Source organism: Hemiscyllium ocellatum, chromosome 23 (assembly GCF_020745735.1).
Source record: "Hemiscyllium ocellatum isolate sHemOce1 chromosome 23, sHemOce1.pat.X.cur, whole genome shotgun sequence".
NCBI classification, from domain to species: Eukaryota; Metazoa; Chordata; class Chondrichthyes; order Orectolobiformes; family Hemiscylliidae; genus Hemiscyllium; species Hemiscyllium ocellatum.
In genome coordinates, this window is record NC_083423.1 from 23,861,308 (window position 1) to 24,005,486 (window position 144,179).

General features: G+C 42.3%; 4 protein-coding genes across 5 annotated transcripts; 2 read left to right on the forward strand and 2 right to left on the reverse strand.

Moving 5' to 3' along the window:
- Positions 1 to 26,134: 26,134 nt before the first annotated feature.
- On the forward strand, positions 26,135 to 28,587 carry LOC132826877 (protein SCO2 homolog, mitochondrial-like). Its single transcript, XM_060843143.1, has 2 exons — positions 26,135 to 26,377; positions 26,469 to 28,587. The coding sequence occupies exons 1-2, from the start codon at positions 26,235 to 26,237 to the stop codon at positions 27,676 to 27,678; spliced, it is 1,353 nt and encodes a 450-aa protein (XP_060699126.1). The 5' UTR covers positions 26,135 to 26,234; the 3' UTR covers positions 27,679 to 28,587.
- Positions 28,588 to 37,841: 9,254 nt separating this feature from the next.
- ncaph2 (non-SMC condensin II complex, subunit H2) lies at positions 37,842 to 73,663 on the reverse strand. The gene is made up of 21 exons (XM_060842776.1): positions 73,509 to 73,663; positions 68,588 to 68,764; positions 66,956 to 67,057; positions 66,200 to 66,255; positions 64,634 to 64,712; positions 64,075 to 64,146; positions 62,962 to 63,041; positions 61,745 to 61,899; positions 57,743 to 57,829; positions 55,736 to 55,836; positions 55,560 to 55,631; positions 53,400 to 53,466; positions 52,186 to 52,290; positions 51,906 to 51,959; positions 50,699 to 50,769; positions 49,645 to 49,762; positions 46,008 to 46,076; positions 45,793 to 45,848; positions 44,579 to 44,680; positions 41,381 to 41,530; positions 37,842 to 40,391 (listed from the first exon to the last, which is right to left on the reverse strand). The coding sequence occupies exons 2-21, from the start codon at positions 68,693 to 68,695 to the stop codon at positions 40,251 to 40,253; spliced, it is 1,845 nt and encodes a 614-aa protein (XP_060698759.1). The 5' UTR covers positions 68,696 to 68,764; positions 73,509 to 73,663; the 3' UTR covers positions 37,842 to 40,250.
- Positions 73,664 to 74,125: 462 nt separating this feature from the next.
- lmf2a (lipase maturation factor 2a) lies at positions 74,126 to 103,122 on the forward strand. Of its 2 annotated transcripts, none has more exons than XM_060842777.1 (14): positions 74,126 to 74,228; positions 80,627 to 80,880; positions 84,912 to 84,940; positions 85,121 to 85,317; positions 86,274 to 86,452; positions 87,221 to 87,359; positions 87,563 to 87,703; positions 89,819 to 89,924; positions 90,666 to 90,762; positions 93,092 to 93,274; positions 93,650 to 93,818; positions 94,084 to 94,195; positions 95,203 to 95,308; positions 101,581 to 103,122. In XM_060842777.1, exons 1-14 carry the CDS (start codon positions 74,135 to 74,137, stop codon positions 101,908 to 101,910), a joined length of 2,136 nt encoding a protein of 711 aa, XP_060698760.1. In that variant the 5' UTR covers positions 74,126 to 74,134; the 3' UTR covers positions 101,911 to 103,122. The 2 variants fall into 2 exon arrangements, with proteins under 2 accessions (XP_060698760.1, XP_060698762.1); XM_060842779.1 differs by having other exon boundaries at positions 74,207 to 74,266.
- A 1,233-nt stretch (positions 103,123 to 104,355) lies between these two features.
- On the reverse strand, positions 104,356 to 118,337 carry miox (myo-inositol oxygenase). Its single transcript, XM_060842548.1, has 10 exons — positions 118,314 to 118,337; positions 117,488 to 117,580; positions 116,105 to 116,185; positions 113,210 to 113,372; positions 112,468 to 112,535; positions 111,586 to 111,695; positions 108,104 to 108,171; positions 105,505 to 105,554; positions 104,977 to 105,089; positions 104,356 to 104,464 (listed from the first exon to the last, which is right to left on the reverse strand). The coding sequence occupies exons 1-10, from the start codon at positions 118,335 to 118,337 to the stop codon at positions 104,356 to 104,358; spliced, it is 879 nt and encodes a 292-aa protein (XP_060698531.1).
- Between the last annotated feature and the right edge of the window lie 25,842 nt (positions 118,338 to 144,179).

The following is a 144,179-nucleotide window of genomic DNA, read 5'->3' on the forward strand; positions in this document are numbered from 1 at the left end:
ACTGGTGCAGTAATCACGCCCCAGGAAAATGTTCGCAGTTTGAAACCATCATGGTGTAATCTGGATTCAATAGAAATCTGGAACTTAAACAAATTAATATCATGGTGACCATGTAACCATTACTGATTGTTGTAAAAACGAGTTCACTAATATCCTTTCAAGAAGAATATCTGCCATCCTCACCTGGTCTGGCCGACATGAGATTCTAGATCCCCATGCAATTCTAGAACCTAATTACTCTAGATCAAGTTGGCATAAGGAGGGAGGAAGTGTTGGGTATTCTAAAAGGCATTAAGGTTGACAAGTTCCCAGGTCCAGATGGGCTCTATCCCAGCTTACTGAGAGAAGTGAGAGGAAATAGCTGGGGCTTTAACAAATATCTTTGCAGCATCCTTGAACATGGGTGATGTCCCGGAGGACTGGAGAATTGCTCATGTTGTCCCCTTGTTTAAGAAGGGTAGCAGGAATAATCCAGGTAATTATAGACCAGTAAGCCTGACATGAGTAGTATGGAAGCTGCTGGAGAAGGTACTGAGGGATAGGATCTACTTACATTTGGAGAAAAATGGGCTTATCAGTGATAGGCAAGATGGTTTTGTGCAGGGGATATCATGTCTTGCCAACTTAATAGCATTCTTTGAGGATGTGACAAAGTTAATTAATGAGGGAAAGGCTGTACATGGACTTCAGTCAGACATTCAATAAGGTTCCCCATGGTAGACTGATGGAGAAATGAAGTCACATGAGGTCCAGGGCGTACTAACTAGATGGATAGAGAACTGGCTGGGCAGCAGGAGACAGACAATAGTAATGGTAGGGAGTTTCTCAAGATGGAGAACTGTGACCAGTAGTATTCCAGAGGAATCTGTGTTAGGGCCACCGTTGTTTGTGGTATATATAAATGATCTGGAGGAAGGTGTACATTAGCAAGTTTGCAGATGTCACTAAGATTGGTAGAGTAGCAGACAGTGGAGGGGACTGAGAAAGAATGCTGCACAATATAGATAGATTGGAGAGTTGGGCAGAGAAATGGCAGATAGAGTTCAATTCGGGCAAATGCGAGGTGATGTTTTTTGGAAGATTCAATTCAAGAGCGAACTATACAGTAAATAGAAAAGCCCTGGGGAAAATTGATGCACAGAGAGATCTGGGTGTTCAGGTCCATTGTACCCTGAAGGTGGCAACGCAGGTTGATAGAGTGGTCAAGAAGGCAAATAGCATGCTTTCCTTCATTGGACGAGGTATTGAGTACAAGAGTTGGAAGGTCATGTTACAGTTGTATAGGACTTCGGTTCAGCTACATTTGGAATATGGTGTACAGTTCTGGTCGTCACATTACCGAAAGGATGTGGATGCTTTGGAGAGAGTGCAGAGGAGGTTCACCAGGATGTTGCCTGGTATGGAGGGCACTAGCTATGAAGAGAGCCTGAATGGATTAGGATTATTTTCATTAGAAAGATGGAGGTTGACAGGGCACCTGATTGAGGTCTACAAAATCATGAGAGGTATAGACAGGGTCGATAGCAAGAAGCTTTTTCCCAGAGTGGGGGACTCAATTTCTAGGGGTCACGAGTTCATGGTGACAGAGGAAAAGTTTAAAGGAGATATGCATAAAAAATACTTTATGTAGAGGGTGGTGGGTGCCTGGAACACATTGCCATGAAAGGTAATAGAAATGGGCACAATACCGTCATTTAAGATGTATCTAGACAGATACATGAATGGGCAGGGAGCAGAGGGATATAAAACCTTAGAAAATAGGCAACAGGTTTAGATAGAGGATCTGGATTGGCGCAGGCTTGGAGGACGGAAGGAACTGTTCCTGTGCTGTAATTTTCTTTGTTCTTTGTTAAATGCAGTTTACTCTTAACCACCCTTTTTAAGTGGCCAAGTAAGCCACTAAGTTCGAAGGCAACTAGGGATGGGCAGTAAATGCTGTCTCAGACAGCAACTCCCCATTCCATGAGCAAATAAAAAAGGTGTATCAGCACCCCTCTTTTAACCCCCACAGATCATATATACAAAAATGCTATATGTGTATATATTAAATCTGTTGATAAATATACTAGATATTCAATGTATATGAAACATTCAATGTATTCAATTATATACATGATAATAGAGACACACACTCTCTCTCATGTGCTGCAGGGATGACGGACACGTTGTAAAACTCAAACCCATTGCTGAGCATGGTGATAAATGTTGTGCTTACATTCTTTTCATAGCTCCAGATTCCAAATTCCAATTGAGCATTGCGTTGATACCACTGAACATATTGTTTCCATGGTTACTGAGAATTGAAACTTATAAATACTGACGCAATAACAGTTTAAAAAAGAATTCTCAAACACATCTTAACTCTTTGAGGACAATACAATACCAGGCTTATATAAATGAAACAAATAGTTTAATTTATCTCCAGCACTGAATGCCAATAAACCAAAAGAAAATACTGACCACAGGGAATGGCCTGTGATCATTGATTGAGGAACTGAAGTAGAACTTGGAGTCTATTCCACCATTTAGTTAGATTATAGTCAATATGAACTTTAACTTCATCCAGTCATCCTTAATAACCTAGTCTAACAAATTATCAATTGGCTTCCAGCATCTGCAGCATTTTCACAATAAGTTTCAGATCTTCACCTGCTTTGTGTGAAGAAATTCTTTTACTTTAACATGAATCAGAACCAACACAAATTAAACATAAATTGGTGGATTAATGTTATTTCAAATATAAAGGTACATGTCATTCTAAATAAGGAATATACCACAAAAACCCTCATCATTTCCCACAGATATGTGGTATCACACATAGTTCTCTAACTCAGCCTCACATGCGTAGCATTTCTAACTCAATTGATGTGGCTGTTGAGTTGATTCACCAGCAGTTATATTCTATCCTGAAAATGGTGAACCTCCTCAGCTCAGCTCATGACAATCTCGATGGCACTGATTGCACAGCAACCCCTTTAATTGATTACATTAATATACTCCAGACTGTCAGCTCTGGAAAGACTGAAGCAGCAACAAAATTGTTCAATTCACAATCATTAATTGAATCATGTCTTCAGCTTTCTGTCCTATTAAACTATGTTACAAATATACAACCATTTACAAATGAGCTCTTTCTCCTCTCCTCTGCTGCAGCTTTTCTTCTGGCCATGGTGTCAGGACCCCAACTTCCTTCTTGCTGATACTGCTTCCAGGTTATGAGGTGCCAAGTCATATGGATACATCATTCAAGGAAATTACAATTGATAAAAATTCTTAAAACTCCTTCACAAATATTAAAACCAACTGGATTCCACAGACACTGTAAAGGAATTATAAACTTTCCTTACAGTATTGCTTCCAGGTCAAAGATTGTCAATGTCCCTTTCTATGTTCCTGCAAGAATCTGCATTATTGATGATCCTTCATGAACATGATGAAAAGCTGTGATCCCGATATTGGACCCTAAATCACACATCACATTCTACCAATTGGTTCGTTGTCACCACTCTGTCTCCTAACTCGAAGCTACTTTCTAAACTGTTTAGATGACCCTGTAATTCCGCGCACTTTCATTTTTGTCAATGATTTTGTGAGAAACCTTCTCAAATGTCCTCTGAAAGTACATGTGGACAAAACTAAATAAATTCCCTCCTCTAGAATATTAGCACTATTAAAAAATGCAACCAAGTTCGAAAGGACATGACCTACCATTCACAAATCTAAGTAGGCCTTCTGATCAGCTCTTTTTTGTTCAAATGCTTAATCACTCTGTCCTTGACTGCAGATCCTAAAAGATATTAAAGGAACTGGTTTTAATACTGATCATCTTATAGTTTTCTTGTTTCTCTCCCCCACCCTTTCTAAACAATAAAATGGCAATTTGAAACATTATGAAGAATCTAACTGCAATTTGCTGCAGTTGACTTCACCTGACGAAGGAGCATGAATGCTTCGAACGCTGGTGATTTATAGAACATAGAGCATAGAACAGTACTGAGGACTATAACCTGGTGTTGTGTGACTTCAGACTTAACCCATTGCTTGCTTGTTGTTATCAGTTCAGCCATTTTAAAGAGTCAGGCAACATGCCCTCTACTTCTTTCTTTGAAGTGAACGGATGATCTAATTAAGAACATGGCCACGTGTACAGTAACTTTAAGGGCTCACTTGTACGGGGACTATGCAGGAACTTTCAGTTTGCTAAGCAGCCACGTGGTTTACAAGATTCATTGATCTCAAGCCAACGAACAAATTATTTCCTTCTCCATCACCCAGTCGCTATGTAGCACCATGCACCAAACTATCAACTTGGTTACTGTTTCTGCACAGCTAACAGAGATGTACATGTCGGTGAAGTTAGTGACACAGATACTTTTTCTGTACTTTATCTCTCAGCATAGAGTCATAGAATCAGAGAGATGTACAGCTTGGAAACAGACCCTTCGGTCCAACTCGTCCATGCTGACCAAATATCCCCCAACCTAATCTAATCCCTCCTGTCAGCACCTGGCTCATATCCATCCAAACCCTTCCTATACATGTATTCATCCTGATGCCTCTTAAATGTTGCAATTGTATTAGCCTCCACTACTTCCTCTGGCAGCCCATTCCACACATGCACCACCCTCTGAGTGAAAAATTGCCTCTTAGGTCTCTTTTGTATCTTTCCCCTCTCACCCTAAACCTGTGCCCTCTAGTTCTGGACTCCCCCACCTCAGGGAAAAGACCTTGTCTATTTATCCTATCCATGCCCCTCTTGATTTTATAAACCTCTATAAGGTCACACCTTAACCTCCAATGCTCCAGGGAAAACAACCCCAGCTTATTCAACCTCTCCCTATAGCTCAAATCCTTCAACCTTGGCAACATCCTTGCAAATCTAGTCTGAATCTTTTCAAGTTTCACAACATCCTTCTGATAGGAAGAAGAACAGAATTGCATATAATATTCCAAAAGTGGCCTCACCAAAGTCCTGTACAGCTGCAACATGACCTCCCAACTCCTGTACTCAATACTCTTACCAATAAAGGAAAGCATACCAAACGCCTTCTTCACTATCCTATTTACCTGCGACTCTACTTTCATGGAGCTATGAACCTGCACTCCAAGGTCTCTTTGTTCAGCAACACCCCCTAGGACCTTACCATTAAGTGTATAAGTCCTGCTAAGATTTGCTTTCCCAAAATGCAATACCTCACCTTTATCTACATTAAAATCCATCTGCCACTCCTCCACTGGCCCATCTGATTAAGATCCCATTGTAATCTGAGGTAACCCACTTCGCTGTCCACGACACCTCCAATTTTGGTGTCATCTGCAAACTTTTTAACTATACAACTTAAGTTCACATCCAAATCATTTACATAAACGATGAATATCAGTGGACCTAGCATCAATCTTTGTGGCACTCCACTGGTCACAGGCCTCCAGTCTTAAAAACAACCCTCCACCACCACCACTGTCTTCTACCTTTGAGCCAGTTCTGTATCCAAATGGCTAGTTCTCCTTGTCTTCCATGAGATCGAACCTTGCTAACCAGTCTCCCATGGGGAAGCTCGTCGCATGCCTTACTGGAGTCAATATAGATCATGTCTACCACTCTGCCCTCATCAATCCTCTTTGTTACTTCTTCAAAAAACTCAATCAAGTTTGTGAGACATGATTTCTCACAAAGCCATGTTGACTATCCTCAATCAGTCCTTGCCTTTTCAAATACATCCTGTCCCTCAGGATTCCCTTCAGCAACTTACCTACCACCGATGTCAGGCTCATTTGTCTGGCTTCCCTGGCTTACCCAGATGCATTCTGGGTAATCCAAGATGGAGGACAGGAAAAATTTATGGCTGTAACTGGCTGCTCTTTTTTGAGGTATTTCAGGTGTTGGAGATGATTTCCTCGAAATCCAGGACTAGCAATTACTGTTTTATATGCTGTTTTTGAACATCATATTGATTAATCTGATGCAATCCTCATGACCCAATGTTTGGGACACTGATATAACGTCTCAATTGTCACTAGGTTATTCTTCAATGCTAGTAACGTAGGAGATCTATGAGTGTGTCCTGCTCCAGCTGTCAAGACTTCAATATCATGGCTAGTGCAATTCACCAGCTGTTCCATTAACCCCTGCCAGAGCAGACCGAGGGGATGTGTTGGGTCTAAATGACTGCAGAGGTCCTTCAAGGTCCTGTGCAGTAACTATTGCACACTGGCCTTCCACTGCAGAACCTTGGGAAGCATTGTATCATAACCCTACCATTACTTCATCGTGAAGGTTCTCCTTAATGGCCAACAGTTTGGAGCAAAGTGCAAGCCTACTCTGTTCTCCTTGCAAAATCTGACCGCGTGTATAGACTATCAGGCCAGAACTGAACTGTTCATTTTGCTACATAAATGCCAAAAGGGGACTAGAATCAACCCCATTCGCTGTCAGCATTGACTTTCTGAAGCAGCTTCTTCTAGTTCGAGATTCCTTTGAGCAGCTCAAAACATGCTGAGAGTCCGAAGCTGATTTGTTCAGGTTTGGAGGTTCTACCCTTGAACAGTGACAGAAAGAAATCTTGAACATTTGCACTCAGGCCAATGGTCTGTGAGTGCATTTAATCCCACCTTTCCAAATGCTGTCAGTTGCCCCAATATCACACGGTCCAGGTCTCATTTAGAAAATGCCTCATTAAGTGGATTTGAAGTCTAAAGAAGAAAGCCTGAGAAAAAAAGCCAAGCTGACTCTGCCACCTACATACCATTCCTTGGTACAAGTTAAAGTTGTCGTTCCTCCCCATTGCATCACTGGGCTTCTGTTGTCTAAGCTAGGCTGGAACAATGAACTGATCTGAGTCAGTGTTAAAAATCAATTGCAGCTTCACAAGGAGATCCACAATCAGCTACAAACATTTGTCCAGCTTCAGTTGCAGCTCAGCCTGCAGTTATTCCCTGCTTCATTTGTCCTTTAGTGATGGACATGGATGAGAAAATGTAACTGTCAATTTTCCCAAAGATGTTCTGACAGTCCAGAACAACCAGCCCTTTATTCCACAAGGAGGATCTGAGCCCAATTTATAGGATATTCAACAATGTGAGTAGAGGATAGAAATTAAGTTGCACTTTAACCAGTTGTAGCAGCCCTTCATGCACTCTCCTCTAACCCTAAACCACTTGCAATATCCTGACCAGTTCCTCCAGCCCATTACACTGACCAGTCCCATACCCCAGACACCTACTCATCCTACCATTATAATACCTTACCCCATTAAATTGATACCCTCCATGTTACATTGGTCCTACATGACCATTCCTGTTATTACTGTGCACCTCCCTCGACATGTCAACCCAGGTACCCTGCCCCATCCTCCATTAACTGACCCAATCCCAGAATCTACTGATAGACTGTCCTGATCCTAGATTGCTTTTGCTAGTCAACACTGATCGCAGACCCTGCCTGAAGTCTGACCATAAACCTGACCTAGTTGATAGGCTGACCTTGTCCAGATCCCTTCTGGTAGACTGACCTGACCCTAGACCCTCCCGTCTAGACTGACCTTATGCAATGGGTCTGGCGTTATATGTTGGCCAGACTAGGTGAGGATGGCAGTTTCTTTGCCTAAGGACGTTACTGAACCAGATGGGTTTTACCAACAATCAATAGTGGATCCATAGTCATCTTTAGATTCTTAATTCAAGACTTTTCCTGAATTCAAATTCCATCATTTACTATGGTGAGACTGAAACCAAGGTCCCCAGAACATTCTTTGGGTCTCTGGGTTAACAGTCCAGTGATAACACTACTAGGCCATCACTTCCTGTGCCTAAAGCCACAGGAGGTAGATTGGGAACATATTACATCAATTAACTCTGCCCCAAACAGACTTCAATTACCACCCAGTATACCCCCTAATGTCCTAAGGTTTGTGTTATTTTTGTACGGATTTAAATGTTCTAATTATATACTGGCGCTCAGATCTGCAATCTCCTTCTTCCAGCTCAGCTAAATCTTTTTTTTAATAGTTTAAAAAAGAAGAAAAAATGTTTTTTAAAATATAACAACAAATACAAAAACAAACAATTCAAACCAATATTAAAAAACAATACCACTAATTACAAAAATAAATGCTAACTAATAGCTAAAAAAGGAAAATCTTAACAATAACAATAATGATAACAACCATTACACAGCTCAGCAAAACAGAGCACTAGCCTTTGATCAGCGTGTGCATACATTTATACATATTCATATGTTCGTAGTTCCTCTCCTCTGGATACCAAACTCATTGCTTAGAATTGCCATGGCTATATAAAAGCTCTTATTAGTATGACAGACAAATCTGTACCCAGATAGTCCAAAAAGGCTACCATGTCTGATAGAAATTCTCAGCTTTATGATGCACCATACTCGTCAGAAAGTCCGAGGGGTTGTGCTCCATGACTAGCTTATGCCAGCCCACCAGCCCTCAGGGATTGCACGGCACCACCCTAATAAAATGTTCTTTCTGGCACAAAAAGTGAGGATACAGAAAAGCCTCCTTTTGTGTGCATCTAATGAAAGTGAATGAACAAAGCCAAGAAGAAGAGATATTGGGGTCCATCTCCACCTCCATCCCCAAGGCCTTTTCCTCCTACCACAACGCTCCAGTATGCCCACAGTCTGTGGCAGGACCAAAGACAATGAGTAAGCGTGCCCGTGCTCACTTTACATTTCGGACACATTGGAGATGCTCTTACTTTAAATTTAGTGAGGCAGTCTGGGGCCAGGTGGACCCGGTGGAGAATCTTCAATTACAAGGCATGGGTCCTGTTGCAAATCGAGACCCTTCTTGCATTTTCCCAGATATCCTCCCATATTTCATAAGGGATCTCAACATCCATCTCCCTCTCCTATATCCTACAAAACCATTTGGTCTCGGCCGAGGGGCCCTCTCCCAGTAGATGATAAGTGTTGCTGACAGATAATGTATCATCAGCACTTAGCACCCTCTTCTCCATATCAGACCTATAAGGATCAGTTAGAAGTGTGGTCTCTTTTTGTAAGAGGTCCCTACTGGGCAATTCATATTTCCGAGCCAACTGCTCAAAGGACATCAATATAGAGTCATAGAGATATACAGCATGGAAACAGATCCTTTGGTCCAACCCGTCCATGGCGACCAGATATCCCAACCCAATCTACTCCCACCTGCCAGCACCGAGCCCATATCCTCCAAACCCTTCCTATTCATATACCCATCCAAATGCCTCTTAAATGTTGTTGCAATTGTACCAGCCTCCACAACATCCTCTGGCAGCTCATTCCATACATGTACCACTGTCTGCGTGAAAAAGTTGCCCCTTAGGTCTCTTTTATATCTTTCCCCTCTCACCCTGAACCTATGCCCTCTAGTTCTGGACTCCCCACCCCAGGGAAAAGACTTTGTCTATTTATCCTATCCATGCCCCTCATAATTTTGTAAACCTCTATAAGGTCACCCCTCAGCCTCCAATGCTCCAGGGAAAACAACCCCAGCTTATTCAACCTCTCCCTATAGCTCAAATCCTCCAACTTTGGCAACATCCTTGTAAATCTTTTCTAAACCCTTTCAAGTTTCACAACATCTTTCCGATAGGAAGGAGACCAGAATTGCACGCAATATTCCAACAGTGGCCTAACCAATGTCCTGTACAGCCGCAACATGACCTCCCAACTCCTCTACTCAATACTCTGACCAATAACGTAAAGCATACCAAATGCCTTCTTCACTATCCTATCTACTTGCGACTCAACTTTCAAGGAGCTATGAACCTGCACTCCAAGGTCTCTTTGTTCAGTAACACTCCCTAGGACCTTACCATTAAGTGTATAAGTCCTGCTAAGATTTGCTTTCCCAAAATGCAGCACCTCGCATTTATCTGAATGTAACTCCATCTGCCACTTCTCAGCCCATTGGCCCATCTAGTCAAGATCCTGTTGTAATCTGAGGTAAACCTCTTTGCTGTCCACTACACCTCTAATTTTGGTGACATCTGCAAACTTACTAACTTCGCCTCTTATGCTCGCATCCAAATCATTTATGTAAATGACAAAAAGTAGAGGGCCCAGCACTGATCCTTGTGGCACTCCACTGGTCACAGGCCTCCAGTCTGAAAAACAACCCTCCACCACCACCCTCTGTCTTCTAGCTTTGAGCCAGTTCTGTATCCTAATGGTTAGTTCTCCCTGTATTCCATGAGATCTAACCTTGCTAATCAGTCTCCCATGGAGAACCTTGTCGAACGCCTTATTGAAGTCCATATAGATCACATCTACTGCTCTGCCCTCGTCAATCCTCTTTGTTACTTCATCAAAAAACTCAATCAAGTTTGTGATACATGATTTCTCATGCACAAAGCCATGTTGTCTATCCAAAATCAGTCCTTGTCTTTCCAAATACATGTTCATCCTGTCCCTCAGGATTCCCTCCAACAACTTGCCCACCACTGAGATCAGGCTCACTGGTCTATAGTTCCCTGGCTTGTCTTTACTTCCCTTCTTAAACAGTGGCACCACATTTGCCAACCTCCAATCTTCCGGCAACTCACCTGTGACTATCGATGTTACAAATATCTCAGCAAGAGGCCCAGCAACCACTTCTCTAGCTTCCCACAGAGTTCTCGGGTACACCTGATCAGGTCCTGGGGATTTATCCACCTTTAACCGTTTCAAGACATCCAGCACTTCCTCCTCTGTAATCTGGACATTTTGCAAGATGTCACCATCTATTTCCCTACAGTCTATATCTTCCATCTCCTTTTCCACAGTAAATACTGATGCAAAATATTCATTTAGTATCTCCCCCATTTTCTGTGGCTCCACACAAAGACCACCTTGCTGATCTTTGAGGGGCCCTATTCTCTCCCTAGTTACCCTTTTGTCCTTAATATATTTGTAAAAACCCTTTGGATTCTCCTTAATCCTATTTGCCAAAGCTATCGCATGTCCCCGTTTTGCCCCTCCTGATTTCCCTCTTAAGTATACTCCTACTTTCTTTATATTCTTCTAAATATGTCCTTTTTGAATAAATCACCCAAACAAGACATGCTCCTAGCTGCCCATAGTTTAAACCCAGAGCCCATCATCCCCGAATGTAAACCTGGAATACCAACTATGGGCTGGTCATGATGTTTTGGCAATATTGCTCTCACTCTGCGCATTGCCCTCATGCCTTTACAATATTGATGACTATTGGGCTATGGCAATATTCCTTAACTGCTCTCATTCTTTTCAAAGAACAGCAGGCTAATGAGGGGCCATCTTGCCTGAGATGCTTCGATGTCCAACCACAGTGAGTAAGGGACCCCCCCCCCTCCCCACGCCCCCCCCCCCCCCCAGGCCCAATCATTCACGGAAGATAGCAATGAGCTTAACTGATAGTTTTTGATATCTAAGAGGCCCACTCCTCCCAGTCTGTGGGGTAACTGCAGTTTAGTCAATTTAATTAGGGGCCGCTTGCGATACCAGATAAAAGAACTAAACCTGCCGCTCAGTCTTCAAAATATTTGCTTAGTAAAAAGCGAAGGGAGTATTCACATTCACATAGGATACAACAGGTGGGCAGAATGTTAATTTTAATGAGGGCTATCTGACCTAAACAAGACATCGGAAGCACCTCCTATCTACGAAGGTCCTACTTGATTCTGTTGAATAAATGGGCAAAATTGGCTTTAAATAGCTGATCAAAAATGGAAATAATAAATATGCCTAAGTAGAGAAAGCCCTCCTGCGACCATCTAAAGGGGAACTGAAATCCACCCTCAGGATCAGGCATGCTCGGGATACCACCCATGGGCACAGCCTCTGACTTTGCAAAATTGATCTTATACCCGAGAAGCCACCAAATAAGTTGATGTATTGGATCAGGTGTGGCACTGAGACTGTGGGTTTGATAAGAAGACAAGGACGTCATCCGCATAACAGTGCGATTTTATGTGAGTTTGTCCCACTTCTAAAATGGTTATATTGGGATCCCTGCGTATTGCCTCCGCCAGCTGTTTGATCACCAATGTGAAAAGCAATGGTGACAAGGGACAGCCCTGTCAACTGCCCCTACAAATATTAGGATTGCTTGACCGTACACCATTGGTGAGGATCGCGGCAAGACGATACTATACAAAACCTCCACCACCTGATGAAGGTCTTTCCCAGGCTAAACTGCTTCTAAGTATGAAAAAGATATGGCTGCTTGACCCTGTCAAATGCCTTTTCCGCATCTAAGGAGATTACCAATCCCTGTACCGATTGCTGTTGATATACTTGGATCATGTTAAAAAATCTCCTGACATTATCCGTCAATCTGCGACCTTTTAGGAACCCGTCTGGTCCCCCTTAATGATGGAAGACAGTATAGTTTCTAGCCTTAATGCCAGAGCTTTGGATAGAATTTTGAAGTCAACATTCAAATGGGCCTATAGGAAGTACAATCCTCCAAGGCATTCCCTTTTATAAGAATGAGAGAGATGTTCGCCTCTCTTAGAGATGGTGTGAAGAGGCCACAACTATATAAGACATTAAATATACAAGGCATTGGCCCTGATAATATACTTATAAATTCTTTATAAAACTCACTGGGGAGTCCATCAGGACCTGGTGCCTTTCCATTCTGGAGCTGCCTCACAGCCTCCTGCACCTCTTGCTCTGACTATGGGGCATTGAGGAGAGACTCTTGTTCAGGCGTTACTTCCAGAAGGTCCAAATTCTTAAACGATGGACTCCATCCAAACCCACCTACTCTCACAGCTTTCAGAATGGTATAATTCAGAGTAAAATTTCCAAAATGCTGCAATAATCCTTTTAGAATTGTAGGTCAAATTTCCAGTGTCCTCTTTGATCGAGGTAATGGCCTGGGGAGGCACTCTTTTCCCTAGCAAGGTACGCTAGGTACTTGCCCGGGTTATCCCCTTCCTCAAACAGCCTTTGAATTGCAATGTAAGCTCCCTCTTGATTGTCCATGAGAGCATAGAGTTCAACGTAAACTGGACCTCAGTGATTCTCAATATTTTAACCGGCGAGGGTCTGTCAAAGTACCCTTTTTCAGCTACTTTCAGACACATATCAAGCAAGCATTGCTACTCACCCATCTGTCGCTTCTTATTGGCTGAATAAGCGATTATCAACCCCCTAGCATAGGCTTTAACTGTTTCCCAAAGAATGGGTGGGCTACTGGCCAAGCCTGAATTAATATCTAAGAAAGCCCTGAACTCAGTAGAAACGGATTCAATAAACCTGCTATCCTTAAGGATGAAGGGGTCAAGTTATCAGTGCCTCGAGCCTACCACCATATCCTTACTGTTGACCATTAAATACACTGGAGCGTGATTGGAAATAGTGATATTACCAATTGTACATGATGCCACCGAGCTCGGATATGCTGCAGGGGTCAGAAAAAGATCAATCCTAGTATGGCATTTATATGGATTTGAGAAGAACATGACATCCCTACCAGTAGGGTGAGGTTGCCTCCAAACATCCACCAATCTCAATTCAGCACACAAATCCCTTAATTATTTAGATCGCAAGGAAGATATCGGCGGGTGTTTGGGCAATCTGTCTAATGTAGGGTCTATGAGACAATGAAATCCCCTCCTACGATAATGTGTTGAGATGCAATGTTAACCAGTCTAAAAAGTGCATCTGTCAAGAATGTAATGGGGTGGGCCAGGGGACAGTAAACATTTAAGATCCCCATATGGGTATTCTTCCCCATATATCAAAACTTTAAGGACTTCAAATCTCCCATGTATCCTTTAATGCACTCTAATGACTTAAATGGGAGAGTCTTCCTAACTAAAATGGCCACCCCATTGTATTGAAAGATGAGAAATAAACCCAGTCATGCCCATTCTGTTACAACTTCAAATGCTCTCAGTGTGTTTTTTTGTAATAAGGTAACATCCACTCTCTCCTTTTTAAGGCTGGGAAGTACCTTCTTCCTCTTGACAGGTGAATGACTCCCCTTAATATTCCAGGTGCACCACTTAAACGCATCCTTAGCTATAACCTCCCACAGCACCATCTAGACTTGAGCAAGGAGGAACCCAAACCACATATTGCTGAGCTTTACTACAAAAGAATCCACAAAACCCAAAAATTACACAGACTAAAGTAACTACATCCAACAAATCCACAAAATTTATAAAACTATTTACAGCAAAAACATAAAAACAAAAAATCACCAAAGGCACTGATTGGAGGAATTTGCCCCCCCATTCAAAGGGGGTACCTACACATCCTACAACCCTACTAATCATCCCAACCGCCCTCTCAATTCCTACCAGCTCGGGTCGCACCACATACACTGACCACCTAGTAGAGAAAAAAAACACCCAAGAGCAAGGTTAGTACTATAGACAAGTAAAATAAAAATAAATATGTCACGAATCTCTTAACATAACTTAGAAATTAAAAATAAATACTCAATCCACCCCAGACATCATTTCATGCAACCTATTATCAGAAAGGAGACTCCATCAAGTCCTTTTTAAAGAAGAGCAAACTTGAACAGCTCTGTCCTCTACACCTATTCAGATGTTTGACTTAAGTCAACGTGTCTACAAAATTCTTCACTTTCTCTGATGAGTCAAATGAATGTACGGATCCATTATGATTAATCCAAAGCACCGCAGGATATCTTAAAGAATACTGGATCCCATGCTCTCTCAATGTCCTCTTGACACCATCGTAGGACTTCCTTTTCTGGACCACTGCCAACGTGAAAAATACCATGACCCTGGAGCCACCACATACCAATGCCATCGGGTCTCTCCCCGGGTTCTAGAGGCTTCCATGACCCTCTGCTTGTCTTTATAAGGATGGAACCTCACCTGGACAAGGCATGGACACTTACCTGCAACTGGCTTTCGGGCCACAATCCAGTGGGCTCTTTCAATTGTTATCCTTCTCTTCTCAGTGTCCAAATCAAGGAACTCCGGAAACCTCTTCTCGAAGAATTCCATCAGCCACTCACCTTCCATCTCCTCTGGTATGCCAACAACACACAGGTTCTTTCTTCTGCCCGGTTTTTGCGGTAGTCTACCAGATCCAACAGACCCTCGTTTCCAGGATTTCAATCCAGCTCTTAGAGGAGTCATTCTCTGCCTCTATTCCTGCAGCCTGGTGCTTGAGTTCATTGGTCCTTTCTTCAAGGTCTTGCAGCATAGCAGATACAGGAGGCAACTTCTCCTTAAGTGTTTCCTGGATCTACCTCCCCAGGACTTCGCAAGATTTGGCCAGCTCCTCAACCAGGGTGTGGGGAGTAAGCAAGCCCACTACTTCAGCAGGTTGGGCTATGGTCCTGGCCCGTGGCAAGCTTCCTCCTTTCTTCGGCATTCTCCAGCTGTAAAGACAAAGGTAAATAAGATTTTTCAGGTTTCCAGCTCTTTAACTTTTTTTTTACATGCAGTAAAGTGTTTTGGATGGGTTCTGGCTCTGTCGGGCTGGTGTTGCAGCGCAGACCCCAGCAAATGCAATCCTACGAGGAAGCCGCCATCTTGAATCCTCCCAGCTTCTTCTTTTTAAGGAAATACAGTAAATATTTGATGGGAAATGTTTCGCTGGAGTTCACTTACTAGTGGTGTACCGCAAGGATCTGTTTTGGGGACACTTCTGTTTGTCATTTTTATAAATTACTTTGAATGAGGGTGTAGTAGAATGGATTAGGAAATTTGTGGATGAAACTAAGGTCGGTGGAGTTTGTGGACAGTGCCGAAGGATGTTGCAGGTTACAGAGAGACATAGATAAGCTGCAGAGCTGGGCAGAGAGGTGGCAAGTGGAATTTAATGCGGAAAAATGTGAGGGTATTCACTTTAGAAGAAGCAATAGGAATCAAGAGTACTGGGCTCATGGTAAGATTTTTGGTAGTGTAGATGAGCAGAGAAATCTCAGTGTCCATATACATAGATCCCTGAAAATTGCCACCCAAGTTGATAGGGTTGCTAAGAAGGCATATAATGTGTTAGCTTTTATTGGTAGAGGGATTGAGTTTCGGAACCACGAGGTCATGCTGCAGCTGTACAAAGCTCTAGTGTGGATGGAAGGTCTTATGAGGAAAGGCTGAGAGACTTGAGGCTGTTTTCATTAGACAGAAGAAGATTGAGAGCTGACTTAATTGAGACACATAAGATAATCAGAGAATTAGATAGGGTGAACATTGAGAGCATTTTTCCTCGGATGGTGATGGATAGCACGAGGGGACATAGCTTTAAATTGAGGGGTGATAGATATAGGACAGATGTCAGAGGTAGTAGTAGGAGTGTGGAAAGCACTGCCTGCAACAGTAGTAGATTTGCCAACTTTAAGGGCATTTAAATGGTCATTGGATAAACATATGGATGGTAATGGAATATGATAGGATAGATAGGCTTCAGAGTGGTTCCACAGGATGGCGCAACTTTGAGGGCTGAAGGGCCTGTACTTCACTGTAATGTTCTATGATCTAACTGAGATAACCAAATTAAAAAGGATAAAGAAAATACAAAGATATTTTTGGATTGTACTAAAGTGTGTAAACATTTTACCAACATGTATAAACAAGTGTTTGTTCTGCCTGAAGCACCAGCTTTGAATTACATTGCTAAATATCCTGGTTTAGGTACAAAGAGTGAGAAATTTTGCACCTACAATTAAGTCTTCTGTTTCAAACTTACCTTCCTTTACAGTATGGTATATCATAGAAGATCACCATAGATCATAGAATCCCTACAGTGTGGAAACAGGCCCTTCAGCCCAACAAGTCCACACCGACTCAGCAAAGAGTATCCCACCCAAACTCATTTCCCATTTCTCTACATTTACCCCTGACTAATGCGCCTAACCTACACGTCCCTGGACACTATGGGCAATTTGGCATGGCCAATTCACCTAACCTGCACATCTCTGGATTGTAAGATGAAACCAGAGCACCCGGAGGAAAACCGTACAGTCACAGGGAGAATGTGCAAGCTCCACACAATCACCTGAGGCTGGAATTGAACCTGAGCCCCTGCCATTGTGAGGCAGCAGTGCTAACCACTGAGCCACCATGCTGCCCTATCAATTAAGATTGGATCATAGAAAATTAATTAGACTGGAAGGATGGTCTTCAATGGCAGAGTTAGGGTATAAAGTGATGGGCTTATATTAGAGAATTAAAGAACAAATGGATGGGCTTAGACAGAAGAGACAGAGGACTGGAGAGATGGGCTTTGATGCAAGTTTGGGGTTCATGGCATCAGCTTCAATGGGACAGTTAGGGGTTGCAGTGAAATTTGGACCAGTTGAGTGAGTGAGCAAATGCATGAGAAATGAAGTATTATGTGGATAAACGTGAGGCATTTTGATCGCAAAGACAAGAGAGCCAATTATAGTGCACAAGGACATCCTGATCTCATTATACCTCCCACATTATTGGAATTGTGGGAGGTATAATGAGATCAGGATGTCCTTGTGCACTAACTACTGAAAGTAATCATGTGGGTGCAGGAGATGGTGAAGAAGGCAAATAGTACATTGGACTTCATAGCAAGATTCGAGTAGAGGAGCAGGGATGTCTTGCTGCAATTGTACAGACCATATCTGGAATATTATGTTCAGTTTTAGTCTGCTTATCTGAGGATGGATGATCTGAATATGGAGGGAGTGCAATAAAGGTTTACCAGACTGATTCATGGGATAACGTTAGAAGAAAGACTATATTGATTAGGTCTATATTCACAAGAGTTTAGAACAATAAAGGGTGTGGGGGGGCATCTCATAGAAACCTATAAAATTCTAACAAAACTAGATAGAGTAAACACAGGAAAAATGTTCCCAATGACCAGCCAGTCCAGAACCAGGGTTCACAGTCAAAGGATACAGGGTAAGCCATTTAGATCTGAGTTAAGGAGAAATGTCTTCACCCACAGAGTGGTGAGTCTTTGGAATTCTCTGCCACAGAAAGCTGTTGAGGCCAAAACACTGAATACTTAAAGAAGGAGTTAGAAATAGTTCAGATTTCTGAAGAGATCAAAATGATATGTGGAAAAAAGCAGGAACAAGGTACTGAGTCGGATGAAGAACCATGATGATGTTGAATGGCAGAAGGGCCAAATGGCCTATTCCAGTTCCTAGTTTCTATGCTTCTAAGTAGAGAGAAATCAGGAACAGTCCCACTGTGGTTTTTTAAAAAAGTGTTCTAAACTATTCATAAGATGAAAGAAAATATTCTTTCCTCTGTCTGGGGAATCAAGTGATGAGAGATCATCAAAATATTCACTAAAGCATGAAGAGAGAGCTTTGCTAATATTTGGTCCGCATATACTGTGGTTCAACTAAAGACCATCTTCCTTGGGAAAAATTTTGTTCAATCTTCAAAAGGAAAGATACAGGGTTAGGAAAATCATGGGGTAATGAGATTAATGCAGGAATTGATGTGGAGAGGTGATTGGGATTCATTTTTGAGTTATTCTAGCAAAATAACCAGCACAAATACAAAGGATTGGAAGGCTGGTACATTAGTTTCTTAAAAAAAGGGCTTTGGCAGCTATGAAATTCTAAAACAGATGAAGTACTCTCCAAAGCCAGGCAGCTGCTGTACTCCACACTTGTCCAAAGGTCTGAGACTAGCTGTTCTCCTGATCAATGCCAATCTGTTCTGGGCTGAATACAATGCAGTAAATAGCATTCAGATGAACTGCAGGCAGAAAAAATGAATGAGTGAAATGATATTTCATTTGGCCAGCGAAATTCCAGATCAGCAACTTCCTGTCTGAAAACAGAAGTAATCCTAAATCAGCACCTTCCCACCTGGAAATAGGAGTAATCTCAGACCAGTACCTTCCCACCTGAGGTACCAAATTACCTCCCTCCCATGGAACAGGGACAATCCAAATCACCATCCTAGACCAGGACCTTTCACTAGTCTGACCAGTGTACATATCCTACTGGAAGTTCAGCTCATCATGTCTCTACCTTACTGTACAAGATTTCTTTCAAAAGTATGATGTGGGCACCTGTCTTAGTCACCTCGTCAGGCACCAAGTTCCAGACTCTCGCCACTCATCGGATGAAAGAACGTATCCTGAATTCCCCATTATAATTCTACTTGTGATTCATGCCGCCTACTCAGTAACCTCTCTACCAAAAGAAATGGATACTTTATGTCCACCGAACCTTGATTCTCTAAATTTTATAGATGTTACCCAAATCTCTCCTCAGCCTCACTTGTTTCAAAGAAAAAAATTCAGCCTGCCTAATCTGTCCTTTAAAAATTGTCAATTCCTGGCAATGTCTTTATAAATTTCCTCTGTGTCCTCTCTGTTATGATCACAACTTTGCAATGATTGGAACTGGAAGCAGTAACTCTGGTCTTAGTGTTTTATACAGTTCTGTTGCAATCACCCTACTTATATTCTATCTCATAGCTAATGAAGGAAAGTATTTGTACACCTTCTTAAACACTTACTCACTCATCCAATTACCTTCAGGGACCTGTGGACATGCACTCAAAGGCCACTGTTTCTTTATGTGCTCATTTTTCTGGTATTCACTATGTATTGTCTGCTTTACTCGCACTTTATAAATACCTCACCAGATTACAGCCCATTTGCCTGATTACAATCTTTCCAAATATAAAACAGAATATCTATCAGAAACTGTAATTATTTTAGATTTGTCAGCAAATGAAGAGTTTATGACATTTTATAAGAAGTGGGGAGGGGCAGCAGGAGTGAAGCTGGTGGTGATGGGAAGACCAGAAATATGGGCCACAAATACAAGATACTCATTAATAAGGAATTAGGAAATTTAGGATTAATTTCTTTACATAGATGATGGCTAGAATGTTGAATTCACTACCACAAGGAGTGACTGAGACAAATAGCACAGGTGTATTTAAAGGGAAGCTAGATAAGCACATAAGAAAGAAAAGAATAGAAGGATATGAAGCAAGGATTAAATGAGATAGGGATGGGAAGAATTCAGTTTGAAAATAAACACTGATAAGACCACAGTTGGCTGAAATAATCTGTCTCTGTGATGTAGGCTTTATGCCATAAAGATTCTCAGGCAAAGTCCAAGAAACTTGATAGCATCATACTTGCTCAGCACCACTCCAATCCCAAAGGAATTAGTGAGCTAAACCAAAGACTTTTGTCTAACATCAACCCTCTACTGTGTGTGTGTGTTTATTTGTGTATGGGTGAGTGGGGGTTGGGGGTGGGGGTGTGGGGGGTGCTGGGAAAGGAACCCTAACCCTTCTAGGACCATCTTTGAAAAGCTTATATTTTGAAGCCTGACAGATTTGCTAGTATCGGGAGTGGTGAAGTCTGGATTTTTCCAGCAACTTCCAGTGCTAAGGAGCAAATAGTGAGTAGAACCCTATGCATGCATTTTAAAACATACCCTCAGAATACATGGCAACTCTTGGGATCGCACAGCACAAATATATCCACTATTAGATATAAGGCCTGGCTAGCTCAGTCAGTAGAGCATGAAACTCTCAATCTCAGGGTCCTGGGATCAAGCTCCACATTGGTTGACTGGCTCTCTAGGGCAGCATGGTGGCTTAGTGGTTAGCATGCTGACTCACACCTCTAGGGACCTGAGTTTGATTCCAGCCATGGGTAACTGGCTGTGTGGAGTTTGCATGTCCTCCCCGTGTCTGTGTAGGTTCCTGCCGGGTGTTCCAGTTTCCTCCCATAGTCCAAAGATGTAGGGGTTAGGTGGATTAGCCAAAGTAAATGTGGGGCCATGGGGATAGGACTGAGTCTAGATGGGATGCTTCTTCAAGGTTCAATGGGCCAAATGGCCTCTTTCCACAGTGTAGGGACTCTGTGATTCTAGATTCAAACATGCCAGTCTTTGATTTTCTTCTGAATGCATACCCTGCTGCCCCGACACTTTCCCTGGACATAGATCATGCACTATAATGACACACAGTTTGGGATGAGGGAGTTGTTACAACCAGTAGTGTAGCACTTTACCACCCTCACTCCAAATATTAGGATTGAGCTCCCACATTGGCTGCTCATTCTGAAAGTCACTGCACACACAGACCTAAAAGATTCAACACTGGTGAGAGAGCATGCAGCTATGTACACGTATGGTAAATATTACTTTTCTTTGGAGGACAACCAGGGAAAAATAGAAATATGGAAAGACTGCTGTGTTGTAGAAAATGTATTAGGTGTCTTCATTTTCGCAATTCCAAGGTCAAAAATAGGGCTGTGTGGTGTCCCTTTATTAGTTACATAAGATCAGGTAACTTCGGGAGAAGCTGGATTTGATACTTTGATGATACAAGCTGGCACCAGGGAGCCTTTGGGTCTTATCTCAATCTAGTGTTACTGGGCTAGTGTGCTGGAGATCAAGACCACTTACCTATTCCCAGAGGCATCACAACAGTTAAAGATTTTATACAAGTATGAAAAAGTCTTCTCTTTACCTGTCTTTTAAACACAGTTAGACAAATAGCACAGATCAGTTTATGTATTTAACAAGAATTACTATTTTTTGCAAATGAATAGATTCTAGCTATAGATTAACAATTGTGAGACATAAACATAAACACTAGCCCCCTTATAAAACTCCCTCTATGACCACATACAGGTAGTTCTTCTATAGTTGTGTTCTCGTGCAACCCCGTATTATAGAAAAATTGTGCTTTAGAAGCAGCATTTAAAGTGTTGGTGATGTAATCTCATCGTAGCCAACGCATGTTTTAAAAGTGGGCGGCACAGTTGCACAGCAGTTAGCACTGCTGCCTCACAGCACCTGAGACCTGGGTTCAATTCCCGACTCAGGCGACTGACTGTGTGGAGTTTGCACGTTCTCCCCGTCGGGTGCTCTGGCTTCCTCCCACAGTCACAAAGATGTGGGGGTCAGGTGAATTGGCCATGCTAAATTGCCCTTAGTGTTAGGTAAGGGGTAAATGTAGGGGTAAAGGTGGGTTGCGTTCAGCGGGTCGGTGAGGACTTGTTGGGCCGAAGGGCCTGTTTCCACACTGTAAGTAATCTAATCTAATCTAAGTTAAAAATCACACAACACCAGGTTATAGTCAAACAGGTTTATTTGGAAGGACTGGCTTTCGGAGCGCCGCTCCTTCATCAGCTGGTTGCGGATAACCACATGATGAAGGACCAGTGCTCCAAAAGCTAGTGTTTCCTATAACCTGGTGTTGGGTGATTTTTAACTTTGTACATCCCAGTCAAACACCAGCATCTCAAAATCATGTTTTAAAAGTTCGTGGTTTATAAGAAGTGTCCCCAATTAATCGATCACGTTGCAGCGAAATTGCGTTAACTAAATGTGTGTTATCGCAGAACAACCTGTACAGACAGGCACAAAACAAAAATGGGTAGTATGGATGAGGGAAATATTGGGAAAGTAATTCAATTGTTTCCTGTTGTCTGAGAAGATCCTTTTGACTGGTCAGGATACGCTATTCCTCATCTTCCTTCTCCAAGTACTTCCACTTGCTTACTAGCGGAATAGGCTCATACATGTTTTTATTGCAGAAAGAAGCATCCTGAAGTTTCTATCCAAACTTTCACACCGACAACAGAGTCAGGTAACCTGGGAGTCAATCATACAGTTGTTGTCAGGCAGAAGTCCTACATCATTTATAATTGATCACCATTCCCCAGACCAATTAGCTCCTTTGTCCATTTGAATACATCCCTTGGCTCTAGCTAGTCTGCAATTAGATCTTTCTCCATTGCTTGAATAAATAGCAATGTAAACAAGACTTACAATGAGTACCAGGTAAGTTGCTTTCAAAAAGTGCAGAAATTTTAAAATAGCCCCTCCCCATTTCAATCATAAATATAAATACAGAAACATTGTTTAAAATGATCTTCACTAGCAACAGCCTTTTTGGATTATTAAGCTGCAGTTTGTCACAGATCCAAGAAGGCAGTTGCACCCAGCTTGCCAGAAATACTGCGAGTTGGAAAAAACACCATTAAAAGAATTGAATTGAATTTATTGTCACGTGTACCAAGGCACAGTGAAAAGTTTTTTTCTTGTGAGCAATACAGGCAGATCACATAGTTAAATAGCAGAGATAAATACATAATAAGTAAACAGTGTCAAAAACAAAAAAAAAGGTACAGGCGAATGTTAAGAGTTTGTGAGTCCATTCAGTATTCTAACAACAGTAGGGTAGAAACTGTTACGAAGTTGGCTGGTGGATGTGTTCAGGCTTCTGTACCTTCTCCTCAATGGTAGAGGTTGTAAAAAACATTGCCAGGATGGGATGGATCTTTGAGAATGCTGGCGGCATTTCCTTGACAGCGGGCCTGGTAGATGGATTCTGTAGATGGAAGATTGGCCTTTGTGATTGTCCAGGCCGAGTTCACCACTCTCTGTAACCATCTCCAATCTTGAATGATGCAGTTGCCAGAATGCTCTCAATGGCACACCTATAAAAGTTGGCAAGGATATTCGCCATCATGCTAAATTTCCTCAGCTTTCTGAGGAAGAAGAGATGTTGTTGGGCGTTTTTAACCAGTTTGTCCACATGAACAGTCCAAGATAGCTTGTTGTGGATGACCAATCCCAGGAGCTTGACACTCTCCACTTGTTCCACCTTTGTGCTGTTAATGTGTCGGGGGGGGGCCTGAGTAATATCCCACCAAATTTCAATAATGAGTTCCTTGGTTTTGCTAGCGTTGAGAGCTAGGTTGTTCTCAATGCACCATTTTTCCAGGTCTTCCACCTCCTGTCTGTAGTCTGTTTCTTTGCCATTTGAGATTCGACAGACTGTGGTGGTGTCATCAGCGAACTTGTAAATGGCACTCGTCTCGTTTTTGGCAATGCAGTCATGGCTATACAGTGAGTACAGTAGGGGGTTGAGGATGCACCCCTGGGGGATTCTAGTGTTAAGAACTTTAACTTAAGTAAAGACCTAGGTTCAAGTGACTGGCTGCAGAATTAAGGATCTTCTATCAATTTGCAGTCGACAATAATGTAATATCATCTCACTAAGCCAAAGAAAATGTGAGAAAATCACCTCATTCCATTCTTTAGTTTAGACAATTGATCCACAGAATTTGTTTCTTGTTACTCATTGATTTTTCCATCCATGATACTTCTTCAGAATTGTTTATCTTGTCCATCTTGTATGTGATTGAATGTATATGTGTCTGGGTTTAAAGAGGATATTGTTTAAGTATATGTTATAATAGTTAATAATTTGTATTGTCATTCATTACAAGATAAAGTTGCTTATAATACAAAGTTGTTTGCTGATTGGTGAAATCTAGACTTAATTTCCTTTTGTTCTAAATAGCAATCAAAGTCTTAGAGATTCAACATGTCATTTGTACATTCTTAACAGCTTGTGGAATAGTGGAGCCTGATACCAGTGTGCTCCTCCTATGAGGATCGTGAGACTAGGTTCATATGTATTAATTACGGGGCATATATGCATAAGAGCAAGCATGTGGAAAATGAAATGGACACAGGGCCAAATAGAAGTTTTGTTCCCAAGTGACACAGTGTATAGTAAGAATTTTTCCAAGCTAGAGTGACAGAATAGACAAGTCCTCCTCAATTTAATTTGGAATAATAGAGCATTCCAGTTTAGTCAGGAAGACATGTTTGGCATTTTTATCCAACCAGAAGGTTGCCAAGACTTTACAGCTAATTGCCCCTTCTGGGGGAGTTATCACTGATATACCTGTAACAAATGAAATCTTAAGGAGGTCAAGAAAATCGAAGTGATAGCCCCAAGGTGATAATTTCACTCCTCATGGATCTGACTAATTGGAAAAACCCATTGGTGGACACAGTAGGTTTAACTATCCAAGGAAATTGCAGACTGCTCCACCACCCTCTGCCTGAATTGTTAATGGATTCTGGATTAGTGGTGCTGGAAGAGCACAGCAGTTCAGGCAGCATCCGAGGAGCAGTAAAATCGACGTTTCGGGCAAAAGTCCGGAATACATATAAGAATAGTTCCAAGAGGAGGACTTCTGTTCACTGGGTGGCCAAAGCTTAGGAGTGTGGAAGTGAACTGTAGCCACAAATTGAACAGTAGCCCCTTCAAACAATAGAAGGGCTACAAACTCTATATTGCTGTGTAAAGATGAGCCCTAAAGATTTTTACAATCCTGGCGTATAGGATCTTTGGTTCTTTAGATTTTGAGGGCTGAGGCATCAGTGCTTAGGGCTTTAGAGATTAGGTTTTTTGAGGTTTATGCAGTCAAAGAGTTGAAATTTTAAGATTCAGATTCCTGGGGTTTCAAGGTTTTCAGTCTCTTGGGTTTGGGTGTTGGAAAAACTCAAGATGGGCACTGTATTGGAATAGTTAACTATATTTTCCCTCCACAGATAGAGCTGCTGAGTTCCTGCAGTACTTTCTGTGTTTGATTTGGATTTCAGCAGTTTCTCTGTATTTATGTTTTGAATTTCTGTGTTTACTGGAACATTACATTGATGTAACCTCCCCCTCCCCTCTCTCCTCTCTCACTCTGGGGTTTCCTGACCTCACCTCTCCCCTTCATCCGGGCTCTCGCCTCTGGCAGCGCGCATGCGCGGGTTGCAAAGCCCGATGGGATCTGTAGTTCCTTGGAGTCGCGGAAGGTGAGGTACCCGGGAAAATGGCGGCGGGGAGCGGGCGGGGATGAGGGAATATGGAGATAGGGTAATGGGGGGGGCGGGGTGCAGGGATCAGGGGATGTGGTAATGTGGGCTGGGAGAATATGGGGATGGGGTAATAAGGGGTGGGGCGTTACAGGGTAATGGGGATAGAGGGATTTGGAGATGGGGGATGGGGTCATAGGGGGTGGGGGGTATGGAAATGGGGTAATAGGTGGTGGGGATATGGAGATGGGGGTCATTGGGGATGGGGTCATGGGGGGTGGGGGATATGTGGATGGGGTGATATGGGGATGGGGGATATGGAGATGGGTGATCGAGGGTGGGGGATATGGAGATGAGGTGATATGGGGATGGGGTGATATGGGGGGTGGGGGATATGGAGATGAGGTGATATGGGGGTGGGGGAATATGGGGATGGGGTAATAGGGGACAGGGAGATATGGGGGTAGGGGTTATGGAGAGGGGGGTAATGGGAAAGGTGAGGTTGTAGTAAAGGGGGAGGTGGTATATGGAGATGAAGGAAAAGAAGAAGGGGAAGTTGGAGTGAGGGTTAGGGTGGAGGAGGAGACGGGAGGTTGGAAGACGGGAGGAGGAAGTGGATGTTAGAGGAGGAGTAGGTTGCAGAGTGGATAGGGGTGTGAGTGAAGGGTACAGAATAGGGAATGGGGAGAGATGAGATGCGAAGGGATGCAGAAAATGGAGGGGAGTGGGGAATTGAGATGGGAAAGAGTCTCGGTATCATGGAGCCCCTCAATCAGCTACCCGGGCAGGGCAGGGCAGGACAGGGGCTACCAGGAGGTGAACCAGCCTGGAATGTGGGTGTTTTTCTCTCAAAGTGGGATCAGTAGGGGGAAAGGGGGAATGGTGTGTTTTGATTGGTCTCGGAGCTCTTTCCTTTCACTACAGGTTTGCTGCGATGATTGTGAGGGGCCACAATTCATGCTGGCAACGCCTGCGGGTCAGTGTCAGCTTCTTGAGGTCTGGAAGTCCAGATGTGGGCAGAAGTGGTGGATTGGCCCTGAGACATGCTAGGTGCCTGAGTAATGGACATTCAGGGATGAAAACTCTCAGAATCGCAGGAAGAAGGGGATGGCATTTACAGTCTACATCTATAATCACTGATTGCAACCAAAAGATAAACCATAGGGGCTCTAACCAGTTATATTGTTTCTACACCAATGAAATGGGATTGATTATTGAAACATTAGCTATTCCATCATCTCAGATCAGTGGAACTGATCCAAATTATCCATTGGCAAGTTTGCAAGTCAATCCACAATTAACAATTTGTAAAGCATCAAGTCAGCCCATGAGAGAGAAGCCACATTTCCCAACTCAGGGAAGGCTATTGATGGTTCACAATTTGCCTGGCCTTTCCTCTCTCCCACTTGTGCACATTAGCCTTGGCTGCCCGACTTTCCTTCCCCACAGATTGTTTTCACAGTCTGCCTCAGACAGAAGCTCAAGGAGCCCTCAGATCAGTCTGTGGTCCAAGTTCATGGTGACATGCTTCTTTGGGTCTGCACTAATGGGATTGTGGTACTATGTCCACTTGGAAAAGAAGCAGCAGGAAAAGGTGAAACGACAGGAGCAGCTAAAGAAATTAGCACTGGGTCAAGGTGACTTCAATTTGCTGGATCACACTGGAAAATCTAGAACCAAGAAGGACTTCTTTGGCAAGTGGGTTCTCCTTTACTTTGGGTTCACCCACTGCCCTGACATCTGCCCTGATGAGCTGGACAAGATGTCCAGTGTTGTGCAGATTTTAGACAAGGACAGAGCACTAACTCCAGTCCAACCCATCTTTATCACAGTGGATCCAGAGAGAGACGGAGTGAAGGAAATGGCAAAGTATATCAAGGATTTCCATTCTCGCATGATCGGGTTGACTGGGACCCCAGAGCAGATCAAGGATTTGGGAAAGGCATTCCGAGTATACTACAGTGCTGGCCCCAAGGATGAAGACAATGACTACATTGTCGATCATACCATCATAATTTACCTTCTAAATCCAGATGGGCTTTTAACAGATTACTACAATCGGAGCAAAAATGACCAGGAAATTGCTGAGAGTATCCGCAGCCACATGAAAAGCTATGTTGATCTCTTCAGTTGATGAATGGAGATTCTTAGAGAAAGTTTGTGTTGGCATCAGTTGCAGGCGTGGAATTTGTTAAAGTATGTTCACCAGTCTCACCGTGACAGACATATATTTAGCTCTTTGATGCTATCCATACTCACAACTGTTCAAATCATGCTCACAAATCAATAGAATGAGACAGTTAGCAGCAACCTTTAGTTTAAGTTTAATTAGGATGTGGAGGTGCCAGTGTTGGATAAGGTCAGAAATCACACGATACCAGATTATAGTGCAATAGGTTTATTTGAAATCACAGCTTTCAGAGCACTGCTCCTTAGTCAGGTGAAGTAAGGAAAAGCACACAGGCACAGAATTTATAAGCAGAGAACAAATGATGAGCATGGAGTGTTGACAGACTAAATAAGTCTCTACAGCTGATTGAAAGTGTCAGACAGTGTGAGTAAAGTGTCAACAACCGAATAGCAAGTGAAGGGATGACCTATAATCTGATTAATTGAGGCAGAGATAATTACAAAAAATTAAAAATTAGCTGGTACTGGAGACAAACCAAACGACTGGAATACCATAATAGGTATAAGTTGCATGCCAGAGATCTAACCAAAGTAACAAATATTCCAAAACTGTTCAGTCTGTCAACTTGTGATTTCAAATACACTGGTGGACTATAACCTGATGTCATGTGACTTCTAAAGTTTAATTAGCTGGTGGGATTGTAAATCTTGTGTATGATGATGAATTATCCTTTATTTAATGCTTGTTGAAAATCTGGATATCCACTTACAATTCAGTGCAGGATCCATTCAGTAATCAGAGATGTGAATTGCTGTTGTACACTTGCATAAGTGAGTGTTTGTATATGTATGTCCGGGGATGGTGATTGTGATTGTATACCCCTTTAATAAATTCCACTGTAACTGTTTGGAATGGCGCTGTGCTGAATCCTAATTTTAATATAGCAACATATTCATTAACTTCCAAAACAATTCAAGAAGAAAAATATTCATTTACATTGTACCTTTGATTGCTTCGGGTCATCCCGAAGCAAGGGTACATTTAAATGTTCCACGTCGAAAAGGCAGCAGCCAATTTATTTATATTAAGCTCCTACAAACAGAGATTTGATTATGTCCAGATAATGCTTTTTAATAATATTGATTGAGTGTTGCATATTGATCAGGGAGAGATTGCTTTTCAATAAAATTGTTCACCTGATGAGGTGGCTTCTGCAAAAGATAGCACTTCTAACAGTGCACATTTCCTCAGTACTACATCAATAATAAATGGATCACAGCTCCTCTCATGAATGGACTTTTAAAACAGAGTCTGTATTTTGTCAGTATTTTCAACTGAATCAAACCTTCATTATAGATGCAAACAAATCACAGTTATTGCCTGTGTTGCAGTTATTTACAACAGCATGGACAGCAGCAAGGTGGGAGATCTCAATTAAGTCAGAACAGTCTAAACAACAGTTAAAGCAATTCTTCTGTCATTCTGACAAATTATTTCAATGTAATTCTGAATGTGTTAAATCCACCATTGACAGTGTCGAATTGATCAGCTAGTATATGACGCATTTATGTAATGACTGTTTTCATCCTTAGAAAATTGAGAACAGATATGAAGTAAAATGATGAATTACGTAGAAGTTCGAAGAGTAAGGCAAAATATGGCATTAGCAGTGCCAAACTGCAGCAGAGATTTATCCTCACCAAGAAGGTAAAGAACAAGGGACAAGGCGTAATCGAAAGGTGCTATGATCTAAAGTATTCCAATATATTCCTGTAATTTTACTCAAATATAGGGCACCTTTCCATAGCTGAAAATTCTAAATGAAAATAAGTTATCAAAATAAATTTCATTAAATTGGAAGTGAGAGGAGGACACCATCCAGTGTGTGTGAAATACAATCTGGCTTCTCTGTCTATTCCTTCTAAAATTTTCAAATAGTTGTTTGATTGAAGTATTATATTTAATTCTAGGCAGTCCATTTTAGATTTTTTTTAGATTTTAAAGGCAAGGGGAATGGGGAGAAAATGGCACTATGGCATTGAGATAGAGGATGAGTTGTAATCATTTTGAGAGTGGAACAGGCTCAAAAAACTGAATGGATTAGTGGTGCTGGAAGAGCACAGCAATTCAGGCAGTATCTAAAGTGCAGCGAAATCGATGTTTCAGGCAAAAGCCCTTCATCAGGAATAAAGGCAGAGAGCCTGAAGTGTGGCGAGATAAGCTAGAGGAGGGTGGGGGTGGGGAGAAAGTAGCATAGAGTACAATGGGTGAGTGGGGGAGGGGATGAAGGTGATAGGTCAGGGAGGAGAGGGTAGAGTGGATAGGTGGAAAAGAAGATAGGCAGGTCGGACAAGGCATGGGGACAGTCCTGAGCTGGAAGTTTGGAACTAGGGTGAGGTGGGGGAAGGGGAAATGTGGAAACTGTTGAAGTCCACATTGATGCCCTGGGGTTGAAGTGTTCCGAGGCGGAAGATGAGGTGTTCTTGTTCCAGGCGTCTGGTGGTGAGGGAGCGGCGGCGAAGGAGGCCCAGGACCTCCATGTCCTTGGCAGAGTGGGAGGGGGAGTTGAAATGTTGGGCTACGGGGCAGTGTGGTTGATTGGTGCGGGTGTCCCGGAGATGTTCCCTAAAGCGCTCTGCTAGGAGGAGCCCAGTCTCCCCAATGTAGAGGAGATCACATCGGGAGCAACGGATACAATAAATGATATGAGTGGATGTGCAGGAAAAACTTTGATGGATGTGGAAGGCTCTTTTAGGGCTTTGGATAGAGGTGAGGGAGGAGGTGTGGGTGCGGGTTTTACAGTTCCTATGGTGGCAGGGGAAGGTGCCAGGATGGGAGGGTGGGTTGTAGGTGGGCGTGGACCTGACCAGGTAGTCACGGAGGGAACGGTCTTTGCGGAAGGCGGAAAGAGGTGGGGAGGGAAATATCTCCCTGGTAGTGGGGTCTTTTTGGAGGTGGCGGAAATGTCGGCAGATGATTTGGTTTATGCGAAGGTTTGGAGGGTGGAAGGTGAGTACCAGGGGCATTCTGTCCTTGTTACAGTTGGAGGGGTGAGGTCTGAGGGCGGAGGTGCGGGATGTGGACGAGATGTGTTGGAGGGCATCTTTAACCATGTCGGAAGGGAAATTGCGGTCTCTAAAGAAGGAGGCCATCTGGTGTGTTCTGTGGTGGAACTGGTCCTCCTGGGAGCAGATACGGCGGAGGCGGAGGAATTGGGAATACGGGATGGCATTTTTGCAAGAGGTAGGGTGGGAAGAGGTGTAATCCAGGTAGCTGTGGGAGCCGGTGGGTTTGTACAAAATGTCAGTGTCAAGTCGGTCATCATTAATGGAGAAGGAGAGGTCCAGAAAGGGGTGGGAGGTGTCAGAGATGGTCCAGGTAAATTTAAGGTCAGGGTGGAATGTGTCGGTGAAGTTGATGAATTGCTCAACCTCCTCGCGGCAGTACAAGGTGGCGCCAATGCAGTCATCAATGTAGCGGAGGAAGAGGTGGGGAGTGGTGCTGGTGTAATTACAGAAGATCAACTGTTCTACGTAACCAACAAAGAGACAGGGATTGCTGGGGCCCATACATGTGCCGATGGCTACCCCTTTGGTCTGGAGGAAGTGGGAGGATTCAAAGGAGAAATTGTTAAGGGTGAGAACCAGTTCGGCCAAACAAATGAGAGTGTCGGTGGAACGGGACTGTTGGGGATGTCTGGAGAGGAAAACACGGAGGGCTTGGAGGCCCTGGTCATGGCTGATGGAGGTGTAGAGGGATTGGATATTCATGATGAAGATGAGGCGTCGGGGGCCGGGGAAACGGAAGTCTTGGAGGAGGTGGAGGGCGTGGGTGGTGTCTCGAACGTATGTGGGGAGTTCCTGAACTAGGGGGGATAGGACAGTGTCGATGTAGGTAGAGATGAGTTCAGTGGGGCAGGAGCATGCTGAGACAATGGGTCGTCCAGGGTGGTCAGGCTTGTGGATCTTGAGAAGGAGGAAGAACTGGGCAGTGCGGGGTTCCGGACTATGAGGTTGGAAGCTGTGGGTGGGAGATCTCCTGAGGTGATGAGGTTCTGTATGGTCTGGGAGATCGTTTGGTGATGGGGGGTGGGGTCATGGTCAAGGGGGCAATAGGAAGAGGTGTCGTTGAGTTGGCGTTTGGCTTCAGCGGTGTAGAGGTCAGTGTGCCAGACTACCACTGCGCCCCCTTTATCCGCTGGCTTGATTGTGAGGTTGGGATTGGAGCAGAGGGATTGGAGGGCTGCGCGTTGTGAGGGTGAGGAGTTGGGGAGGGGGTAGACAGGTTGAGGCGGTTAATGTCCCGGCGGCAGTTGGAAATGAAGAGGTCGAGGGCAGGTAATAGGCCAGCACGGGGTGTCCAGGTGGATGCAGGTGGGCGGGAATCCTGATTGTGAAAGTAAGCTCGGAGGCGAAGGCGACAGAAGAATTGTTCGACGTCATGGCGTGTATTAAATTCATTGATGCGTGGACGGAGGGGGATGAAGGTGAGTGCTGAGCAATATCATTTATTGTATCCGTTGCTCCCGATGCGGTCTCCTCTACACTGGGGAGACTGGGCGCCTCCTAGCAAAGCGCTTTAGGGAACATCTCCAGGACACCCGCACCAATCAACCACACCACCCCGTGGCCCAACATTTCAACTCCTCCTTCCACTCTGCCGAGGACATGGAGGTCCTGGGTCTCCCTCACCGCCGCTCCCTCAGCACCAGACGCCTGGAGCAAGAACACCTCATCTTCCACCTCGGAACACTTCAACCCCAGGGCATCAATGTGGACTTCAACAGTTTCCACATTTCCCCTTCCCCCCCACCTCACCCTAGTTCCAAACTTCCAACTCAGCACTGTCCCCATGACTTGTCCAGATTTGACCTACCTGCCTATCTTCTTTTCCACCTATCCACTCCACCCTCTCCTCCCTGACCTATCACCTTCATCCCCTCCCCCACTCACCCATGGTACTCTATGCTACTTTCTCCCCACCCCCACCCTCCTCTAGCTTATCTCTCCACGCTTCTGGCTCACTGCCTTTATTCCTGATGAAGGGCTTTTGCCCGAAACGTCGATTTTGCTGCACTTTGGATGCTGCCTGAACTGCTGTGCTCTTCCAGCACCACTAATTCAGAATCTGGTTTCCAGCATCTGCAGTCATTGTTTTTACCTCAAAAGACTGAATGACCTACTGCTCCTAGTTTCTATGTTTAGGAAAGATCTGAAGACCTTTGAGAGGGTTTGAAATATTTTACGAGAGTTGTACATAAGGAGGAGCTAGAGAAAATGGAATTGTTCTTGTTAGTGTGGAGACAGTTAACACTAAGGAACCAAGAGAAAATAAAAAGTACAGAGGAGTTCTTTAAAGTAATTCAGGCTGGAGGAATGAGAAGATTAACAAGTAATAAAAATTGGGAACACTAAGTGTATGAATAGTAGTCAAAGGAAGGGCAAGCAGTTCAGCCTCAAAAAAGATGATCTGTGAAGGCAAAGGCTGCTGCTGAGATATATTTTAATAGGCAGAATGACAAGTAGCAATATGACCAAAATGGGGGTTATAGAACAGAGACCTTGAGGGTGTATGCAACACAAATGTTTGAAGGCAGCAAGACAATTTGAGAGCATATGGAATTCTTAGCTTTATGTTTAGGACTGGAGTACAATGGCATGGAAGATATGATATATCCTCTTTGAAACATCAGTTAGTCCTCAGCTGGAGCTTGTGGTTAATGCAATTTGTAAAGGATATTTAAGGCTTTGAAGAAGGTTCAAGAAGAATAGTATGAAGATGAAGAATCTCGGTTGTACGTTGGAAGAGCAGACAGGCTAGCTTAAAAGAGATTTACGAATATTATTCATTGTTGTAAATGGCTTTGATAGTGAATAAAATGAAACCATCTGATAGCAGAACTGTCAATAACTAGAAGCATGGTCTGAAGGTAGTTAACTAAACAATAAGAGGCCATGACTTTATTTTCAGAGATTCAGTTATAATCGGGAAAGCACTGCCTGAAAGAATTACATGAGCAGATTCAAGATTAAATACTGCCTAGATACAAGATCAGTCACTCACTGCGAGAATTCAGTTCTTTTATCCATAGTTGCACCACGGCTATAATGAGATCATCAGCCAAAGAATCCTGGCAGGATCTAAACTGAACAACAAAAAAAAGTAATTGGTGACCTCCAGCAATGTTTTCACTGGGGTAGTAAAAATCAAGTCTTGCTGTTCCTGAAGTCATCTCCAACATTAAAGGTTTTATGTAAGTCTGCACAATTTTCCAATTGTCTTGATTTTCAGACCTAAGTTTCTGTACTTAATTACTATTTATTACGAGTAAATAGACAACTTCCCTCTGAAATGGTCTAGTTCGCCACTCATTAGTATCACACTGAGAATAAATCTCAAAGGATTGAGTCTGGAAAGATCAGCTGGCACCAATCTGCATACTGGAAACAACAGTAACAAACTCAACTCTGTTAAACCTGCGAAGTCCTCCTCCGAGTGCCAAAATTGGGAGAGCTATCTCATAGACCTTTCAAGCAATAGTCTGACACAGATATATACACAATATTGTACCCCTTACGTTTCACACTATGCTACCATCATCTCAGTCCAATTGGCAGGAGAGACCCAGCTGAGATGGCAGCACAGTGATGAGGTTAGGGGAAGAGTTGCCCTGGAAGCTTTCAACATTAACTCTAGACTCCTATGATGTTTCATGGCATCAGGTCAAATATGGAGAAGGAAAATTTCAGCTGATTACCATCTACCATGCACCTTAGCTGATGAATTCATACTTGATATTGAATGCCTCTTGGATACAGCACTCTGGTAATGGGAACTTGAATGTCCATCACCAAGCTTGGAACCAGTAGTGGCACTACTAACCAGTCTGGACTATTCTTAAATGACATAGCTGCTGGAGTGGATATAGAGTAGATGGCAAGGGATCCAACAAGAGGAAAAAACATATGGCATCATCTCATTACCCTGCCCAATGCTGATGCTTCCAGGCATAAGTGTTAACAGGAGCCTCAGTAAAACTGGAGTCAAAGGAATCAGGAGAAAAATTCTGCTGGTGAGTGTGATATTTGGTACAAAGGAAAATAATTGTGGTTGCTCAAGTTCACTCATCTCAGCTGCAGGACATGTCTGCAGGAGTTTTTCAGGCAAGTGTCCCAGGCCCAAACATCTGCAACTGCTTCATCAGTGACCCACCCTTTTTAATTTTTTTTTCCTTTTTTCTTTTTTCTGCGGTAGTGCTTTTTGTTTCCCCAGCACCCATACTGTGTGTGTGTGCAGGTGTGAGACACAGTGACAGACACAAAGTGTACACATCTTTATTCAATATCCACCACCAGGAAAAATAGGAAAACACCTGAGTGGCCAGTGACAAGCAGTGCCCTTCACTTCAAAGAGGGCAATGCTCTGTGATCAAACAGTGAAGGGGAGGGCAGGGACTAAATTAAAATAGCGTTGGAGGGGGAAATGATGCACTCCACTCCCTGCGGCACCCACCTCTCCTTCTCCAAGGACCCACCCTTTTTTATAAAGGTGAGAAGAGAGAGGATGATTGCACAAAGCTGAATTGAATTGAATTTATTGTCACGCATACTGAGGCACAGTGAAAGGCTTTGTCTTGCAAGCAGTACAGGCAGATCACATAGTTAAGCAGCATAGATAGTAAATAACAGGTAAACAGCAGCAAAAATAAAAGGTACAGGCAAATGTTAAGAGTTTGTGAGTCCATTCAGTATTCTAACAACAGTAGGGTAGAAACTGTTGTGAAACCGGCTGGTGGATGTATTCAGGCTTCTGTACCCTCTCCCCATTGGTAGAGGTTGTAAAAATACATTGCCAGGGTGATTTGGATCTTTAAGAATGCTGGTGGCTTTTCCTTGACAGCAGGCCTGGTGGATAGATTCTGTAGATGGAAGGTTGGCTTTTGTGATCGTCTGGGCCAAGTTCACCACTTTCTGTAACCATCTCCGATCTTGAATGATACAGTTGCCATAACAGGTAGAGATACATCCAGACAGAATGCTCTCAATGGCACACCTATAAAAGTTGACAAGAGTATTCACCGTTATGCCAAATTTCCTCAGCTGCCTGAGGAAGAAGAGATGTTATTTGGCTTTTGTAACCAGTGTGTCCACATGACGAGTCCAAGATAGTTGTTGTGGATGACCACTCCCGGGAGCTTGACACTCTCCACTTGTTTCACCTCTGTGCTGTTAATGTGTAGGGGGGTGCATGAGTAACATTCTGCCTAAAGTCAATAATGAGTTCCTTGGTTTTGCTAACATTCAGAGCTAGGTTGTTCTCAGTGCACCATTTTTCCAGGTCTTCCACCTCCCGTCTGTAGTCTGTTTCATTGCCAACTAAGATTCGACTGATTATGGTGGTGTCATCAGCGAACTTGTAAATGGTATTTGGTGACGCAGTCATGGGTATACAATGAGTACAATAGGGGGCTGAGTATGCGTTCCCTGGGAGCTGCAGTGTGGTGTTAGGATGAAATATTGTCCCCAATCTTCACTGATTGTGGCCTGTGGGTCAGGAAACTGATGATCGAATTACAGAGTGGGGCTTAGTTCGAGATCACTAACTTTAGTAATCAGTCTCGAGGGGATAATAGTGTTGAAAGCTGAACTGTAGTCAATGAGTAAGATTCTTATGTAGCTGTTCTTGGTGTCATGATGTTTTCGGGAAGAGTGAAGGGTAAGTGATATTGCATCTGACGTGGATCTGTTGGTCCAATAGGCAAATTGGAGTGGGTCAAGAGTAGTGGGGAGCCTGAAGTTGATTAATGCCATGACCAGCCTTTCAAGCATTTCATGACCACAAAAGGTAGGGCCACTGGGCAGTAGCCGTTGAGACATGCTGCATGAGCCTTCTTTGGCACAGAGATGATGTTGGCCCTCTTGAAAAAGGGAGGGACAGTGGTCTGCTGCAGGGACAGGTTGAAGTTGTCTGAGAAGACCTCTGCCATTTGATCTGTGCATACGCAGTGCCAGTGCACAGCTTGGTACACTGTCTGGTTCCATTGCTTTCCTTGGATTCACATGAAAGAAAACTGATCTGACCTCTGCTACAGTGGCTTTTGGGATAGATTCATAAGGACTTGTCAGAATAGGTGTTACCTCTCTGCCAAATTTCTGCTCAAAGCGAACATAGAGGCATTGAGATGATCTGAGAGGGATGTATCATCATCTGCTATCTTGCATTGTCTCTTTTTAGAACCTGTGATGTCATTCAGTCCTTACCATAGTCACCAGGTGTGTCAGGGTCTTTAGTTTTGGATCAGTATTGGTCCTTAGCTGCCTTAATGTCTCTGCAAAGGTCATAGTTGGATTCCTTACATTTGAGAGGGTCTTCTGATCTGAAGGCCTCACGCTTGGTTTTTAGCAGGTTCTGTATGTCCTAATTCATTCAGGGTTTCCCTGTTGGGGAACACCCGGATTGACTTCCCCAGTATGCAGTTCAGCAGTATTTGTGACTCCACAAACACTGAAACAGTCCATGTCCAAATGCAACCAGACCAAGATAAAATCCATGTTTGAGCTGACAACTGCCAAATTACATTCTTGCCAGACAAGCACCTGGCAATGACCATCTTCACCAGATACTACCAGATCTGCTGCATTTCTTCACCATTTTCTGTTAGCACTTCAAACTTTCAACCTTCTTTTCAAACTACTTCATAGCCCTGCCCATGGAAGTCTTGTAGCTCAGTAAGTAGCATGCCTGCTTCTGAGCCAGAAGCTCCAGAATCAAGTTACACTTCAGAACATGAGAACTGTGGAATGATTGCTTCTGACGCAATCCAACACTTATCCAAGGGGAAAATGTACATGAAGGTACATATCAAACAACCAATAGCATCCCATATCCCTAATCTCCTTCAACCCAATTACTCTCAATCTTTTGCTCTCGCTCTCAGTGAAGATTTCATTAGTAACATTAAGCAGTGAAATTGTATTTCATTTGTGTAGTGCAAGTTAGTGACACAATGTGAAAGGAAAGCATTAATTCAGTTTCCCTGGAAGTAAAGGCAGAGGGCTAAAGGTTCACTTGCACTGCACTGGGTCAGAAGGGAAATTACACGCCTTTGAGATTTTCTGCTGTGTATCCCAATTTATTACATAACATTTCCAGTTTTACCCTCACCGCATTCCAAAAGGCACAAACTTCCAGCTGTTGTATTCTCAATTGCTAGGAATTGCAGGGCTGCCCCCCTCAGAGGCCCAATACAAAACTAACAACTAATAGGATAATATTCTAGCTCCTTTATTTATAAAGGGTGGGAGACAAACAAAACAGGTAACTACATGGCTGTTAGCTCATTGTCTTTTTTTGGGAAAATATTAGAGTATTATAAAAGATGCAGCAGATCATTTAGAAATGTACAATATGGTCAAGCACAGTAAACATGGTTTTGTGAAGGGAAATCATACCTGACAAATTTACTAGAATTCTTAAGGTGGCAACAAGCAAGATAAAAGAAAAGTTGTGATGTAATACATTTGGAATTTTAGGTGTTGAGGTACCACACATTAGTCTACTTAATAAGGTGCTGAAAATAGTATATTAACATGGATAGAGGTTTAGCTAAATAAAAGAAGTGTGTGTTGGGATATGGGTGACATTTTCAGTCTGGCAACATGTAATTAGTGGTGTACCACAGGAATCAGTGATGGGGCCATGATTATTTACAAAATGCATTAATGACTTGGATGAGGAAACTGAATGTGTAATAGCCAAGCTTGCAGATTGACACAAAAGGGGGAAGACAAGTGGTGAGGATGATAGTGTGCAGAAGGATATGAACAGAATAAGTGAATGGGCAAAAGCTTGGCAGATGGAATACAATGTGGAGCTATGTAAGTCTGTGCATCTTGACAGGAAGAATAGGTAAACTGAATTTTATTTAAAGGAAAAAGACTGCAGAAGGCCAAAGAACATAAGAATTTAGGAGTCCTTGACCATGAATCACAAATAGCCAGCATCCATCATCAGCAAGTAATACAAAAGTCAAATAGAATGTTGGCCTTAATTTCAAAGGGAATGGAATATAAAAATAGGGAAGTTTTGCTAAAACTGTACAAAGCAGTACAGTATTCCAGTTATGGAATGATTAAAGTTTTGGGCCCCTTATCTCAGGAAGGATATACTGGCATTGGAGACAGTCCGATGAAGGTTCACTAGGCTGATATCAAGTATGGTGGGATTGTTTTATGAGAAGAGGTTGAGTAGGTTGGGCCTGTGCACACTGGGGTTTAGAAGAATGATAGCCTACCTTATTGATACATACAAGATTCCTGGGGACCTTAACAGGGTAGATGCAAAAAAGGTTATTTCCACTGTGGGACAGTCTAGGACCAGAGAGCATAATTGTAGAATAAGGGGTCATACACTTAAGACAATGATGAGGAGAAATTTCTTCACTCAAAAGGCTCTGATTCTGTGTAAGTCTTTATCACAGAGGTCTGTTTTGAGGCTGAGTCATTAAGAATATTCGAGGCTGAGATAGATTCTTTAGGGAATCAAAGTTATGGGGAAAAGGCAGGAGAATGGAGTTGAAGGTTATCAGATCGGTCATGAAAGAATGACAGAGCAAACTCGAAGGGGCAAAAGGTCCACTTCTATGTTTAATGGTATGCAATATCAAATGGGCAAATCATTCCCATTTTCACAGATCTTCCAATCCCAAATCGATGAAAAAGTTTTAAACCGTGTGACTGAGTTCCAAGTTTACTGCAATACTTCTACAAAATTTAAATTTGTACATTTTTTAAAATTCCACCTTGTACAGATTTGTGATAACCTGCTCCTGATGGCACACACTATTATTCCTCAGAACACAGCATAATTTATTACCATCCAATTGAATTCCAATTCATGCACACTTCTGGATTCTCACTTTCCAGTTCAGGAAGGTGGAGCCAGGGAGGAGGAATCTTTTTAAAAATTGGATTTTTAAAAAAATACAAAATCAAAGTTTTCTTTTTCTTAAAGCATGTGAGCTGGTGTGAGGGAAATATTGCACAAGAACCTCACCCAAACATAAATGGATAAGCCCTAACTTTACAAATGTCACATCTGCCACCAAGTTAGATAGAGCACTTAATTGAAGAGATTTTCTACTTTGCAAATCTGGATAAGCCTTTCAAACAAGCATTGAAAATGATAGCTAGCTCATTGTGAATATATTTCCTTCTATCAGAAAGTCATGAGTTTGTATAAAAATACTGCACAGGATGTAGCCAGTAAATTGCGCCTCATGCTGTGACACAAGGCACATTATATAATCAAAACAGCCTAGGATAGTAGCTGTACAGAACACAGCAAATATAGAAGTATAAATAGAGAATGATTACAATCCAGGAATTGTTTTGGGCAGGGTTTAGGCAAGTGGTGCATTCCACTGAAACATGAAGAACATACATCCTGTTAGTCAGTGTCCCAGATGCTTGCTGTCATACAGCAAGGAATATGGATACAGTTCCTCCAAATGTGCCATAAACAATGGATGTAATGTCAAACTTGCAGCATGAGGACTATACAAGTTGTGAATCTTCTCATTTATTTGAAATGGATGGAGCCATGTATGTCCGGAAACGTTCGTGAGCTCTTATTTTGGTCAAAAGGGTGAGTTCCATCGTGTCGACTGATTCAAACAGCCCTTCTTTCTGCCATATGTCCACTGTGTAGTCATTGGCCTGCAAAGGAGAGGTAACAGATCTCACTATGAGAAGCTGAAGGACAATAAATATTCACAGTACTGGAGCTAAGCTTGGCATTATTCTAACAGGCATTAAGAATCCACACTCAAGTAAATCTGACTCAATGGAAGGACAGTGAAGAAACTGCGCTCAAAACAATAGGACAGAATAGTCCACTCTAGGTACAGTGGCAGAAGTTACCACAGGGGTGGGGTAAGAACTTAACAAGTCAAATTAGAGGAAACAAGTAAATCCAAATGAACTGAAGAAAACAAAATCTCAGCAGAGGCATAATAAGGGGCCTTGTGTATCCATCCCACAGTAATAATGAGATAATCGTCCATTTTCTAAGAGTCAAGTAAAACCTATTTGAGATCTCAAGTTTAAAGTTCTCATCCTCCAACAATACAGTACTTCTTTAGCGGGATTCCTCCATGAGTGCAGCACTCCAGTAATACCCCTCTAATAGTACAGCACCCGTTTGGTGTTGCTTCTCTGACAGCGTAGCACTCCCATAGTACCACCCCTCCAAAAGGTGTTGCAGCCTTTCAGTGTCAACGTAGCTGGTGCTTGACAGCTCTCAACTAGGGGCTTAAACCTTCAGACTTTGAACTCAGAGGCAGGAATGTTATCATTGAGCCAAGCTGGCATTGAAACGAAGCCTTAATGAAATCACCTAAAAAAAAACACAGCTTCTGTGGAGTAACAACATCAGATCATTCATTTGTACTACTCACCTGAAATATCACTCATGGAAAATTCTCCATTTCTAACCATTGTTAAGTTGCCACATATTTCTCAGTCTTTGTTCACCAAATTACCTTCAATCACATCTCTGAATCGTATTTGCCAAGTTTATAGCAAAGTTCTGCCCTCACTTTGCTTGCACTCAGCTTTCTTTCAATCGCTACATGTTGCTTTGCTGGTGGGTGCTTTAAGCTCCTGACTTTTATCTGCTCCCACTACCCAGTGAAGAACACACTCACCAGTTGCAGTGTGGCCAGCATATATCGACACACCTCAAAAGCCTCCTTCCCAGCCACAATGCTTGCAAATGAACGCCTCTGTCTGATATAGTCAAATGCATCCATAATTCTAACTCCATAATCGTGGATGTCAAAAGCAGCTCGCTCATCCTGTAGGAGATAGAAACATTGCAAATAGTCAGAATGTGACAAGGAAGGAGTTACAGAATAGAACCATTTGAACTATCCCGTATGTCCCAATCTTTTGAAAAGATCTATTCAGTTAGACCCATTCCTATGCAAATTATTCAATTTGCTTTTGAAAATTACTATTGAATTTGCTTGCACCACCATTTAGGCTCTGCATGCCTGGTTGCAATAATTTGCTGCATGAAACTGATTTTCCTCACCTCAGACAATTATCTTGTCTGTGTTTTCTACTTACGTAGAATATACAGCACAGAAACAAGGTATTCAAGCTAAAAAGTTTATACTGACATTTATGCTTTTATTGTAAGCCACTCCCATCCTTCCTTACCTGCACATTTTGCACAATCCTCTATTTCCCTCCCTCTCTAACACTTATCTAGCCCCCGATGTGTATCTATACTCTTCACCTTAATTACAACTTGCAGCAGGAAATTCTGTATTTGTTTTAACCACTGTCTGGTGAAAGAGTGGTTTCTGAATTCGCTATTACATTTTTCTCAGTAACTATCTTATAGTGATCTGGTTTTGCTCTTGTGCAAAAGAAAGCATTCTCTGTGTTTATCCGGTAAAACCTGTTACAATTTTAAAGGTTTCACCTAGTTTCAAGAGTAAAGAGACTCCAGTTGTTCAAACCATGGGAATGTTATTGTTGGTGAACCGGCTTTGTTGCAATGGTAACAATGTAGGAAATCCAGCAACAACTAGCATCCCACCAGGGAACTATGGTTGCTCCAAAATGGTGTGAATAGCTAAACTGTGAATGGAGGATTCAATGCGGTATTCCAGCAAAATTGGCCACTCATTATAGAATCACAGAATCCCTACAGTGTGGATGCAGGCCATTCAGCCTGTCAATTCCACACCAACCCCCCGAAAAGCATCCCACACAAACTCATTTGCCCACTAACCTTATTCTTTGCAATCCTGCATTTCCCACTACTAATCCACCGAACCTCCACATTTCTGAACACCATGGCAATTTAGCCTGGCCAGTTCACATCTTTGACTGAGAGGGGAAACCCACGCAGACACTGGGAGAATGTACAAACTCCACACACAGTCGCCCAAGGGTGGAACCAGGGTCGCCCCTGGCACTGAGGTAGCAGTGCTAACCACTGATTCACCATGCCATTACTTTTTAAAAAATTATTTCAAGGAATTTGTGCAACCTCAGCAAATTCACTGTTTGTTGATCAGCTTAAATGCCTTTGTGAAGGTGGTAATAAGCCACATTCTTGAATTGTTGCAGTCTGTGTGTTGCTGGTTCACCTACAGTGCAATTAGGGAGGTATAACTAAAAATGATAAATGCTGACATTTTAATTTACTTTTTTGTTAATAGCCAAACAAAGTCTACATAAATTTGCTTGGGCCTAACAAAGTGGTGATAACACTGCAGGGGTAACAGAATGGGTCAAAACTTTAATCGACAAAGATTTTTGAATGGAAGAGCAAGCTCCAGGCACCAAATGGCCTCTTCTTGCATCTAATTCTATGATCCTGTGATTTTGGAGCGAGCATGCACTTTCCCTAACCTTGGGCTCAGGAAGGTGTCGATGAAATGATGACTACCTGCACACAGAAAAATAATTTTCCTACTCCCAGCTATGGAATATTTTACAGCTCCACCTAGAACACTCCAATGGCTAGGTTAGGAAACTGACTCCGAAGAAATTGTTTTACTGCACATGTGAAGATTGTTGCAACAACTCAGAAGCTACCAGATGAAAGGAATGGAAGTGAACTTGAGGTTTGCAAGTTGAAAAACAAGTTGGAATTAACAGCAATACAGAAATTGAAATTGGAACAATTGAGGGCTAGGGTGGAATATAAAATGCAACAAGAATTAACCACCCTGTGGATATGATAAAAGATGTAACTAAAGAATCTTTTAAATCCATACTGAAAATATGGTACATTGTAGCTTACAGCATAATGGGCAATGACAAAATAAATAGTTATAATTGCTAAATTAAATTTAGACTAGCTATGTCTGTTTTTGTAAATTCTGTATTAATTGGATATAAACTCCAATCAAAAAAAAATTGATTGTGTTGGCTCATGGTAATACCTTTCTCAACTATTATGGTCACTTCTGCTAGATATTCCTGAACCTTTACTTACCTGCTCTGCTTTATACCATTTTAGTAGATGTAGTAGTGAATTCTGCCTTGTTGCCTGCTTGCATACTGGATTAGAAAAGGAGCCTGGAACTCATTGTAGGAACTCCATTCCGCTTTACCCATCTCTTCTTGCCATATCAATTCACGGTAATAGAACTTTTCCAATTTTTAAATTCATTTCCTAAATTTGTTTGCATTCTTCTTCCTTTGGTTTAATTTCACTTTTGGATGGCTTGTAGTTTACTGAAGTGTGTTTGATGTTTTTATGTTTATTTCTGTGAATTCTACTCCTGTCTTACGAATAACTGCATGACCCTTTGTACTGCTGCAGTTATTTCTAACAAAGACAGCTATTCCACTCTCCTTTTCCTCTTTTTTACAAAATGTCACCTCTGCAAGTTTAATTCCCAGTAATTCCCATTAAATCTGGTTCTTCATTGTCTCCAGGTTTTCCCATTTTATTAAGAACACTGTGTATTTTACAGATAGTTAAATTCATTTTTAATAGCAGTTATTTTTCACCTTATATTTTATTTGTTCTATAACTCATTCCCTTGTCAATTATGCCCTTTTGATTCACAGGCCTTATTACCTCCTTTACTGACTCTGTTATCTTAAAGATTGTTTCATTTCCTGGGCGTACATACCCTCCTCTGGTAATGTTAGTTACTGATCATTCAGCAAGCCCTTCAAAGAATAGCTACTATGCAAGACGACCAAGATTTCAACCAAAGAAAATCTAAAATAAAAGCTGTAAATGCTGGAAAGACACATTAGTAGGAGACTGAGGTAGGATCATGATTTGTCAAATGCTAAGTAAGCTGCTGTAATCACCACAGCCCTCAAGATTGCATTGAGCCTAATGTGGCGAGCACAATCACTTTTACCTGTTCTTCCAGTCTTGGGCCAATTTTCTCCTCCCAGTCCCTTACACGAAGAGAGAGAGCTGTTTCCTGGGCATACTTCTGGGAATTAGCGATAAACAGGTCCTAGAACACAGGAATGTGTAAATCTAGAACAGCCCAGTCCAACAATGCACTAGAAATTGCCAAGAATTCAGGATCAGAGATGAATGCAAGTCTCACATACAATTACCTTTCATGTGTAGAGCATGCATTTAAATTGGAACATTAAAAAAATCAGCCTGCACTCCAGATTACATAGTACTCCCCATAGCCAGGGTATAGTATGGAGTATATCACCCCTTGATTTCCAATAACACTGTTCTTTCCTTACACATTAAAAATGAGCAGTATATACTTCAACAACACTATTCCTGTAAGGTTAAATAAGGGGGCTAATACCAATTACTTCACCACTTCGCAGTAAAACTTGTTATATTTAAATGCCAGCCTTGTCACTGATGCTCTCATCCCAAGAATGGATCACGGAAAGTTTGGGTACTGGCTCTATTATGATCCTACTGAATCACAGAATTGGTACGACACTGGAGGCCATTGGGCCCATCATGCCCGCATCTGTTCTATTAAAGAGTGTCTTGCCTTTCCCCATATCCCTGCATACTATTTATGTTGAAATAATCCATGTCTTCTTGAATGCCTCAATTGAACCTGCCTCTACCAAACTTCTAGACTGGTAATTCCATACCCTAACTAATTGCCGAGTTAAAAAAAAATTCTCACATCACTCTTGCTTCATTTACACATCACTTTAAATCCAGGCTCTCATATTCTTATTTTCGTTTATGAGTGGGAACAGCTTCTCCCTATCTCATCTCTCCAGCCAGCTTGATTTTGAAAAGCTCTATCAAGTCTCCTCTCAGCTTTCTTCTCTCAAAGAGCAATAGTCCCAACTCCTTCAATCTATCTTATTTAAAGTTTCTCATTCCTGGAACAGTTTGCTAACCATTGCTTGCTGAAAATTTTAGTACTTTGAGAAAATCAAGTCTCTTCGAAAAACTAATCAAAGCTCCCTAGTTTAGAACTGCTGGTTACATCAATACATAATCAAATAACACTGTTCTCTAAACTGATTTCAACTGCAGCAGAGCTTTTAATTATAGCTGAATATTAAACTTTTTCTGTACAGTGACTGAATAATGAATACTAAAATATATTTAGTTTGCAGAAATTTTACATACCACATTCCTTCTGACAAGCTCCTCATAACTCACAGATCCCGTTTCTCCAATAGGTTCTGCAATTACAGACGGTAACTTTAATTACTGACAGCAAAACAACCAGAAATGATTGCTGTGTCACAGGAGTATTTACCCAGAGTTACAGAGGAGAGCGGAGCGTTAAACCGACGTTACACGGTACAGATTTTATCCATAATGAGAGGAAGGGGTATTACCCAGATTTGGTGGGCTGTAGTTGTCCTGAGCTGCATCAGCTTCTTGATCCAAATTAATGTCATAATCATCTAAGATAAAAGAAACACATATTGAAAGTTGCAGCTTTCCAACTTCTCACAGTAGTTTGCTTAGCAATGCTAAACTAATATGTCAAACAGCAGGCAAACTCAACTTTCATACACAATTGGTTCATGACCCAAGCTGGATCTCACTGAGTCATTGCCGATCCCAGATTATCCTTGAGAAAGATATGGTGAGCTATCTTTTTGAACCACTGCAGTCCATCTGGTGCAGGTACATTCACAATGCTATAAAGGAAGAGTTGTGTGAGAAGGAGAAATGGATCAAATCACTTTTACCTATCCATCATTGCTCCTACATTGCCAGGGCAAATAGTCTGTGACCAGAAACAGATGCATTGTTCTCTTTCTCCACTCTCCTTTGCCTAATCTGCCACATTCCAAATAAGATGATAAGTCATCGTAATCCAGGAAGAATTTCTGGTGTATCAGTATCTGGATATTTCAGTGATAGAAATCACTTCTGAATTATTTAGATCTGGGCACTTCTACGATAGACCAGTGAGAGTAGCTTCGCCACTCCATATCTAAAAGGAATACTGTGAACAGTTTGGTCCCCTTATCAAAGGAAAAGATATACTGATAACAGAGAAATTGAAGGTTCTTTAGATTGTTCCCATGTATGAACAGATTTTATAAGGAGAGGTTAAAGTAGGTTGGGCCTGTACTCAGAGGAGTTTAGATGTACGAGAGCTGATCATTTTGAAAGGCTCAGGATTCTTTGGGAGTTTGACAGGGTAGATGCGTAGAGGTTATCTCCAACATTCCCACTAAGCTGTACTGTTCATGCACACAGCCACTCCAGTGTTCCACACATAGGTGATCAGTATGCCAATGTAGCTTGCAGCACTAGCTTCCGATTCTGGTTGTCTCCCCTTGTGGGAATGTCCAGGACCAGTGGACATGATCTCCGATAAGGGTTACCTATTTAAGACAGAGGTGAAGAGGAATTTCTTCTCTCAAAAGGTAGTTAATTTGTGAAATTCTTTACCACAGAGAGCTCTTAAGGTGAGATCATTAAGTATATTCAAGGCTGAAAGAGAGTTTTACTCAGTAAGGAAATTAAGCATTATAGGGAAAAGTCAGGAAAGCAGAGTTGAGGATTATTAGATCAGCCATGATCTGCCAATGGCAGCGCAGACTCAATGGGCTGAATGGCCTACTTCTGCTCTCGCATTTTATGGTCTTCTAGAAAATGTCTTGTCTGTTTCAAGTCTGGCGTGCTGATCACTTAGTTGTCAGAGATGCTGCAATAGACGTTATGGCCAATTATAGCATTAATTCATTAAAGTTTAACATTTTTCACCTTTTTTGTACCATCCATAATTAAAAAAGAATACCATTAATTCTAAACCAGGGCACTACCTCCCACTAACCAACAGTAACTGGAGAGTGTTTGTGATCTTTACTTTCTTCCCACACTGCAATTAAATTGTATTTGAAATTCTAGAAAGTCACAGATTTCCATCCAACTGCTGGCAGATTTGTTGAAGTTGTGGTTCTGCTGCCTTTTTGAGGCAGATTGTGGGAGGAAATTAATCCCACCTCCTACACAAATAAATTATGCAAATAAGACAAATGGTGAATATCTAAACATGAAACAATTGCTCCAAAACTACATGAGTGGGCTTCGTGTCACTCTGCAGAATATTAAAATGTAATTGTGCAGTCAGAGGATTATCTGCACAGTAATGAGGCTGAATAGGTCCAGCAGATATTGTTCTGGGCACCACCGCACTGATCCCAGTCACACTTTCATTACACACACACACACACACACACACACACACACACACACACACACACACACACACGACTGATTTTGATTTCGTTTTCTCTCTCTCATACACACCCATCACAGCAACATGCAAGTAATAAAGGATCAATGCTGGAGGGCTGGATGGCCAACTGTGGTCCTATTTCTTTTGGACTAAGTACAGAAATCAATTCATTGCTGAAATGTCCTCAGCGACAGCATTCTCTGATTATTTATGTTTGTGGCAGAGTCCTGCTGTAAAGGTAGCAGCTGTAGCACATTCAATATTTCCACATCACACCTAAAACATGCACATAGACAATTGTTTGTATAATCCCTTCAACCACAATATGCACTGAGTGCTGAGTATATTGCCTCTTTATTCCAGATAACAGTCAACTCATGATCTGCAAGGGAGTATATTAATCCTTTTTAGGATGAGTACTTGTGTAAACTAGATTGAGAGGTGACATGTTTGCTGCCAGGATTCTTAAGTATCACTAACTGGTTTGACCACAGTGGTACAGGATCTAGTTTTCAAACTAATCTGTGTAAATAATATTTCAGGAATCAACTTGTTAATACATAGCACAAGCTGTCTTGAAAGATGCTGGGAATCAGGTGATCCTGATCATTCAAATTCAAAATTAGATTTTAGAAATAACATTGCATAGTACAGTATGAATGATTTCAGGTATACATGTGATTGCTCAAACTTGGGAGTAACAGGAGACTTCTGATTCCCATAACTGTTCGGTGCTAGGTTTCTCATTCATGCCTGGGTCTGTCGTGGATGTGTGTTGATTAGTGCAATTAGTCAACAATTACATTATTGTCAAATCTTGCAAATACTAGGTCATTAAACCAACCAGACAAACATTTTCACCTAGAAATTCTGATATTCACATTTACACACTGATCTTGTTATCCTGGAAATAAGGAGGTGACAACGGACACTGGGGAAAGCGATACTGAAATTTGGTCATTTCAGCAAATTGGGCTAATGTTAAAAAAAAACAAATGGCACAGCTAGACTCATGGGCCAGGCAAACAGAGTTTTATAAAATGTCTGAAATGCACCAAAAAAAATGCCTTAAATAATGAGATTTCAAAACTAGTAAAGTTATGGGCCTCAAAAAAGCAAGAAAATACTGTTAAATCTGTACACCTTGGTGAGGGCATAATTCAAATCCTGGCACTTCATTACCAAGAGAATGTAAAAGCAATGAAATTGTGCAAACTAAGTTATTTGCGGAATACAGCGATGAGACCAAGAAAATGACTACCACAGCTCAAAATATTAAAAGTGAAGCTGGGTAAGCACAGGGTAATAGAGGGTATGCTGATGGTGTTAGAAGGAGAAGGATGGGAGGAGGCATATTTAAGTCAAACACCTGTGTTGATATATTGTGCTAAAGTGCACATTTCTATGCTGTACATAATAAGAAAAAGACTCAATGCTACTGAATTGAGAGTCAAGTTAGAGCCCTCCTCACTCGTGTTGAGAAAGTGAACAGAGGTCATTAAGACTGCAATGCAGGCCTGTGGAAGACAATCATGCGAGGGAATAAATGAAAAAGAGTTATAAAACAACAAAATAACACTATAGAACACAAATCCAAGAAAACAGAAATATAAGAAAAAGAATCCAACACCAGAATATACAAATGGTGTAAATAAAGGAAGGGAAGGTTGCCCATCCTACAGCAGTCCCTGCAGTTGTTTCAGTACAGGAATTATTTCTATTTTTGCAACATAATTAAGGTCCCAGAATGGGAGAAATCCCTTCTCTTTCATTACCTTCCACTCCGTCGTTATCCAGATGGTCTTCAGCTTGTTCTTGTAAGTCATTTAATTCTTCTTCCATGTTTCCTGCTTCTACATCTAACTCCTCTATTACCCTCCCACGCAGAGCAATCTGCAGAGGAAAGACTTGATTAGCATAATCATATACACAAACAGTAGGAGTTCTAACACAAACCAGAATACATCAACGAGCACAACACCTGAATCACACTCCATTTTCATCAGCTTCCCGTCAGATCAGTGACTCAAGGGTGAGATTAATCTCTGCCACATATTACAGCATCTTCATACTGTATGCGCACCCTATGACAGTGACATGCACCTTCAACACACACTGCACAACGTACACCAACACATATGCATGCTCACCCACACATCAACAGCCCCAATCAATGCCCGAACACAAGCACACAAAATTGGAACCTGTCACCTCTTCCACAATACGGCAAGAATTAATTATTCTGCATGATCCACTTAAAACAGAATTAAAATATAGCTGCTCCAATTGCAGTTTTCCGCTTTGATCCCAAATCTCTCCCTTCTAATTCCATCCCAATTCCCCAATAAATGGATGTAATTATACATACATATTCTAACATTGTCCTCAAAAGGCCCTTTTGGCAAATCATTCAGCATGACAATCTTCGTGAAAACCTAACTTCCTCCTTCCTTCTCTTTGTAGCATCTTTAACTTGTGCCCCTAGTTACGGATTCACTGATCTGAGGACAATGATCTTTCACAAATGTACAATTACCAGAAGTGTTCATCAGGGATTGATCAGGAACAGGAAACCTTGGTTGATTTTTCACTTTCTCAAAGCAGTGTCAGACGGCAGTGCCCTGACTGCCATACAAGAACAAATAGTTCAGCACAGACCTGGCTGTGTTGCTCACTCCCATACTGATCCAGTCAAAACTCTTGCTGTTAATATTCCTCAACTAGTTCAAATAAATTTTTTGCATAAAATGTACCGAAAGACTTTATGAGAGTTTCCCACCATCTACAGGTATTTCTCTCCCTAATTTATGTTTCTCACCAAACACTTACCATCATTTGCTGATGTTTCCTTTGAGCTTTGAGTCTGTCTTTCATGTTTTGCCAATACAGAACCTCCAAATCTGCAAAGGAAAGAGATCATTTTACAAATTAAAAAAAAAAGCTCAAAGCTCCATCCTCACAAGAAACAGTTTTTACTTGATGAGGTCTCTCCCCACTATCAGCCACACCATTTACAGAGGCTTACTCTGCAGAGAGCCCACTGGTATTGAGCCTATGCACAAGAGGTGTGTATTCTGCCAGTGCCATTCAGCCTCTGACCTCATTAAAGCCTTGGTCCAAAGATGGAAAAGAAAAGCTGAACTGTGGTGAGGTGAGGGTGACTGCCCTTTTCATTGAGGCTGCATCTAACAGCATGTGGCATCATTGAGCCCTAGTAAAACTAGAGTCAATGGGAATCAATGATTAAAAAAAAACACATATACAACTATTCATTCTCTCTACCACCAATAATCAGTAGCAGCAGAGTGTGCTATTTACAAGATGCATTGCAGCAATTCATCAAGGATCCTTAAGCAACACCTTCTAAACATACGATCATCTAGAAGGACAATGGGCAATAAAGGCTGGCCCAGCCAGCGATGCTTACAACCTATGATGAAAAATATATTTCAAAACCGTGCACATGCTTTCTTCCATTCTCAGCTATCCAGTCAAAGGCAAAGAATCACATGCAATGGCTAATCAGCTCACTCTCAGAATTACATTCAAAATCTCCAAGGATCTATATTTGTCTCTCTTGTATTTATTATCTTATCCAATCCCCAGTGACACAATTTAAAAACACATTCTAAGGCTCCTCATAAAGCTGACAATAATCAATTGTACCTCACAACCATCTCTCTCAAACGCTCCACTGTCACTGATTTGGCACGCTGCTCATCTAATACCTAAGTCACAATCAACAGAAATTTTCTCCATTATTATCTCTAGTTCTTCTTTGGTCAGTGTCTGATACATAACCAAATAGTTATCCCATGGAAGTACACATTACTGGTGGTTGCTGAAGGAATGGGTAACTGAAAAGACAATAATTGCCTCAGTGAAAGAGTAGGGCTCCATCAAGATATGGGCGGTAAGCTCCATAAAACCAACTCACTCCAGGTCTTATATTCAGTAAGTTCAGAGGAAACGTTCTAAATTTACCCACTGATGTACGAATCGAAGCTGATCCCAGACGCCCAGCTCTGCCTCTCACCTGCAAACGTTGGGCCTCTTTTCCGATTTTTTGTCTCACTCCATCCACCGTAATCTGGACAGAAGAGAAAAGCAAATGAGAGGTTAAAATAGACAGATGTGTAGAGAAGATTGTAATGTACAATTACAGTAGCAATGTATCTCATAGTATATATCATATCAAGAGTGAACTACACCGTACATTAATTCAACTGTGACTGGTGACAACGTTAGTGTTACCCACAGCACAAAATTCACAGATTTGGCCAACACAGCGAGGAGAAAGGGCAATAGTTACTCACATGTCTCAGAGAACCATTTCCCAAAATCTTTCTGTTTCACAAAGGTTTTCCGTTTTCGCTTGCCTCCAGTGATGTCAACACGCGATGGGATAATAAAATGTATTCCTGAAAAATACAAAGTCACAGCATCAGGTCTAGGATGTGAATAGGTAATAACAGAAACAACACCCAGTACATGTTGCAACCAGACATTCACTTACTCCATGGTTCAACAGCTTGTCAGCTGATCAGTGCGCCATTGTGCTGTGCAGGCAAGGACAGCAGGTCAGAAACTATGAGTCTGGTATGATCATTGGCTTTTACTCAAAATGGGTCAGCAGCAGGGGACAGGTATGAAATTTCAGTTAGGAACCAGAGGACATTCAGCTCTTCAGATTTGCTGCACCATTCAAATTGGACCAATGCTGATCTGCATGCCAAATCCATTTATCTACCTCTGCTCTTGATCCCAGTTTGACTAACATCTGTTAATCAAGGTTAGGAGGAACCAATCAGCTTCCAATACCAACAAAAGTTCCAGATTTCTACTAGTAATTATTTTAAAATCCCAATGTCACTCTTGAAATGTCGAGCTCTAAATTTCAGACTGGGGTCAGCTTCCAATCACTGTCCTGCTGCAAGGTGCCTATGCTATGGCAGACTCAGTTGTACTATCCTTCATGGTTCAATAGAGGTCATCATTCTTAACCCAAGCTCAATGATGAAAACTGGCCAGGTGAGATAGCAGCACATAACAGGGGGATTATGTCTAAATGTTCTTCATTCTCTCCCCCAATCTAATTATGCCCACCTTCCTCAAACTGTTCAACCTCTGGCACCAGCAGCTGCATTTGCACAATAGAGTTATATTTCAAAACTTAATTCCCAAAACGTGCTGCCTTAAGATCATTCTGCTCACGTGAGCAGCAGTTGATGTTTACCACAAAACGTGTTGAGGAGGGCTATCAAACACACTGCTAAAATTGTCATCATCATCACAATCGTTATGTTCCTTAAAGTAGATGTCAGCAGGTGGTGTTTTGGAAACAGTGAAAGGTAGAAAATAAATAATAACACAACTATCATTCAATAATACCATGCCCAACTTGTCCCTTGATAATCCCATTAATATTCCTTGTTGAAGCTAAGAAATGTTGCTGGAGTTTAAATCTCTATGCCAGGTTCATTCCTCTTGACAGTACTCGAGATAGAAGCTGATATATTCACCAGGGTACCTTTCTTGAATGGCTTGTCTTGAGCAGCTTCAAAAGGATCCAGACTCCTCCAAGGGTCGAACACTTCCTGCAGTGCAAACAGCCAACATTCATTAAAAGAATTAATTTGCATTTATATAGTGACTTTCACAACTTAATGTATAGCTCATATGCAGCATTTAGTAGGGTTGGCAGCTATTTGTAGACAGCAAGATCTAGTAATAGCAATGAGATGTGTGACCAGATTAATTGGTTTTGATGTTAGTTGAAGAATATAGACATCATATCTGACAGGACTCTCCTGCTCCTTAGATGCTGCCTGATCTGCTGCGCTTTTCCAGCAACACATTTTCAGATCATATCTGACAGTACAACATACCCTCAGCCAGTGCAGCACTCCATGAGCATTGGCTCTTTATCAATGTAGCAGCCTTTCAGCAATACCCTGGAATGTCAGTCTGAATTATAAGTTAAATTTATGTCCACCAAATTTTCCTTCCTCTATTCTCCGAAAATCCAATACTCAGGCTAACCCCTTCTAAACTGTCTTAATCTGTCAATCTACGAAATCTACCATTAGATTTATCTTCACCATTTGTATCATACTTTCTTCCAGAATGTCTCATCACTCTGAATATAGACAGGGTCAATATGATGGGGCAGCAGCTGCTAGAGAAAGTAGTGGTGAATTCTTAAAACCTTTACACCTTTACTGCAAATAAGCTAATTATGAAATCAAGTTCTGACAGAGAATCTTGTCATTTCAGGACAGGTGAGTAACAAGATACCACTTCCTGCTTCCCCACTATCTCCAAAACAGATACAGGAACATAAAGAGAAATCATGAATAGAGATATTTGGTGAGTTGTGCTCAAACATTTAAAGATAGTAGGACAGATTAACAAAGCACTTATTAAAAGGTAACAGTAAAATTGCCATATTGACAGGACCATAGGGCTATTCTCTCATCACAGAGAGACCACTGGTGGAGGTTTAACATGTGAGTCACTATAAGTCAGGTGAGGGGTGAGGTTAAGGTGGCAAGACTTTCATGGTGACCTCAATCATTGCAGAATTGAGCTTGCACTGTTGGTGTCACTCTGCACCACAAACCAATGGTCCAGCCAACTGAGTTAACACACAGAAGTGAGGGAAGAGCGATCCAGTTTCAAGTCAAGATGGTGTATTACTTAGAGAGGAACATGAAGTTGGCAGTTTTCACATTTTTGCTGCTTTTGTCCTTCTAGGTGGTAAAGGTCACAGATTTTTCAGGTGCTTTAAGTTGGTTTTGGCGAGTTGTTGCAGTACGTCTTTTAGCTGGTGCAAGCAAGGGACTATCTGTTGGCATAGGGATTGAATGTTGAAAGTATTGGATGGGGTGCTAGTCAAGTATCTGCCTTGTCCTGGACGGTGCCAAATTTCTTCTATATTTTTGGACATTGATGTCGCGTCTACACTCTGTGCTATCCTCAGTGCTTCTTGCAAGTGCTATTCAACATGAAGGAGCACTGATTTGCCAATTATGACTCGTAGCGTCATGGATCTTTCTCCCAACCTCGTTCCCAGTCATGGGCAAGCAAAACAAAAATCAAGAATATAGAATAGAATTTCATTATCTGAATGTTGGTAATTCTGCTGAACAGACACAGGTTCTCTTTAGCCATGTTTGACCCAAAGCCATGAGATTCCAAGAAGGTGGAAGTCAATGAGTAGCTTTGAGCCACTCCCTGCCAGTGAGAAAGGTATCTAGGACATGTTGCTTAACTCTCAATTTTGGCAAAAGTTCCCAGCTGTTATTGAGGAGGGTTTTCAGGTTTGACGGGACTGAGCATGGAGTCATGATGTCCTAATCCAACACCCAGGCTGATGTCAGATGATCTGCATGCTTTTATCCTTTCAGTTTTTTTAAGTAGTGGTTTGACACAATGACATGGCTTGCTAGGCCATTCCAGAATACCTAAAGTTTTCGTTTAAACAACAAGATGAAATTAATGGATTTCAAATTCCGTTCTCATCTCTAGATAAGACGTAGCCAGATGATTAGCATATTAATCCAATGATATAGACAGTGTTACTGTACCCAATGAGAAGATATAAATTTTCTGCTGTGATTTCAGACTTTCTGTAATTTTGTTTGAAATGAAACAAAGGAAAACTGATTTTAGGATTTGTTGTCACTACCTTTGTGTGCATTTTGCCAGGCACTGCTGGATCCCTCTTACGCAGCACGTAACCCTGATTTCCAGCCTCAGCCTGCAGGAACATGAAGTGGCCGAATTACATTTACACAAAGAGCTGATATAGTATTACTACACACACTTACCAATGTTCAGATTCCCATTGTAAACAGCACTCACCGTCTGTTTTGTAATGTGCTCCTGAACCAAATCACCCTCTGTGTAAAGTGGAACAAAACTGCCATCAGCATCACCATTGTCAACATCGATTCCTGTGGGACCTAAGATAAGATCACATGTTGAAGGCATTTAGTTCAGATTATTCTCTCCAACCTCTCTGTATGTTAACAACTAAAACATAAAAAGATTGAGGACTGGGGGACAGTCAGGGATTACCAATATATTGCATTCCACTTACTTATTAAAAATAACAGCAGTCTTTCCAAACTTAAGCACAGTCCTACCCACTGCCTCACCCATGTCTTGATACAACCCTTTGCCCCAGACACATCCCAATTGTCTTTACCCAACCACTAAACCTACTCCAATCCTTGGTTCACTTGCCAATAGTTTTCAATGCTGATCAACCTGATAGCTCTGAGCAAATACAGTGAATTCATGGAACAATAAAGATCAGTAATTGGGAGGGTTTTATTTGCAAGTATCCTTGCTGAGGTTCTGCATTATGTGCCTGAGCACTGTTGCAAAATCCCAAATGTGATTCCTGGCCTGGCCAGACTGAGCTGTCTGAGGTCAGGCTGCTACAACCAGTCTTAGTGATCTTAAACTCAATAAGAAGAGCAATGATTGGCAATATGTTCAGCACTGTCTACTTCTGCACTATCTGTGTATCATTACCTGTTGTACACAGTACAAAGTTCAATCCTGATATCAAGGCAAACAGTTTCTGATACTCAGTAAACAATTACTTGAAAATTTTGCCAGCTTTCAAAATCTGAATTAGAGATAGGCGTTCCAAAGGGGAAGGAAGACAATTGGATGTAACGGAAAAAAGCAAGTTATGCTTAGACACCCTAGGGATTTGCGTGAATTCAGATAAGAATGCTTACATTCTGCTTATTTAATCAGCAACTTGGCTAGCAACTTTAAATGTAGCCGCACATTGGGAGAGTTAGTTTGCTTGTTTCTTTATATTAAGAGATAAAATCTATTTCCAGTTGTTGACTACAATGGGAGGCAATGGCTTGGCATTGTTGTAGCATCACTACTAGCAATCCAATGACAGCTGGTGTAATTTGAATTCAATTATATCTGGAATACAAAGTTGGACTCAGCAGCATTGCTATGAAACTACCAACGACTGTCATAAAAATCTATCCAGTTCAGGGATCTTCTAGAAGAAAATCTGCCATCTTTACCTGCGACACAAGTTTCCAGATCCACAGCAACATGATTGACTATTAATTGCCCTCTGTAATAGCCTAGCAATTCACTAGATTCAAAGGCAATTAGAAATGTGCAACAAGTACTGGTCTTTCTAGTGACACACAATGAATAAAACAAAGAGAAAAAAAAATTGGAAGTGGTGCTTTCAAGAACAATGTGCAAGTTGATTGAAGCAAGGAGTGACGGGGGCTTATTAGACTGTCAGCTGGTGAATCATGGTGAGATATCTCATCTACAAGACCCTGTGAGATTGAACGGCCTTCTGCAGCAAGTATTCCATTTTGGGTTAGCTGTGATTAAAAGGGAGTAGTACCGATCTTACTCAAAAGTGTACTGCTGAGAAAACAGGCAATGTGTTACTGTGCCCATTCTGATACTGGAAGAACTTTCAGTATCCCTTAGCTTGGACAGTGTAGAATGATTCAAGTATCCTGCTTTTAATCACTGAGCTCTGGAATGTTAAGCAGGGATAAAACAAATCTCAGCTGTCAGTCTTCCTTCCTCATGCAAGGGACCAGCAGGTGGCTGGCACCTACAGAACAGCAGGAGACACCACTTTTCAGGTCACACAACCGACAATCTGAATTAGTGTGAAAGAAACCACTGAGATTTCTGCAACACATACCTGATGAAATGCACCACTTGTTTATTTTGCACGAAGTAGTGTGAAATACCAGATTGGTCCGTCAATCCCATGTGGCACTAAAATATACCGAGCAATAGAGGCAAAGCAGCAACCCTCAAAAAGGAATGGTTTCCTCTCCAGAGGAGGAGACTTACCCCCTTCATCCAAGAAGTTCAATACTGGAACTGGAGTTTGACTGTCACTGTTATCCATGCCTATGTCCTTTTGAACATTCTGCAAGTCTGTAAATGATGTGACACAGTGTAATATCATATTTCTGCTGTGTAACCTGCCTGTGCCTACATCACATGCTTCACCCTGCCTTCTGTGCACACAGCAAGTAGTAGCAGCAATCTTTGAAGTAAATAATTATAAGGAGGGCAGATTTCTTCGAAAAATAATACAGCACCAGTAACTATTCAGCCTATCATGTCTGTGCTGGCTCTTTGAAAGTTATTTATACTTTAGTCCCACACCACTGTTTTCAACCTTGGCCTTGCAATTGTTTATCCTCTTCAAATTATTAACTCAATCCCCATATGAAAACTATTGAATTTACTTCCATTACACTTGTAGGTGGTGAATTCTCAATCATAACATAATGTAATAAAAATCTTCTGATGTCTTCTTATTTTTAACCAACTTGTGCTCTCTAGTTACTCACTCTGTTGCTAATGAAAACAATTGCTACTGCCACCATCTAAAGCTTTCATAATTTTGAATAACTCCGTTAAATCTCTTAACCTCTCTGCGCTGAGAACAACTAAAGTTGTCCAGTCTCACCACAATGATGCCCCTCAACCCTGGAACCATTCTAACAAATCTCTGCACTGTGTAATCCCACTCAATCCATATTCTGCCAAATAAAACTTCTATTTTTGTAACCCCTTTAAAATGGAAACCATCCATTATATTTCACAAGAAAATTACCAAAATTTGATACAGATTTTTAAGGGGTTAGGACAGATGAACTAAAGCTTGGTCAAGTATGGAGACTTTAGTACAGGAAAGAGAAATAAAGAGGTATAATGAGAAAATTCCAATATTTAGGACCTCAACAGTTAAAAGTACTGCTGCAATGATGAAGTGATTTAAATTTGAGACATGCAAGATACCAGAATTAAAGGTGCTGATATCTTAAGAGTTGGGTTGGAGGGAACTACAGAGATAGAGGGGCAAGATTACATAGGGTCTGAAAGCATGGAGAAGAATGTTAAGATTGAGGCTTTACCAGACAGCAAGCGAGTGTAGGTCAGTGAACGAATGGCTGATCGGTGAAAAGGTCCAAGTCAAGATACAAAAATCAGAGTTGTGGATGACAAGATTAAAAAAAGGTCGAAAATAACAGCTCATCCAGAAGTACACTGGAATACTAAATTTAGAAATAACATAGACCTGATGAGGGTTTCAGCAGTTAAGCCTAGACAGAGCCAGAATTGTGTGATGTAACAAAAGTATGCATACAGTTCATCTGAAACAAAATTATAAGCATATGATCTGGTTCAACATCAGACAGTTGTCCAACAGCAAAATGAAAGTGGTAGTCAAAAAAGAAGAGACAACGACTATTTCCTCCCCCCACCCCCAATATTTCGCTAGAGAAAATATCTGCTCATCATGCAAAAAGGACTGTTTTAAAACAAATGATTTGAGCAAGGAATTGCTGCACTTTCAAAAAGCAAGTTAATGAAAGTTATTGCAGGTCATATTTATATTGCTGTTTTGTTCAAGCAGTGGAAGAGGCTGTGTATGGACAGGATGGTGCCAGGGCTGTGCATAAATTGAGGTTCAGGTGGCAACAGGTTGCTGAGCAGTTTCCAAAGTTCTGGTTGACAAAAGCCACCAGCTTCTCAATAATCATCTGATTTACTCCTGGGCAGCTGAACTGTTTGTGAGTGTGCATGATACTGGCAGAAGCCTTTAGATTGCTCCAAGGGCAGATTGTTGTCTGTCTCTCTAGTAAATTACCTAAAGCCTTTACCTTTCCAGCTGGTGTAAGCTGTGGCCTTTAATAAATAGGCAAGAGTTTTACAGTTAATATAGCCACTGCCAGTGCCTCCTGCAATAAGTGAAAAGCTGGAGAAGAGAAATTGAATAACAGAAAATCAAAGTTAAAATAATGCAACACCAGATCATACTCCAACAGGTTTACTTGGAAGCAACAACTTTTGGAGAACTGTTCCTTCATCAAGTGGTTGTGGGGGTTAAGATCATGCTCAGAGAATTTACAGCCAAAGGAGTCCAGTGTCGTGGAGATGTGATACAGTAAACACTTATAATTAACTCAAAGTAAGCAAAATGATCATCTCAGTGAAGGTATATTGGGGCCATCAAACTGCTTCCCAGCTTTATTCCCCTCCATCCATAGCAACAATGTTATTTTGTCTGTGTGCATGTGTGTACAGGGGATGTTTATAATAGGGTTAGAGTTTTATCTTGTAGTGATGTATGTTGATAGATTCTAACCACAGGTAAACAACTATGGATCTATAATAAATAGTACTTCTTGTTAACAACAGAAAACTGGTACATGTTTTTTTGTTAGCCTGGATTCATGGGACAGGTAAATTGGGGATTTTGCATAATTTGAATTTTTTTTTAATTTTACAATGACTCTGGAAATGACAGCACTTAATTTCCAGTGTGCTACCCAGTGAGGTATGACATGCATGACTGTATGTTGGAGAAGCAATCTGAAAAACAAGGACAGTGGAAGGAAAAGAGGTGATGGCGAGATGGAGCCAAGTATAATTGGCATACACATGAAACTTGACAGTGTGCTTTTGAATGATTTCACTAACAGCAGTTTTTTTTCTCCTACTCTCTTGTGGCAGGTGGACATCGCTGGCTAGCCCACCACTAATTGCCCTTGAGACGTTGGTGATGAGCTGCTGTCTTGTAATAGAATTCCATGATTTTGACCAAGCAACAGTGAAAAGATATGATATATGTCCAAGTTAAGATGCTGTGTCATATGGAGGGGAACTTGCAGGTGGCGATGATCCTATATATGTGCCATCCTCATCCTTCTGGGTTCAAGTGGTCGTGGGTTTGGAGGGTGTTGTCTCGATCTTAGGCTATGGACTAAATAAAGAAAGGGGTCAAATACAGCAGTGAAAAGAAAATGAAGTGTTGTGCCAAATTCTAAGCATATGATCTCCCCCCACCACTCCCAACTTTTTGAAGTTGATCCCATGCTTGATTATACCATCACTCTCTTACAGAGGAAGAAAGTCAGAAGAGTTGTATTAATGCTAGTCAAGCTCCATCTTAAATGGTGTTTGACTGAGGGTACCAACACACAGGTTGGATCTTCAGAGGGTTAGAATAGTCAAATGGTGATCACAGGTCTCCAGAATTTTAAGTTTAAGAAAATCAAGGTGGATTTAGTTACAACAGTGGTGCTATTAAACGATCTAGTTCAAGTTTTGTTTTATTATCACAGAAGCATTAATACTTACCAGGACAGAAGGCCAAATGGCTCATTTTGCTTGTTGTGGATCTCTACCAGATAAACTTTGAGCTAATGGCAGGGTCCTATTCACTTCCTGAAGAAGGGCTCATGCCCGAAACATCGATTCTCCTGCTGCCTGACCTGCTGCGCTTTTCCAGCAACACATTTTCAGCTCCTATTCACTTCCCCAAAGCCCTCGTTGCCTCTTAATATAATACTAATGCTGCTACTTGCAGTCACTCCATAATTCTGTATTAGCCCTTAAATAGATCTACAGCCTCACTCTTTCCTTGTGTTAATCCCAAACCAATCCCATTGCTCCACTCTTTCCAGAGCTGTGAAATTTCCTGTTTTAAGTATTATTCCACTTTTTTGAAAAGACAAAATTGTTTCCATTAAACAAATACTTATGGCAAATCTTTTTGTGCTCCAGTGTTCAGCATGGTGCATAGTTCAAATTACAGGTGCCATGGTATATAATGGAGAGAATCATTGGGTCTAAGGACAATACATAACATTTAACATGTGAGTCAGCAACAAGCCTGACATAAAAGGAACTTAGATCAGAGTGGCGCCATAAAAGGAACAACAGCTATTCAATCAGACAATCAAGCTGCAAGGTATAGAACACATTCAAACTCATTCTCAGCAAGAGTTGCAATGAAATAACATGCAAACTATTCATTAGCACACACTTAATTACCATTCCTATTGTATTTCGTGTTGCCTTGCTGTTGCCTGTGCAGATAGCTCATCGGTGACACACTGGCCAACTCTAACATGAATGCACCTGTGACATGAGGGGTACAAGTATTCATTCGGAAATCCTTGCGGCTGCCAAGGATCTCTCCTCTCCGGCTACAGTAAAATGAAAAATCAAATTAGGTTAGTAACTGAGGACAGAACACTTGCATTTTCTTCAAATCTTCTAACTGGTGTCTCCTCCCTTGCCCAAGCCCCTGCCATGATCCAGTTTGCATGAAATAGAAGAAATGGACCATTCATCCTCTCGAACCTACTCTGCCATTCAAAAAGATAATGGTTGATCTGTGTGCGTATTTTGAAATCCATATTCACATCCACCGCCAATGTCTCTCTACTTCTGGAATGGAGAGAAAGGCAAGACAATATCAACACCAAAACCAAATGTAGAGTGAAGATACCTAATCCAAAACCTCATCCTAGTCCAAACATCACCCAACATCATTTGTATTTGTACAGTTCACCAGGTCAATTTATTATGCTCACTGCTTTTCATGAACTTGAATAGACAACAAAGTTTATCATTGTAGGTAACCTGCAATCGTCCACATTACTCAGTGTTGCACTAGTTAACTTATAGCTAGTTAACACCTGCCTCCAAATTCTGGGATATAGTGTCAGATCTCCTTGATAATTATAGCTCACCTGGCTATGAAACATTCAACATGAACACATCCCAAATCTTGGAAAGCTGCTGTTCTCAAAGAAGTGAAACATTTCAGTGTTGGAAAATGAAGCAAGATTCAAGCTGGGACTCAAGGTCAGGATCAAATATTCCCATGAGATAGAATACAAAGAAAATCTCTCTATGCAATCCTGCCAAACATTTCCTGGGCAGTTTTAGCATGTGTCAGATATAAAACAAGCCTCAAGTAACTAACTCCAGACTCAGAAGCATATCTGTACTTTGAACTATGACACCTCCATTTCTCCCGCCAAGTTAGTATTGAGTGACAGAGCATTACTCAATTTGAGTCCTTCACAGCAACTTGAATAAATTTGACTGAAGTTTTCAAAACCCATGTGGCTGGCAGCTAACAGCCTTTCAAATTAGTTTGTTCGTGCACACTGACTGGGTCTTCTACTCTCTGTATTGGATCCACTGATGAGGTGCCTGCCTTTCTTTTCTGTGTGAGTGTGATACAGCAAATTCCATACCTCAAGAGAGGGTTGTTCTTTTTCTCAATTTCTTCTAGCGGTACCAGTGCCATCGGTGTTAATGGGATGATGTTCACAACCTGTAGCATCAAGGTAAATCCGCATGGACAATCAGTCAGATTAGTTATAGAGTCATAGTTAGCTCCTAAAACTCATTCTTCCAATTTAGCTTCCTGCCACTTCAGTCCAATGCGACTTCAAATGTACTCCCCCACTTTCAATACAGCTTCACCCCTCTGAAATACCCAAATACCATCTCTGCCATTACCACCTCCCAGCCTCCATTACTCATTGCAGCTCTTCACTTGATCACTTTTTTAAGACTCTCTGCTGCACTTTGCCGATTCCTAGCTGTCCCATATTGCCTTGGCCTGGCCTCAAGTCTTTGGCCTATTGTCATCACCACTTTCTATCTCATGCAAATTATCCAGCAATCTATGGATCCAGATATCAACTTCCTTTTGATTTTTATTTCCAAATCTCTTTGGTCCAAACACAACACTTTCAAAATCTTTCATTTCTGTGATGATGCCTGATGTTGAATTCCAGCCTTTACCCAGTGTTAAGATTGCAGTGAGCAGCACTGTGAATAGAATGATAACCGATTATGTTAACCAGAGTACCACATTGCATTGTTGAAAATCTGAGGAATCACAAATAAAGACACAAATATGAAACATGAGCAGAAGTAGACCATTCTGCCATTGAGCCTGCTCCACCATTCAATAAGATCATGAATTATCTATAGGTATTTTCAATTCCACATGCCTATCAATCCTCTTCCTCACAAGAATTTATCCAATTTGATGTTAAAAATATTCAATGACCCCATTTTCTGAGGTGGGGCGGAGGGGTTGCTTCATCTGTAAGAACACTTCTTTTAAAACAGTGTCATCCAGCTCACAAGATAAAAGCATTCTTTCCACATCCAACTTGTCAAGTCCAATCAGAATCTTATACACTTCAATCAGTTACCCTAGTGGAACCACACCCAGCCTGTCCAATCTATTCTCATAAAACAACATATCAATCTCGTAAACTTCCTCTAAATTGTCTCCAATATATTTACATCCTTCCTCAAATAAGGAGATCAGAACTGCACACAATACATACACTTGAACTGTGATCCTCCTGCAAATCAATGTTGGTTTTTGATGGACACTCAATATCATCAAGAGACAAAAACTGAAAAGCAAGAATTACAGCAGTTAGTGATATCTAACATGGAAATTAAGAAAATTCAAACATTGTTTATACAGCAAATAATATACACCAGAGAAATGACTGTTATCATGTTGGAATGGGAAAGTACATCAGGCATGAACATATATGTCACAGAGATATATGATCCCTGAAGCAGAGCTCAACATAACTCCCAGGGATATGTATATAGTATCGGACTTAAACAACTTCAGGAATTTACTATTTGCTTATTTTGACCATACAAAGTAATTAATTCCTTTCAGTTTCAGGTTCAATTTAACATCAATTTATTTATCCCTGGTCCCCCTCCATCAATCTTATGGAACAGCTTGCCAACATCAGTCACAGTATATGGTTCTACTCAACAGTTGACAATATGCAAATACAAAACTTATTATTTTGTTCAATCATTCATATCTATGTAATTTCAGTGTTAATGAATAATAGGTCCTGAGTCAATGTTCCTTACTTCCCAATCCTTGTCATTGGCCAAAGACACATCATTATCTGTACCATCCGCAGCAATGGATGTAGCTTTTTGATTCCGTCTATAACAAACATAAAAAGGACTTTTATAACCATTTTGACAAAAGTACCGTAAAAGCAGTTTTACTTGGAGAAAGTTGACAGATCTTCTCCTCTGTCTAATGATAACACAAATTGTTACTTGTTGTTACAGTCTTTTAGTAACACAGACTATTACTTGGTGCCATAGTCATAGATTCCTAATAGTGTGGAAGCAAACCATTTGGCCCATCCAGTCCACACTGAACCATCAAAGGGCATCCCACCCAAATCCATCCCCTACGCTATCCCTGCATTTCATTTGGCTAATCCACTTAGCCTGCACATCCCTGGACACTAAGAGCAATTTACCACAGCCAATTCACCTTACTCGCACATCTGTAGGAGGAAACCAGAGCACCCGGAGGAAACCTATGCCAACATGGGGAGACTACACAGACAGTTATCCAAGCCTACAATCAAACCTGGCTCTCTGGTGCTGTGAGGTAACAGTACTAACCAGTGAGCCACCCCAAAGCACAGACTGTTACTGGTTGCTACAGTCGCACAGAGGTATTGATGTAATACACATAATAGCTCACAATCTATTTAACATGTACAGTACTTCAGTTAGTGTGAAATGATTTTATTATGAATTTTAACATTTCTGTAATAATTTAGTACATCACTGGGTGCGATGCTCCTGCAGTAACTTACTGCTTAGTTGGATAATCCTGCAACAAAACTGAGTATGGCATCTGTATAATTAGCTTGTTTATTATCAAGCAATATTCCATTAGGTGTTATACTTTAGAATGATAGAATCCCTATAGTGTAGAAACAGACCATTTGGTCCATCAAGTCCACACAGATCTTCTGAAGAGTATCCCACCCAGACCCATTCCCCTACCCTAGTAATCTACATTTCCCCTAACTACTGCCCCTAACCTACACATCCCTGAACACTATGGGGAATTTAGCATGGCAAATTCACCTAACCTGCACATCTCTGGACTGTGGGAGGAAACCGGAGCACCTGGCGGAAACTCACGCAGACAGGGGGAGAATGTGCAAACTCTACATAGGCAGTTGCCCGAGGCTGGAATCGAATCCGGGTCCTGATGCTTTGAGGCAGCAATGCGAACCACCAAGCTACCATGCTGCCCCACACGGGCACATAGCATAATCTTGTTGTATACATTATATAATAGACAATACAATACTGAGTGTAGTAATCTTATATATACAGGGTACTTGGCATAAATTTTCTAAAGGCATTCAGCACAGTCAGTGTTTGCTTAGTTATTACAAGGATTCTTTACAAAAACAGAAATTGCAGGCAAAATTCAACAGGTCTGGCAGCAACTATGAAGAAAAGCAGAGTTAACATTTCAGATCTAGTGACCCTTCTTCAGAACCCAAAATGTTAACTCTGCTTTATTTCCACAGATGCTACCAAATCTACTGAGTTTTCCAGCCATTTCTGTTTTTGTTTCCGATTCACAGTTTATTGTTTTGTTTTATTCTTTACTTCTTGTTGGAGATCAGGTCCAGCGCCTGGAACACCAGAGAATGCAGATATTCCACCTGTGTAGAAAGGAAAAACATCCTCAGACTATTCATCAATTCCACAAGTCAGTTGGCAGCAGTCTGGAAAATTCCTGAGCTGTTATCAGACAAACACCCACATACAACCAGGTCTGATATCTTTCCAAACTCTGCAGTAACTACATACATTTTGAAAGTTTTTCTTTTCCTCTTAAGCACGTTTGTCGTCTTAGTGGAATAATTAAGGATCAAAGATGAGTGGGCGGCACGGTGGCACAGTGGTTAGCACTGCTGCCTCACAGCGCCTGTAGACCCGGGTTCAATTCCCGACTCAGGCGACTGACTGTGTGGAGTTTGCACGTTCTCCCCGTGTCTGCGTGGGTTTCCTCCGGGTGCTCCGGTTTCCTCCCACAGTCCAAAGATGTGCGGGTCAGGTGAATTGGCCAAGCTAAATTGCCCGTAGTGTTAGGTAAGGGGTAAATGTAGGGGTATGGGTGGGTTGCGCTTCGGCGGGTCGGTGTGGACTTGTTGGGCCGAAGGGCCTGTTTCCACACTGTAAGTCTAATCTAATCTAAAAAAATGAGCAGTAATCAGTTTCCAGACTTTTCACCTCAAACCAAATTTCTATCAATCACCCCTCAGACCTATTTGCCCTTCTTCTCTACCAGGCCCAGCCATGTGTACACTCAGCCCACCCCAGACCTTCATCCCATTCAGCCGAGGATGGCAAAAAACAGACCTTCCTGCTGTAAATACATGCCGAGCCCTGGATCAAAAGTGCAGCTTCTGCAAAGTTCATTGTTGTCTTCCCATCATCGAAGGAAATGCAGATCTGGTCCAACTGGAAAAGACAGACAGAGATATGTTCTAATCAACTTGGTCAAATATGCTGCGTGTGGACCCTACCGATGTATCACAAGAGCCCCGCCGAGAGACGGAGAGGGAGAGGGCAAAAAGGGAACAGGTTAACTGAACAAAACTCAAAAGTTGGAACTTTGTGTATCCCTACAGCCTGCTCTATCAGACAAAAGTTGGAAGTGGGATACTCCAGGGGTCCATTCCACATAAAGATGTTTAAACGTAGATAAATGCAGCAAAAATTAACAGCTAAGAAGTTGCCCAAAATTAAGTTGGTTGATCACTAACTGAAATTGCCAGGAGTTCAAAACAAGATTTGCAACAAAATAAATAAAATCAAATCATTGTTTACATATTTCAAACATCTTTCAATTAAATAAATTGACTTTAAACCTTTTGAGTAACATTTCTATAGACACCAATGACACTTTCCCTCCAGAGTTATTTGTTGAAGAACATGTCAAATAGTTTGATAGACATAAACTCTGAGAGGTAAAGTGCATTTTGAATCTACAAGTCTGTTATAAAAATGCCTCGTTACTTAAGAGGTAAAATAATTAAGAATGGGAACATTTTGAAATGTTGAGTTTGCGATTTTATATCTTTGATGGATAATGTCCACAGATCGCTATCATTCCTTAACACTCCACAGAATATAGGCTCAGTTTATTTAATCTCTTCTCAATGGACAATCCCTCCAATTTAAGAATTAGTGGTGAAGCTTTGCTGCACTTCCTTTATGGCAAGTATATCCTTGTTTGGGTCCAAGTGTGGTCCCACCAAGGTGCTACATAATTTCAATAAGACATGTACTTCTATGCTTAGATTGTTATGAAATAAAGGTCAACAAACCATTTACCTTAATTGCTTACTGTACATGCATGCTAATTTGAACAAGGGTACATAACTTGAGGTCCAACACTTCCTAACTTCCCACTGTTCAAGAATTACTCTATTTTTATTCTCCCCGGAGACAATTTCAGATGTGCCCACACTGCATACCATCTGCCATACTTTTGCCCAGTCATTTCATTTTTTCCGAATCCCTAATTAAGCATCTTTGCTTCCCCCTTACAACTCTTACAACCACCGTTTTTTTTGGGTCAAACCAGAAAGAATTAGTGAGAGGGAGATTTGTGGGCGGCACGGTGGCACAGTGGTTAGCACTGCTGTCTCACAGCGCCTGAGACCCGGGTTCAATTCCCGACTCAGGCGACTGACTGTGTAGAGTTTGCACGTTCTCCCCGTGTCTGCGTGGGTTTCCTCCGGGTGCTCTGGTTTCCTCCCACAGTCCAAAGATGTGCGGGTCAGGTGAATTGGCTATGCTAAATTGCCCGTAGTGTTAGGTAAAGGGTAAATGTAGGGGTACGGGTGGGTTGCGCTTCGGTGGGTCGGTGTGGACTTGTTGGGCCAAAGGGCCTGTTTCCACACTGTAAGTAATCTAATCTAATAAGCAAAGAGAAATTAATCATCTCACAAGAGACCAAATAATTTAGCAATACAAAGTGGTCACCTCTTCCAGATATTCCCCCAGCTGAGATGCCACATCAATCTCCCAGTTCTTTGTCAACTCTCTAATGGGCTGAAGGAGATGTGTGAATCGTGACTCAACATCCTCCATCTTTGACCAAGCACAGAACCCTTGAGACAAGGAGTTAAAACAGAAGCACTCAGCAGATCAGGTAGTCATCTGTGGGAGAGAAACAATTAATATTTCAGGTCAATTATATTTCATCATCAGAACACTAGAAATATGGGAGAATCTGCAATAGTGTCACAGGGTTGGGGGATACAGCTATTCGAACATAACAATTCATTTTACAGAAGAATCTCCATCTATATAACATAGCAATTTCCTTTTCGTTTGTCACTTTCCTGACAAAATGAAAAAGATAAAACTTTCAGTGTATGAGAAAAGCAGCTAACAGGACTGGTAATATCAAACATTAAAATGTAATGAAAAAGGTTTGCTACAGGAATATAGGTAAAGGGTGACTACCTATTCCTGCTCATTTTTTGTCATTTTCTTACGGATGAACTGATATCATTCATTATCAGACTTTTGAATGGACCTTTCATATATTAAAGGTGATCTTTCTCTACAGCCTTTCTGTTAGCCACCAGGATACACGAACACCAGCTAGCCACAAAAAGACACGATCCTCTCTCTCTCTCTCTCTCTCTCTCTCTCGTAGCCCTACACATGGATGAAAAAAGCCACCATTTCGACTGGGACAACACATCTATCCTGGGACAGGCTAAGCAAAGGCATGGCAGAGAACTCCTAGAGGCCTGGCACTCCAACCACAATGCCATAAACAAACACATAGATCTAGATGCCATCTATCAAGCCCTCAGAAAACGAACAGGAAATGACATCACCACAAATCCCAGGAACCCCATCCAGGAGAAAGATATAAATAGAAAGCAGGAGACAACAGCTTCACTTCACTTGGAGGTCGCCACTGATGATGTTACCTAGCCAGGTAATGAAACGTCTGAATACCAAACTTACAGCTTAGCGAGCAAACCTACATCCTAAAGCTTTTCAGTAGCTGTAACACTATATTATGTATTCTGTCCTATTACCTTGAGGTACATATATAAGGTACGATTTGCCTGTGTAGTACATAAAACAATATTTTTCACTGTATCCAAGTACATGACTATAATAAATCAAATCAAACCCCAGGACAACAGCAATAGACAGTAAACAATCTGCTTGCAAAAACCTTCAAAAGAACTTTTCAAACATCTCCTATTTGGGGTAAACAATACATAATCAAAGCATAGAGTAAAAAGTGAGGTCTGCAGATGCTGGAGATCAGAGCTAAAAATGTGTTGCTGGTTAAAGCACAGCAGGTCAGGCAGCATCCAAGGAACAGGAAATTCGACGTTTCGGGCAAAAGCCCTTCATCAGGAATGAGGAGAGGGTGCCAGGCAGGCTGAGATAAAAGGTAGGGAGGAGGGACTTGGGGGAGGGGCAATGGAGATGTTATAGGTGGAAGGAGGTCAAGGTGAGGGTGATAGGCCGGAGTGGGGTGAGGGCGGAGAGGTCAGGAAGAGGATTGCAGGTTAGGAGGGCGGTGCTGAGTTCAAGGGAATCGACTGAGACAAGGTGGAGGGAGGGGAAATGAGGAAACTGGAGAAATCCGAGTTCATCCCTTGTGGTTGGAGGGTTCCCAGGCGGAAGACGAGGCGCTCTTCCTCCAACCGTCGTGTTGTTATGTTCTGGCGATGGAGGAATCCAAGGACCTGCATGTCTTCGGTGGAGTGGGAGGGAGAGTTAAAGTGTTGAGCCACGGGGTGGTTGGGTTGGTTGGTCCGGGCGTCCCAGAGGTGTTCCCTGAAGCGTTCTGCAAGTAGGCGGCCCATCTCCCCAATATAGAGGAGGCCACATCGGGTGCAGCGGATGCAATAGATGATGTACCCCAATATACCCGATGTGGCCTCCTTTATATTCAGTTTCTCCAGTTTCCTCATTTCCCCTCCCCCCACCTTGTCTCAGTCGATTCCCTTGAACTCAGTACTGCCCTCCTAACCTGCAATCCTCTTCCTGACCTCTCCGCCCTCACCCCACTCCGGCCTATCACCCTCACCTTGACCTCCTTCCACCTATAACATCTCCATCGCCCCTCCCCCAAGTCCCTCCTCCCTACCTTTTATTTTAGCCTGCCTGGCACCCTCTCCTCATTCCTGATGAAGGGCTCCGGCCCGAAACGTGAATTTCCTGTTCCTTGGATGCTGCCTGACCTGCTGTGCTTTAACCAGCAACACATAATCAAAGCATAAGGGAACAAGCCAAGAAACTACTAATTATCAAACCTAGAAATCGTTACTGCAGCAAGAGAAGCAAACAAATGTGCCAGGAGAGAAGAGACATCATTGGGAAAGAAAGGTTAAAAATAAAGTTATTTCAAACATTTAAAACAGATCTCACACTGTTTCATCTAGCCAATACTACCCCAGGTAGAGATCCTAACAGAAGAAATGCAAAGAATACATAGGGAATATGCAATTCAGTTCCTGCCCCTTTCCTGGAGTACATTAATGAGTAATTTGTTGCCACTGCCAATACATTTATGGTTTATATAGCATACAAAAAGACTATTGGGAAGCTTTTAAACACTTAAATAAATCCTCATTATTGAAGTTAAAGTCTATCATCCAATTACATTATTCAGATACCAATAATACAATAACAATGAAGGTTATACGATAGAATTAAATAACCGGATTTCTGGCAACATATCAGTCCTTCTGACTTCTGACCTTGAAGAGCTGTCCCACAGACATTCAAATTAAGAGCAGTGGGCCATTCAACAACTTGCAGCTGCTCCTATCTACACTTACACCATTTGACTAATGGAGTCATACTGTTCTGAAACAGACTCTTCGGTCCAACTTGTCCATGCCATCTTGACATCCTAATCTGACCAAGTCCCATTTGACAGCACTTGGCCAATATCCCTCTAAATTGTTCCTAGTCATGTACCCATCCAGTTGCCTTTTAAATGTTGTAATTGAACCCATCTCCACCACTTTCTCTGGCAGCTCATCCCATACACGTTCGTCGCAAAATGGTCACCCCTCAGGTCCTTTTTAAAATCTTTCCCCTCTCACCTTAAACCGATGCCCTCTAGTTTTGGACTGCCCCATCCTAGGGAAAAGACTTTACTTATCTACCTAACCACACCCCTCATGATTTATAAACCTGAAAGAGACCACACCTCAGCATCCAACACTCCAGCCTATTCAGAATCTCACTACAGGGCCCAAAAACCCAACAATGTCTCTTCTTCCTCAGACAGCTGCGGAAATTTGGCATGACAGCAAATGCCCTAGCCAACTTTTATAAGTCCGCCATCGAGAGCATTCTGTCTGGATGTACACTACCTGGTACGGCAACTGTATCATTCAAGATCAAAGACGGTTACAGAGAGTGGTGAACTCAGCCCAGACAATCACAAAGACCAACGTCCCATCTATAGAATCCATCCACCAGGCCCGCCGTCAAGGAAATACTACCAGCATTCTCAAAGATTGATTCCTGGCAATGCTTTTCTACAAAGTCTACCATTAGGGAGAAGGTATAGAAGCCTAAACACACGCACCAGAGCCGGTTTCGTAACAGTTTCTACCCTACTGTTATTAGAATACTGAATGTACTCACAAACTCTTAACATTCATCTGTACCTGTGTTTTTGTTTTGCCACTGTTACCTATTTACTTATCTATGCTACTTAACTATGTGATCTGCCTGTATTGCAAGCAAGACAAAGCTTTTCACTGTGCCTCGGTATACGTGACAATAAATTTAATTCAATGTCATAACTCAAATTCTCAAGCAAGATCCTTGTAAAACTTTACTTTTTTGGGCAGTCAAGAATATATTTAACACAGCCTTAAAAATATCCAATAACCATACCTCCAATACTTTCACAAGTTAATGACCTACTCAGGAAAAATATTTCCTCAATTTTCATTTTAAATGAGAAATTATACTTTTAAGTTGTGTTAGTAAAAAATGAGGTCTGCAGATGCTGGAGATCACAGCTGCAAATGTGTTGCTGGTCAAAGCACAGCAGGCCAGGCAGCATCTCAGGAATAGAGAATTCGACGTTTCGAGCATAAGCCCTTCATCACTAGTCAGAGTCTCTCTCATCCTTTCATCATTCAGAATTTTACAAATTTTAACAAAGATCCCTTCTCATTCTTCTAAACTCCAAAGTACATAAGCTCCACCCCATACTTTCCTCATTTCAGGAATCAATTGAGTGAACCTTCTCTACTCTTTCATTATTTCTTCAGGTGACCAAACTTGGTCTCACCAAGGGCTATACAACTGTAATGAAATTTCCCGATATGTACGTACCACGCACTTTGCAATAAATGACAGTAGGAGAAAGTGAGGACTGCAGATGCTGGAGATCAGAGCTGAAAAATGTGTTGCTGGAAAAGCGCAGCAGGTCAGGCAGCATCCAAGGAGCAGGAGAATCGACATTTCATGAATCAGCTCTTCTTCTGGAATTCCTGAAGTTCCTGAAGAAGCGCTTATGCCTGAAACATCGATTGTCCTGCTCCTTGGATGCTGCCTGACCTGCTGCGCTTTTCCAGCAACAAATTTTTCAATAAATGACAGTATTCTACTCTGACATATCGCACACTTTTTTATTTTTCCTCTTATATTGCATTACTAAAGACACATTGGCTCTGACTGTTGCCACCATAAAGTAAACCGGTAACTGCAGCAAACACGAATAGTTCAATCAGACACTGCAGGAAATAAAGTAGTAAGTGACTGAACCAGAACAAAAGAGACTAAAAGGAACATCAATACAATCACAGAAATCTGAAGAAATTAAATTATAATTAACAACAGAAAAAAATGCGGGGGGGGGGGGGGAGATTCGAACTGACAAGCTCAGACTCACCTCCCCCCCTCCCAGGGAACCGTGTCTAGATACGTTCCACTCTCCTAAAATACCAGTAATGTGAATCCTGTTGTCTGAATATTCCTCTCTTTGATAATCTTATTTTTCTTTCTTTGAGGCTCGCGCCATTTTTTTGTTTTACCCGCGCAGGTTCAAACCCGCGGTGGCGCATGCGCAGCACGACCCCCCAACCACCCGTCTGTGGGTAAGAGGAAAGAAAAACAAAGTATGAAAGAATTTCCTCCGAAATAAAACCTGACAGATAAACCTTTAATATGGGGTTAAATATTTGTTTAAACTGCCACTTTGTTTTGGTGGATTATTTTTTAAAAATGGTAACGGACGATCTCCCCTCCCGATTTGATGGTAAATGCAGAAGGACGGCGACGATTTGGAGCAATCCATTGCGAGAACAGGGAAGATAAACTTTTTAAAAGTTCTTAAAGTAAAAAAAAACTGAAGACCGTGGCTAGTCTGGTTATTTGTGTCAAACAGTTATCACTATATTAACTCGTGGCCCAGGCTGAGCTATATTGCGCGTTATTATAATGGAAGGGATATGGGTTGGACCTAATGATTCCCCCCGCAGTGTTGACTGTGGTTGTGTCCAGGCCTGCAGCTTCAGGATGGGGGAGATCGGGTTGGCGCGGGGAGCCTTCCTCTGGGGCATGGTGGCTATTTACCTGTGTGCATTCGCCTCACTTTATGTACAAATCCCAGGTAACAGTGATGGCCCGTCATTCTGTGTGTTTTAAAAGGTGTGTCTCGGTGAAGGGTGTAGTTATTTGGCGGGTGGGTGAAGGAGCCTCGTGGAGAAGGGAGAGGTGTGGTTAGTGGAAGGAAACCGAGTGAAGTGCAATCAATGGTTTAGCTCCGAAACAACATCAATAATGTGGCGATGTTGGCTGTGAGATTGGAAAGCGTTGGTGCCGTCCTGTTGACAGGGTACTTCCCTGTGTTGATGAACTGGTACGGTTTGGACTTTGGTCTGGTGGTTCACTGCAGACACTGAACATCTAAAACAAACACACAATGCTGGAGAAACTCGCTCGCTGCTCATCGGATGCTGCCTGAACTGATGTGCTCTTCCAGCACCACTAACCCAGAATCTGGTAGCATATGTGAGGAGAGAAGTAGAGATAACGTTTCGAGTCCGGAGTGACTTTTCTTCAGGCTCTTATGGCGAGCCCCCAACTGTCAATATGTACACAGGGAATAATGTTTTGGAAATGAAGTGAACTCAACTGAAGCCATTCCATTATGTGCACTATTCGCTACAGAGGTCCAAAAAGGACCATCTTCTCCAGGGCAACCAGGAATGGGCAATAAAGGCTAATAAAACCAGCATCCCATGAATGTTTTTTCTCGAGTAAGAAACCCACTGCCCATTTTCTTCGCATGTTCATGAACCTCATGAGTGCACTCTCCACCACCTTCCCCCTTATTCTTCCATTCCATCTCTTTTCAGAGAAGCCCAAGCTTTCAAAGTAAAAACAAACTGCTCAAGAAGTGTTGAAAGGGTTCAGAAAAGATTTACAAGGATGTTGCCAGGGTTTGAGCAATAGGGAGAGGCTGAATAGGCTGGGTCTACTTTCCCTGGAGTGTCAGAGGCTGAGGGTTGACCTTAGAGGTTTATAAAATCACGAGGGACATGAATAGAATGCATACCCAAGATATTTTTCCCAGACTGAATGAGTTGAAAATTATTTAGCACAGGTTTAAGGTGAAGGGGGGAAAGATTTAAAAGGGACCAAAAGGACAACCTTTTCTTGCAGAGGGTGGTGAGTATATGAAATGAGGTGCCAGAGGAAGTGCTGGAGGCTGGTACAATTACAACATTTAAAAGGTATCTAGTACATGGACAAGAAGGGTTTAGAGGGATACAGGCCAAATGCTGGCAAATGGCACTCAATTAATTTAGGATATCTGATCGACATAGATGAGTTGGACTGAAGTGTCTGTTTGCATGCTGTACATCTCCATGACTCTAAGAAAACCAGATCTGGCAGTGTCTATAAAGAGAGAAGAGTGTACTGTCTACAAATGATGTCGGACATGCTGATTTTCTTCAGCACTTCCAACTTCAATTTCCAGTCTCTGACAGCTGTAAGATTTTTGTGTGTGAAGCCTTCCCCCAACATCATTTCTATCTCTAATTTTTAACTGGTGTGCTTAAGAATTTGAAGTTTTCATTTGATTGCGTAGTTTTCCTGAATCAGCTGCCAGTGGGAACAATGGATCAGCAGTCAGAATGTTGTACTTCTCATCAGTTGCAAGGTTAAGATTCTGAATCATAGGATCCTTTGGACCCCGTTCTGATCAGACAGTAGCTGTAATTGGGAGAGATCAGTATGGGTCTGTGATTAGGCTGTCAGCTGGGGCTTTGTCCCTCTCCTATCGACAAGATATCCCAAAGCACTTTCAAAATATAACCATTGTGGTAAAGGAAACACATCAGCCAATTAACAAGCAGCCAGATCCAAGAAGCAGCAATTTTCTGTACTCATGTTGTCCTTTGCCTTTTCTTGGAATGTTTGTTTGTCACTGGCCAATTGTAGGGATGATAAAGGCTATTAATAGGGACATAGAATGCAAGAGCACAAAGATTATATTGAAACAAATCAGAGTGTGAAATTCATATCTGTGGAGAGAGAAACATTTGGAGTCCAATATGATTCATGGATTAGAAAGTATTAACTCTGTTTCTTCAGCCCTTTTGTTTTTGTTTCAGATTTCCAACATCAATATTTTGCTTTTACTTGAGATTATATTGAACTTGCATAAGGCACTTGTTTGGCCTCAGTTGGATTACTGTGACTGTTTTCTGGTGTCGCGGTTTAGGAAGAATGGGTTGGTTTGCTTAGTTGGCTGGACAGCTGGCTTACAATGCAGTGTGACCCCACCAGTGTGGATTCATTTGCGTACGAGCAAGGTTACTGTGAAGGTACATTCTCAACCTCTCCCTTTGCCTGAGACATGTTGATCTTCAGGTTAAATTCACGACCAGTCATGCCTCTCTCATGAGAGAGCAGTCCTATGGTCCTCTAAGACAATGGTGATTTTACTTTTGAGGGAGGATGTGAAGGCATTGGAGACACTGAGCCTTAGGAGGTTGATTGCACTGCAATTAATTTTAGTTATGAAGACAGATTGAAGAAGTTAGGACTGCTTCCTTCGGAGAAGGGAAGGATAAGAGGAGATCTGATAAAGGTATTCAAAATCGCGAGGTATCTGAACAGAATTGATAGGAAGAAACTGTTTCTCCTTTTGAAATGATCAAGAAAAAGAGGGTGCGGATTGAAGTAATTGTTAAACAAGAAAAATATGGGGAACAGCATTTGCAAACAGCAAGTTGTTAGGGTCTGCAAAGGACTGCCAGGAGAGTGGTGGAGACAGTTTCAATCAAGATATTCAAGAATGAAGTTTTATTATTTTGGAAGGGAATGATGTGCAGGGTTACACAGAGTATACTGGAAAACGTCACTAGGTGAAATGCTTGTTGGAAATATGTGCACATACACTGACATTCTTCTGTGATCTTATCCTAAGGCCATTTTACTAAAGTTATTAGCTTCACTGAAATTTTTGAGGAAGTATTTCGATTGATTAATTTTGGGGAAGCTCTTGACAAGTTTCTAATGCAAAGTGGCCATAAAAGTAAAAGCCATAAGATGTGATTTGGCAAAAGACTAGAAACAGCTATTCAAGGATAAATCAGTCTTAGAACAGTGAGAAGTATACATGGAGGATTTGGCACAAATACATTCCGGTTGAGATTAGATTAGATAACTTAGTGTGGAAACTGACCTTTCAGCTCAACAAGTCCACACCGACCCTCCGAAGAGCAACCCAACCAGACCCATTCCCCTACATTTACCCCTTCACCTAACACTACGAGCAATTTAGCACGGCCAATTCACCTAACCTGCACATCTTGGACTGTGGGAGGGAAACCGGAGCACCCGGAGGAAACCCACGCAGACACTGTGAGAATGTGCAAACTCCACACAGACATTTGCCCGGGGCTGGAATTGAATCCGGGACCCTGGCAATCAGAGGTAGAATTCACAAATACAGGCTGTCCTAAATGTCAAACAGCATGCAAGGCAGAAATTGTGTAGAAAAGAAAGCTTACGTTAAGCTGAGAGCCCAATAACACAGTAACTGGGAGAATTGTTGCAAGGTCAGAGGCAAACCTAGACAGGACATTTGAAAAGCAAACAGAAGGAACTTTAGCAGCTATTTTGTCAATATATAAAGTATTGCTGAAAAAAACAATTTTTGGTCAGAAAGATAGCCAAAAGAGTAAGGCCTTTAGAGACTAAAAAGGTGTAAAATGTGTAGAGGCTGAAGTCAAGGGCATGATTCTTAATTAATAATTTGCATTCGCCTCCACAAGAAGGGAAGTGATTGAGTAGTTACAAAATATAAAATATTGAATAGAATAAACATAGAGAGGAAATATTAAGAGGTGTGGAATCTTTGAAAGTCAGTAAATCACTGAGCCTAAATTAGGTACATTTAGGCTGTTCAGAGAAGCAATTGAAAAAGTTATGGTGGATCTGGCCATAATAATTCTAACCTTCTCTGGTTATAAATGTAGGAGTGCCAAGATTCCACCTTTGTTTAAAAAGGGAGAAAAGAATTGAACAAGTCCTTATAGGCAGGTCATCCTAAACTCAGTGCTGGGTAATTTATTAGGGAAATCTCTGAGGCACAATATAAATTGCCATTTAAAAGACACATTTATTTAAGACAGTCAGCAGAGATGTGTTGAGGAAATGATAAGTCTATCTAATTTTACTGAATTTTTTTTGAGAAAGTGGCACAACTGATTAATTTTGGGAAAGTTTTTGACAATGCAAAGTGGCCACAAAAGTGAAAGCCATGAGATTCAAATAACAAGTTGGATCCAAAATTAACTTAGGGCAGAAAACAAAGGATGATTATCCATGTTGTTTTTGTAATGGAAAGCCTTTTCCAACTGTGTCCCACAGGGTTTATTGATAAGTTACTTGTCTTTTGTGTTAAAAATCACTGATTTAGAGTAAAAAATTTACAATGATACAAAGACTGACCATGTTGTTAGTAGTCAAGTCGAAAGCTGTGGATTTCAGAAACATATTGATCAGGTGGGTAGAAAAGTGGAAAGTGGAATTCGTGTGGACAGGTGAGAAGTAAGCGTTTGGAGAAGCCTAACAAGGCAAGGAAATACAAGTAAATGGCCAGTAATGTTGAGGAATGGAAGAGAAGAGGCAGAAATAGACAAGCTGAAATTGGAAGCAAAATTGATAAATGTTTCCAATTCCAGACAAAAGAGGGAAGCAGCACCACAAATACATTTGTGACTCCTTTGTTCCCTCCTTGACATCGCAGTTTCCATCTTCAGGATAGGTTGGCCATCAATATCCATTACAAACCCACCGACCCCCACATTTTTCTTGACTATATATCCTCACCCCTGTTTCCTGTAAGGACTTTATTCCATTCTCCAAGTTTTCCATCACATTTGTTCTGTGATGCCACCTTTCACAGGGTGGACCTCAAATGTTCACCCTTTTCCTTAACTGAATATTCACTACTACTATTCCTTAGTCATGTCCAACCCATTTCCAACACTTCTGCCATCACCCCTTCTCTTCCCTCCCACAGCTACAATAGTGTCCCTCTGGTCCTTAGATTCCACTCCACCAGCTCCACATCAGAAGGATCATAAGCCACCATTTCCACTTCCACCAGGCACATCGTCTCCATCACTCTCATCATCATTCCACAGGAACCATTCCCTCAAGGGCAACTGGTTCAATTCCCCCACTCCCCACACCCCCTCCCCATACAATCATAGAAGGTGCAACACTTTTCTGTTTATCTCACTATCCAAGACCCCAGACACTGGCCAATATGAGCAGTGATTTATCTGCACTGCACTCAATCTAATCTACTGTATTTGCTGTTTGCATAGCAGTCTCCTCTATATCAGGGAGAGGAGAAACAAACCAGATGACCACTTTGCAAAACACCTGTATCTGTCTGTAAAAATCATCCTGAACTTTTCAGTTTCTTGCCACAACAACATACCACAATGTTCCCTGGCCAATATTTCTGTCTCAGGCCTGCTGTAGTGCTCCAGTATTGCTCAATGCAATTTGTAGGAGCAACATCTTCCATTTGTGGACGTAACAGCCATCAGGACTCAATATCAAGTTTAATAATTTCAGAGCATGAACAACACTATGGCACAGTGGTTAGCACTGCTGCCTCACAGCACCAGAGACCTGGTTCAATTCCCACCTCAGGTGACACACTGTGTGGAGTTTGCACATTCTCCCCATGTCTGCGTGAATTTCCTCTGGGTGCTCCGGTTTCCAAAGATGTGCAGGTCAGGTGAATTGGCCATGCTAAATTGCCCGTAGTGTTAGTGAAGGGGTAAATGTAGGGGAATGGGTCTGAGTGACTTGCGCTTCGGTGGGTCGGTGTGGACCTGTTGGGCCGAAGGGCCTGTTTCCACACTGTAAGTAATAATCTAATCTAATCTAACATCTTCCATGTCTATTACCTACACCCAACCCAGATTCTGTCTTGAAATTAGTTGCTTCCAGCATAGCCAACCCATTTTTTTACTACTTACAGCCCCATTACCATGTATCTAGCTTGCCTTCCTCAGCTTACTTTATCTGCTTACCTTTTTTTTGTTTCACCTCTCTGGACTCTGTCTCCACTTATCTGCTCACCACCTCCACCATTAGCCATGCTTTCATCAGCATAAATACCAACTTTTTCAGAGCTGCTAGCAGTTGTGAAGAAGAGTCACTGGACTCAAAATGTTAACTCTTGTTTTCTCTCCACAGATGCTACTAGACCTGCTGAGTTTCACAGAGAATGTCTGTTTTCATTTCTTTTTCAGGTCTCCAGCATTCACAGTTCTTTATTTTACTTTCATAAGTTAAAGTGGCTTGAAACAAAAAAATGTTGAGGGGCGATTTAATTGAGAATTGAGATTAGACCAGATAACACTCTGTTGGCTCACACAATTGTGAATGGACTGAATAGACTCCTACGGTGCAAGCCATGCTTGTTTCTATTATTAATAATATTGTGACCTTTTGTTTTTCTGACAGGACTCTATGGAAAGGAAGGAATTCTACCAGTCCGCAGGATGCTGCCCTTCACTGGAAAGCCACTGGTCGAGCAGCTGACAGATTCTCCAACGTTACTGTGGTTGTGCCCCTGGCTTGGGCTTGACACTGAACAAGGCATGGAGTTCATTTGCTTACTGGGGATCAGCCTGTCCGTCATCGCTCTAGTGGCAAAACCTTTCCGAGACTGCTTCATCTTTGCATGCCTCTGGATCCTCTACTTATCAGTTTACCAGGTGGGTGTCCATATCGAAACATAGAAGATAGGCATAACGTGGAGGTGCGTGTGTTGGACTGGGATGGACGAGCTCCGAAATCAGATGACAGCAGGTTATAGTCCAACAGATGTATTTGAGATCACCAGCTTTCAGAGCATTGCCACTTCGTCAGGTGAAGTCACTTCTGGCATAGAAAATAAGAACAGGAATAGGCCATTTGGCCCTTTTGAACTAGCCTCACTATTCAATATGATCATGGCTAATCATCCTACTCAGTGGTCTTTTTATGTTTTTGCCCCATATAATTTGATCCCATTAGCCCTAAGAACAATATCTATCTCCTTGAAAACATTCCGTGTTTGGCCTTAACCGCTTTCTGTGGCAGAGTTCCAAATAGTCACCACTCTGAATGAAGAACTCTGTCCTCATCTCAGTCCTAATGGCCTATTCCATATCCTTAGACTGTAACCCTTGGTTCTGGAATCACTAATCATTGGGAATATTCTTCCTGTGTTTACCCTGTGTCGTCCTGATAGAATTTTATTGGTTTCTGAGTTCTTCCTCATTCTTTTAATGTCAGTGACTATAGTCCTAACTGATCAGGGCTATCTTCATACGTTAGTGCTACCATCCTAGGAATCAATCTGGTAAACCTTTGTTGCACTTCCTCCTTAGCTAGAACATCCTGAAGGATAAGGAGACCAAAACAGCACACAATATCTCAGGTGTGGTCCCATCAAGGCACTGTATAATTGTAGCATAACATTCGTGCTCCGGTACTCTAATCCCTCAGCTATGAAAGCCAACAAACCATTTTACACGACCTACTGCACCTCCATGCTTACTTTCACTGACTGGTACACAAGGGCTCCCAGGTTTTACTGCAACTTAACTTTTCCCAGTCTATCAGCTAATTGCCTTCTGGTTTTTGCTACTAAGGTAGATAACTGCATTGTATTCTTCATCTACCATACATACCCCACTCACTCAAACTGTCCAAAGCACACCAAAGCATTTCTACATTCTCCTTACATTTCACCCACCAAATTTTGTCATCTCCAAACTTGGAGATATTACATTCATATAATGAATAGATGGGGTCCAAACATTGATCCCTGCAGTACCCGACTAGTCACTCACTGGCTGTCACTCAGAAAATGACCCTTTTATTCCTCCTGTTTCCTGTCTGCCAGCCAGTCCTCTATTGAGTCAGCACTCTATCCCCATTCCTAAGTGTTTTGATTTTACATGCTTAAGTAGGACCTTATCAAATACCTTCTGAAAGTCCAATCGACTGCATCCACTGGTTTCCCTTATCAGCTCTCAAAGAATTCATCACAAAAGAATTCCAGTAGATTTGTCAAATTGAATTTTCCTTGCTTATATCCATTCTAAATCTGTCATTTTGTTTCCAAATGTTCTGCAATTAAATCTTTTTCAATGGACTGTAGTATTTTCCCTACTACTGACGCCAGACTGACTGTTCTGTAATTCCCTGTCATCTCTCTACCTACTTTTTTTAAATCGTGGGATTACATTAGATCCTCTCCAATCCATAGGAACTGTTCCAGAGTCTAGCATCTTGAAAGGTGACCATCAATGCATCCACTATTTGTAGGGCCAAATCCTTAAGTACGCTAGAGTGAAGATTGTCAGGCTCTGGGGCTTTATTGACCTTTAATCCCATCAATGACCCCCATACATTCCTTCAGTTCCTTTCTCTCATTAGACCATGTGTTACCAATATTTTTGAAACATTATTTGTATCCTCCTTTGTGAAGATGGAACTAAAATATGTACTTAATTGGTCTGTTATCTCTTTGTTTTCCATTATAATTTCCCCTGCTTCTGATTGGAAAGGACTTAACATTTGCCTTTGTTAATCTTTTTCTCTTTACTAACCTATAGAAGCTTTTACCAATAGTTTGTAAATTCCCTGCAAATTTACTCCCATGCTCCACTTTTCCTCCTTTGCTAAATCTAAACTGCTCCTGATCTTCAGGGCTGTTGCTCTTTTTGGCCATTTCTAAGCCCCTTCTTTGGATCGACTGCTCTTCATGATTTCCCTTCTTAGCCATGACAGCACCATTTTTCTTGGTTTGTTTTTGTGCCAGATAGGAAAGTGGAATTGTTGCAGTTCCTCCATGTATTTTTTAAATGTTTGCCCTTGCCTATGCATTGCCATCCCTTTAAGTAATGCTCCTCAATTTATCTTAGCTGGCTTGCGCCTTGTACCAAGGTAGTTGTCTCTATTTAGATTCAGGGCCCGAGGTTCAGAGTCAAATATATCACTCTCCATCTTAATGAAGAATTCCATCATATTATGAGCACTCTTTTCCAAAGGAGTGCCAATTATTCCTTTTTTTCATGACACAATACCCAGTCTAGCATGGCCTGGCTTCCAGTTAGTTCCTCAAAGTATATATCCAGAAAACCATCTTGTGCAGACTCCAGGAAGTCCTCTTCTCTGATATAGTTACTTATTTGACTCGCCCAATCTACATACAGATTAAAGTTGCTCATAATTACAGCAGTATCTTTATTGCTTGTGTCTCTAATTTCATGTTTAATGCTTTCCCCCAACATTACTGCAAAAGTATTGGGATCTATATACAAACCACCATTGTTTCTGTCTCATCATATTTCTGAGCTCCACCCATACAGATCCCACTGCACCAGAGGTAATATCCTTCCTATTGCATTAATATACTCTGTAACTAGTCATGCTACCCCACCACCTTTTCCTCTTTGTCCTTCCTAAAAATGGAATGCCCTGGATATTCAGTTCCCATCCCTGGTCACCCTGCAGCTAAGTCTCCCTAATTCCACAATAACGTATCCATTTATATCTGTTTGCTAAACTAATCCATCCACTTGAGCTTGAATGCTCTGCGCATTAAGACACAAGTCCTTAAATCTTGTTTTCTTAACATGTTTATTCCTATTTACATTATTTAGCATAGTGGCTTGAATCCTCAACCTATAACTTTTCCTGGTTCTGATTCTGTCTTTTGCTTTTACACTCATTTCCCTCTCTTCTCTTTGCCTGTATAGGTTCCCATTTGAGTTTAAACCCTCCCCAACCAAATTAACAAATATACCCCGAGGTCATCAGTTCCAGTCCTGCCAGGTGCAACTCATCCAGCTTGTTCTGGTCCCATGTTTGACAGACCAGTTCCAATACCATTGGAATCTGAACCCCTTCCACGTGCACCATCATTCCAGTCATATATTCATCTCATATATCCTGCTATTTCTACTCCGAGTTATACATTGCTATGGTAGCTTTCCTAAGATCACTAATTTTGAGGTTCGACTTTTTAACTTGCTTCCCATTCCTTATATTCTACTTTTAGGACCTCATCCCCTTTTCTTAGATAAGTTGTTTGTACTGATGTATACCGTTACCACTGGTTACTCATCTTCTCACTCCAGAATGGCCTGTAGCCGCTCCAAGAAAACCTTGTTCTTAGCACTCATTGGGGCAACATGCTATTCTGGAATCTTGTTTGCGACCACAAAGAATTTATCTATTCCTCATGCAACTGAATTCCCTATTACAATAGCCTTCTCACACTTATTCCTCCTCTCCCCGCAGTAGAGTCAACTGTGGTACAACAGATTTGGTGGGAGTATGTGTGTGTCATGTATATTGACATTATGTATTTTTCCCATCCACATCTGTGTGCTTGTCCCATGCTAGTTAACATGTGTTTTGTCAACTCCAGGGAGGACATGGAACAGGTTAGGTTTGCATCATATTAGAAGTTAGGGTATATCAAGTAGTTTGGATCAGGAGCCAATGGTTTTTGAGACTTTAAGACTAAATTCCAAAGTGAGGTGACAGCAAGACCTAGAGCTACAAATTCTGGTAAGAGAGATTTCAGAAACTGTGTGCAGCGAAAGCTGATTCCAAGGGATATGGTTTGGAAGGAGTTGAATTGTGGGGATGGGTTCCAGGCCTGAGCTTTTTACAGGGGAGGGAGAAGAGGTTCAGTGAGGGGGCAATCGCTGGGTAAGTGTTAATGATTCATCTCTTATTTCTCCAGGTTGGACAAGTCTTCCTCTACTTTCAGTGGTGAGTCCATCTCATCCTCTAATACCTTCTCCCAAAATGTGTGCAAATGTATTGGTGAGATGCAATATGTCAGGAGCGAGTAGTGTGTTAAGGTGTGAACAGTATGCAAGGGCTAAGCAGTGGACAGTGTGTAAAGAGGTAAATTGTATATAGTAACTAGTACCTCGTTGATTTTTGTAGGGATAGTTTGCTACTGGAGTCTGGATTCCTGGCAATTTTGGTGGCACCACTACACTTAAAGAAATGGCGTGCAGCCCCTGTGCGGCACCATGATGGTGTCATGTTCTGGCTGGTGCGGTGGCTTTTTTTCAGGCTCATGTTTGCATCAGGTGTGGTGAAACTGACCAGTCGATGCCCCACATGGTGGGGTCTAACAGGTGAGTAAATGCTACTGCAGTTAAATGTCCACCAGTATCACCCCAACTAAATGCACCACTGGCTAGCTGCCACTCCCAACCTTAATTCAATATTATTTGTTACAAAAAAAAGGTTATCCTGTTCAAGTTTACACACATATTCGGAATAGTGTTTCCTTTGCCTCCCATCAGCTGGAGACAATCAAGGTTCAGGAGAACATTGACATGTTTTACATGTGATTATATTTGAATGATATAATTGTGGAATCAATCTTAAGGGGCAGATACACACAGGACATTCGGGTTTTGTTGGTTCTCATACCTTCTTGAATTATAACTGGGACAGGGGTCAGAGGTGAACTGTTGGTATTGCTATCCAGTTATAAAGCAGCACAGTGTCTGAAGTGAAGCGGCAAAATAATTACCTATTCTGTGGACTTTTCTATAAGGTTAGGTTGCCCAGCTAATGGACAGTTAGCTTATAAAAGTAAAGATATTCTTGGGCAATGTTTTTGCCATTTGTAATATTTAGCTTTGTGAGAAGCTGTAGAGATTGGATAAGTATTTTTTCAAAACCTGGGTGTTCTTCAGTCCTGTATCTTGTGCAAAATAAAATGTTTCTTGGTTTTCATACAACCTTTCTCATAGCAATCTGCAGTTGATCCTCAAGGAGATTGGAGATATGCCTGTTCAATCCATTCATGGGGATTTCATTCTTTTATCATGGCACTAATACTAGGCACAAACTATGAGCTCCTGATTTTGGGTATGGTACCCACACCTGGATGCTGATAATGAACCAGGACAATGTCAATTGCAAACACTACAAAGTATACAACTGTGTGCTGAAATTAATAAACCACGCTGGAAATCTTTAGCAGGTCTTGAAGCATCTGTGAAGAGAGGAAGAGAGTAAGTGTTTCAGGTGTGATGTTTCATCAGAATTCATTCAATTTATGTTCCTGATTTCCTTGCAGCTCTGACGTACCACTATGAGACTCAGTGCATCCCTACCTCTCTCGCCTGGTTTGCACATCAGTTGCCATCTTGGTTTCACAAGCTCAGCGTGGTCATTGTGTTTGTGCTAGAGATTGTGGTTCCTGTGTTGTTCTTTGCTCCAATCCGTCACCTCAGGATATTTGCATTCTACACCCAGGTAAGCCCACATTCTGCAAATATCAAAAGGACTGATCAGTCAGACCACATATGGAAGCCCCTGCACTGAAATACTGCTTGCCCTTTACAGAAAGACTGGAATGTTTATCTTTTCAATTTTATTTCTTATTTTTCTAATTGATACTATGAATAATGATAAGGTAATGCAACTTTTTTCTTTATTTCTCTATCTTGTATCAAAGGTTTGTACTGAGGTACTTTGTACTTAAGATGGTGCCATGTGGGGCGATAGTGTAAATCTTTCGCTGTACTCCAGTACTTGAGTATGTGTCATAATAAACCAAATTCTGATACATGACTGAAGTATCAGACAGTCAAAAGCCAAAATTGGGAAATGTCACAAAGAGTTGTTCAAATCCAAGAATCCTGGTTATGCTCGCACTTGGGACAGGACAAGAGTGTACAGTTCATGGCTTCAGATTTTTCCAGTGGCTGTTTGAGGTCCAAGTTCTGTCCAAACCTGAATAGCAGAAGGGTGTTCTTGGAGTTGAACAGAACACCTAATGCTTTTGCTATCTGGGCTGTGGGGAGCATGCTATTCACTGACTTCTCAACTGAAAAAGTGGTGAAGATTGCAAAAGAAGTTTAGAGGGCAGGGATGGGTTTGGAATAAGCTGGAAGGTGACATTTTCTGGTCTGAATCATACTTGCAGTCTCCCATGTCACTGTGCAAAAGATATTGGTGTCCTGCTTGTGCTCTCAGCCTCCATTTGCGTTTCTCACTGATGGATTTTTTTTGTATCTGCAGATTTTGCTCCAGGTATTAATTATCGTCACCGGTAACTATAATTTCTTCAATCTACTTTCCATTGTTTTGGCGCTTTCACTACTGGACGATCAGCATATATACTATTGGATTAGGAGAGGCAAGAAGCAAAACCCTCAGAGTGAGTATCAGGCAGGAGAGGGGAAGGCCAATGGGAGGTACACTGTGGCAGATGACGTGTCCACACTGGGTATTCATGACTGATGCATACCCATGGTGAGTCCCTGCGGCATGCCCGGGCTCAGCAACCTGTGATATGTGTCCAGGGAGAAAGTAATTGGATTCTGACATTTGAACTGTGATTGTTGCTTCTTTTCCCTATAGGATTGGGTTGGTTACGGACACTACAGTCTTTTGTCATTGGCCTCACTGAGCTGGCGGTTTATGTAACATTGATTTATGGAACGATTCACTACTTTGGACTAAGTCTCCACTGGGAGAAAAGGATAATAGAATCCAAAACAGGTATAAGCAATACACGCTTCAGGTTCTTTGCCCATCTCAGTGTCAACCTGCATCATAACCAACCAGCAGATGCTGTTTCACTTCTGACATCATTCTCCATGATTCTCGTTACTTAAGATTCCTTACATTTACAAATTTTAATTGTGTTCGTCTCTTCTACAGATATATTTCATAGGAGTACTGGATAATGGTACAGTGATATAAAATAATAAATAGAAATAGTTAAAAGAGAGCAAAAGGAAGGGTGAGCATTGAACCAGTCAAGAGAGGAAATTCTCTTGTAGGTTGGAGGGCCTAACTGAGGTACAAAATGTTTTCATCCATCTTCATGAAAGAGGACCTCACTGCCAATGTCACAGTAAAGAGGAGGCAGTAGCCTAACTGTAGTTGGGAAACTTTCAAAAATGACAATCCAGGTCAAAGTTACGTGGCATCTCAATGTACGGGGCTAATGTAGGATCTCACCAAGCTCCTTTGACAGCACCTTACAATCCTTCAACTTGTACCCCGTAGAATGACAAGGGCAGCAGATGTGTGGGAATACCACCACCTGTAAGTTTCCCTCCAAGACGCACCATCTTAACTTGGAGATATTAATAGTTCTTTCCATGTTGCTGGGTCAAAATCCTGAATATCCCTTCCAAACAGTAGGTTGAGCATTCTCACACCCAAAGGATCATTGTGGTTCAAGAAACCGTTGCATCATCATCTTAAGGACAGTTAGGCATGGGCAGTAAATGTTGCCATGGCCAGTGGCATTCACATCCCCTGAAATAATGTTTTTCAAAAAATGAAAGCTAGTATAGATTTGTCGCACAAAAATAGTATTTGTTGAACTTGATTGAGTTCTTTAAGGCAACAAAGAGGGTTGATAAGTACAGCTGATGTGAATATCGGGTGTCAAAGTGCCATGTAAATGACTCATTAACAAAATTAAAGCCTTTGAAATTGAAGGAATATAAAGGAGCGCTGGATGCAAGTCAACAGCGAATAATAATGAGTGTTGTTTCTGAGACTGGAGGAAAGTATACGTTGTCCCCAGAAGTTAGTATTATCTTTTTTATTATATAATGTAATCCCTCAAGTGTGGAAATCTATTCTTTGGAAACACCAGTGGTCTGAAAACCTTTTGAGCAAACCCTAGCATCCTCAGTGTTGCTTTCATACGTTACTTTGGAGGAGTGGAAATCTGGAAATATTTTGATAAATAAAATAATTTTTATTACTACTTTAAAATTTTCATCACTGATTTATGCTTCAGATAAATATTTGTATCCACCGCATTTTCCAGTTCATATGTTTGTTAGACATTCTAACTTCTTCCTATAATTCAGAAAATTTTCAAATCCAGAAATATCTTTGTCCCAAGCATTCCAGACTAAAGAGGTGATCGTGTATGTTAACAATGGTTTTCAAAATTGCAGTTAAGAAACTGGAAATGTAATAAGCATTGAAGAGGAAAGTAATATCCTTCAGAAGGGCACGGATTGATAAAACAAACAGACTCATGACAAAATAATTTAATGTAGAAAAGAGTTGTCATATATTTTGGTAGGAACAATGAAGAGAGGCAATACAAAATAAGATTTGCATCATCAGTCTGGGGATGTATGTGCACAAATCTTTGGAGGTAAAGTCATGAAGGCTATTTCAAAAGCACGTGATCTTTAATTTTATTAACACATCGGTAAAGCGTCTGGAATATATTGTGTCAGAGTGTGATAGAAGAAGATACAGTAATACTACTCAGCAGAGAACAGGATGCTTGCTTGAAGGGGGAGTTGCTTGACAAGAGAATGGTGAATTGGATAGCTTTTCTAAAATATTGGTACAGGCTAATTCTAGAATGACTAATCTTTTAATTGAGAAAATGATTTCATGAATGAAACTAATTATAGTTTGAAGAATCTAGTTGTTGGTATTAAATACGTCGAAGGACAGGTACAGCACAGGATCAAGGTAAACCTCATTCTGCTGTATCAACAAGCACTCCTGTCCATACACAGCATAGGTTCAGTAAAGATTAGAGATTCCTCTACATTATGCAGGCAAACGCTCCCAGAGCAGATACAGCATGTCTATTCTCAAACCTCTATCCCTCATCTTGGTTCCCAGGCTTCACTTTCCATGAGTTTACACGATGGCTGAAGACTGTGACTCCCCTTACCATCTGGATTGGTGTTATGTCCCTCACCTGGGAGATACTCTCATCACTGCTCAGGTGTGTCTCTGAGGAATTAGAATCATTTTTCCTTCCTTACTTCATGAGTGCTTTGCTTGAAGGCATGTCCTTGACCTATTGCTTGCTGATGCTGCTTCTGTTGATTGAATGCACTGCCATCCGCAAAGCAAGGAGACTGACACCAAGACTGACTTAGCTGAACTTTTGTTGTTCACGTTAACCTGAACCACTCTAGCTAACTGTGTAATTTAACCAACCATACATCATACAGGATGTCCTTGAAGTTTATGGAAATACTTTGATCAATTTGCAAACGGTGAGCTCCCAAATACAGGACTGAAGTAAACAATCAAATAAGCTGTTTTGTGGTGAAGTGGATTAAGGGATAAATATGAGCCAGAATATCCTGCTCTTCTTAATCAATGTCCCCATTAAGTTGAGTGGGTCCACACAAGTAGAAAATTGCAGAAAACATTCATCATATTCTTTTCCCACTCCTCACTGGGCTTACTTTTCATATTCATGGTTTATTATTTTGCTGAGCCTGTAGATATGGGGTTTCTTGCTGCATCCCCTTCTTCCAGTTTGGACAGTTTGCTTTGCACCCTTTCACTCCTGTTTTACTTGTTATGTGCTCAGTTTATGGGCTCCCGTTGCCCAAATCCCCCATCCCACAGTTTCTTGATTCTCCACAACCACAACCCCTAGATTTATGAACCCCTCAAGTTGCACTGACTATCTACCCCTGGTTTTAACATTAAATCAATTTCTCTTTCCTAGTTCCCTCATGGTGAGAGGATTTATCGCCAAGCTCTGGGCTACCTCTCAGTCGGCTGTGTTTGCTGTTGCTGCTGCTGCAATGTTTGCTGTGAGCCTGGTGAGTGAGGAGCACAAGGTGGAGCTGGGACTCTCCCTCCAGAATTTGAGTCCTAGTTCAAGTAACAGACTGTATTCATATGGTGTTTTAACAACCGTTAAATCATTACCGTTAAATCTCCAAATCATAACCAATTAAGAACATTTTAATATAATAACTTGTAATTTTGAAAATATAGTAGCAAATTATCCTACAAAGAATAGTAAGATTTTTTTCAAAAATTAGATAACTTGTTTTAGTAATGATAAATGAGGGCTAAATATTGGACAGGTCAAAATCCCAGACTTCTCCTTAAAGATCTCATGGTGCTATTTTAATGTGCACCTGAGAGAACAGAGAGGACCATGGTTTAAAATCTCACTTATAAGATAGCATCTCCTCCAGTACAGCACACTCTGGAGTGAAACTTGAGTACCCATTCTTTTGATACAGAGGTCTGTGCTACAAAAAGAGCCACAGTTAATATTTTAATAACAGTTCAAATTAATGAAGTCAAATCAGATTCATTCCCCCGAATATGACCTTATTTCAGCTTGGGCCATGTTTGTTCCCAGAATATTCAGATATTGAAGAACTAAGGTTGTTATTTGGAGAGTGCGAAATTAGGTTGAAATTGTCATTTGGTTATTAGGGACTCCGGTGAGAAGTCAGAAAAGTTGGTTAATCCAGTTGATCTAAGAGAATGAATAAACTTTGATAATGTATTCTTGGTTAAAATAAATTCCTGAAGTACATGGTTAGACTCTCCTTCAAGGAGGATAGTGACTATGGAATAGCTGACTCAGGGAGATAGAGTGGAAATATTTAAAGAGAAATAGGTGAATACTCAAGATTGATTTGTGTGCCAAGGCCACCTCCGAATCACAGTTTGGTGGTGATTACAGGTATGTGAGAGATTAAAGTCAATGTAACACAGAGCTTTGTTATTCCACAACTAGGCTACAGTGTACAGTTCTGATCCATGATAATAACGACAATATTCATTTTAAATAAGAGGGAAGATTAGATAGACTAGAATTGTCTTCTTTGAATCATTTGAAGCTGGCGAGTAATTTAATTCAATTGTATAAAATTGAGAGATCTATGTGGAATGGGTAGTATCTAATTCCAGTAGCAAAGAGGTCAGTAATTAAGGGACCTAGATATTAGCTACCACACAGACTTTCTTTTTAGATATGACTCTAAGGTTTTCCACTAGCCAGTGCATTGAATGATTGGTACAAGCTTTAGAGGAAAGTCAAGAATTTCTGTTCACCTGGAAAGTGATTCAGGGCCTAACCGGATTAAAACAAAATTATGTGTGTACTTTTGTAACCAGCAGAACAACAAATCAAGTGCTAGAAAGTGAGATGAGGTGAATTGCTCTTTTAGTCGGCTGTCTCAGATAAATTGGGATAAATAGCCACCTCCTGTGCCATTAATTTTCTCTCTTAGGGTCACATGATTTGCATAGGAAGTATGGTCAGTAAGTTTGCAGCTGACACCAAAATTGGAGGTGTAGTGGAAAGCAAAGTAGGTAACCTCCTAGTACAATGGGATCTTGATTAGATGGACCAATGGGCCGAGGAATGGAGGATGGAGTTTTAGATAAATGTGAGGTGCTGCATTTTGGACAGGCAAACCAGAGCAGGACTGAGTCCCTTAATGGTGTGGTCCTGGAGAGTGTTACTGAACAAAGAGACCTTGGAGTGCAGGTTCATAGTTCCTTGAAAGTGGAGTTGTAGATAGGTAGGATAGTGAAGAAGGTTTTTGGTATGGTGGTGTATGTATGGAATGAGCTGCCTGAGGAAGTGGCAGAGGCTGGTATAATGATAGCATTTAAAAGGGATCTGAATGGGTGTATGAATAGGAAGGGTTTAAAGGATTTTGGCCAAATGCTGGCATAGGGTCTAGATTTATTTAGAATATCTGGTTGGCATGGACGAGTTGGACCGAAGGGTCTGTTTCCGTGCTGTATATCCCTATGACTCTATTTTGCCAATCAAGCTGCAATTCTGCTAGACCTGCAGCTGAAGCCAACCATTCAACCCTTATCAGTTCATGTTCTTCATTCAAATTGTTTATCTCATTCCTTCTTAAATGCTGATCTATGGAGGAATTTTGATTACCAAAGACATGGAGTCGAATTAGCTGGATAGATAAATTACTAATGTCTACATGCAATCTCTTCCACCATCCCCTTTCTTTACATCTTTTTCCATACTCTTACTATTTAAGCTACCAACAATTCTTACCCACCCTCACCTGTCATGAATATTATGTGGTGCATTAGCAATTGATGGGAGAGAGTTCAGGGCACTGATAGTTTGATGTCCTACCTTCACCCCAGGTACCATTTACCTTCATTGAGTATGAAACTAACTCCAACCTGAGGCCTGAGGTTCGCCAGCTGTATGATGTGGTCGACCGTTACCAGCTAGTCAACTCCTATGGGCTATTCCGTCGAATGACAGGGGTTGGTGGTCGTCCAGAGGTTGTGGTGGAAGGAAGCTACGATGGCCAGAAATGGAAGGTAGGATTTGTGAACAGTGCAGATGGTGAGAATGCAAGCTATGAGAGAGGGCAGCTTGCAGTTTTCCTGGAGAGTCATTTTCTGACTCAGCACCCCAGCATTCTTTCCTGAGAGTCGGATATAGCCCTCCTCATTCCTTGTGAGAAGTGACAGTTTTATTTTGGTTGTGGCCCCATCAGTAGAGTACAGTGACCCTCAGTCTTCATTCTTGTGTGTGGAATGCAGGGCTCCCTTGATCATCGCCTTTTTTTGAGCAAGATAGCCACCATTGATTCTTGTCCTAAGAATGAGGACATTAACTCTCCCACCCTGGTCCTTTATTCTGCTGCTTCTGTTGTTTCTGATCCCGTATTCCGAGTGTTTTTTCTTTCTTAGGAAATTGAATTCATGTATAAGCCAGGGAACCTGAGCGTAGCCCCTCCTGTGGTGGCCCCACACCAGCCCAGGCTCGATTGGCAGATGTGGTTTGCTGCCCTGGGTGACCACAGGCACAGTCCCTGGTTCACCAGCTTCATCCATCGTCTTCTCCAGGGAAAGAGAAATGGTGAGTGCAGAGGATCTTGTGCCCATTGCACGGAGCTGGCTGTAGTTTCTCTTGCTATCACTCTGCACTGGTTGTGGTATATCTCATTGTTGCACTGAATTGCTTATAGTAACTCACTGTTATGTTATGCTATCTTACACTGTCATCTTGCACTAATCGCAGTATTTCTCACTGTTACATGGTGCTTCTGCAGTAATACAGTGTTAAAGTTACACTTTCCAGCTTGTCATCACTTCTTTATTTTCTCATTTGTTTTTGCTTTTAGTCATTCGCTTGGTGCAAGTGGATGAGACAAAATATGCCTTCAGCACCAAGCCCCCCACTTACATACGAGCCCAGCTGTACAAGTATTGGTATACAGTGTACGGGACTCCCGGGTAAGTAGGAGTTTTAGAGTAAATACGTTCGCCGAGAGGGAGATTGTGGCTCAGGAGTAGGGAATGAAGGTGTGTGTGTGTGTGTGTGTGTGTGTGTGTGTTTTTTTGCTGCTGAGCAAGAGGACAAAAGTCATAAGAAGGAGAAGGTGAAAGCACAGTCTAAGTGGTTCTCTGGGTGGAAGGGGATCATGTTGAGAGAGAACCCAAACACAGTTGCAAGCATAGGAAAGAAAGAAAATGTTCACATTGTACTGGTAGGAGCAAATTACTGCAGACGCTGAAACCTGTACTGAAAACATCAAATGCTGAAGCTCTGATGACGAGTCATCTAGACTCGAAACGTTGACTTGCTGTCTCTTGTAGATGCCGTCAGACCTGTTGTGATCTCCAGCATTTGTTATTTTCAGTTTCACATGGTACTGAATAGGACCGGGTGAAGCCTGCACACTCACTGAAGTGAAGTGGGAGCAGAAAGAGAAAATCACACACAGTCTCAAAGTTGTGGTTGGTGTGTGGGGTTAGGGCAAAGGAGGAATGACGCAGTGGGTGAGAAAAGGGGTTCAAGCAACTGAGCAGTGTTGGACTTGTGGGGAAAGTATATGTGCAGCTGAGCTGAGAGATTTTGCAGTGCTGCACTTAGGGAAGGTGAGACCAGATGCATTATTGAGGGATGAGTTAGAAAGACAAATTGTGCCACATGGAAAGCATTATGTTAGGGGAATTGAGGGAGAAAATGTGCTGTTGGAGGGCAAGTAAAACTGCTGTCATTTGAGATTGAATTGAACAAGGGGATGATGAGGTCTAGGACTAGTGCCAATGTGTTTGGGACTGATTGATCAGATGGTGGGTAAAAACCAGTAAGGATGATTGAAACAAATGGCTTGATACCATGCCATATATCCTTTTTCTAATACATATCTTCTCCACTCCCGTTATCCCCTTGTTCTGTCCTCACTCTTCCTTCCTCTCCATGGTCTCCCGTTTATGTCCACTCCTCCCGCCTACAGGTCATTCAATAATTGGTGGACTCGGGAACACGTAGGAGAATTCTTCCCTTCGGTATCATTAGGAGACCCCAATTTGGAATCACTGTTACGTGAACATGGTTTCAAGGTGAAGACTGCACATCTGTGTACCTGACTTGTTTACAGTATCCAGTCAAACACTGCTATGGAGACACAAATTAGATTTAAAATGTACCAGGAAATAGATGGGGGATATCAGAAAGGCAAGGTCACAGTGATCATGGGGGACTTCAGTATGCAAATGGACTGGGTGAATAATGTTGCCAGTGGATCCAAAGAAAGGGAATTCATGAAATGTTTACGGATGGCTTTTGGAACAGCTTGTGATGGCACCCACAAGGGAGCAAGCTATTCTGGACTTAGTGCTATGTAATTAGCCAGACTTTATAAAGTATCTTAAAATAAGGGGACATTTATGAAGCAGTGATCATAATATGGTAGAGTTCAGTCTGTAATTTGAAAGAGAGAAGGCAAAATAAGATGTAATGGTGTTACAACTAAATAAAGGTAATTACAAGGGCACTAGAGAAAATCGATTAAAGTCTGGTTGAAGATTTGTAGCTCGGGTGTCCGTTGTTGTGGTTCTGTTCGCCGAGCTGGAAGTTTTTGCTGCAAACGTTTCGTTCCCTGGCTAGGGAACATCATCAGTGCTATTGGAGCCTCCTGTGAAGCGCTGCTTTGATGTTTCTTCCGGTATTTATAGTGGTTTGTTCTTGCCGCTTCCGGGTGTCAGTTTCAGCTGTAGTAGTTTGTATGTGGGGTCCAGGTCGATGTGTCTGTTGATGGATGTTCTTGCCGCTTCCGGGTGTCAGTTTCAGCTGTAGTGGTTTGTATATGGGGTCCAGGTCCATGTGTCTGTTAATGGAGTTTGTGGATGAATGCCATGCCTCTAGGAATTCCCTGGCTGTTCTCTGTCTGGCTTGTCCTATGATGGTAGTGTTTTCCCAGTCAAATTCATGTTCCTGGTTGTCTGAGTGTATGGCTACTAGGGATAGCTGGTCGTGTCGTTTTGTGGCTAGCTGATGTTCATGGATGCGGATTGTTAGCTGTCTTCTTGTTTGTCCTATATAGTGTTTTGTGCAGTCCTTGCATGGTATTTTGTAAACTACGTTAGTTTGGCTCGTGCTGGCTATTGGGTCCTTTGTTCTAGTGAGTTGTTGTCTGAGTGTGGAAGTTGGCTTGTGTGCTGTTATGAGTCCTAAGGGTCGCAGTAGTCCGGCTGTCAGTTCTGAGACGCTCCTGACGTATGGTAGTGTGACTAGTCCTTTTGGTTGTGGCATGTCCTCGTTCCGTGGTCTATCTCTTAGGCATCTGGTGATATAGTTGCGTGGGTATCCGTTTTTGGCGAATACCTTGTATAGGTGTTCCTCTTCCTCTTTTTGCAGTTCTGGTGTACTGCAGTGTGTTGTGGCTCTTTTGAATAGTGTCCTGATGCAGCTTCGTTTGTGTGTGTTGGGGTGGTTACTTTCATAGTTTAGGACTTGGTCTGTGTGTGTTGGTTTCCTGTGTACCCTTGTGGTGAATTCTCCGTTGGGTGTTCTCTCTACTAACACGTCTAGGAATGGGAGTTGGCTATCCTTTTCCTCTTCTCTCGTGAATCGTATTCCTGTGAGTGTGGCGTTGATGATTCGGTGTGTTTTTTCTATTTCTGTGTTTTTGATGATTACAAAGGTGTCATCGACGTATCTGATCCAGAGTTTGGGTTGGATTTGTGGTAGGGCTGTATGTTCTAACCTTTGCATAACTGCCTCTGCTATGAGTCCCGAGATTGGTGATCCCATGGGTGTTCCGTTGATTTGTTCGTATATCTGATTGTTGAATGTAAAGTGTGTGGTGAGGCACAGGTCTAGTAGTTTAAGTATGCCGTCCTTGTTGATAGGTTCGGCCTCCTGTGTTCTGTTATGTATGTCCAGTAGGTTGGCTATTGTTTTTCTGGCTAGGGTTTTGTCAATCGATGTGAACAGTGCCGTCACATCGAATGATACCATGGTTTCTTCTTTGTCTATGTGTGTATTCCTGATGATGTCCAAGAATTCCTGTGTTGATTGTATGGAGTGTTTGGATCCGCTGACTAGGTGTTTCAGTTTTTGACCTGTGCCTCACCACACACTTTACATTCAACAATCAGATATACGAACAAATCAACGGAACACCCATGGGATCACCAATCTCGGGACTCATAGCAGAGGCAGTTATGCAAAGGTTAGAACATACAGCCCTACCACAAATCCAACCCAAACTCTGGATCAGATACGTCGATGACACCTTTGTAATCATCAAAAACACAGAAATAGAAAAAACACACCGAATCATCAACGCCACACTCACAGGAATACGATTCACGAGAGAAGAGGAAAAGGATAGCCAACTCCCATTCCTAGACGTGTTAGTAGAGAGAACACCCAACGGAGAATTCACCACAAGGGTACACAGGAAACCAACACACACAGACCAAGTCCTAAACTATGAAAGTAACCACCCCAACACACACAAACGAAGCTGCATCAGGACACTATTCAAAAGAGCCACAACACACTGCAGTACACCAGAATTGCAAAAAGAGGAAGAGGAACACCTATACAAGGTATTCGCCAAAAACGGATACCCATGCAACTTTTATCACCAGATGCCTAAGAGATAGACCATGGAACGAGGACATGCCACAACCAAAAGGACTAGTCACACTACCATACGTCAGGAGCGTCTCAGAACTGACAGCCAGACTACTGCAACCCTTAGGTCTCATAACAGCACACAAGCCAACTTCCACACTCAGACAACAACTCACTAGAACAAAGGACCCAATAGCCAGCACGAGCCAAACTAACGTAGTTTACAAAATACCATGCAAGGACTGCACAAAACACTATATAGGACAAACAGGAAGACAGCTAACAATCCGCATCCATGAACATCAGCTAGCCACAAAACGACACGACCAGCTATCCCTAGTAGCCATACACTCAGACAACCAGGAACATGAATTTGACTGGGAAAACACTACCATCATAGGACAAGCCAGACAGAGAACAGCCAGGGAATTCCTAGAGGCATGGCATTCATCCACAAACTCCATTAACAGACACATGGACCTGGACCCCATATACAAACCACTACAGCTGAAACTGACACCCGGAAGCGGCAAGAACATCCATCAACAGACACATGGACCTGGACCCCACATACAAACTACTACAGCTGAAACTGACACCCGGAAGCGGCAAGAACAAATCACTATAAATACTGGAAGAAACATCAAAGCAGCACTTCACAGGAGGCTCCAATAGCACTGATGATGTTCCCTAGCCAGGGAACGAAACGTTTGCAGCAAAAACTTCCAGCTCGGCGAACAGAACCACAACAGAAAATCGATTTGAAGCCGAGGCGAGTGGTGAAGACAGTAGAGCAACAATGGCAGGAGTTTCTGGGTGTAATTGAGGATATAGTACAGAGGTTCATCCTAAAGAAAAGAAAGCTTAGCCGGAGGGGGGGGTGATTAGACAGCCAAGAAACAAATGAAAGGCAAAAGTAGAGATTGGGCCACTCCAAATTGATGCAGGAAATCTAGTGATGGGAGATAAGGAAAAAGCTGAAGAACTTACTTTGTGTCTGTCTTCACAGTGGAAGGCATGAGTAATACCCCAATAATTAATGAGAGTCAAGGGGTAGAGTTGAGTATGGTAGCCATTACAAAAGAAAGTGCTAAAAAGTCTAAAAATTGATAAATCTCCTGGCCCTGATGGGCTACATCCTAGAGTTCTGAGGGAGGTGGCTGAGGAAATAGTGGAGGTGTTGGTTGTAATCTTTCAAAAATCACTGGAGTCAGGGAAAGTCCCGGATGATTGGAAAATCACTGTTGTAACCCCCTTGTTCAAGAAAGGATCAAGACAAAAGATGAAAAATTATAGACCAATTAGCCTAACCTTGGTTGTAGGTAAAATTCTAGAATCCATCGTTAAGGATGAGAGTTCTAAATTTTGGAAGTGCAGGGTCAGATTAGAACAAGTCAGCATGGATTTAGTAAGGGGAGGTCGTGCCTGACAAACCTGTTAGAATTCTTTTGAAGAGGTAACAAGTAGGTTAGACCAGGGAAACCCAGTGGATGTTATCCACCTAGACTTCCAAAAGGCCTTTTATAAGGTGCCACACGGGAGGCTGCTGAGTAAGATGAGGGCCCATGCTGGTCAAGGTGAGCTACTGGCATGGATTGAGGATAGACTGTCTGACAGAAGGCAGAAAGTAAAGATAAAAGGTTCTTTTTCGGAATGACAACTAGTGACAAGTGGTGTCCTGCAGGGTTCAGTGTTGGGGCTTTATATATTAATGATTTGAATGAAGGGACTGGGGCATTCTGCTGAAGTTTGCCATTGATATGACGTTAGGTGGACAGGCAGGTAGTTCTAAGGAGGTGGGGAGGCTGCAGAATGTTTTAGACAGTTTAGGAGGGTGATCCAGGAAATGGCTGATGAAATTCACTGTGAGCAAATGCGAGGTCTTGCACTTTGGAAAAAAGAATACAGGCATGGACTATTTTCCGAACGATAAGAAAGTTCATAAAGCCAAAGTACAAAGGGATCTGGAAGTGTTAGTCCAGGATTCTCTAAAGGTTGCCTTGCAGGTTGAATCCATGATTAAGAAAGCAAATGTAATGTTTCCATTTATCTCAAGAGGGTTGAATGTAAAAGCAGTGATGTGCTACTGAGACTTTATAAAGCTCTGGTTAGGCCCAATTTAGAATACTGTCCAATTTTGGGCCCCACAGCTGAGGAAGGACATGCTGACAGTGGAGCGTGACCAACGGAGATTCACACGGATGATCCCTGGAATGGCAGGCCTAACGTATGATGAACAGCTGAGGATCCCGGGATGGTATTCATTTGAATTTAGAAGGTTGAGGGGAGATCTAATAGAGACTTAGAAGGTAATGCATGGCTTAGAAAGGGTGGACACTGGGAATTTGTTTCTGTCAGGTGGGGATACTAGGACCCGTGGGCACAGTCTTAGAATTAGACGGGGTCAATTTAGAATGGAAATGAGGAGACATTTCTTCAGCCAGAGCGTGGTGAGCCTGTGGAATTCATTGTTACGGAGCGCAGCGGAGGACGAGACATTAAATGTCTTCAAGGTAGAGATTGATAAATTCTTGATCTAGCAAGAAATTAAGGGCAGCAGGGAGAGTGCGGGTTATTGGTGTTGAAATGCCCATCAGCCATGATTGACTGGTGGAGTAGATTCAATGGGGCTGAATGGTCTGTCTTCCGCTTGTACGTCTTATGGTCTTAAGATTTAAGTTCCCTTTACATTTTGCTATAAAACATGTTCAGAGTATATATAATATCGGTTGGATGTAGAGTAAAGCTCACACCATGATGTTCATGGAAGGCACCAGATTCCTGTTGTGGCTCTGGAAGGATAGGAAGAGATGAGAACAGAAGTTCAGGGAGTAGGGCAGATAAGGTCAAGAGGCTGTCAACCACAGTAAAGCAGAGTCCTCATTTAAAGAAAAGGGTCATTATCATCAGAATAGATATAATTAAGTTGGAGAAGCTGCTGAATTGAATTGAGTCATAACCTGAAAACCTGGTGAAAAGAAATCTGATCAAGATAACTTCAGGAATCTGTGGCTTGTGGTGAATATTAATTGGTGATCATTCACCAGCAATGTAGATTGAGAAATCAAAGAGGAAAGAGTTAAAGATGATGGTTAAGGGAGGGAAGGATGGAATTTTGAAACAAAACCAAACATGTTTCATTTTGGATAGACGGCCAAGAGTGACACCAGTGCAGTCCTCAGAGGATGAGAATGCGGGAGGAGAACGGAGCAGGACAGGAACGAATGTTCACATTCCCCATGAAAAACACCGATCTGGTTAGGTTCCCATAACAACAACTCTTATTTACTAGAAAGGAGTGGGGTCAAATGTAAATCTGGTCAGCATAAGAACACATTCAGCTGGTGGTGCAAGGTGCAGACGGTTTGTACCTCACTTCATGGAAGAAGTGTGAGCATCTCAGCCAGTCCTCTGGTTGCTAGGAGTGATGGTATTTGAGGGCAGGGCATGCTGATGGAGGAGATAGAAGAACTGGATACCCATGTTAGAATGGAGGCAAGTTAGCATCTGGAATATATTCAGTTGATGAATGTCAACAGAAGTAACCAGACAATAGGGGAAATAACGAATAAGTTTTATGGTTAAAGAACAGACTGAAATGATGAGTCTCACACAGCACTCCTGTTTGTGGATCTTGGGCATGATGTAAAGCTCCCTCCATCCGTGCCAACTCGTGCAATAGTCATGTGCTGCATTTATCTGTCTGCTTCAGCCACCTCCATTTTTGTAACTATTGTTTTTCTCACAGGACAAAGTACAGCCCAAACGGGCTGTGAAGGATATTTTGCCAACCATCCTGAAACTAACCCGTGAACAGGTGGAGCCCTACTCTGGGGAGCAGGTGATTTGGGGACTGTATCTTGCTGTGTTCTTCATCTCCTTGCTCAAGGCACTGACAAATCGCAAAGACGAAGGGAGCCCATTGAAGCCAGGTTCAAGGAGACGCGAGGGAAAGAATGTGAGTGGTGATGAGGAGGTGGATGCTGATGGGAGGTGGAAGGAACTTCGACGATCAGAGGGTAAAATGCGACAACCTGCTGAGGAACAGCCACTAGAGAATGTTCGTAGAAGAAAGTAATCACAAGAGTCTTTTTTTTTTAAACTGATTTATATTTTTCTATTATATCTAACTCTCTCCCTCACATTTCTGCTGTGGCTCATTTGGGAATGAGAGAGGCTCTTTGCCAGACTGCATGTTACACCTGCCAAATGATGGACATGATCCCATCTGATCCTAGGGTGCCACTTGCTTAGGATCTAAATGTCTGAGGTAGAAGCAGACTGGTTATTTAAAAGGAAAACTTTACTAAATCTCCTCTGAGCCTTCTGTGCTCCATTAGGAACAGCGCCAGTTTCAAGTATCTCCTCAAAGCTTTAGTTCCCATTCTTGAAATCATGTAGAATATACACTGTTTCCTCTGTGGCTTTAATGTATTTTCTGTAATGGACAGCCAGACTGCACTAAGTTTTCAACTGTGGGCTAACAAGTGCTGTGTCTAACTTTATTATCTATTTACACTAAGTTCTGTATTTAATTGAAGTATTTAACTTGGTGACCAGTAGAATTCATTTGCACAATCTACAGATTATTGTACAGATATGCCTTGAGTTATTGGATCCCAAGTGCCCAAGTTTCACTGATCAGGTAGTGTGTGTAATGGGGTTCAGTGTTTCATGCTTGAGAGCTCCTTCTGTACTTTGGTTGGTAAACTGGCTGCTTTTTGTATATTGAGGGGATTTTAAGAGTCTGTTCCCATCTTGACAATGTCTTCTCTTGTCCATGGTTGCAAGCCTTCCACTGACAAGGATTGTGTTAATATATTTCAAAGTTATGCTTTAGTCCTTCTGTCAGGCCCGTATTAAATCTTTGTGAATTGATAATCACTAATGTCTGGTTCAAAGTGACATCACATTCTGTATCCAAATGTCCAGCAGTCTGGCTCAGGAAAGGTTGCTGTGATGCAGTTCTGCCTCTAGTTGTCAGTAACTCACCACAAAACCCATCTGATTCCATGGTGTTCGAATCATGGATTCTCACTCACATCTGACTGGACTTGCAAGTTTCTCAATCCTCATTCCAACCACGTGTCACCCTGCACCCACTATGAGTCAGCATGTTACAGTTTTTAACTGCTGATCCCTGGTGAAATGGTAGCTTATCTTTCGTGGTATTTAATGGGCTCTTGCTGTTGCCTTGGTCCCAATTTAATTTGTAATTTGTTCATGATGCTGTGTTAAGAGGAATTGTCAAAATTCTCACTTCTGCAATAAAATTTCCCTGCTCAAAATATTCCGGTGATGTTGGAACTCCATGGATTCTTGTTTTGTACAATATTATATGTAAATTTTCTTTAAACAGAGTTTGAGTGCAAGTTCCTAGAATAGATCTTGGGTGTTTGGAATCCTAACATGCATCAAATTGAGGAGCTCAAGCTGAATGAAATAATGTGTAAGACAAGAGTCTTCAATGTCAGGTACAGTATCTCTGCAACAGCACTTCATTGATGCATTTCTCATTCCCTTATACTCTGCGATACAACATTCTATTTGTCGAAAAGCTTTGTGCAACAATCAAAACTTTGATGAAGATACTAAAACTAATAACTGCAAGTGGCCCTAATTTCAGTACTATTGTGTTTATTGATTAATGATAATTGTTACAATACCCATAGTCACAACAGGATAGTCAAAGTTTGTTCTGTCAAATTGGAACTGCTGTTTAACAAACTGCCTCTCACCCTCTGCTCTGGATTGGCCTATTCTCCACCTGCTGTTAATTATTCTAAAGTTTGTTCCCTAGCTGTTTGCATTTTACCCTTGCTAATTCCTCTACACTGAAGGAGACCAGGAAACATCCTCATAGTCTTCACTCAAGTGTTTATTTCTGTCTTGAGTCTGTGTTTCCCTGGGCTGTGGCAGTCACAGACTAAGGCTGTTGACCCATTACCTGAACAACTGTTGTAGTGTTAACAGGTGTAACTTGTTCACCTAAACTATTTAAAACAGGGTATTTGTCTGAGACAAAGTGGTGTACCCCCAGTTTATCCAACTCCTCCACTGTAACCCACTAAAATTCAGATTTTTTTAAAAAAATCACTGTTACTAATATGAAATATATTTAACTTCAAGGCCTCAAATACATCCAAAAGCTTGTGTAAGATTTGATAGTGAGTGGAGCAGTGATGTTGTGAAAAACAGTAACTGGATGTGATTCATTCTCGATTACAACAGCATTGGAACACTCCACAGGATGGATTACAGGTGCACAGAACAGTTATTTAAAATTAGAACATATGGATCAATGGGATGTGTGTCTGATCCATATAATTCATACTCAGACTAAATCGATACATCCTGTCCTGAAGTTGGAATCCAGCTTTACATAGTAAAGTGTTTGATTCAAGTTCAACAGCCATTTTGATTGAAAGTCATCATTTTAGCCAATTTGCAAAAAGATATTCTGGTTCTGAAGCCGTTGATCCAAGACTATGGCACTGATTTGACGTTGAATACATTCTGCTGGTTACCAGCGCAGTTTTCCTGGACAATACTTATCAATCAGTTTCTGATAGTAGGGCTGCAATGTCTTCACATGAGGCAAGTCATCACACTTGGTGTACAGATCAAATTTGCTGCAAACACAGAAGGGTGTGGTTAGGCTAGCAGCAAGCATAACAACATGGAAAATCCTTCCCTTCCAATAACAGTCTCTCCCATTACTATCCTCCCATTTTTACTGTTCCAGTTAGGTTTTTATTCTGGGAGACTACTCCATATCTCATTTTCTTTGATTTTCCACTTTAAACATCAGTTGAAAATCACCAAACCATCTTCATAAGTTGTTCCCAATGCTGTCACTCCCATAGTGACACAGTCTCGAACAGTCATGAGCACTAAAACCAGTTACATATTCCAGTAGCTACAACATCGACGAAAGTGTTATTCCCTAATGGTTTCCACAGTTTTCATATTGGCTCTTTGTTGTATTAACACAGCCTAGTTTACTGATTTTTAACCTGCTTCAGACATTTATGTTCCCCATGCTTTTGATTGTGTGACACAGAATTAAAAGCTTTACTGAAACTTCAAAGGAAGTTTAACAGAGTTTTGATTAGAATAGCTTGAGAATTTTTAATGAACTTACTTAAATTCTTGAACCCATTGAAGCATTTGCAGGTCTTTGCTGTTACAAAGATGCATGTAATCTCCCTCTGTGTGCCAGGGGTAGAATGAATGGAAGCGGACCATATACAGTCCCTGCACCAAACATACAAACATGGACAGATAGACACATGCACAGACAGCATCAAATGTTTATTGATACCAATATAATCTTTAGATTTTACTCTTTTCTTGACTTCTTCCCTATAATTTCACCTTCCCATCAGCTGATGCTTTCTCCAGAATTGCCCCTCTGAGTGTAGCTGAGGCAGTGCTGCCCTTTCTAACATATGCTCCTACAACACTACCGCTCCAGCAGAGGGGCACTCCTGTTGTACAGTCACCCAGGAGTTCATCCTGGATTTTGTGTTCAAGTCACTGCAATGAGACTCAAACCCATGACATAACTGTTGTACCCCTGAGCTATGACTGCCTGGAAGATCATGCAGTTGTGGTGAGCAGTGATCCAGATTTAAGCTCAGAGAAGAAAGACAAAGGCTTTTACACTTACCTCTTCAGGAAGTTTGCACCCATTAGTTTTCAGCACATTGTACAGATATTCTACAAGAGAAAGATCCAAGTTAAATCTCAGGAAGTAGCCCTGGAACTCAGATCATCACATTTAACAAGGTTTTAAAAGTTTTTTTTGTTTCATTTGTTTTTTTCCCACTTTCTTGCCCTCCTACAAACACATAATATATTAAGGTGTGATGGGGAGTGCAACACAGTCCACCTGTTTTGAGTGTTTGCCAAACCCACTTTCAGGAAACTCATTTTCTTTCAGTTATATCAGCCTTAAAACAAAATTTTCCTCTTTGGATTCTTAGACCAGTAACTGAAGGTAAGGTCCACTCGAGTGAACTCCTAGCAGCCTCAAAGATTGTGGCTATTTTCTAATCAACCTGTTCAGAAATGTTATTAAAAACCTCCAGGATCTCCTAGCTCAGAGGAAGTAGGGACACTACCAATGTGGCACAAGAGCCCCTCCTTAAAGGTCGTAAATTCTCTGACTCATTGCACTTATGGTGATGATCCTAGTCATTGCTGGAATTACCTACCAATCTCATTTTCCTGTTCTGCAGCATATCTGTTCATATCCTTCTTTCTGAAATCCTTATCCAGTTGAATCATGTGAGCTGTTTTAAATGTTGTTAGTCTCTGAGTAAGTCATTCCAGCTGATACTCCTCTTTTGAAAACCTAATTAATCCATTCCCTCCAATGATAATCTTCAAACTGTGACCCTGTTAGAGTTCTGTTTTTCTCTAACTATTAAGGGTTCAAAGTTTGTGAGAAGATTTGTAGCTCGGGTGCTCGTTGTTGTGGTTCTGTTCGCCGGACTGGGAGTTTTTGTTGCAAACATTTCGTCCCCTTTCTAGGTGACATCCTCAGTGCTTGGGAGCCTCCTGTGAAGCGCTTCTGTGCTGATTCCTCCAGCACTGAAACTATTAAGGGTTTCAGTGACTGGTGATAATTGTCAATGTGTCTCCCTTGTTAACTAATTCACTGACCATTTCATTGTTTCCCACTGCAAAATATTTTATAGTTATTACACAATGAAAAACACTTCTTTCGTTTAGCTTCTATGTTAGCTACCCATAGGGGTAAAATTTTTTTTAGATTAGCAAGCTGCAACTAGTAAAATGCAAGAGGAATTAGTACTATTTTGCAAAGATTTGCAAAATGGAACTGAATGTATGGATTTGAAATTTACTGATGACACCTGCGAATTGGGAAAGTAAGTTGTCAAGAGGAAGTGGAGAATGTACAAAGTGATATAGACCTGGCAAAAATTTGGAGAGAGATAATGTAGATAAATGTGAACTTTGCAATTTTAGCAGAAATATTTGAAAAATAATATCCAATGTAACTGGAGAAAAATTGCAGAACTGTGCTGTTGAGGGATCTGCATGTCTTGGAACATGAAGTAAGTATACAGTTACAGCAAGTGATAAAGAAAACAAGGGGAATGTCTGTATTTATTACAAGAGACATGGAACACAAAGGGGAAGTTTTACTGCAGCTGGACATGATCCTGATGGGACCATATCTGGAATTCAGTGTACAGTTTTTAATCTAATTTAGAAAAAGATAATTATTAAAAATAGTTTGGGTAGGTTTCACTCAACACATTTCGTGGATGAAGGCCTTATCTTGTGAAGACCGTTTGAATAGTTTAAGCCAGTACCCATTAGAGTTTAGATTAGATTAGATTAGATTAGACTTACAGTGTGGAAACAGGCCCTTCGGCCCAACAAGTCCACACCGACCCGCCGAAGCGCAACCCACCCATATCCCTACATTTACCCCTTACCTAACACTACGGGCAATTTAGCATGGCCAATTCACCTGACCCGCACATCTTTGGACAGTGGGAGGAAACCGGAGCACCCGGAGGAAACCCACGCAGACACGGGGAGAACGTGCAAACTCCACACAGTCAGTCGCCTGAGTCGGGAATTGAACCCAGGTCTCAGGCGCTGTGAGGCAGCAGTGCTAACCACTGTGCCACCGTGCCGCCCACTAAGAATGAAAAGTGATATTATTGATGCATTTAAGGTCTAGAGGGAGCTGGATAGATTGGATATCCAGAGGATGATTCCTCTTATGCCGGAGACTAATACTATGGAAAAGAGATTACAAGCAAAAGATCTTTCTTTAAGATAGATAAGATAACTTTTTTCTTTGTGTCATTAGAGTCTGGAATTCTCTTCCCCACAAGGTAGTAAGACACTGGATATTTCTGTTTATTTAAGGTTAAGTCAAATGGATTTTGACAAATCCAGGTTATGGCATGCAGACAGGAAAGTGGAGCTGAGACCATAACCGGGTCACCTATGATTTTAGAGCCTGTTCCACAATTCACTATCAGCCAAATGGCCTGCTCCTAAGACCTACGTTCCCACTTACAACAGTCTGCTTAGTCCCCTACATCAATGAGCATTATCTCCATAAATTTTGATGCTTTGACACTTATTTATCTGTATTCTTACAGAGTTATCATGAACATAGCCCCTTCTACATTCAGTTTTCAAGTGGTAAAACAGGCACGCAGTTTCCTTAAAAATCTCCCATCTTCAGTCACAACATTGGACTCCCAATCGCTGCTTACCATCATGTCCCCATGACATCAGTACTTTGTCCAACCCACAGTTAGGTTCGTACATCCCATAAAGCGAGCTGAAAAATACATAACTAAATCATTTGGGGAACTTGTAACGAAGCAGATAGCATCATCTAAGACACATCAATCCTTGTCCATTTCCACCTGGACAGGGTGACAGATGCTTAATATGTTGCCAAAATACTGGAATATCATGAAGATGTCATATGGTATGTTTCCTGTCATTGTTCCATAGCAACTGTTGGATCTTGGAGTTAAGTGTATTTCTTATAACAGTCTTATTATTGTGTACAGAGAACAATAGGTGATGTTAATACCATAACTCTCCAAACATATGTCTTCAATCAGTACTCCTCTTTGGCTTCATTTTTATTAATTTAATCTTTAGCTGCTTGAGAGCTACATGAGAAGGGATTAGGACACAAACGAAATGTGGTCTTAGAGTTATATGTTAAGGAATAAGAGAGGGTGAAAGTTTTGGTTTTAGTATTTCATGGGATGTGGGCATTGCTGACGAGGCTAGCATCTGTCACCAATACCTAATTGCCTTTGGGAAGATGGTAATTGAGCTGCTTCCTTTTAACAAGCTCAGTTGATCTGGTTTTGACTTCACTATGGTAGTTTCGGTACAGCTGAGTGGCTGGTCATTTCAGAGGTCAGACAAAAGACAATCACTTTGCTGTGCATTGATTTTCTTGCAGGCTATAATGGATCAGAGGGTGAAATGGTTCTGAGTCAGATCAGATGCTTGTCTGGTTTCCTCAGTGGTGTTTAACGGTGGCGAGAGTTAACTCATAAGATCATACAGCATGGAAACGAACACTCAGTCCAACTTGTCCACGCCGACCAGACACCCTAATCTGATTTAGTCCCATTTGGCCCATATCCCTCTAAACTCTTCCTATTCATATACCTATCCAGATCCTTTTAAATGTTGGAATTGTACCTGCTTCCACCACTTACTGTGCAGCATACATGCACCACCCTCTGCATAAGAAAGTTACCTGTTAGGGAAAATAAAACCTTGGCAGCTCAGTGGCTCAGTGGTTAGCACTGCTGCCTCAGCGCCAATGACTCAGGTTTGATTCCAGCCATGGGCAACTGCCTGTGTGGAGTTTGCATATTCTCCCGACGTCAGTGTGGGTTTCCTCCAGGTGCTCCAGTTACCTCCCACAATCCAACGATGTGCAGTTTAGATGAATTGGCCATATTAAATTGCCCATAGTGTTAGGTGCATTGGTCAGGGGTAAATATGAGGAATGGATCTGGGTAGGTTACTCTTCGGAGGGTCGGTGTGGATTTGTTGGCCGAAGGTCCTGTTTCCATACTGTAGGGAATCTAATCTTGTGCTGAATTGTTTCAAACAAAACAGTCAGGAGAACTGCCAAGCCACCACCAAGTACAGACTGCCTGCAGAACAGCTCTCTGAAAGATACCTGGCTATAAGAAGTCTGTGCAGCAGAACATCGAAAAGACAACAGAGGAAAATCTGCAGAGGAAAATACAAAGAGAAGATTCAACAGTTGACTGGTTTTGAAAGTTGAATTTGTTTTTGTAAATCTCAATCGGGATTTTTTATCGGACTAGTATTATAGAGTGGGAGGTAAAAGATAAGTTTAAGAGAAAGAAGTTGTAAATAGTTGGTTGGTTTTAATATTCTCTGTTGGACTTAAAGAATAAGCTGTTAATTTTTACTTTAAATATGGACCTCTGGGATAAGTCTTTACCTCTCAAATTTTAACAGATTACAACATTAGGTGAATCTTTTCTGTGTGGCTGGTTTAAATTAGCAGAGGGGTTTAACCCCATGTCGTAACAGTTTGGGGGCTTTCGTCCACAATTTGAATCGTTTGGACAGATCCAGTCTGAGATTTGGCCAGGTTTGAGTAGATTTGGGGTATGAAAAAGCCCAGTAGATTTAAACACGGACGGGCTTTAAAGCGAGATAGGACCTATGAAGCTCTAAGATTATTCTGCTGAGGGAGTTTAAAACTCACTTCCAGAGATGATAAGAATTCATGTGGAGGAACAGAAAGAAGGGCAGCAGAATTAGCAGATGAGTACATGTTGGTGCATAAGACTAGTTTCCAGCCAGAGTTCCTTCTTGTGAGGGTTAGAAGTTGCGAGAAGGGACAGTCCAACACTAGGAAACAAAGAGTGTGAGGTGCTGCATTTTGGGAAAGCAAATCTTAGCAGGACTTAATGGAAAGGTCCTAGGGAGTGTTGCTGAACAAAGAGACCTTGGAGTGCAGGTTCATAGCTCCTTGAAAGTGGAGTCGCAGGTAGATAGGATAGTGAAGAAGGCATTTGGTATGCTTCCTTTTATTGGTCAGAGTATTGAGTACAGGAGTTGGGAGGTCATGTTGTGGCTGTACAGGACATTGGTTAGGCCACTGTTGGAATATTGCGTACAATTCTGGTCTCTTTCCTATCGGAAAGATGTGTGAAACTTGAAAAGATTTACAAGGATGTTGCCAGGGTTAGAGGTTTTGAGCTGTAGGGAGAGGCTGAACAGGCTGGGGCTGTTTTCCCTGGAGTGTCGGAGGCTGAGGGGTGACCTTATAGAGGTTTATAAAATCATGAGGGGCATGGATAGGGTAAATAGGCAAAGTCTCTTCCCTGGGGTGGGTGAGTCCTGAACTCGAGGGCATAGGTTTAGGGTGAGAGGGGAAAGATATAAAAGAGACCTAAGGGGCTACTTTTTCACGTAGACGGTGGTACGTGTACAGAATGAGCTGCCAGAGGGGAAGTGGTGGAGCTAGTACAATTGCAACATTTAAAGGGCATCTGGATGGGTATATGAATAGGAAGGGTTTGGAGGGATATGGGCCGGGTGCTGGCAGGTGGGACTAGATTGGGTTGGGATATCTGGTCGGCATGAACGAGTTGGACCGAAGGGTCTGTTTCCATGCTGTACATCTCTATGACTTTAAGAGACCTTGAGCAATTAACTCGCTTTTATTTCATGGCCATGGGGAATTATAAGTTTGTTCAGAACAAAGTCCAACGCAATTTCAACGAAATACAGAATGTTACAAGTTATAGAGTAAAATACAAGCCACTGCCCATTAATTACGCAACCTAGGGACAGTCGTCAGGTTCCCCTGCATTGTCCAGACCTACATTTCTTAATGTCTACAAAACTGAATGTTACCGGGTACTGCAGGTTTCAGCTAGAGTAGAATGACCGATAAAGGACAGAGAGCACAATCCTCTGCGTGAGAAAGGTACCCCTCAGATCCTTGGTAAATCTTTCCCCTCTAGTTTTGGACTCCTCCACCCTGGGAAAAAATACCTTGCCTATTAACTCCTATCCATGCCCCTCATAATTTTATTCAGCCCCTTATCAGGTCACCGACCAGCCTCCAACATTCCAGGAGGAAAAGACCCAGCCTATTCAGCCTCTCCCGAAAACTCAAACCCTCCAGGGACTTCAATGAGTAAAAAATATAATGGACAGTGTCTCTTACTTGTATCTAGGGTCCTTAAGATCTGGATTGTCTGAAAATGTTGAGTTCCTGTAAACAATAGAATCCTGAAACTTACATCCAACTGGGTAGGTGTCTCCAACCACACACCACTGAGAACAGAAAACAATCACATTTTGTTAAAGCATGAAAACAACATCTATAGTCCAAAAGGCAGGCTTGACTTAGCACAGAGTTCTCACTCAGCGTTGCATTGCCATCGCATAATAGTTGGACATCTGGGATTCAGGTTTCAAATGTGTGCAGGGACTGGAGGAGTAGGGTGTAATCGGTTTTGAAATGTGTGCATTACAGTTGGTATCTGTGGGGGAGCAGAACTTGAGTCAGGGGAAGAAGGGTGATTTGGGGAGAGGATTGGTATGAGGATGCAGGCAATGGTGTTTCAGGAGACTTGTGTAAAGAAAGTTTCGAGGTAATCTAATTTGAGTATTTGCAATGGTTAAAATAATTGATAAAGTAGACAAATACTATTCCTGCTGGCAGGGGAACTTACAACAAGGGGATATAACCTTAAAATTAGAACCCGATGATTCAGCGTGATATAAAAATTTCTTCAAAGTGTAGTGGAAATCTGGAACTTGATCGCCAAGAGGCCCGTGGCTGCTGGAGATCAATTGAAATTTTCAGAACGTCAATTGATAACTTTTTATTAGTTTAGATGTTGAAGTAACCAATAGGGTAAGATAAAGATCTGCCTTGATCTAGTTGAAAGGTGGAACATCCCCATAACGATGGCTGGAATGGTCTCATGTTCCTATGGTTGTGCCCCTTTGTGTAACAGATACAATCTGTTAGAGATAAATGCAACAATCATCATTGAGGTCTCCTAAAGAGTCTTGCCATACTCAGGATTGCTCTCCTTACCTGCGGCTCTCCCCAGACAGTGAGGATTTTCCCAATATCGTGCAGCAACCCAACCAGCTGGAGCCAATCTACAAAATACAAATAAACATACATTAATTGCAGCATCTCATAATTCCCTAAACTTCATCAATCCACACCACCATTGTGCTGCATTGTCAGGTAGTATTGAGGGAGCATTGCACTTTGTGAGACAATACCAGAGAACTTTGGTACTTTGATTTGATGTGGGCAGTGCTGAGGGAGCACTGCAGGAGGAGTTTAATGGAAGGAGTGATACATTTTTCGAGAGACGACTGAGGGCATACTAAGCCAACAGCACCTACTGAGAACTGCACCATCATAGGACAGTAGTGTAAAAGTGCTGAAGGAGTGCCAATTCAAACATTATATCATGTGATGCTCCAGACTCCACAGAACCACACTTTCACACCTACATGTGTTTACTTCTGTCTGTGTCCTTGTTTCTAACTGTCTTTATGTGTCTTCCTGAGTTTGTCTACTTATGTTTCAATGTGTGTTTGACTATGAGTCCTTTTTTTTGTGCTTACCTCTCTCTACATGTTTGTGTATGCAATGTGCCTGTGTATGTGAAGGGCTTGTGCTCGAAACGTCGAATTTCCTGTTCCTTGGATGCTGCCTGACCTGCTACGCTTTTCCAGCAACACATTTTCAGTTATGTTATGTGTCTGTACTCTCCATTCATTTCCAGTAGCCTCTCCTTCAGAAGAATTATATAGTTTACCCAGGTCAGGATAGATCTTCCGAATTTCTTCTGCTGTTTGGTAGGCATGGAAAGAATTTGGAAAATCAACATCAGGGTCAGATTCATCCACTATCTGATCAAGTGCTTGAAGAGCTTCCATCACTGTCATCTGAGCCTGTGAACATGAGCCCCATCGTGCAATCTAAAATATGAGAGGCAACAAAAAACAACTCAACTCACCAGCTCAATTGATTATTCAAACATTATTATTCAGTCACTCAAACCCCCTTATAAATCCAATACACCACTCACAATCCCATCTGGCTGGTTCTTCAATAGCTCAAATGCCATTGAGTTAAGCACCCCTTCCAACCATTGTTAACCTGTCTATCAGGGTTATCAAGAATCAAAATAAGAATGAAGACAAAATGTTTCAAATAATAAAGAATTTGGCTGAGGTGTGTTAGAATCAAAGCTGGTGAAAATTGCAAAGGGGAAGACTTCAAAAAGATGAAAGTTTGAGCACATTCACATGAAGCAGAAAAGAAAGGCATCCAACGCCAAATCTCACTGGATTACTATGGGTGGAGAGATCGAAATTAAATAATAAATTATAATAATTGTTGCCTATTATGTATAATAATTCAGTAGAGAAACAAGCGAAATACAGTGGGCAATTGAAAACCGAAATGAGAGACAAAGTGAGGAAAACGTTAGTGAGTTACATTGAAGGGAATTCCAAACTCTTACAAACATAGTGAAAGGATAACCTAAGGAAGGATAAACGTGGGGATTGACTCGGGATTGAAAAGGAAATCTTTTTGTGGAGGAAAATGCAGTAAATAATAATTTTAGATCAATCTTCACCTAAGAGAGTATTAAGACCATAAGACAAAGGAGTGGAAGTAAGGCCATTCGCCCCATCGAGTCCACTCCGCCATTCAATCATGGCTGATGGGCATTTCAACTCCACTTACCCGCATTCTCCCCGTAGCCCTTAATTCCTCGAGACATCAAGAATCTATCAATCTCTGCCTTGAAGACATTTAGCGTCCCGGCCTCCACTGCACTCTGCGGCAATGAATTCCACGGGCCCACCATTCTCTGGCTGAAGAAATGTCTCCGCATTTCTGTTCTGAATTGACCCCCTCTAATTTTAAGGCTGTGTCCACGGGTCCTAGTCTCCTCACCTAATGGAAAAAATTTCCTAGCGTCCACCCTTTCCAAGCCATGTATTATCTTGTAAGTTTCTATTAAGTCTCCCCTTAATCTTCTAAACTCCAATGTATACAATCCCAGGATCCTCAGCTGTTCCTTATATGTTAGACCTGCCATTCCAGGGATCATCCGTGTGAATCTCCACTGGACACGTTCCAGTGCCAGTATGTCCTTCCTGAGGTGTGGGGCCCAAAACTGGACACAGTACTCCAAATGGGGCCTAACAAGAGCTTTATAAAGTCTAAGGAGTACAATGGTGCTTTTATTGACAGTGCAACAGCAAAGAGGAAGGCAATAGCAATATTGGAATCATGGTATGAGAAAGTATTAAAGGTTGGCTGTACTCAAAGTGCCAAAGTCATCTAATCTGAATTGATTACTGAAGAGACCAAGGTTACAAATTCCAGAGGCTCTGAATACACTTTCTTGATTAAGGCCTTGGTGCCAAAGAGCTGGAGAATTGCAAACACTACGCCTGTGTTCATAAAAGGGCTGTGAGATAAAACCCAGTAAATGCACACCATCTACATAACATTAATATTTTGGGGAAACATTTAGAGACAATAATCTGGGACAAAATTAATTGGCACTTGGAAGAGTATGGGCTAATAAGTGAAAGCCGCATTGATTTGAAAAAGGTAAAGTGTATTTATTAACTTGGTTAAAATTTTATGATGACAGGAGGGAGGGTTCATATGCAGTTAAAATCATCACAAAATAGACTTGTTAGCAAAATTAAACTCCATGTAATTAAAGGGTCAGTGGCTGTGGGTGCAAAATTGTCTAAAGGACAGAAAGCAAAGAGATTGGAGTGAAGTGTACAGTGGTAAATATTAGGACTAATGGTCTTTTTGATCTACATTAATGACCTGTCCTTGAGCATGCAAAGCACAACTTAAGTTTGCAAATAGCATGGAATTCAAATGTGGCAAACACCATAGAAGAGAGTACCAGAGGTACCAGTCATAAACTGATTAAATGAACTGATGAAATCACACAAAGTCATTAATCTTAATCCAGAGAATTATGAGGTGATACATTTTGGTTGAAAACTGTTTATGAATTTTTTTCAGGTTCATCACTCAGCATTACTGCAAGGATGATGGAAATTGTGTGGTTGTCTTACTGGTTCTCCTACCAGAAAGAATATTGCCAAGAGAACTTAAAGAGGCATTCAAGGACATGAAGAATTTTGGCAGTTTGTGAGGATAAATTATTTCCAATAACAAATGAGTCAGTAGTGAGAGGACACAGATTTTGAAATGATTAGTGAAAGTACCAGAGGCTACCTAACCAATGTTCGCTCTAAGCTGTAGGTCTGCGCAGCTGCTTGGAGGGTCAATGTATGTCAGTAAGAATGTGGGCCCATTGACTTCCAGTTCAGAAAGTCATAGCCATGCACAGAGCTGGAGATCCACACAGCAAAAATTAAAGGAAGGGCAATTTAGCAGGAAGTATATTTTAGGCATAAAGTTGAATGCGCAACTTGAAAAAGTGGTGGAAGCAATTTAATTGTAATTTTCAAAAGCGAATTGAATGAAAACAATTACAGGAATGGGGGAAGAGCATGGAGCGGGACTAATTAAATAGCTTTATTAAAGAGTTGGCACATGCATGTGTTAAATGATTTCTTTCAGAGCTGTCTATTTCTAAGGTGTATTTGAAAAGACATTGACTGAGATCCCAGGATCTCGATGGTCTTGATGAACCACTCACCTTCTTGATAACAAATTCCACTGTCTGGTTAGTGTGCATCAGCCGATACGTGTTCAGTACCCGTTCCTGGAGCAATCCAGACTGAACAAAGGCAAAGAGGAAACACTTGCCATTTAATCCTCTCCACATGAAGATACGTCCTGCAGAGGGGAAGCTGGGATCTGACCCCATCTCACCACCACTGCAACTTCTAATCACTCCTCCACTCTCCAGCTAGTGCTGCCTCCCCTTCCCCATTACTGCCTCCCCCCTCCCCCTCCCAATACTGACCCCTCCCCCTCCCATTACTGATCCCTCCAACCCCCTTTACTGACCCCTCCCCCTCCAATTACTGCCTCCTCCCACTCCCATTCCTGACCCTCCCCTCCCATTACTGACCCTCCCACTCCCATTCCTGACCATCCCCTCCCATTCCTGACCCCTCCCCCTCCCATTCCTGACCCTCCCCTCCCATTACTGACCCTCCCCTCCTGTTATTGCCCCTCCCTCTCCCATTATTGCCATCTCCCCCTTCCCATTAATGCTCTTTTCCCATAGGTATTGTTCCATTTCCTCCAGCCTCTTTACCAATCCCAGGTATTTGTCTCTCCTCCTTACCGTCCTCTTCCTATACCTCTACCCAGTATTCCTACCGTCTCGATCCCCCCATCCAGTATTCGTACAGCCTCCTACCCAGTATTTCTATACTCTGCCCCTGGTAACAATCTCTTGCCCAGATACTGATCTGGATTAGAGAGGTGCTGGAAAAGCACAACAGTTCAGGCAGCATCCAAGGAGCAGTAAAATCACCTCATCTTCCGCCTCGGAACACTTCAACTCCTGGGCATCAATGTGGACTTCAACAGTTTCCTCATTTGCCCTTCCCCCACCTCACCCCAGTTCCAAACTTCCAGCTCAGCACTGTCCCCATGACTTGTCCTACCTGCCTATCTCCTTTTCCACCTACCCACTCCACCCTCCTCCCTGACCTATCACCTTCATCCCCTCCCCCACTCACCTATTGTACTCTATGCTACTTTCTCTCCACCCTTCAGGCACTCTGCCTGTATTCCTGATGAAGGGCTTTTGCCCGAAATGTCGATTTTACTGCTCCTTGATGCTGCCTGAACTGCTGTGCTTTTCCAGCACCACTAATCCAGAATCCAGTTTCCAGCATCTGCAGCCAATGTTTTTACCCAGATTCTGATCTGTAAAACCTGATTTCTGGTACTATGTCCACCGCCCCATTTCTCCAAACCCTGATACCATTGACTCCCTGGTCTTTCAGTACCATTCCCACACAGAAGCAAACAGCCCCCAACCCTCACCCCCTCCTCACCTTCCCTGTCACTCACTAGTTCTGTGCTCTGTCCTGGTGCCATCTGCCATGATGTTGGGACTCACCTTGAAGTTCCTGTATGTGGCCAGATTCTTAGTGTTGGTCCAAGCTGTGGTGAGGCCACAGACCGGCCCTGAGGGCTCAGTCAGTTTTAAATTCTGCAATGAACAACTGGTTAGTGAATACAAATGAAGGATTCATTTATCTCACACCAGATCATATCTCTCAGAAAACAGCTAACATTCAAAGAATTTCACTTGTTAATGTGGCAACAGGATCTGGCAAACAGTAGCCAGACAAGTGACCCAGATAATATTTTAAGTGTTTTGTATTTGGTGGAAAATTAATGGCTGGGACCACGGGGAGAACTCATTTCATTAGTGGCTGCAGATTCTTACATCTATTTGAGATACAGGTTGGAGCCCCTCTTTAAAAACCCTGGTCTTTCTGACAGTCTGAGCCCCTGGTTGACCCTGTAACGATACAGAACGAAAGCAACAGAAAATGAGAGGCATAGTGAGAGAGAGAGAAATATAGAGAGAGCTATCGAGATGAAGGAGAGAACAAAAGATGATAGACAAGGAGAGTAGCGATGGAGCAAGAGAACTGAGAGACAAATAAATTTAGAATGATAGCAGAGCAAGAGAGAGAGGAGACTGACGGACCCAAGGCTCTGCCTGTATTGCACACAGATCTAGGACTTTCTCAATCACGATTTCTTCTTGTCTGATTATTTCTCTCTTCCTATCTCTCTCCCTTGTCCTACTCCCTCTATCTGTCACATTTTCTTTTTATCTTGCCCTGTCTCTAACTTCTCTCTGTTTTTCTGTCTCTCCCAACCACAGCATTTGTACTATAAGTTTCAAAACCCAGTTTTCTCCAGAGACTCACCATCTGGGGTTCTCTAATCGTCATAGTGCTGCAGATTATGCGTGTGTCCAAGATTCAACTCATGCAGTTAAATAGCTCTCTATTGGATGAGTAAGGGTCAATGTTCAGGGTCAACAATGTGACCTTTTTACTCTTCATTAGATTGTAGCGATATTGTGTGTTAATGATTGTGAGGGCAGTTTATTAATTATCTCCATATCACTTTCATCTCACAGTTGATTTACTTTATTAATAACCTCACTCCCAACTGCGTACTAAAACATACAGACAGCCATTCACCATCTTGAGCTCTGTGTGTGTGTCAGCCTATTTTGTGTCTATCAGCGTGTTTTTGTGCAGTCAGGCTGAGTATGTCTGTCTCTTCTTATGCATGGTTTCATAACGATTTCGAGTATGAATATTCCATTAAATTGGAAGGCAAAAGTTGATATAAGTATAATGTTTATTGCAAGGTTTGTGAAGGTTTGTAGCTCAGGTTGAGGTTTAGGGTGTAGGTTTGCTCGCTGAACTGTAGGTTTGATATCCAGACGTTTCGTTACCTGGCTAGGTAACATCATCAGTGGCGACCTCCAAGTGAAACGAAGCTGTTGTCTCCTGCTTTCTATTTATATGTTTGTCCTGGATAGGGTTCCTGGGGTTTGTGGTGATGTCATTTCCTGTTCGTTTTCTGAGGGGTTGATAGATGGCATCTAGATCTATGTGTTTGTTTATGGCGTTGTGGTTGGAGTGCCAGGCCTCTAGGAATTCTCTGGCATGTTTTTGCTTAGCCTATCCCAGGATAGATGTGTTGTCACAGTTGAAGTTGTGTTTTTTTGTGTTTATTGTTGTGTAATTCATCACTTTAAGCCAATGAGCAAATGATTTACTTCTAACAGAGTAGACAGTTTGAAAACGTAACTGTACACATCACAATGAAAAGAACACACAAAGAAAGGCTCAGTAGAGGCAATAATCTACAGTAAGGATGTCGAAGTGCAGGGAAAACTGAACCATGGTTTAATAAAAAATAGGACTGGAGGTTAAATATTGCAGGCTTTCACATATTTAGAAAGAGAGACAAGGAAGAAAATGCTGTAGCCAGCTGAACTAATTAGAGATAACGTAGCATGAGAAAAAGAAATGACATAATTAATATTAACATAGAAACAGAATTCATATGGAATGGGATAAAGCACATGAATGTCTCAATCACTCTGCAAGGGCATAGTGTGAAGGAACGATTTGCAGAAGGGGGAGAAGGGGTCAGAGAAAACTATGTAAATGAATTTGAGAAGTGAGCCAAAGGTTAGTCTGATGGATTTCATTAGCAGAGATTAAACTAAGTTGTGGAAGACGTAAGACACATTATTACCTGTCCATAAATTTTCACTAGGAAAGGGAATTAGTACAAAAAGCGGCTATTGTTTATCTGAAAGATTAGAGAAAAGATAAAATTGATTAGATTCTTGACAGTGATTGAAAGGTAATGGAATCCTTTATCAAAGATATAACAGAGGAATATTAAGAAATTAAAACATAATACAATTAGTACGCTGTTCAAAAGGAAGGGTATTGCTCGATAAGCATAACGGAATTATTCAAAGGAGTAACACATAAAATAGGATGAGGGTAATATAATAGAGGTGATTTATTTGTATTTTCCAAAGGCTTTCAGTAAGATACCATAAAAGGAGATTCATGTTAGAACATGGGAGCCAGGAAGTGTAATGGATCACAAGCTGATAATAAACTACAAAACAAAGCAGAGATTAAAGGTCATTATTCAGATGAAAAAGTAGGAACTGGTGCTGAGAAGAAATGGTGCTGCAAACACTGTTGTTCATGATGTACATTAATAATTTGGGTGTGAATTCAAAATACAATTACATCAAGTTGGGGGATTCGGTCAATCCTGAGTTGAATATAATACAACAAAAATTAATATGGGGTACAATTGGCAACTGCATTTCAATATAACGATCTGCTTTTTTTTATTCGTTAATTGGGTTTGGGATTCTAGGCTGAACTAGGCCAGCATTTCAGGGGAGGAAGTAGCAGAATGGCAATGACATTGCACTGATCACAGGCTAATGCTCTGGGTTCAAATCTCACCATGGTAGCTGATGAAATTTGAATTCAATATAACAATAGGTTAAGAAACAAGCCTAATGACAAACATGTAGCCACTTTTAAACTTGCTAAAAATCAAACTGATTTTTTAAACAGCCTTGAAGGAGGGAAATCTATCCTATCTGCCATCCTATCTGCTCTGACCTACATGTCGCTCCCAACCCACAGCAATGTGGTTTATGCTTAACTATCCTCTGGGGAATTAAGAATGGAGAATAAATGCTAACCCAACCAATGATGCCCAGATCGTAGAGTCATACTGTCTACAGTACAGAAAAAGACTCTCAGCCCAACAAATCTGCACAGTCAAATCATGATATTCTAATCCTATTTCCCATCATTTAGCCTATTGCTTGTATGTCTTGATATCGCACGTGCACATCTAAATATTCCTTAAATGTTACAAGAGTTTATGCCAGTTTAACAGGCGGTTAGTTCCAGATTCCCTCCACCATCTGGGTGAAAAACATCGTTCCCCCACGTCCTTTCTAAATCTTCTACCCTTTTCCTTAAATCCATGTCCTTTGGTCATTGATTCCTCCAACAACAGAAAAGTCTCTTCCTGTCAACCCTGTCTATGACCCTCATAACTTTATACATCTCAATCATGTTCCACCTCAGTCTCCTCTCTTCCCAGGAAAACAACCTCAACCTATCCAATCTCTCTTCATAACCAACTCTCCAGCCCAGGTGACATCCCAGTAAATCTCCTTTACGCCCTCCAGTGCAGTCACATCTCTCCTATAATGTGGATTCCAAAACTGATTGCAATACCCTACCTGTGATCTAACCAAAGTTTTGTACAATTCTATTATAAGCTCCTTGCTCTTAAACTCTGTGCTTCAGCTAACAAAGGCAAAGATGCCATATGTCTTCTTAAGAATTTTATCCATTTTATCCTGTCCTGTTACATTTAGGGACTGGTGGAAATGCGCACCAAGTCCCTCTGATCTACCAGTATCTTACCATTTATCACATATTCCCTTGTCTTTGTTTGTCCTGGCCCAGGACATCACCTGGGCAATTGTTAGCATTTATCTGGATTCAATTCATTTGTCAGTAATCAGCCCATCTGACCAGCCCCTCCTGTAATCTCAGGGTATCTTCCTCAGAATGTATCTCCCCACCAATTTTTATATCATCTGCAAACTTAATGATCAACCTTCCGACATTTAAGTCTAACTCATTCATGCATTCCAAAAACATCGAGGGCCCTAACACTGATCCCCACGGGACTCCACTCAAAATGGGCTTCCAATCATGAAAATACTCCCCCCTTGAATTCTTGAATAACAGTACAGCATTGGCTGTCGTCCAGTCCTCTGGCATGTCTCCTTTTGGCTAGACAGAATTTGAAAACTATTTCCCCTACCTCTGCTATTCTCTCCTTTGCTTCCTTAAAAGCCCCTTTGATACATTTAATTTGGCTCTAGATATTTAACTATTTTTAAGCCTGCCAGACCACTCAGAACCCCTGCTTTGTCTATGGTAATTTCTTTAATTATATCACAAACTTTTTGGTTGACTTCTATACTCATATCATCCCTCTCACTCGTAAACACTGACACAAAGTATTCATTTAGAACCCTATCTATGTCTTCCAGCACCTCACACAAATTAACCCTGTGATACTGAATGGACCCAACTCTTTCCTTAGTTATCCTTTTAGCCCCAATGGATTTTTAAAATAACTTTCGTGCCCCCTTTTTGCTCTCCTAAATTCCTTTTTAAGTTCCCTCATGAACATTTTATGCTCCTCTGGGCTTCTGGGGTTTTGAGTCCTTGATATTTGCCAGTTGCCTTCTTCTTTGTCTTTATCCAATCCTGTACATCCCTTGATATCCTTTTTCTTATTGGAACATTTCCTTCTTGAATTCTTCCCATTGCTCTAAAACAGATTTACTTAACTCACTTTATTAAAATCAGCCTTTCCCCAGAGTAGAACTTTGATTTCAAGCCATCCCTGCCCTTTTCCAGAACAATCTTGTGTCTAACGGAGTTATGGTTACTGTCCACAAATTGCTCCCCTACTGATATTTCAACCACTTAGCCAGCTTTATTACCTAAAATTAAGTCCAGGACCACCTCTCTCATTTATAATCTCATACATACCTTTCACACTGTGACTACCCCAGTTAATCCGGGGAAGTTGAAATCCCCTACTGTCACTACCCATTTTACACTTCTCTGAAATTTGCCGACACACCTGCTCTTCCATTCCTCTCTGGCTGTTTGGAGGCCTGTAGCATATTTCCAGCAACATGATTATTCCTTTAAGAAACTAAGACCTATAAATCGAGAGGCGGGACATACCACCAGCACTTCACCGGAGACACTCACTGATGATGTTTCCTAATCATGGTGACGAAACATCTGAAAACAAACCTTCCAATCAGTGAGCTAACTTATACACGTGATTATTCCTTTTTGATTTTTCCTATGAATAAATATTAAACAAATAGTTGTTACCCATCCATCGTTGCCTTTGTGAATGTGAGAGTGATCTACCTCTTACTGCTGCAATCCTCCTGATATCACTCAACAATTCCCAAACTTTTCTGTATCAAAGCACACTCCAGTGAGACAAATTATTCCATGGTGCATCCATTGTTTCCAGCTGAATTGATTTGAATCTCCATATGTGCACTGTATTGGAAGTCTACAAACAGAGGGCTCCAGAGGCTTGTAGGAGAAAGTGAGGAGATCAGAGCTGAAAAATATGTTACTGGAAAAGCACAGCAGGTCAGGCAGCATCCAAGGAGCTGGAGAATCGATGTTCGGGCATAAACCCTTCTTCAGGAATGAGGAAGGTGTGCCAAGCCCTCGATCTCTTCATAGCCAACTGCCGCCGCGACATTGACTGCCTCGACCTGTCCACCCCTCTCACCCACACCAACCTCTCACCCTCACAATGTGCAGCCCTCCACTCCCTTCGCTCCAACCCCAACCTCACTATCAAATCAGCAGACAAGGGAGGCGCAGTGGTAGTTTACATAGCTGAGGCTAAATGCCAGCTTGCAGACACCTCCTCCTACTGCCCCCTTGACCATGACCCACCTCCCACCACCAAACCATCATCTCCCAGACCATCCATAACCTCATCACCTCAGGAGATCTCCCATCCACTGCCTCCAACCTCATAGTCCCACAACCCCGCACCGCCCGTTTCTACCTCCTGCCCAAAATCCACAAACCTGACTGTCCCGGCCGATCCATTGTCTCAGCCCGCTCCTGCCCCACCAACTCATCTCTGCATACCTCGACACGGTCCTGTCCCCCTTAGTCCATGAACTCCCCACCTACGTTCTGGACACCACCCATGCCCTCCACCTCCTCCATGATTTTCGCTTCCCCGGTCCCCAATGCCTTATTTTCACCATGGACATCCAGTCCCTATATACTTCCATCCCCCATCACAAAGGCCTCAAAGCCCTCCGCTTCTTCCTTTCCCGCCGACCCAACCAGTATCCTTCCACTGACACCCTACTTCGACTGACTGAACTGGTCCTCACTCTGAACAACTTCTCTTTTCAATCCTCCCACTTCCTCCAAACCAAAGGAGTAGTCATGGGCACCCGCATGGGCCCCAGCTATGCCTGCCTCTTCGTAGGATATGTGGAGCAGTCCATCTTCCACAGCAACACTGGCACCACCCCCCACCTTTTCCTCCGCTACATCAATGATTGTATCGGCGCTACCTCATGCTCCCATGAGGAGGTTGAACAGTTCATCCACTTTACTAACACCTTCCACCCTGACCTCAAATTTACCTGGACCATCTCAGACTCCTCCCTCCCCTTCCTAGACCTCTCCATTTCTATCTCGGGCGACAGACTCAACACGGACATTTACTATAAACGGACCGACTCCCACAGCTACCTAGATTACACCTCCTCCCACCCTGCCCCGTGTAAAAACGCCATCCCATATTCCCAATTCCTTCGCCTCTGCCGCATCTGCTCCCAGGAGGACCAATTCCCATACCGAACAACCCAGATGGCCTCCTTCTTCAAAGACCGCAATTTCCCCTCAGACGTGATCGACGATGCTCTCCACCGCATCTCCTCCACATCCCGCTCCTCTGCCCTTGAGCCCCGCCCCTCCAATCGCCACCAGGACAGAACCCCACTGGTCCTCACCTATCACCCCACCAACCTCCAGATACATCGTATCATCCTCCGTCATTTCCGCCACCTCCAGACAGACCTCACCACCAGGGATATATTTCCCTCCCCTCCCCTATCAGCGTTCCGGAAAGACCACTCCCTCCGCAATTCCCTCGTCAGGTCCACACTCCCCACCAACCCAATCTCCACTCCCGGCACCTTCCCCTGCAACCGCAAGAAATGCAAAACTTGCACCCACACCTCCCCCCTCACCTCCCTCCAAGGCCCCAAGGGATCCTTCCATATCCATCACAAATTCACCTGCACCTCCACACATATCATTAACTGCATCCGCTGCACCCGATGTGGCCTCCTCTACATTGGGGAGACAGGCCGCCTACTTGCTGAATGTTTCAGAGAACATCTCTGGGACACCCGCACCAATCAACCCAACCACCCCGTGGCTGAACACTTTAACTCCCCCTCCCACTCCGTCAAGGTCATGCAGGTCCTTGGACTCCTCCATCGCCAGACCATAGCAACACGACGCTTCGAGGAAGAGCGCCTCGTCTTCCACCTAGTAACCTTCCAACCACAAGGGATGAATGCAGATTTCTCCAGGTTCCTCATTTCCCCTCCCCCCACCTTATCTCAGATTCAGCACCGCCTTCTTGACCTGTAATCTTCTTCCCGCCCTCTCCACCCCCACCCCCATTCTGGCCTATCACCCTCCCCTTAACCTCCTTCCACCTATCACATTCCCAACCCCCTCCCCCCAGTCTCTCCTCCCTACCTTTTGCCTTAGCCTGCTAGGCACACCCTCCTCATTCCAGAAGAAGGGCTTATGCCCGAAACGTCGATTCTCCTGCTCCTTGGATGCTACCTGACGCTGCGCTTTTCCAGCAACACATTTTTCAGCTCCAGAGGCTTGTGCAGAGACAGTCAATAGGAATGCCTCTTGTCAGCAGATACTGTCTTCAATAATAAATACCAAAAGGACAGCCTTGACATTCCAGTAAAGCACTGCCTTTCTTGAAAATGTCACAGCACTCTTCTCAGCTTGTCATGGCACACTGGATGTGAACCACTTGTTAGGTACACCCACTAGCGGGAGCGAGTTCAAGGATTTGACTCAGCTACAGGACAAAAGCAGCAACTTAATTCTGAGTCAGGATGATGAGTGGCTTGGTTGGCAGGTAGCTGTGTTCCCGTGGATATGTTGGCCTTGTTCTTCTAGGTTTGGAGAAACTGCTATCTAAGGAGCCTTGCTGCACTGCATCATGTAGATGGTACACAATGCTGCCACTGTGTGTTGGAGTGGAAGGGATGCCAATCAAGTGGATTTTGTTGAGCTTTTTGAGTGCTATTGGAGCTATACATATCCAGGCAATTGGAGAATATTGTATCTTGCTTCTGCCCTGTGCCTCCTGGTGGATCACCTTTAAGGAGCAAGAGGTGAGTAAGCTGTTGCAGAATTCCCAGCCTTTACCCTGCTTTTGTAACCACATATAATTATATGGCTGGTCCGGTTCAGTTTCTAGTCAATAGTAACCCCAGAATGTTGACAGTGGGAGGTTCAGTGATGAAAACTGCCTGCGTGCCTGACTCTGCATGAATCTACTAAGTGATATCTCATTTGGAGGTCTTTGGAAAATCCAAAAATATTATCTTCACCACATTGCCTTTGATGTGTGAGATGGTGCATTTTGATAGGAAAGTAAGGATGTCACCAATATAAGAGTCTTAACTGGAGTACTGGAGGAAAGGAATCTGGTAAGCAGATATAATAGACTAAATGTTCAGGGACTGTGATAATTTATCTTCAACAACCAACCCGCCTTCCTTTGTGCTAGGTATGCCTCTAACCAGTGGAGAAATTTGCTCCAGATTCCCATTGATTTCAGTTTTACTAGGGCTCCTTGATGCCACTGTCTGTTTTGTCTATTCTTAATCGAAGACTATAATGAGACCATGATCCAAATCCCTGGTACAACCCAAATTGAGCACAAATGAACAGGTTATTGCTGTGTCACCACTGTTTGATTGTATTGCCGATGGTCCCTACCAAATCTTTGCTGATGATTGAGAGTAGACTAATAATGAGAAACTAGCCAGACGAGATTGTTCTTTCTTTTTGTCAACAGGACCTACCTGAGCAATTTTCCACATTTCCATTCAGGGGCCAATGTTGTCGCTGGACTGAAACAGCGTGACTAGGTGCATGGCTAGTTCTGGAGCATACATCTTCACTACTACTGCCAGAATGGTGGTATGACACAGAGGCTTCCCAGTATTCCATGCCTTCACCAACTGTTTTATCAAATTGTTTGAAGACCAGTACCTGTGATATTCTGACCTCAGCAAACAGCTAGTGTGGATTATCCGTTCAGCACTTCTGGCTAAAGATGGCTGCAAACGCTTCAGTCACATCTGAGTTCTAGAGTCATTGAGTTCTGGTGTCCATGCTGATAAATAGATTAGAATACGTACAGTGTGGAAACAGGCCCTTCGGCGCAACAGGTCCACACTGATCCGCTGAAGCGCAACCCACCCATACCCCTACATTTACCCCTACATTTACACTACGGGCAATTTAGCATTACCAATTCACCTGACCCGCACATCTTTGGACTGTGGGAGGAAACCGGAGCACCCGGAGGAAACCCACACAGACACGGGGAGAACGTGCAAACTCCACACAGTCAGTCGCCTAAGGCGGGAAATGAACCCGGGTCTCAGGTGCTGTGAGGCAGCAGTGCTAACCACTGTGCCACCGTGCCGCCCACATAGGAAAGAAAGGCACTGGAGAAGTTGCAGAAAAGAAACACAAGGACAGTCCCAGAAATGGGAGGTTATAACAAACTAGAAAGGCTGTACAAAGTGGGTTGTATTCTCTAGAAAGATGAAGACTGATGGGTGACCTAAAAAGAGCTTTGTAAAACTTGATCGTGCATGTTATGAAGATATTTCCTCATGTGGGTAACTCTAAACTTAGTGGCCATCAATATAGGATGGTTGTTAATAAATCTAAATGGACAATCATGAGAAATGATACTATCCAGAGTGTCATTAGATGGTGAAAATCACTACTGCAGTGAATAATTTGAGTCAGCCAGCAAAGATGAGTTTGAAGGAATGCTAAGCAAAAGCATGAGAGTGAAACGAATTGAAGGAGATGTTAATGGAGTTAGATTAAGTGGGTTGAGAGGAGGTTTATGTGAAGCCCTAATTAGGATTAGGCACTAACTAGTTGAACCAAATAGCTTGTTTTTGTGCTGTAAATTTTATGTAACTATGGAACTCCCCACTATCTCACCAAACGCTCCCAGGGAATTTGCAACACAGATTAGATTCAGAATAAAGTTCCTTCTCCATGATTTTATCAAACACTCTCAGACTGCTGCGGCATATGTTAGACACAAAAATCTCCCTCTGCACTGTCAGAAATGTAAAGAAAATGAACAAGACAGACGGATAAATCGAGAGATGGAAAGTCCCAAAAGTTTCTATTTAGAACATGGAGTTTTTGTGTTTAAAGTTTGTGGGGTCAAATTCCTGTTTTAACTTACGGTTTTGTGGAAGTTGGTTAAAAGCTGCTGCATGACTGTAAGGCACTCAAGGTTCAGTAAATTTTAGAAATGTCAATAGTTGAATGTTTCCCAAATCCTTTACTCTATTAACTGGGATTTTACCAGCTGGAGCCTGTTACAGCAGCTCTGAAAGGAAGAGACTTGGATCAGTCTAACATCAAGTTACCTGTGTCAGCAACTTGTTACCCAATACAAATTGGAAAATATTTTGCTTCTGATAGGTCCGTCTTCTTCACAAACAACGTTTAACTAATATCCTGAGACAGTCAATGACCCATGCAATAAGTCCAACAACGATCACACATGCCCTAACTCTCTATCACATGCCCCAGGAACAAAACAACTCATGAATGCTCTCACCTTCCAAGCATTGCATTAATATTGAAGTGAATTAACTCAAGGAAATTTGGCAGCTATCTTCAGTTGAAAAGAATCTGGTTACATTTGCACCAAATCTGAACCATTAAAAGTGGAGCTGCAATAGCACATAGAAACCAGCTTGTACCAACAATCACAAAAACCTGCTCTGATGTTGTACTATTAACACAGGACCCTATCTCCAGGTTCCTCACAGCTGAATTGGGAAATCATTGAGTCACATGAAATAGTGGGAAAGTTGACCAAATGTTTGGTCAAAGAGGCCAATTTTAAAGGAGAAAGTGAGGTCTGCAGATGCTGGAGATCATAGCTGAAAATGTGTTGCTGGAAAAGCGCAGCAGGTCAGGCAGCATCCAAGGAACAGGAAATTCGACGTTTTGGGCATAAGCCCTTCATCAGGAATGAGGAAAGTGTGTCCACCAGGCTAAGATAAAAGGTAGGGAGGAGGGACTTGGGGGAGGGGCGATGGAGATGTGATAGGTGGAAGGAGGTCAAGGTGAGGGTGATAGGCTGGAGTGGGGTGGGGGCGGAGAGGTCAGGAAGAAGATTGCAGGTTAGGAGGGCGGTGCTGATTTCGAGAGATTTGACTGAGACAAGGTGGGGAGAGGGGAAATGAGGAAACTGGAGAAATCTGAATTCTTCCCTTGTGGTTGGAGGGTTCCCAGGCGGAGGATGAGGCGCTCTTCCTCCAACCGTCATGCTGTTACGGTCTGGCGATGGAGGAGTCCAAGGACCTGCATGTCCTTGGTGGAGTGGGAGAGGGAGTTAAAGTGTTGAGCCACAGAGTGGTTGGGTTGGTTGGTCCGGGTGTACCAGAGGTGTTCTCTGAAACATTCCACAAGTAGGCGGCCTGTCTCCCCAATATAGAGGAGGCCACATCAGGTGCAGCGGATGCAATAGATGATGTGTGTGGAGGTGCAGGTGAATTTGTGGCGGATATGGAAGGATCCCTTGGGGCCTTTTTTTTTAGATTAGATTAGATTACTTACAGTGTGGAAACAGGCCCTTTGGCCCAACACGTCCACACCGACCCGCCGAAGCGCAATCCACCCATACGCCTACCTCTACATTTACCCCTTACCTAACACTACGGGCAATTTAGCATGGCCAATTCACCTGAGCCGCATACCTTTGGACTGTGGGAGGAAACCGGAGCACCCGGAGGAAACCCACGCAGACACGGGGAGAACGTGCAAACTCCACACAGTCAGACGCCTGAGGCAGGAATTGAACCCGGGCCTCTGGCGCTGTGAGGCAGCAGTGCTAACCACTGTGCCATTGTGCCACCCACAATTTTAAAAGTAAGAGAGGAGGTGTGGGCGCAAGTTTTGCCTCCCTTCCCCTATCAGCGTTCCGAAAAGACCACTCCCTCCGTGACTCCCTCGTCAGGTTCACACCCCCCACCAACCCAACCTCCACTCCCGGCACATTCCCCTGCAAAAAGAAATGCAAAACTTGCGCCCACACCTCCTCCCTTACTTCCCGGAGCGCCTCATCTTCCGCCTGGGAACCCTCCAACCACAAGGGATGAACTCAGATTTCTCCAGTTTCCTCATTTCCCCTCCCCCCACCTTGTCTCAGTCGAATCCCTCGAACTCAGCACCGCCCTCCTAACCCACAATCTTTTTTCTGAATTCTCCGCCCCCACCCACTCCGGCCTATCACCATCACATTGACCTCCTTCCACCTATCACATCTCCCTCGCCCCTCCCCCAAGTCCCTCCTCCCTACCTTTTATCTTAGCCTGCTGGACACACTTTCCTCATTCCTGAAGAAGGGCTTATGCCCGAAACGTCGAATTTCCTGTTCCTTGGATGCTGCCTGACCTGCTGCGCTTTTCCAGCAACACATTTTCAGGTAAATTTTAAAGACTGTCTTACAGGAGGAGAGAAAGGCGCAGAGATTTAGATAGGGATCTCCAAAGCTTAAGGTCTAGGGAGCTGAAAGCACGACTGCCAATTCTGGAGCAATTAAAACAAGATGAGCCAGTGGCCAGAACTGAAGGCGAGCTCTTGTTAAGTTGTTGTGATATACAAGGTTACCAACAGAGGAAGCAATATAGCCATGGAGTGATTTGAAAATAAGAATAAGAATATTAAAGTCAGGTATTGCAAAACTATGACCCAATGTAGGTCAGCAAAATCGGAGTGAATAGTGTTTGATACGATTTAGATTATGGGAAACGAAGATTTAAATAAGCTCAAGCTTGTGGAAGGTGAAAAATGAGAATGGAATGCCCAGGGGTGAGTGGAGATAAGTAATCCTAGAAGCTATCAGTAGCAATGAACTGGGTTTGGGCAGAGAAAAAATAAGTTTTGGATAAGAAAATACCAAAAGCTTAGGGTCAAATACAACAGCAATGGAGCAAATGGTTTAGTTCAGCTAGACATTTTCTTGCAGAGCAGTGGAATCAGTGACTATGAAATGGAGCTTGTGATAGGGACCAAAGGCAACGCCTTTGGGTTATTTCAATAACTTGTTGACATAACTCTCTGCACATCAATGTTGGATGTCAGGCAAACACACTGTCTTATCATTTCAAGGCATTGGAGAGGCAGCATGAGGAGAGGTGCTAGGTTAAATCGCGACAGAACTCCAGAAGTCATAGTGCAGGATCAGGAAGACAAGAATGGAACTATGTGAATACAGGGCCGTGCAGCTGGAAGACAGAGGATCAGGAGGATGTGGCCAACCAGGTAAAATGCTGCAACAGGTCAGGAGCAATGTGAGAGGTTAGTTAACCACTAGATATACTTTGTGATGTTTTACATGTACAAAAGCATGTGTACATATGCTCCCACACAGTTATACATACTAGCTTAGACATGCATAGGAATGCTCATACGAATGTTTAAAAATACTTATGTGCAAGATGTACTGTTCTAGACTTCACCTGGAATTCTTAGAACTTCCCAGTTTCAGATTCCACTCTCTGGGTCTGACCATGGCATGTTCTAGAATACCAAAGTATCCCAGCAGAAACCTTCCGGGTAAAGCTTTTCTATTAAACCTAAAAATATAAACCTTACTATCACAAAACCCTTCACAAAATTCCCTGTCATAGACACAGCTTGTCACAACAGATTGCTCTAGACCTGCACTGTCCCAATAAACTATGAGAGTTTCAGCTCATTTACAATAGACTCCATCACAGAACCAAAACCAGACATTGCTATGTCCACAAGAAGGGTCACTGAACCTGAAACATTCATCCTGCTTTCTCTCCACAGATGCTGCCAGACCTGTTGAATTTTTCCAGCCATTTCTGTTTTTGCTTCTGATTTCCAGCATCCTTGGTTCTTTGTTTCTTTTTGTTCCATCACAGAACCACCCTGTCACAGAGCCCTGTCATAGACACCCTTGTCATAACAGATTCCAGCATAGATCCCTCAGCCCAGAATCCAGTTTGTAGCCCCACCATCACCCCACTCTCAGTTCCATGCATGAACTCCTTTGTCTTAGAGCGCAGACATGAGTCATTCACTAAGGATCTGGGGATGGGCATATTTTTGACATGTCTGAATCAATCACTACCACAGCAGACATGGAAGGTTGTTCTACCTATGTAATCACTACGAATCTCCAGATACTACTCAATATCATTCCACTTGGACATTAGACAAAATGTAAGCGTGTGGACACACCAGTGTTCCCTCTAATGGTCTTACTGGCTGTGTGGGCCTCTGAGACTTGTGGGACAATGACTTCTGATGATCGCCATGTTGTCTTATGAGGAAAGATTGGATATGCTGATCCTGTATCCTTCAGAGTTAGAAGAATGGAAAATATTTTTTCTAATTCTCTGTCCCAGAACGATGGTTTTGAGTATATTTAACTCTAAGATCAATAGATTTATACATATTAACAATATCAAGTGATATGGGGTAGTGCAAGAAAATGGTGTTGGGGTAGCAGATCACCAATAATCGCATCAAATGGAGAAGCAGGCCGAAGATACTAAGTTATCTATTCCTGCTTCTAATTTGTATTCCTCTATGTTTTTACGTTCTTGGCTTCTTGAAATATATAAACTGAGGGGACTTGATAGGGTGGACACTAACAAAAAACTTTTTGCCCCTGTGGGACTATCTAGAATTGGGGGATGCCATTTAATAAAAAAGGGGTTTTCCATTTAAAGTGAAATTAAGTAAAGTTTCTTTTCTGAGGGTAGTGAGTCTTTGGAATTCCTTTCACCAGAGAATGGTGGAGGTAGGGGGAATATTGTGGGTAGGTGGGATTGTAGGATTGAGACCACAATCAGATCAGCCATGATCTTACTGAATGGCAGATTACTTCCAGACTCATAGAGTCATAGAGGAGTACAGCATAGAAATAGATCCTTCAGTCCAACTCGTCCATGCCGACCAGATATCACAACCTAATCTAGTCCCACCTGCCAGTACCCGGCCCATATCCTTCTAAATCCTTCCTATTCATATACCCATCCAGGTGCCTTTTAAATATTGCAATTGTATTAGCCTCCACCACTTCCCCTGGCAGTTCATTCCATACATGTACTACCCTCTGCATGAAAAAGTTGCCCCTTAGGTCTCTTTTATATCTTTCCCCTCTCACCCTAAACCTATGCCCTCTAGTTCTGGACTCCCCCACCCCAGGAAAGAGACCTTGTCTATTTATCCTATCCATGCCCCTCATGATTTTATAAACCTCTATAAGGTCACCCCTCAGCCCCAGCCTATTTAAGCTCTCCCAATATCTCGAATCCTCCAACCCCGGCAACAACCCCAGTAAATCTTTTCTGAACCCTTTTGACCTCATCTTTACCAATCTGCTGGCTGCAGATGCATCTGGCCATGACTGTATCAGTAAGAGTGACCACTGCACTGTCCTTGTGGAGACAAAGTCCTGCCTTCACACTGAGATCACCATCTGCCATGTTGTATGACAGACTTCAAACAGATCTAGCAACTCAAGATTGGTCATTCGCAGCAGCAGAATTGTACTCCAACAAAATCCACAAACGCCAGCTTATCTCCCACTGGAACATTACCACCAAGCCAGGTTATAAACTCTGGTTCAATGGAGAATGCAGGAGGGCATACCTAAAACTGAGGTGTCACCTTGGTTTAAACTATAAAGCAGGATTACTTACGTGTCAAACAGCATAACCAGCAATAGATAGACATAATGAAGTGATCCCACAACCAATGGATCAGACCTCAAATCTGCACGACTGCCACATCCAGGCAAGAACATTGGTGGACAACTAAACAATTCACTAGAGAAGAAGGCTCCACAAATATCCCCATCCTCGATGACGGAAGATCTCAGAACATCAATACAAAAGATAAGACTGAAGCACTCACAAATCTTTAGTCAACAATGCCAAGTGGACAATCCATTTCAGCCTCCTCTAGTGGTCTCCAGCATCACAGAGACTAGTCTTCAGCTAATTCAATTCAATATACATGAAATCAAGAAACAGTTGGAGGAACTGAATACTGCAATGTGGAAAATTGCCTTGGATGTCCTGTCCACAAAGAGCAAGACAAATCTAACCCAGCCAATTACCTCCCTGTCAATCTATTATCAGTTGTCCGTAAAGTGATGGAAGATGTCACTAATTATACTATCAAGCAGCACCTGCTCAGCAATAGCCTGCTCGGTGATGCCCAGTTTGGGTTCTGGCAGGGCCATTCGGCTCCTGACCTCATTACAGCCTTGGTTCAAACATGGTCAAAAGAGCTGAATCCTAGTTGCGGTGTGAGAGTGACTGCCCTTGACATCAAAGCCACAGTTGACTGAGTAGGTTTCAAGGGGCCCAAGGAACACTGGATTCAATGGAAATCGAGGCAAACTCTCCCATTGTTGGAGTCATACCGAGCAGATAGGAAGATGGTTGTGATTGTTTGAGGTCGGTCAGCTCAGCTTCAGTACATATCTGCAATAGTTGCTTAGGCTAGTGTTCTAGGCACGACAACCTTCAGCTGCTTCACCAGTGACTTTCCGTCCATCATTATTGGGGGATGTTTGCCAGTGATTGCACAATGTTGAGCACTATCTGCATGCCTCACTAAACTGGAGCAGTCCATGGTCAAATGCAGAAAGGCTGCAAGCAAATATCCAGACTTGGGCTGGGAAGTGGAAAGTAACATTCACGACACACAAATGTCAGCCAACGACAGTACCATCTCCAATAAGAGACAATCTAATCTTTGATCTTTGAAATTTAATGATGTCACTATCACTGAAGCCCCCACTATCAACATCCTGGAGGTTATCATTGACCAGCAACTCAACTTGGCTCTTCTCATAGAGTGGCTGCGGAAGCAGGTCAGAGACTAGGAATACTGCAGTGAGTAACTGTCTTCCATGCCTCCGTAAAGCCTGTCTATCATCTACAAGGTACAAGCCAGGAGTTTGATGGAATACTCCCCATTTGGCTGAATGGGTGCAGCTCCAAAAACAGTCGAAGAGTATGGTGCTGGAAAAGCACAGCTGGTCAGGCAGCATCCTCGGGTTTTCCAGCAGCACGCTTTTTGACTCTGATCTCCAACATCTGCAGTCCTCACTTTCTCCTACCGGATCCAATAACGCTCAAGAAACTTGACACCAACAAGAACAAAGCAGCCTGCTTTATTGGCACCACATCCATAACATCCACCCCCTCCAACACTGACATTCATTGGCAGTCGTGTGCACCACTTTCAAACTCCACTGCAGAAATTCAACATGATCTATTTGAATAGTGGAAAAGGCACAAGGGACAGATTGGCCACTTTATATTCTGCTGTTCTTCGACATGAACCACAGAATTGTTACAGTGCAGGAGGAGGCCATTTGACCCATCACATCTGCACTAGCTCTCTGAGCATTTTAACCTCACGCCAATTTCCTGACTTTTCCCTGGAACTCTGCACATTGCAATTTTTAAATAATCATCAAATGCCCTCTTGAATGCTTTCATTGAATTGCTTCCACTCCCCTTCTCGGCACTGCATTCCAAATCCTAAACACCTATTGGGTGAAAAATGGAATATTTGCCTATATTACCCCTGTATCTTCAGGGTATCGGTGTGAACCATGTGGAGATTATATCACAATCTGTCTGAATCAGAGAGAGAACAGCAGATGCATTTGCTAATGCAGTAGTGGAGATTTTAAATTCGAGTGGCAGGTGAATAGGAACCCTGGTACGGAGAAAAGGGTGAGGTAAACAAAAATTGAGATCAAAGATCGAAAAATGGAAAGCCAAAGTGGAAGGCAGAGGAAACTAGGTTTAGCAGCAAAGAAAGGGCTGAAGTACAAAAAAGATGTAAAATGTAAAGTTAACATCATCTTACTGGATTATAGGGCTGCTCCCTCATTAGAGATGACCAGTTATGATTTAACCTGAGGGTCACCTATTCTCTGGCAAGGTCAAAGGTTGAGAAGGAGAGTCCCTCATAGTAATTGCAGCTGAAGGTCGTTTGGAGCATGCTGAGATCTGGGTCTAGGAGACAGTGAGGACTGCAGATGCTGGAGGTCAGAGTCGAGAGAGTGGTGCTGGAAAAGCACAGCAGGTCAGGCAGCATCTGAGGAGCAGGAGAATCGATATTTTGGGCAAATACCCTTCATCAGGAAGGAATCAGAGATCTGAGTCTGCCAAGCAGCCACTCTGGTTTCCCTGTAAAGTATTCCTGATGTCTAGCTTGTTTAGTGATTTTGGTAGGTTGAGAAACTGAATATTGGTGTTTCAGGCTGTGTTGTTAAAAAGGTGTTAAACAAGCATTGTCCGTTGGCGAAAATCTCATGAAAAGTGTAAAAGATGGCACGAGTAGTTCCTGATGTTGAGGTGGACCTTGCCATATGCCCCACATGATTCTGCTACAGGTCTCACCATAGCACACATCACTCAGGCCTCTATTAGATTCTGCCCATTGTTTCAAACAGGGAAGTTAAAGAGACGAGAGCACCAGCACCTGAGGCTTTCAGACAGTAGGTGGCAGTGTTGCAACAGGAGACTGCAGTAGTTTCTCTCAAACAGCTGGGACAAAGCTTTTTTGGCTTTGGAATGACAAGAACTCCTGGCAATTGCTGACCTCAACCTCAAACCCACATCTGGACAATGACAAGTAGAGAGTCAGAGCTAGGAGCTGGTATCCAATGGTTAGGAATACATACCACTGTTACAACTTCCTCAATCACACTGCCTCCCCCTCCATCTCTCCCATCCATGTCCTGCCCTGATCTAATTGAATGTTGTGCACACTGTACTTACCAAAATTCCATTCTCTAGCATTCCCCAAACAGTTTCCGCTGCAGCATTATTTTCAGCTACATCTGGGAGCTGCTTGTGTCAAACAGTGGGGTCAGCCTCTGAATTACCAGGACAATCCTGTTAAGCATTTTTTTTATTTTTAAAATTTTTTTTAACAAACAACAAAGAATAAAACCAGAAATCAAAATGTCTCTTCATGCAGAGAACTCTCCTCTTCTTCTTTTCCCTCCTCACAGTACACTAGCTATGGCCAGCCAGCTCAGAATCAGTCCCCTGCCTGACACAAATGGAGAGTCCTTGACAACTGATTCAACTCCCTCAGAGTGAGCTCTCAGAGTGAACAAGATGTCTGACACTTATGTTTTTTGTGAATGTCTAACATTCCTGTTTCTTTTCCGCCAAATTACCATAGTGCTGATGACAAATTTGCAACCCACTGCTGTCCTCGGCTCTACCAGCTGAGCTAGCAAAGGAGAGCCCATAGGACTGCTCCCTCATTAGAGACGACCAATGATGATATAACCCGAGGGTCACCATATCTCAGGTAAGGACAACGGTTGAGAAGGAGAGTCCCTCATGGTAACTGCAGCTGGTATGGGAATTGAACCTACTCTGTTGGTATCATACCCCAGCTATCCAACCAACTGAACTAATCTGGCTATCCTACCCATCCCCAAAAACAGTGTAAAGGCGGCAAAAAGACATGTCTGAAATGGAGATTGTGCTCATGTTCTTTCTACTGCATGCACTTCCAAGGTCTGTGTGTGGAAGCAACTCTGTAACTGGATGTCAAGTCTGCTATCGCTGACTAAGGGGGTCAAAGTACGAAAGAAAAGGCAATGCAAGGAAGAGATGCTGAGAGCATACATGGAGACTCAGAATCGGTGAGTGCTATGACAATGAGCAAAGTGCCCAGAGCTGCAGCCTGGTGCAGTTAATGAGCCTGGGCCGTGTGTCCCTGAAAGTCGTTGGAGCATGCAGCGATCTGGGTCTAGGAGACAGTGAGGACTGCAGATGCTGGAGGTCAGAGTCAAGTGTGTGGTGCTGGAAAAGCACAGCAGGTCAGGCAGCATCTGAGGAGCAGGAGAATCAACATTTTGGGCAAATACCCTTCATCAGGAAGGAATCAGAGATCTGAGTCTGCCAAGCAGCCACTCTGGTTTCCCTGTAAAGTATTCCTGATGTCTAGCTTGTTTAGTGATTTTGGTAGGTTGAGAAACTGAATATTGGTGTTTCAGGCTGTGTTGTTAAAAAGGTGTTAAACAAGCATTGTCCGTTGGCGAAAATCTCATGAAAAGTGTAAAAGATGGCATGAGTAGTTCCTGATGTTGAGATGGGCCTTGCCATATTCCTCACATGATTCTGCTACAGGTCTCACCATAGCACACATCACTCAGGCCTCTATTAGATTCTGCCCATTGTTTCAAACAGGGAAGTTAAAGAGACGAGAGCACCAGCACCTGAGGCTTTCCGACAGTAGGTGGCAGTGTTGCAACAGGAGACTGCAGTAGTTTCTCTCAAACAGCTGGGACAAAGCTTTTTTGGCTTTGGAATGACAAGAACTCCTGGCAATTGCTGACCTCAACCTCAAACCCACATCTGGACAATGACAAGTAGAGAGTCAGAGCTAGGAGCTGGTATCCAGTGGCTAGGAATACATACCCACCACTGTTACAACTTCCTCGATCACACTGCCTCCCCCTCCATCTCTCCCATCCATGTCCTGCCCTGATCTAATTGAATGTTGTGCACACTGTACTTACCAAAATTCCATTCTCTAGCATTCCCCAAACAGTTTCCGCTGCAGCATTATTTTCAGCTACATCTGGGAGCTGCTTGTGTCAAACAGTGGGGTCAGCCTCTGAATTACCAGGACAATCCCTTCAAGCATTATCAGTCTCAATGATTAGACTGTCAATCAATGAACTGCAAGTTGCCAACAGCTGGAATCGATCACCAGGTGCTGAAAAAGCACCAAGACATTGCTTGGCTGATGGTGAGAAAGTTACTACTTTGGAGATCCTTCTTGTACACCCTGTGTGTCTATGCCACTGCACACTGCCCTTAAAGTGACTGCAGGGGATGAGACTGTCACACATCTCTTTCTGGAATGTGCTTTTGTAAATTAGGTCTGGAGAAAGATGCAGTGGGTTTTGCTGAGGTTCATTTCGCGAGACTCTGTGCTCAATGACCCGTTCCCTGGGATGCACACCGAGATAAACATCACCTGGAGGACCTTCAATTCAGTGAAAAATACTCTTTGGTCATCCGATGTAAGGAATTGACTCCAACCGAGTGTTGCAGACTGGCACGTTCCAAGGTCAGAGACTACGTGCTGAGGGATACACCAAAGCTTGGGGCAGCTGCCGCCAAAGTGGAGTGGGGAGAGACCATTGTTAGAGCTCTTTCTGCCAAAGTTAAATGAGGGTCCATTCAGTTATCGGACTCTCATCAGTGCCTCAAATATAAGTAAATATAATTCTGCATAAGTAAGACATGCCTTGGATTTGTTTGTTGGATAAAGTCAACCTCCAATGTTTGTTTTGTTCCTTCATCTGCTACTGAACAGAACTGAACAGCTTTAGTGACAACGTATGTACATAATGATATTTTTATGAATAAAGTATATTTTTGAAATCAAAATGACATAAACTAGAACCCATCCTTTTCCAGCTCTTCCCTAACCTGCTGCCTTGTGTCTCCTCTCTCTGTGATCCCTGTTTAAATGTTGCTGCCTGCCAAAATTCTGGCATCGCAACCTATCTACTGTTTCCACACCCAGACCCATCTGCCAAACAATGACCCTGTGCTCCACACCCTGACACCTTCTCCCACATTCTGACTCCATTTCCCACAACCTGACACCGTCTCCCGCACCCCGACCCCATCCTCACCTCACAAACACTGACCCTATCCCCACACCCTCACCCTATCCCCACACCCTCACCCTATCTCCCACATCGTCATCCCAACTTCCTCATCCTGACCCCTTCTCTCAAACCTAAATCTCATGTGCCATGCCCTAATACCATCTCCCACTATCCGGACCCTGACCAACACCTCTGACATATTGTTCTCAATGCTGAGCCCTAGACTTTAGGAAAATATCAATACCTTGGAGAGTGTCTAGTGATTTACTGAAATGGTATCAATTGTGAGGGATCTAAGTGATGTGAAGTTACTAGCATTATTCTCCTTAGAACAGAGAAATGTTAGAAATCAATTGATTTTGTCTCAGAGAAATCTGTTAACTAATGTAAAGGCCCTTAATTGATTGATATATCCATCTTCCTTCTCTGAAATGGGGGCATTTGCAATCTTCTAGTTCTCTAGCACCACCCATAAATCCAAAGAGATTATAATATTGTAGCCAGAGTCTCTATGATTTATATTTTTACTTACTTTAAAAAACTAAGTGTGTCACATCTGTACAGGATGACTTTTCACTTGAAGGATTTACTATTGTTAAATTATATCATCTCTATCACTTGTAATGCCCAGAGGGTAGGAACAGGGAGATTCTAAAATTATTTTCTTCAACGAAAACTATATTATCTCATTTATATTTTATTTTAAATAAATTAAAATATTATTTTAAATTTTTTAAATTTAGATTTTTTAAAAACGAACTCTTTTTAATTTTTAAAATGGGTGCTGAACACCGAATGGGCAATTTGCCTACTCTGGGAAATTTCCAGCAATTACCAGTACAAAAGCAAACACACCACCTGTTGGAATGTGACACTCCTTGCATTTTCTGAGCATTCCAGCCAAGTCAATACAAAGGAATAAGAGACAAACAGCACCACACTCAAGGATTTTCAAGCAACATCAATTAAAAATCAGAGGAAATGAGGGGTCACATCATCGAGCAATGTCCAAGATGACCAGCAATCATTGAAATCCAACATCACATAAATGTGCCATTAGGGGATTCAAAATGGTGGCAGTCTGATAGGTCTGCCTTGCTGCGCTGTGCACCATAATCCAAGCAAAGTGGTGCTTTCACCCTCCCCTCACTAGCCATTCAGTTTTAAAAAATGCAATCGGTAGAATAAGGCCCCCAGAACCTTTAAATACTAATTTTAACATTTAGGGAAGAAAAAGAAGATGACAAAAGGAAAGGGATCGCGAAGACTGCAACATGCAAGGCACTCCCCTACAGCAACGCACGCGCCCCTTGGCTGCAGCGCCAAATCCCACAGTGCCGTCTTTGAACTTACCGGAGCAGCAGAACTTAGTCTCGGAGTTGGTTAAACTCTGAGAAGATTGAGTTGGTGCTGCATGAGTCCCGTACTAGACTAGAGCCAATCTCTGCCATGCTACAAAAGCATGAGCAGGAGGTCCAACGTCTTGATCAACGCATGGAGGAGTTCAAACAGACAGCCATGTCGTCAGAGAGCGTGGCGTAGATCTTGGCTGGGCGGATCCAGGGGCTGGAAAATCAGATGCGGGCCTTACTTGATCAGGTCGACAATCTCGGGAATTGAGGTCAAAGAAAGAACATACATATAGTCGGGCTTCCAGAACGAGAAGATGGTGAGCAACTGGTCAGCTTCCTGGAGCAATTGCTCCTACAGCTCCTGGGACTGGGAGTTGAGTCAGGCCGGGTGCAAGTGGAGCAGGCCCGGGTTGGATCAGCGCCCATGCCTGGTCTGAGCGTGACTCCAATGCTATAAAGAGAAACAGATGATTATGGAAGCCTCTAGAGCGCTGGGGAAAGACTCAGGCCCTAATTTACAAGATTTCGAAATCATGTTTTTTCAAGACTTTTCTGAGGCTGTGATCAGAAAGAGGAAATTCTATGATGAAGTAAGGAAGAGGCTGAGAGACTTGAATATCCAATATCCAGTATTGCGCTTCAGCTGTGGAGGGTACGTTTATAACTTTGACTCAGCAAAGAAGGCAAAGGATTTCCTAGATACTTTAAAATAGACTGTCTGGGCCAAATATTATAGACAATAGTGTGTCCTTTACTCTCTTGGCTGTTTATTTTACATGTTTGGCTTTGTTCTGATAATATGTGGGTTGGGACTATTTTTCTTTCTTTCTCTTTCTTATGATTTTTGGTAATTCTTGTCATTTCCTTTGTTCTTTCTTGGCTTGGGGTGGTCATTTCTTTTATGGATAACAAGTGGGGTTAACATACGATGGGATGGGTTGGATGCCCACTTTTAATTTCCATGTGTATAAGGTATATGTTTTCTTCGTTTTTGCAATTGCTTGGGTTTGGGGCACAGCTCTAGCTGGGAGGAGTCATGGTGGTATTAGTGAGTAAGGTGAGTGCCCCCTATGGGCAAGGGGGGATGTCTCCATCTATTTGTCTGTTGTTTAGTTTAAGAGTTGTGATTAGAATTTTTATTTTGGTGGTGTCTGTAGTGGTAGTTTCGAGGTTTTAGGAATCCTGTTTTGTCTCCACTTGACACATTACGAATAGACTTCTTCCTCACAGCGGAGCTCGGGCCACCTTAGACAGTTATGGCCAGTTGCTCATTTAGATAGTGCACCTGGAACATAAAGGGGAGTCATTCACTGGTCAAAAGAAAGAAAGTGCTCTCAAATCTCAGAAAGGAGAGGGTTGACATTGCTTTGCTACAAGAAACACACTTGAATGATAAGGAGCATTTAAAATTACAGCAGGGAGAGTTTGGCAGGGTATTCTTTTCGTCTTTTATTTCTAAAAGTAGAGGAGTGGCTATATTAATACAGGGGAATCTTCCATTCCAAATTAAGGACAAACATGGGCAGTTTGTTATCCTCAAAGCCTTAATACGTGGGGAGGAGCATGGCATCTTGAACATCTACTGCTCCCCGGCACACTCTCTTAAACTTTTAATTGATGCACTCTCCAGATTGATGGCTCTTGGGGTGCGCCGCATGATTATAGGGAGGAGACTTTATGGATCCCGAGGTGGAAAGGATGCCAAGGGGTCTCTCGGGTATCTCCCCACAATCCAAACAGTTGGTAGACTTGTGTGGGGAGTTGGAGTTGGTGGATGTGTGGAGGTGTCTCCATCCTAAGGGAAGGAATTTTACTTTTTACTCCAACTTGCACCAGTGCTACACAAGGATCAATATGTTCTTTATCCCATCAATCTGTCTGGATTCAATACTATCCTGTAGGATTGGGAACATAGCCATTATGGGACCATGCGGCACTGTACTTGGAGGTCAAGATCAGGGATAATAGATCAGGTATGTGGCACGAGCGCAGGGATCCATTTGTTTTGAAAGACAGCTAATTTATAATGTAGTTTACTCAGGAATTTAAGATTTTTTGGGACATTAACTTGGGTACGGCCTGTAATCCCTCAGTGGTCTGGGAGACTACCAAGGCTTATTTAAGTGGTTTAATTATTTCATACTCAGGGACTAGGAAGAGTCAGAGGGGAGAGCAGTAGCGTACAGTGGAGGCCTGATTGAAGGCAGCTGAGTCCGCACACTATGATAGACTGTCTGTGACTAAGTTACAGCAGGTTACGGCTCTCCAGCCTGCTCTCAACTCCGTGCTCACCCAGGCAGCGAAGAGAGGTCTCCTTTGCAAAACAAAGACTATTTGAGTATGGTGTTAAACCAGGTAGATACTTGGCATATCTGGCCAGGAAGAAGAGCACCCCACAATCTATTATGTCCATTAGGGACTGGTATTCTCACCTGTGAGTCTAAAATGATCAACACCATCTTTAGGAAATTCTATGCAGAGTTATACCAGTTGAAGAGTTGTGTTTGGGTTGGCATGAATGGAATCCTTTTTTGAGAACTTGGATCTCCCAGGTACAACTGCAGAGCAAGCTTCCCTTCTGAATGCCCCTCTAACAATGCAAGAGAGACAAGAGGCAGTAAAGCAACTCCAAAGTGGCAAAGCACCTGGCCCGGACGGATTCCCAAACGAGTTCTATAAAGCGTTTATAAATATGTTGGCTGAGCCAATGTTGGGTATGGATAAACATTTGCACAGTCAGGACTGCCTTCCACCCTCTCTCAGGGATACTAATAAGAGAGGGATAGATCCTGAGAAGTGTACCTCATTATAGACTTATTTCGCTGCTGAATGTAGACTTTAAAATCTTTTCTAAAATGTTAGCGTCGAGATTGGAGAAAGTACTGCCCTTTATCATAAAGGAGGACCAGACAAGCTTCATTAAGAGTTGCTGTTCTTCTAACAATATCAGGAGAGTGTTGGGTACAGTGCAGGTGTGCCAGCAGAGGTCAATCCCGGGCTTGGTAGTCTCCTTAGATGCAGAACAGATATTTGCCAAGGTGGAGTGGCCATATCTCTTTAATGTCTTGGAATGTTTTGGTCTTGGTGGTGCCTTCACCAGGTGGGTGGCAGTGATGTATTGTAATCCCATGGTGGTGGACCTTACCAACGGAATAAAATCAGATAACTTTAGTATTGGGAGAGGCAGCCGAAAAGGGTGCTCTCTTTAGCTGCTGCTATTCACTTTAATGATTGAACCGT

Bases quoted from the DNA above. Each gene is read 5' to 3' on its own strand.
- lmf2a (XM_060842777.1), top strand. From the start codon at position 74,135: ATGGGGGAGATCGGGTTGGCGCGGGGAGCCTTCCTCTGGGGCATGGTG. The intron at 85,318-86,273 runs GTGAGTAAATGC...ATTTCCTTGCAG, and splicing joins CACATGGTGGGGTCTAACAG to CTCTGACGTACCACTATGAG. The intron at 93,275-93,649 runs GTAGGATTTGTG...TTTCTTTCTTAG, and splicing joins ACGATGGCCAGAAATGGAAG to GAAATTGAATTCATGTATAA.
- miox (XM_060842548.1), bottom strand. From the start codon at position 118,337: ATGACGATTAGAGAACCCCAGATG. The intron at 113,373-116,104 runs GTGAGTGGTTCA...CTCATATTTTAG, and splicing joins TGGAATTTGTTATCAAGAAG to ATTGCACGATGGGGCTCATG. The intron at 111,696-112,467 runs GTAAGGAGAGCA...TTCTGTTCTCAG, and splicing joins CTGTCTGGGGAGAGCCGCAG to TGGTGTGTGGTTGGAGACAC.
- ncaph2 (XM_060842776.1), bottom strand. From the start codon at position 68,695: ATGGAGGATGTTGAGTCACGATTCACACATCTCCTTCAGCCCATTAGA. The intron at 53,467-55,559 runs GTAGTGACAACA...TTTGCACTGCAG, and splicing joins CTGGCAAAATGCACACAAAG to GAAGTGTTCGACCCTTGGAG. The intron at 50,770-51,905 runs GTGAGAGGCAGA...TTTCCTTTGCAG, and splicing joins AAGAGGCCCAACGTTTGCAG to ATTTGGAGGTTCTGTATTGG.
- LOC132826877 (XM_060843143.1), top strand. From the start codon at position 26,235: ATGAGATGCGAAGGGATGCAGAAAATGGAGGGGAGTGGGGAATTGAGA. The intron at 26,378-26,468 runs GTGGGTGTTTTT...CTTTCACTACAG, and splicing joins GAGGTGAACCAGCCTGGAAT to GTTTGCTGCGATGATTGTGA.